Here is a 109,154-nt window from a genome sequence, read left to right as displayed (position 1 = left end):
AAGTTGAGGGCTCGTTTCAGAAGGCAGGTAGACGTCCACGTGGACAACCTGGTGAATCGTGCCCTGACAGCTGACGACTTGGCCACCATCACAGAGTGTGTCCCTGAACTGTACCGCCAGTTCAACGAGGTAAGTGACGTTTCCTCACTAGTAGTAGTTGAGAAGCAGCTGCTCAGACCCCCGAAGGATGTCACACCCGTTGTTGAGGAGAGACCCTGTGCATGCTACTTTGACCAGCGTACTAATGAGTGGCGGCCGGTGCTTCCTTGGTATGACCGTCGTAGAAAGCAGTGGAGACCAGCTTTTATCCGTAAAGTCGCCCGGTGTCTCTGTAAGCGCTATGTCCCCAGTTCTAAGACGTGGGTGCTAGTCCGCCCTCCCACGCCACCAAAAGCCGTGGTGACTACCCAGAGCAACGTTCTCTTCCAGGAGTTCTCTGGTTCCCTGGTGACTCCGTCCCACCCTGACACCCTAACGCCCCCATTCAGGTGTTGGAACGCCCGCTGTGGCAGCCGTTATGACCTCGTGGAGGTGAACGGTCAGCAGCTGGGCAGAGTCATCTCTGGCGTCTCCGCCACATGGGAGTTGGGTGGAAGGCCAGTCCAAAGGCAGTGGAGAGTGACTGTCTATAGGTCAGACGGACAGATGCAGCTGTCCGTGTTCTGTAGCTTCCCTGAAACGGTAAGGAGGCGTATAGTCTTTAGTGACGGGGTAGAAGTGACTGAAGAGGGGGGGGTGAAGGGGAAGACCGATGTTGATGGTATTGGTCGCATCGACAGAGGCCCTCCTCGAAGCAAGACTGGTCTAAGACTGTAACTCAGACAGACCTGGGGTGCGCTGGTCATTGTAGCAGCTGCATGCACAGGGTCTTTCCTTTCCTACGGGGGTGCATCAAGTTGATCAAGGAGCCGTCTATCTCTGGACATGCAGCTAAGTTGAGGGCCAGACATTTTTATTTCATACCTTACACTTATAGAATTGTGTGGATTAATACGGAATGCTTTTAGTAGTACTTCATGAGAGGATCGACCAGGTAAGTGACCTTTCCTAGACGACAAGCAGCTCTTAAGGACCTCTGGTACAGGTTGGTTTTGTGCCTTTTCAGCAGGAAGTGGATCTTGGAGGCATTCCATGTTCCTCCATGTGCTAGGCCTCACAGAGAAACTTGACACTGTCTCTCTACTCTATAGGGTTTAACTTTAATAGTCGCAAAGAAAACTAAAGCCCAGGTGGTGGCGTAACCGGCTGGGCACCCGACTGGTAAAAAAAAACAAAAGGCGTAAGCCGCAAAAAATATCTTAAAAGAACTAATAAATAAAACCCCCTCTCTCTCCACAGAGCAGCAGAATGGAGCAGTATTGCATCAACAAAAAAAGTGATGTCTGTATGTTTGCCTGTCTGTTTTCTGCACTAACTAATGTCTAGTTTGTCCACAGGTTTCTACTGACTGAGTCGTCGCCAGTCAGTTGGCCTCGCGTCTGGTGGGCTGGCTTGAGGTGCCCTTCAACCCTGTGATGGTCACTGGCCTTTGGTGTCTTGCGGAGCCAGGCTCTAGGTTGCGTCTTGCGCCTGAGCGTTTAGAAACGTCTGTCTATGGGGCGTCTGGGTGTGGTAAGAGGTAAAGTACTCGCCCACCACTGCAGCATTAACTGCAGTGCCTCCAACTTGGCCTGGCGCTCCATCAAACACAATTGGCCGTGTTTTACGGGTGGGAACTTAATCTGGCAATGGATCAAGTGACTGTCCCTTTTGCTGCACTGCAGAAGCTACTTGCAAGTGTGTATGGGAGGATGCACACAGTAGTTTATACCTCCCCAGCTGTGGGGGTGGTGGTGCCAGCCACAGGGACTCGAGGACACTTGGGGCAATTGGGAATTGGCGATGACTAAATTGGGACTCCTCCCATGGATTGACGCCTTGACGTGGCGGAGGAGCTTATGTTTTTCTTACCCAGAGAGCAGCTCATGGCAGTTGCATGCCAGACAGCTCAAACGGTAAGGGATCAACTAAGGACAATCCGTAGATAGAACAAACCTGTGTTTCAGAAATCACCACAAGGGTATCCGAGACCACCGTGGAGCATGCTAGGAGGTGTGGTGGCGTTGGGAGATCTCTACAACACACTGAGCAGGGACCCCAGGTAAATCACAACTGCGGCACTGTTAACCCATTAAAAGTGTCATTTTAGATTATTGCATTGGATATCAGCAGATGTACAAGTTCATATCTGCCATTTGTGAACATTTTTGACAAATCTTGAAGATTTGTGGTCTGCGGCCATCAATTTGAGAACTACTGATTTAGAAGAGATTTGTAGAATCGGTTGCTATTGGGTTAATGAGAAGATGGTCACACTAAATTAATGTCGAGATGGATTGGGAACTGATCAATAAAAGTTGTATAAAATGGGGGTCCGTGGCTGACTGCTCATCAAACTGGAAATTTAAAAGGTTGAGAATCGCTGTTTTAAATTAAATGTCAGGTCGAACTACTAGTATTGATTATGCACTGAATGATTTGACTTGAGGCATGACAATGGTGAAATGTATTGAGCCAGTATATGAACCACAACATCTGTGCAGGTGGATGAGGAGCAGTTCGCTACATCCGCAGTGGGAAGGAGGGAGCCAAGCTGATGTGTGGAGGAGGCGTGGCCATCCAGCCCACCGTGATTGGAGATGTCCATGACAACATGACCATCGCTGGGGACGAGGATTCCACAATCCGGTGTGGAATCAGGACAGACATTTTTATTTCATACCTTAGACATATAGAATAATACAGAATGCTTTTATTAGTACTTTCATGAGAGGATTACAGTTTGTGTAAAGTTTAAGCACTTTAACTTCTATGAGAAAATTCTATTTTAACCCATTTTTTGTGGGAACCCCATTTAGTGTTAGCATTATGTTATGTTTTAGCTATTGAAAAATAGCAGATCTACAAGCTCATAGCGCGCCACAGAGTGGCGTGCTACGAGCTTGTAGGTCTGCTATTTATTTATTTTTAATCGAAGAACGACTGACAAAGAAACATGGCTTTTTCAGAAAGCTGTCAGGATGTAGAAGACATTTTTAGAATCTGATCTCAGGTCAGAATGGGTTAAGGTTAGGCACTTGCCACTTAGCCAGTTGCACCACCTCAAACTTAGTCTCGTTATAGCTTAATGGCTTGACTTAAAAGCTATATTTAGACCTGAGGATGATTCTACAAATGCCTTCTAAATCCTGAAATTTTTCTGAAAAACCCATGTTTCTATGTCGGTGGTTCTCAAACTATTTCATGTTGAGTACCTCCAGAATCTGTATTTGGCCGCTGACCCCATCTGGAAATGATGTAGTTCCAGGGACACCCCCAGAAGCAAAGGTTTTAATTAAAAAACGTTTGCTCTGAAAGATAGTCAAGGTTTGTGCCACAATTTCACGATTTTTCAAAAATGGCAGATCTACAAGCTCATATTGCGGCAGATCTGCTATTTTTCAATAGCTAAAGTATAACCTAATGCTTAAAACACCAAAAGGGGTTCCCGTCCAAAATGGGTTAATGGGAAATCCTCTGTCAATTTCTTCAAGAGTGTGTACACACTGTACACTGTGCACAGACACATAAGGGTCTATTCATTGGGTACCTAAACTAAATCATTTAAAAAAATCACACCTGTGTGAAGTGAGGGGCACTCTTATCATTATACATCAGCTCATGAACAACTGAATTTATGTGATTGGTTAGCTGATTTGCTAGTCTACAATACATATGTAAATTTTCCCTTCATTGGCAATGGCATTTAATGTTTGTTGCCACAAATTTGTCATAGTTGAGGCACATACAACCTAATTTATCCTTTCGTTGAACTGAATATGTGATTGGTTGGCTGATTTGCTCGTCTAAATATCGTTGCTGTTGGGAGGATTCCTCATAGTCATAACGTTTTACACTATTGTTTTGTTATTACATTCTATTGCGATCAATTCAGGTGCCAGTGGTGGAATGTAACTAGGCACATTTCATTTAATTTGTACTAACTGGGCACAATTTATTTCTACTTTACTGAGTATTTTACTTCTACTCCACAGCCACTACATCTCAGAGGCAAATTGTAACTGCTGTAATTTGTTTTGTATTTAATTTCAGTTATTGCTCATATATGCTTATTCAATGCATGTCAAAGTTGGGCCGGAAGTGCCATCGTTTTGGCTAATGTGGAACCCTTTATATGGCCGTCTGGTGTCGGGTAGACATAGGTGCACGCCTGTCACTTGACAAATGTTTTGTATGCATTTTCTTTAATTTATGTTTATGCCATGTTAGTTTAAGCATTTGTGTATTATTGTGTTTGTTACCAGTTCAACGTTGGTTTCAATAAATCCAGCAGTATGCAGAACAACTGATTCATTTTTGGACTGAGGGAGTGATACAAATTATGATCTTAATTGTTTGAAAACTTTAGTTATAGCTACTTTGTAGATTTTGGTTATTAGCTCTGATCAGAGCTTCAATCTCACTTCGGCTATTTTCAAATTGCCAAAGTAAGCTTGTAGCTCTGACATTTTAAAATGACTTCTACATTTGAAAACCTGTGAAACGGGACCTTCTGCATAATGAGTAATTTTTACTTTTTCACTTTTTTTACTTACTTTTTCTGGCCCATAGTCCAGAGCCAAGGGGTGCACTGGAGACCTTCGGTTTCCCAGGCGGCCTCTTTACCCATTCCACATGCGGCACAGTGTCAATTCTATTCACCCCTATACTGTAGTTAACTTGTTTCTCAAACCCATTAATGTTAAAAGTCCATAGACTTGGCTGCCACATGATGTAATAACAAAAGCCAGATGTCGGAGGGAATAGCACCCCTCAAAAACTAAGGTGCCAAAATAATTCTAATGGTGTGGATCAACATGGGAACAGTGTGGCCCCCAATGTGCATCTGAGACTTCATGTCGCCAGCCACTGATGGTGTCATCTATATGGACTATATCTCTGCTGTCAGGAGGAAACTCAAATGTTCATTTTTCAGGAAATTAAGAACCTTCATTTTGAAAACAAAGCAATACTGCCTCATCAAAGTTTGTGACTTTATATATTGTCAATGACCTCCATGAGAGGGGGAGAGGTGGTGGAGTTAGTTGCTTTTGCAGACATTTTGAGGGTCCAATGGAGTTGTGGTTTGTCCAAAGCACTTTTTACTACTTTCCAGTGGTTCAATATTGGTCCCCCATATTTTCAACATGTTTTTTGGTGGAAGAACGCAGAGACAAGGTAAGAATGTAGTTCATCAGTTTGGAGTCGCCCTGAAAGAGAATAGAATATAATGGGAATGGGATCCAGAAAAATGTCATTTGTGTGAAGGTTATGGTCGTTAAAAAAGGTTCACTGGAGAATTGCTCAAGTTGTAAAGGAGGTCCAAGAACAACAGATCATACCAGGCATGATTCAGACCCTACATAGTGTTTGAAGTTCACATTGACAAAGGAATGAGTATTCTCCAGCTCTTTAGTAGGCCTAAACTAAAACAGAAATTATGTCCAACTCTGCTTGGGACTAGTGATACATGTAATATGCATGTATAGGCTAATAATACATTCTATGCATCTAAGACTACAACAGAACATCGGTGAGTTAGTTTCACCCACAGAAGATAGAGCTGCAAAAATGCAGGTCAAGTTTCAACTCCAAAAACCCAGAAGTATGAACTGAAGACTGGTTTCATGCTGCAGTAACTGCACATGTCCAGTAGGTGGCGGCAATGTTCTATTTAAAGAGAAGGTATGGGGAATGGGGATTGTGTTGTTTGGGTCATATTTCATGTTTCGTTTCATGTCCACATCAGCTGCAAACATATTCTATTTCTATGTTCTCACTAGAGCAGTGGTTTTCAACCAGTGGTCCAGGGACCACTTGAGGAGATAAAATGTGTTTTTTCTTCATAGCCAAAATATTGCAATAGAATAATTAACTTTCACTGTTCACTAATATATCTGACTACATTGTTTCTATAAAATGTAAATTCAGTGGATCGCTGTATGGCCGCTGGCGCGCGAGTAGTATATATATGTTAACTATTTTATGTCAGACTTTGGACAAATATATAACAGAACCGTTAAGTGCTCTGGAAATATCCTCTTTAATGAAACTGCGGGTGCTACCCCCATCTAATAGGCACCTGGCTACTTGGCTTTGCGTTGGTGCATGATGTGCATCTTTTATCCAAATGGTATAGCTGTCTGCAGTAATACTGTACTATTGTCAGAGTTGCAATTGCTACACAACTGCATCTGCAACACTGTCACTGTCACTGTGGTCAGCCTGTCGTTGCCGTGGTCGGCGCGTCTATCATGCGCTGTATATTGACTGGCTGTTTGATTGCAAACTGTTTTGTGGTGTCTGCGCCCGCACTCTTCACAGTGGATGCCCTGCGTTCTACAATTAGGCCTACGCGCGACATGCCTGCCTACCAGACATACAAAAGGTCATCAGGGGTCCTTGCACTGCAGGGTTTCCAGGGGGTCCTCAGCTAAATGATCCATGGTTAAGAAGAACCAAATGGACCCTTATGGCCTTTTTTCATCATCATAAAGGAAAACAAAATCAAATGGGGAGCTGTAAGTCTTTCTCACATGCATAGTATGTCCCTCTCCAGCCTCCGTATTTCCTGATGTGGGTGTGGACCACAAACTAGTATGGACTCGGAGGCTAACCAGCAGTGATCTCTATTCGCAGGATTTGACACTATTCTAAACTAGTGTTATTACTAATCCAGCGCAGTGTGCCTACATCTTTATTCAGATCTGTGTTTACTGGCTGTGATGCGGTGTCACTATGGGGAATATCTTTGGCAACAAGAAGAAACGTACACGAGTGACAGAGCAAGACAAGGCGATATTGGTGAGTGTGTTTAGCTAGCTATAGCCAGCGTTAGCTAAACTACTGTAACGTTACTGTACACTGTACAGTATGTGTATGAGAAACTATAACTGCGCAACGAAAATATTCAGGATTTGTTTTTTTTAATATAACTTATTGGTCTAAATCAGTGGTTCTCAAAGTGAGGTCCAGGCGGGACCCTCAGGTTTTCTTCAGGGTGTAGAAGAAGGGTAGAACGTCTGTGTCAGACTGTCACTGTGATACATGCATTTCATGTATTCCATGAAATGTAATATCACAGACATTTTAGGGATGGATCCTTTACAGGTCTGTAACATCTACGAGTGTACAATTTGAACCAATAACGTCCCATTTGTACACAGTTATGGTCATGGATGGTCCTGCATGGATATAATAATAATACTCTATAGCGGTGATTCTCTCAACCATTTTAATTTCAAGAACCATCAATTTGACATGCATTAGGCTGCCTGTATGTGCCCCTATTTATATTGTAAAATCAATGTTAATTTATAACTCTTAAGAGTGGAACCGGGTTAATTGTTTCCATGTGTACACTCTGGGTGTCTCACAGACCAATAAGGGTCCATTGGTTCCTATCTTAACTGTCTTATCATTTCTGGATACCTCGGCTCTGGAACACCCTCAAGGACCCCACTTTGAGAACCACACTACTCTGAATGACAGGAACGGTACAGACAGTCAGGCATTCATGTATTGACTTGTCTTGTGTTATGCAGCATTATTATGTCTATCTTTCTTGTCTGATTTCAGCAACTGAAGCAACAGAGAGATAAGCTGAGGCAATATCAGAAGAGGATCAATCTGCACCTAGAGAAGGAGAGACTTCTAGCTAAACAGTTGCTGAAGAATGGAAAGAAAGAGTAAGAACAAAATCCCCATGTTAATAAGACAGTCATACATAATATACAGCCTCCTGTGACATCTCTGCTCTGATTGCGTAAGGGGACATTTTTAATATATCTCCACAATTTGTGTATGTCAAAACCCACATCCAAACTGTTCCTGTATGTGTGGGGAGGAAGGGGAGAATGTTTAGGCCTGTCACAAAGATGCAAAACGATATTATACTATATATCTGATTGACTTTTATACCACTTAAATGGTTTCTCCAGATCGGGTAAATTGCAGATCACCGATCAAGTCATTTGGAGTGAAAATCGGTCGATTGGAGCACCTCTAATTGGTTTGAAACTGAGTCCCTATGCAGTCCGTGGGACAAAGTAATCATTGCATTATTTCCTTGTCTTCCTACAGAAAAGCGCTGCTCTTGCTGAAGAAGAAGCGCTACCAGGACCAGCTCCTCGACAAGACGGAGAACCAGATTAGCAACCTGGAGCGCATGGTGACTAAACTGACTAAAAAAATAGCGAAAATAGCCGACATCATGTCATTGGCATGCAATGCACCAACACTTTATTTGTCCACTTGCAAATTATGCAACTATTTCTCACTCAATACAGGTTCAAGATCTGGAATTCGCGCAGATTGAAGTCAAAGTCATCGAAGGACTGAAAGTGGGAAATGACTGTCTGAAGAAAATGCATGAGGTAGGCACAATTAAATGTTAATGAATTTGTTCCATACCATGCAATCCAGAGCAGTGGTTCTCAAATATTGTCATGTAAAGTAGGACCCCCACATTCATAATTATGTCTGGCCGTGGACCGTCAAAGATGTTATGCCAGGGGACCCCCATTAGCTAAAATAGATTTTTACAGATGTTGTCAACAAATTAAATGGGGCTTAAATGTTACCTTTTCTTAATTTTGCTGGGGACCACCTGTAACCCCCTCAAGGACCTCTGGGAGTCCCCAGACCCCATTTTGAGAACCAGTGATCTAGTTCTAGTATCTAGTATGTCTCTCCTAACTGTGCTCAAAGAATGTCTACTTGCATACTGATGAGCTCTTGTTTCCCACAAACTAGGTAATGTCCATCGAAGAAGTGGAGCGGATCATGGATGAAACCCAGGATGCTGTCGAGTACCAAAGGGTGAGGAGGACCCCACAAAATAACTTCAGAAACGCACCACATGCTTTCATTTTCATCTTGGTCTAACACTGATTGTCTGTCGTTTGACATTGAAATGTGTTGGTTGTTTGTTTGCTGAGAGTTTGTTCTCTGTTCACACAGCAAATAGATGAGATGCTTGCAGGGTCTCTGACACAAGAGGATGAAGATGCTGTACTGGCTGAGCTGGAGGCGATCACTCAGGTCAGTGTGTTTCATGTAGGGATGTGGTGGACAAAATAAAATGTCTTGGTATTTTTGTCCAAATACTAAATAGTAAATACCTATCGATATTGTGACGATAATTGTACTGAGTGGTTTCAGATTTAATGTCTGTCATCAGCCCTTATCAACACCATTCATTTCAGCCAGTATGGACATTTGTAAGTCCGTTTCGCGATTTCACTTCCCCATTTCCTAGTCACCCACTCGCGGTAGGCAGTATGTGGAAATGTCCATACTGGCTTCATTGAATGGTCTTGATTAGAACATATTGGTGATTATAGGTTGATAACATTGGAAGCCGGTGATTTTTCTTTTTCTTTTTAATCTTTCAAAAATAGCTAAAATTGGCCATATCACAATATTACAATATACAAATACCCAGACGATATCTAGTCTCATATCAAGATAATATGGATATATTGGCCAGACCAATTTTCTAGTGAGATGTAAAAGTGTTGGGACAGACTTCCTTTGTGAACGAAGAACATTCAGTAATAATATATGGACAAAAACAACTTACAGTTGAACTGTACAGTATGCAGAATTGCAGATGTAATGCATGCCATGAATCAGGTTTCAGAACACTACTGTGGTTCCAGCGTTGTCAATTATCGATTAATTCATTTAAGGGGGGCAGTTTATAAACCAGCATTAATTCAGCATTACATTCACAGAAAAACACCCAATGATGGAACCGCAGACTTTTCGAAGAATTGTTACGTTTAATTGAAGAATTTCTTAACAGTCGATTAATCGATTAACTATTAACATCCCTACCCCATTCATCAGTGTTAATGAAGCACACTCAATACTCGTGGCGAGTTCAAAGACAGCGGGGCTGACAGTCATCTGAAGAGTCTGTCCCATAAAGCATTAGGAATAACTTAAACCCTCTATACTTAGAAAACTAATACTTAGTTGATCGGGATCAACTGTACTTTGTCCGCTCTCTTTTTTCCCCTCTAGTCTCCACCAAACCTCTTGACTGTAATGATCATTTATTTACCACTGCTGTTGTCTGTGCAGTGCTGCTGTTTGTCTATCCGTAATGGATCCAGGCTCTGATGCTTTTTGGTGCCTTTTTTTTTCCTTTCAGGGAGACTTGGAGCTTCCTGAGGTTCCCACGGACGAGCTGCCAGAAGTCCCAGAGGAAACAGAGGAGAGGCCAGGTATGTCTTTTAATCAGAAGTCCCAGAGGAAACAGAGGAGAGGCCAGGTATGTGTTTTAATCAGAAGTCCCAGAGGAAACAGAGGAGAGGCCAGATAAGTGTTTTAATCAGAAGTCCCAGATTTAACCGAGGAGAGGCCAGATAAGTGTTTTAATCGGAGATCTTTGTAGGCGGGTAAAAATATGATTTGACCCTAAAAAAATTGCAACAAAAGGTTTCTCAACTTTTTTTTGTAGTATTAGGTGTCCTTAATAACATACTAAAAGTTTACCAAAGTTTGACCACCCGAAAGGTGTTATTTTCAAGATGGCCGCCGCCAGTTCTTAAAATACCATTACTCCTCCATTATTCATCCTAGGAATTTTTTTTTTGGTGTCTAACCCTATGTTTTGGTTATCTAGGAATCCAATTAGCATATATAAATTATATAAAAGTACAATGATAGGCCCAGGCCGTAGCGTAACGGTCTGGGCACCGGACTGGTGATCCAGTCGCGGTGTGCCGCGGGTTCGACTCCCGGACCCGACACGGCCTTTACCGCATGTCATCCCCCCATCTCTCTCCCGTTTCCTGTCAGCCTACTATCTGTCCCTTACAAAATCAATAAAAGGCGTAAGCCGCAAAAAAAAAATCTAAAAAAATAAAAAGTACAATGATATATTAAAGCAATTGTTTATAAGGTTATAACAGTGTAATAGGACATTTCTCTTTTCTATAATGCCGTACTGCTGTATAGGTGAATTCATCACCTATACACAATTCACATTCTGTTGAAGCTTTCAGGAGATTTATTTTGATATACCATAACAATAAGTAATATATTCATTATTACTTGGTGGTACTGTCATGTGACATTTGTAAAAGCATGGCTGCCAAGTGATAGACTGCATGGGAATATTACACAAATCATGGAATAAATTTACAGAGAAATGTCTGCCCTTTTTTTTGTAAAGGTGTCTGGCAATAATAATAATAAAAATAAGTCCCCTTTAAGGGTAGTGTTTCCCAAACTGTGGGCCGGGACAAACATTGTGAAAATAGGCAATCTATAAAAGCTCACAATGCTGAGTGTCTTTGCAGCAAACACACTCAGTCAGTAGAACCAAATGGCCACTTGTCTGGTCTATGGGGAAGATGGACTCCTCAGTGGGGATACAGTGGAGAGAAATGGCCCCTCATGGGCCTAGAGCAGGGGTGTCGAACTCAACTTGGGGCGAGGGCCGCATTGGTCAAAAGGTCACTTGATGGGGGCCACAACCAGTTGCGGACGCACGCTCGATGTCTCATAGGGGATTCACACTATGGTCCTGGGTGCGCACTCAGGACCACTTGGCAGATGTTGTGGTAGTGTGAATGATGCGTACCGTTTCCTTGGGAGCGGATCGCCCAACCGTCCCCGGGACTGCATGGGGGGAGGGTCTCTGGACCGTTGAAGTGTATTCAGATACAGATCGTTCCAATGTGAATGCATGTGTACCTAAAGAAGGAAGTGGACTGTTTTTTTTAAAAGAACGTGACATAATCTCTAGTCTACGAGCCAAGCGTCAACAAAGAAAAACACAGCCGCTGCACGACGCGTAACACCAGCGCATTTCTCAACGCCGCCCTTCTCCTGTTGAATCTGCTTATACGCGCAGCACCGCGCTGATCTTATTCTGCGGACTACACGTGGCTCTTGGGCTTTGCTTGGCACAGTTTCCAAAGTAAAACAAAATAATAATAATGCTAAAGTAGAATCCATAGCAAACTAATACACTGGAGCACAGAACTGACTGACACAGTGAATAGCAGGCAGGCTGACAGTGAAGTAGTATAACGGCAAAAAGCCAAAGAGGCAATGCAATTCAGTGTGTCTGGATTTATTTGAGACAATGTCGCACAGTTGATGGTCAGTGTCCGCCAGCCATCAAGCACACCGTCATCAGGAGGATTAAAGTGTGTTATGCAAGTGTACCAGGGTGCGCTGTTGAATCTCGGGCAATGTGAATCATGGCCATCGGGGACCAGGCAACCGTATTCGGAAACGGTTCCAATGAAACGGATTCAGTCCGTCTCAGTGTGAATCCCCTATTAGTCAGTCACTGCTATAATATCTATCTATCTATCTATCTATGCTCAGACCCAGCCAGCCAGCCAGCCACACACATAGTGCTCAGACCCAGCCAGCCAGCAAGCCACACACATAGTGCTCAGACCCAGCCAGCCACACACATAGCTCCGTAAGGGAGTGGTTGCACCACTCAAAAAATCTTCAAAAAACTGAAGAGGCTACTGGAGATTGGAGAACCTGATTTGGACATGATCTGATGCAGGACAATATTATGTCACTATGACAGAAAGAGAAGATGGGTCTGGCCACATTCATTCACCCCATAATCTCAGTGGAAATTGGGGAATATGTTGACAATAGTCGACAGCTCTGCCGATTAATAATCGATTAATTGAACCCACCCCCCATATTAATCAATATCACAACATGGAGGTCTTAGAACTACCACCACAGGGACAGACAAGCCCCAATCTCTCAAGCTCTCAAGTGCCCCATAGCTTTAATGGGACATGTACTGTATGAGCCACCTCAGACATGCATAGAGGAGAAGACCATGAGGGTCTTCTTAACTTTGCTCTTCTGTGCTCCAAGTCCCCAGGGAGAAATCCAGTGACCCCCCACTCCCCATACTCCCCTGTACCCACCTGAGGGGAACCCTAGGCCCACTAAACTCTAGACCGGACCCCCCTTTACCTTCCCACCCAACCCCACCTATCATACTCCCCTCTGCACCCGGTAGAGACTTAGGTTCTGACTACTCTGCACTAAGAGTAAGTAGAGCGTCACAGTCCCGCCCCCTTGAGAGAGACGGAGAAGAAATCACCGTTCATTTTCCTCATAGACTTTTCAAAAAGTATTTATTTAAAGACGTTTACACTGCGGACAAAGCCAACTCTTGTCGTGACAAATCATGATATTAAACACAATGTTTTGGGCCAAACAAAGAATTAGAAAGTAGAAAAGAACAGCAGATTACAACACTTGTTGTTTTTCTTCTTTGTAATTATTTGTTTGGTCCAAAATATTGTGTTTGTTGTCATGATTTGTCACGACAAGAGTTGGCTTTGTACGACGCTTATAATGTCTTTCAATAAATACGTTTCGAAATGTCTATGGGAAAAATGCATTGGGAATTATTTCCTGGGCCTGGCGTCGTCATGAAAGGGGGCGGGACTGCGACGCTCTATAATGCAAGAAATTAGTTTTGGGTGGGGTGTATAATGATGAATTATTTACAGTAGTTTGAGCCAAAGTTTATCCACCAAGCTATCCAAAACGTTTCAATATTGCAATCATGTAGGCTATTATCTATCAACTGACAATATTCTCTGCCACAACCTTCTGAATTACTGAAAATTGTGACTATTAGTTTTGTTGTGTTTTGAGGATATCTTGAAACCTTATTCCAAAAAATATATAAATATTCAGACATTTATTAAATATTTAGTTTAGTTAACTTGAAACTGGTGACTATTTCAGAGGGTTTTAACAGTCTCACAAACACAATATTGGATTTCACAATTATCTAATTGTATCTCTGCAATTTGAACAAGTTCAATGGACTCCTAGACCCCAAAAACATAGGGTTAGACACAAAAAGTACTTGTCTAGGATGAATAATGAAGGAGTTAGGCTATTTTAATGGTTTTTAGGCCATCTTGGACGCCATCTTGAAAATAACACCTTTCGGGTGATCAAACTTTGGTAAACTTTTAGTATGTTATTAGGGACACCTAATACTACAAAAAACTGTTGAGAAACCTTTTGTTGCAATTTTTTTAGGGTAAGGTGCTTTTTTTTCATAGATTTACTCGCCTATTGATATCGTCAGTCCTAAACTTTGACGTTACTCAGTGGTTGCTGATGCAGAGACTTTAGTTTAGACGTGTGATTATAAAAGAAAAGTCCAAAACGTTGACTTAGTTTGAAATACAAAAACGAAATTATTCACTGTAAGATTATACAAAAATAAACAAATTAATAATAAACAGTCAGCGTAAAGCAGCAGAAACAAGTCTTCGCCCTCACACAGTCAGAACTCACACAGTTTGCCTCAATTTCCTCAGCAACACCTGTGTCATTTCCCACTTTCAGTCCTGACTTTGACTTTTACTTCAATCTGCGCAAATTCCAGATCTTGAACCTGTATTGAGTGAGAAATAGTTGCATCATTTGCAAGTGGACAAATAAAGTGTTGGTGCATTCATTGCATGCCAATGACATGATGTCGGCTATTTTAGCTATTTTTGAGTCAGTTTAGTCAGGTTGTTAATCTGGTTCTCCGTCTTGTCGAGGAGCTGGTCCTGGTAGCGCTTCTTCTTCAGCAAGAGCAGCGCTTTTCTGTAGGAAGACAAGGAAATAATGCAATGAGGGTCAACTCAGATGGCGGAGTTGGGCAGACCCAAATATAGAGATTTGCAGTAGTCTAACCGGGAGGTGATAAATGCATGAGTGACTGTGACTAGGTCTGTATGGGTTAGAAATAGGTATTTAGTTTGGCTATGGTTCTGAGCTGGTAAAATAAAGGCAAAAAGCCCCAAAGAATATCTAGGAGAAAAAAAAAAGGTTTCAGTTGTTAACCAACACCTTCCTTGTGTTTGCTCTGGCCCCGGTCATGTGTGTTGTCTGTCCGTAGCATCCGAGGCTAAACATGTCGCTGTGCTGCTTGTCAATCTGTCTTTGCTTCAGAGAGGGAGCGGCCAAGTAAGAAGCCCGAACGAGAGATGCTTGCTGCCTAGACGCATGCCTGGAAGCCCTCAGGTGACCTGGTGGCTCCTCTTCAACAAAAAACATTGCCTGGAGATCTGTCCGTCTACTGAGAGGCCTGATGTGATGAAGACTGGACCTCCTCACAGCATCCAGGCAGCTACAGCCAGCATCTGGCCATGTAACATGCCTACCTGCCTACACTCCCTCTCTGGCCTCGGATATAATCCAGTTCTCCCTACACTGTGGCCCCTTTTCCACCGGTTGGTTCCCAATGGGAACCGGTTCAGTTCTTTTTGGTTTTTAGTCCATGAGCCAGAGCTCCAAAATTGAAACGTTAATTATGAATTGAGTGGGCAAAACCATACCTATATTAGATTGTTATCACCGTGAAACTTCCCCAATTGAGTACTTGCATGAAGACAATGATCTATTGTATTACAAAATAATCGAAAATATGAAAAAGCTACTACTGTGGAAGGGTTATCATGTATTAATTTACTTGTATTGATCCTATAAACAATTTAATATAGGGTATAGTTTGCCCACCAATTTTGGAGCTCTGGCTCATGGACTAAAAACCAAAAAGAACTGAACCGGTTCCCATTGGGAACCAACCGGTGGAAAAGGTCTGAATGGCTGGGGAAATAACTGGTCATCTATCAGCAAATTAGCTGCAGCGCCATATTGAAGGCGTATACAGGATTTCAGTAATTGTGCCTAAACCCCAACATCATTATTTGATCTTTCTGTTTTGTGTTTAAACTTTTGTGAAGGACTGACTGATTATATTACTCACTTGATGAACTAACAAATATATGCCACTTATTATTATTTCTCTGCTCATGTATGTGACTACAACATAAATTTTAACCTCACAATCAATCATGTCAGGATTGACATAACATAACTTTGATGTCGGGCAGAAATCTAACCTTCCATATTTCAACTTTCATCGTAAATGTATGCCATATTTTGTCATACTACAGTGTCACACAAAAGTAGCAAAAATGGCCAATCTACACAATTTATTTTTGCAATTGGAAGTGGTTAAGTCTGTCTTTGGGTTTAATATATTAAACCAATGCAAAGTATTAACAAGAGCGTTTAACCAAATAACTACATTGTATCACAGGCAAAAATAAATTCAGCTGACGATGATGGCATGTAGCGACTCTAGAGGCTGTGTTATCATTAGAGGTGATCCGATCGATCGGCCATTTACGATTTTCACTCCAAATGACTCGATCAGTGATTGGCAATTTACCCGATCTGGAGAAACTGATCTAATACCATTAGTAGTGTGGTGTAAAAGTCATTCAGATATTGTATAATATAGTTTTTCATCTTTGTGACAGGCCTAAACATTCTCCCCTTCCTCCCGACACACATGAACAGTTTTGATGTGGGTTTGGACTATAATCATTTATTATTATTATTATTTATTGGGCCGCAGACCCCCATAAGTGAAGATGTTTATGGATCTAGCAGTGATTATCACTGCTAGATTTATCCCTAGGGGCCCCCGGACCCCACTTTGAGAACCAGACTCATAAATGATCTGTCCTAGAACTTTGCATTGGAATGTTTGCGTAAGGATCTGTTTCACATAATGTTGACCCACTCACTCTGACCCCTTATGGAAAACAGCTTAACCAATCTAATTATCCACTCCCCTTATGGATTAGTTCTTTGTCATTAGAGAAAAGGCTAATCGTATTGTAATGTGAGGGAGGGGGGGGGGGGCTTACCTCTGTAAGAAAAGAAGATGGACACTAGCATCTGTCGAAGGTAATATCTCTGACCGACAACATCAAACCGACATGGTAATTGATGACAAAACAGCATGAGCTCTTACCATATGAGTATTAAGAACATAGTTGGCAATTTACTGTACATATCGCACCACATATCACTTGGGTAGACTTGTTAAACTGCAGCAAAACACACTAAACAGATTGTTAACCTCACACCGTTGCATAAGACTTATGCTAATTCTTTATATGAGTGCGCCAGAGTACAATGGACTGTTCTGGAACATACAGGGTCATTCTAACTCCTATATCTCTAATCTGTAGAATCAGGTTGTCAGGCAGACCGATTTGAAACACTAATTCTCTCACTCTGTGGAAGTCATTTCACAATTGGGACTATATGACAGACCAGTTTTATTTAAACTGGTTCGTTCCTTTATTGTTATTCTCTAACAATTAAAAAATATTTTCTTTTTAAATTGTCCTGCCCTTCATTCTTCCACTTGAGCTTGCCCTTGGTGAATTGCATTTGTTTGCCCACTAGGTGGCAGCCAATGACAATACACTATCAACTGCAAGGTGCAGCAGGTGGCTTGACCAGAGCTACTTTTAATGGTACTGTACTGACTGACCTCTAGTATTTACTTACTTACTATATTAAGGTTTTGGCCTATTAACCTATTCCATTTGAACTTCTCATGCGGTAAATGGTGTCAACAGGAGTTTGTGAGAAAAAAATCACACCCGTGTGAACTGAGTGGTGCAACTCCCCCCCACCTCTCTCTCATTAGCAGGCAACAGAGCAGCACTATCCCTCTCTCTGTTTCTAGCGCCCCCTACTGGTACTAATAAGTAATATACTGGTGCTCAGATACACATAGGCACGGACATTGCTGGTTGTAGGAGTGGTTGCACCACTCAGAAACAGAAACCTTGACATTAAGATATTACTTTTAATGAGTTGCCATGCCCCCATTATCAGCGTGTGGTGGCTGGCTGATTGCTCACTGCCACTATGGGGGTGACGTGGGAGTGTTGGCGATGGATGCGTCGACTGCAGGGAGAAGAATGGAAAGAGGACTTTGTTGCCTTCATGATTCACTTTGAAAGCAGAGAGAGAGAGAGAGCCCTCAGCGTGAGAGAACTGCAATGAATAGGTAGGCTGTAGAAGGCGTGGGATTATAGGCCACCTCTGCAGTGTAACTGAAAGGAGTTGTGTGTGTGTGCCGGGGGGGGGGGGAGGGCATCATGTGGGGGCTGTTATGGAGTGGTGCAAACTTTGCACTGCAAAGTAACTAAGTGCGTTTACTCAAGTACTGCACACGTACAATTTTGAGATATTTGTACTTTACTACAAAACATGCAGTAACCACCTACAGTATATATTTCAGACATTTGAAAATAGCTGATCTACCTGTACAGTACAAGCTCACAATGTGTCGCAATGTAGAGATCAGCTATTGTCAAAGAACTTATAATTGGACATTCTATGTAAAGAATACATTTACTTTTGGTAGGCCTACTTTATGTACATTTTGATACCAATACTTTTGTAATTTACTGGAGTATTTTGAATTCCAGACTTGTACTTTTACTTAAGTAAAACATTTAGTTGTACTTTTTCCACCACTGGTGTGTGTGTAGATGGGGTGGGGGGCGTCATGTGGGGGCTCTTGTGACAACCTACCTTCTGCCTCCACGGTCCAACCTCATCCTCCAATGAGGCAGGTCTGTGTGTGAGGGTTGAGGGTTCGCTGTAGAGACACTTTTATTTTTTTTATCCATGTCTACTACCGTATTTCTTTCTCCTTCTGTCTTCCACTCATCACATGCACGATCTTCACAGTTGCAGAACAGTGCATGTGGACTGTTCACACTAACTGCCCTGGCCTTGTTGAGTTTAGGTGACTTCAAGAATCAGCCTGTCAGTGTCAATTATGCACCATTGACAATTTGACACAGTATATTGACATCACTGTAGCCTACATATTACACCTTAACATAATGAAGTGTAGCCTAATATGCCCAAAACTAATCATAATGACTTTTCCAAAGACCAACCATGATTGATTTTCACTAACTCTGGATTTTGGTGACAAAATAGAATGTCTTCACATCTCTCTCACTGAACAATGGAAACATTTATCTTAGTAATGTGGGTAGGTACGCTACACAATTTCAATCTCTTCTCGTGTAGCGAAATCTTCTCACACTAAAACACTGCCTGTAAATAAAACATGTAAATGACACGCTTCATGGATTCATGATGTAATGTAGAAATGTACAATCTCACAGTAAAAGTAAAATACCCAGGGTGATCTGATGGACCTTTGGTTCCATTCGTTAACTGTACTGTATTTTACTGCGTAGGGCTAGGTATTGTAGGTAACATTGGTTATATAACCTAGGTCAGTGGTTCCAAAACCTTTTCATGTCAAGGACCCCCAAAATGATACGCCTGCAGACCCCCATTTGAAAGGACCCCCATAAGAGAAGACTTTTTGCAGCTCAGTGATTTTCAACCATTTTCATTTCCCCCAGCTTGACATGCACTAGCGGCTACAGTCCCCTATTCAATGGCATTTCTATCTCTGATGAACTCTGAGTGTGTACAAATGGGTCCATTTGGTTCCATTTATACACTCAGAGTTACAGACCCATAAGGGTCCATTTGGTTCCTAACTCATCCTAACTCATTTAGTTTGGGACCCCCTGGAACTCGCTCAAGGACCCCTAGGGGTCCCCAAACCCCACTTTGGGAAACCACTGACCTAGGTAACAGTGGTTTTCATTAACCAGTGGTCCTTGAGGGGGTTCCAGCCAGGTGGTGCCCAGCTAAATGATGGAGAGTTGGTAACCAAATAGACTAAATTTCATTTTACACTCTCAAGACTAAGAGTTAATTATTGTTAAACATCTGCATTAATTATTTTACAAGAAGTCTACACAATTAGTGAATGTAGAAGAATTGTTATCGTTGATCAATATTTGCCTAATTATTTCTCCTATGGTACCACATCGATGCAGCATGGAATTGTGGACAAAAAAAAACATATTTCGTTTTGGGTCTGAGAGGCAATAAATGGTGGTCCTTGGCTCAAAGCCTCAAATACAGAATAAATTAAGGCCAAGGCAAGGTATAAAAAGGGTTGAAACCCCACTCGTTCATGGTTTTGTATGTATGGGGGCACAGCACAGCAAGCAGCCGCAGCATCATTCAGGTTGGTATTATATGAATGATTTTTACGCAGAGGCGGAGAGGAGAGGGCGGCTATAATGTGGGCAGCAGCATGAAAGACATGGAGGCGTGGCTCGTTCAAATGGCACCACATAGGCGCTCTGAGAAGAATCTGTGAGAACTGAGAAGTGCGCCTCTGCTCTCGTACAACCCACACACTCCTCCGACTCCGCCGACCGTGTGCCGTGCATAGAGTAGGGTGCCGTGCCCGTGCGTGGGACACGTACACACCAGTGTGGGTGCAGTTAGTACGTGGAGCAGGGCTTTCCTTATAAAAGCAGGGATTCCACAGCTCGTCTCTCTCTCTCTCTCTCAGCTGAAGACTTCTAGTTCTACCACTGCTGCAGTAACAGTCAGTTCCCCCACTACCACTGTCTACCACCACCACCACAAACTCTCTGGTTCATCTTCTTCAGTAATTTCAGTAGCATTTTAGTTGGGGGGATTGGGTGAAAGCTCCCCCCCACACACACACCCAGTCCAAGAAAGAGGAGATCTTGTCTATGGTTGTTCTGGACTGGTTCTGGCCGACAGTTCTTCAAAGATGTCCCGGACCGACGAGGTGCACCGCATAACGGAGAATGTCTACAAGGTAAGATGGTGATGCACGTCCAGTTCTCGTTCCGCTGACTCGGTGACAGTCAGACTCGATCCCATATGTTGCATAATAATAATAACAAAGTCGATTGTTAATTTAGTGACGGACCGTGACACCTGCTGCTTTTAGCTGCACCAGCACCATTGACATATGTCGGGACGATTCGTCGTCGTAGGCTGATGAAACTTCTAAATGTCCCGTTTCGTTTGTCCAGCTGTTGTGCATTTTGGATTTGATTGCCTGCGAATTGCGATGCCGTTTAACATTGGCTTCACTTGACAGTCCACAGTGAAAGGTGCAGCCAGTCTGTCAGGGCTGAGGACTTGCCCAAGCCGTGGGGCAAAGTGGCAAACTGCTTTTCTGCTTCCCTCGTGGCTGAGTGACTGCATGAATCATACTTTGAAATTAATTATAACAAAGTTCAGCTGCATGTTTGCATTCAATTGTTCTCTCATTAGAGAGAGATAGATAGGCTGTATAGTCCCCACTCCCCAGCCAGCAACAGTTATGAATAATCCAGTTGATATTTGTGAGATCTTTTAATCCCAAATAATCTTGAATAGTTAAAGGTTATTGTACTGTATCTTAGTCAAGTGGATAATACGTGAAGAAGTATGACACATTAGATGGAAACTGTGTGAAAACTTTCCCAATGCAGGTGAATGCACAACCATTTGTCACTCATATCCCCATAGTGACTAGGGGGATGTTGTTGACTATAGGTATAGGGCCTAGTCAACAAGTCAACATGTGCTGTATCCCCCCCCCCCCCCCCCCCCCCCCCAAAGCCAAACGTTTGACTTCTTGTTCTTGGGATGTCCAACATCATCCATTTTCAAAATAACAGATGCACAAGCTCATCCGAAGACATGTTGAGCTTGTAGATCGGCTATTTTAGGCGAGGAGATTTCTGGAAACTGGCGTACTCTGGACTGGACTGGTCGGTGAAGTGAAATATAAAATAATTATGGAAGGTGGAAGGGTTTCTGTATATGGCCAGGTCGGTACATGTGTGTGTCTGTCTGCAGAGAATGACACTGCCTTGTGTTTTGGCAGGACATACTGCAGGTCAAGGAGAGTTCACAGACGGACAGTGTCACTGTTGGCAGAGGAATGGCAGAGTGTAGTTTTCGTGTTATGTAATGTGACGTAAGTGGGGAGGAGAGGAATAACTGCATCTCTTTAAAGCCCAAAGACTTTTCAACTTGTTATTGCTTTTATAGTGTTAAAGTGATGATGATGACAAGTCAGATTCAATTTCTAACATGTGAGATGTTACAGTTATTCCTGCGAACACACACACACACACACACACACACACACACACACACACACACACACACGTGTACACAACCCTTTGAAAGAACTCTAATGGGGGATCAATCGTACTGTGGTAGTCGGGGCCTGCCGCTGTGACCTGCGGAACGTTTCTGTTGGATCATTAAGAGCTGGAGAGATGCCAGAAGACGGGGTGGGGGGGGGGGGCAATGAAAGGAGTGGAGAGTGCAGATAACGATGAGGAGGAGCAACTGGATGATGAGGAAGGGGTGTGTGTGGGTGCGTGCGTGCGGTGCGTGCGCGGATGAGAAAGGGCTTGTCAAGCAGTGAAAAGAAAAGCCACAGAGATGAAGCAGGAGAAAATCCTTGTCAAGAATAGAAGAGAAAAGGCCAGCATTGGGGATGGATTTTTGGTTCCAATCAATCATGGCACTCACGATTTTGGAGAGTCCTAGCCCAGCCCTATATTTTGTAAAACAAAATCACACCTGTGTGAAGTGAGTGTTGCAACTCCGTGTGGGGGTCCCTGGCGGTACAGGGTACAGACATTGCAACACATTCTCTCTCACAAGTCTCTCCCTTCCTCTCTCTGTCTCTCGAGTGTGGTATTGGCAACAGTGCAACACTCTCTCTCTCTCTCTCTCTCTCTCTGTTTGTAGCAACAGCGCCACTTTAGCACCTGTTGGGCCAAACATATAGGGACATACAGACATACAGTAGGGATGGAGGGACGGACATTGCTGTTCCTTGGAGTGGCTGCACCACTCAAACAAAGTGCAAAATCATGCAACCTATAGGCTAGCCTACTGTGTAGCCTGACAGCATGTCGCAGGTTCGAGTCCTGATTAAAAATGGAAAGTGATTAAAAATCAGGGGCAGTGAAAAGAGAATTCTGTTTGCAGAGAGTTCAACATGTTTCTCTGCTCCCTCCCTCCATCCATCAGCAGGAAGCATCATTACAGAAGCAGCAGGTGCTCACTCTGAGACGTAGGAAGAGAAGAACACTGCTAATGTGACTTCCTGCTGGGGACTGATTAGTGAGCGACTGACTCTCTGTGGCTTAAACCATTCTGGGCGGGCACCCATTTTGGTGTTAGCATCATGATATGCTTTAGCTATTGAAAAATAGCAGATCTACAAGCTCATAGCGCGCCACCGAGTGGCGCGCTACGAGCTTGTAGGTCTGCTATTTTTTGAAAAATCGAAGAACGACTGACATTTTTTGAATCTGATCTCAGGTCAGAATTAGCCTGGTTAATAAACCAGACCGAATCAGCCGTTGGCAAAAAAAAATTGCCTACCGGCGGATTTCGGTCTGGAGAGGCTCAATTGTACGCCCATTTTCTACACACGAGAACGTGTGCGCCCAATAGGGACACGGTATGCAATATGGGCGGGCTTTGGTACAGTGACGTTCAATGCTTGAGACCTTTGACTGACAGTAGCTCTGACCAATTGCGTCAAAGAGAAAATGTTTCCCTGGAAATGAAATCCAAGCTGAGCCTCCCCAGACTAATATCCCGCGGATCCGTGCGATATTAGTCTGGTTTATTAACCAGGCTAGGTCAGAATGGGTTAATCAGACCAGTGTGTGTCCAGTGGAAACCTCGTATGAATCTGATCTCAGGTCAGAATGGGTTAATGTCGAGGCTTAGATGGTGGCACTCAACGGCTAATGGAGAGGTTTTTCAACTGGCCGTATGTGATCATGGTGAGCCCAGCTAGTAATGTAATGTGCCTCCTTTTGTCAAGTGTTTGTTGGGTAATTATTATTACCGTAGTCAGGTTCTGTGGTGTGCATCCCATTGGTCCGTGTGCATTGTGCAAGTGCACCCGAGTCGAGCAGGAGTCTGTGATCCAGTACAATGTCAAGTAGAGCCAGAGGCAGATTTGTTTTGGATCCGATGATTTACTTACAATTATGTATATTATTATTGTAAAAAGTGAATAATCTTGAGATCAATGTGAAAAACCTTGATTCACTTAGATTCACTGATTCACTGTCTACTCTCTCTCCCTGCACCTCATTACAGTTCAGAAACCTACCAATGACATCGATTATTCACCGGCCATTTCTTGGATGGAAGCCATTGTTCAATGAGCATTAGTGAGTAGTGACGAATGATTATATGTCATGAAGATGCGTTGAAAATAGACGAAATGGTCCTTTAAAAATCAGGACCCATTAGAGTCCATTTGGTTCCATGGTCCCTTTACTGGGGACTCGAGGCCTCAAGGACCCCTGTTGGTCCCTGGACAACCAGTGGCACAGGGGGCTTGAACTGTACAGTGTTGGTATGAGTAGAGCAAAACTACCAGAGAGAGGCCAACAACCAAAGTACCCGAATAGTTTGACAAGAGTGTACTTGGTACTTAGTGTAGTTATCCGCTGGCCAGCTGCTTACTGGCCAAGAATAGACGTTTGAACATATTTTCGGTGAGCGATATAACGGAAATTATAACTGAGGTCTGAGGCAGTTCAGTCACATTGAGCCAATAGAAGAAAGAACTGAACTGAATGTTTCAACCTGACAACTGCTGAGTAATGTCTCTGCTGAGAGATGGGGAGCTGTGGGAATGCGATATTGTGTGACTCACACCTGTGTGCGTGTGCGTGTGCATGCGTGTGTGCGTGTCGTGCTTGTAACATATCACTGACTGATACTGGGGCTGGCCATGAATTTATCTGTGGACAGGAATGTGGGTTGCTTGCTGCAACCTTGCTCACATTTTGCCAACCTTCACCCCACATTAGACACACACACACACACACACACACACACACACACACACACACACACACCTTGACCTTTTGATAAGATATGCGGTGAGACAGAAGCAGTTTTGTTCAGATGTTTGTCGGACTAGGCTCATTGGTTTATGTTTGACTGAATAGGTAGATGGATATATTACTCGTTTATAAATAATAAATAGCATGTTGCTGAACGTATTTAAGTCGAGTTTATGAGTAATAAATAGCATGTTGCTAAACGTATTTAAGTCGAGTTTATGAGTAATAAATAGCATGTTGTTGAACGTATTTAAGTCGAGTTTAAGGGTAATAAATAGCATGTTGCTGAGCGTATTTAAGTCGAGTTTATGAGTAATAAATAGCATGTTGCTAAACGTATTTAAGTCGCGTTTATGAGTAATAAATAGCATGTTGCTGAACGTATTTAAGGCACTCAGCAGCTTTATTTACGGCTGACTCATCAATCTTCCCTGCAGATTCACGTACTGTATGTACTGTAACTACAGTATACATCACCTGCTGTCTTCCTCCAGGGAGCTGCCGTAGGTGATATAAGGTGTAAATCCCCGCTTGTAAATATTGTCATATATTTCCAGCCGTGAGCCTCTTTAAAACTCATTCGCTGCCAGTGAACCTATGTACCGTGGGATGCAGCGCCGTCTTATATTTTGAAGACCCCAAAACGAATCTGCTGGTAGTTACTTTCACCAGAAGCGTTAATATTGTAACCGCGACATACCGCCAATTTTTTAATGAGCTCCTAACATTGACGTTCTGTTCAATCAACTCAATCTGAGCCTCAATTCATAGAAAAACACGCATATAGATAATGGACAAAATGGATGGCAGGGAGACATTTCATTGAAGGACGGAAGGACCACAGCGGAAGCGAGCGTTGCCTAGCATCGGAAGCTACATATACCGTAAATATCAGTGAGACCATTCTGAATCAATTAATGTATAAAAAGTTGCGGGTTCGAGTCCCGATCCCGACAGACGTCGGGGACGTCTTAGGCTAAGACGTTCTTGGCAACGAGTGACTTGGGCAAAAAAGACGTCCTGAGACGTTCCTGGCAGCGAGTCCCCCTTTTTGAAACTAGCTCCTTGCCACTCGCCCTACACACTTGCACTCGGTTTGAGCATAGATTAAATAAATAATAGAGAAGGCACTGGGTGGGAGGGGAATTCTGGTGGCGTCTCTATTATTTATATATCTATGCTCCAACCGTTTAAACTAGTTTAAAAAAGGGCCAGTGAGTTAAGACACAAGGGCAAAATCTGGTCATATGACAAATGCACACACACAACATGCCAGAAATATTTGTTCTTGACAGAAGAATGTTAATGCTGACTAACACTTGATCCCCATAAGCAGCACAGAAGTACAGTCTGTCAACACGCGGCTCTTTCTTCCTTCTCTTGTGCCCCTCCGGAGTGTTACTGCTGGCAAACCGAGAGTTTCACTCCTGGTTTCACTCCTGGTTTCACTCTACAACAGTCGTTTTCAACCCTTTTTGTATCAAGGCCCATTATTTATTGGCCATTTGAGCCACCGACCACCATTTGATGTAGATTTAGCCTCTCAGACCCAAAACGTGAGAATATTTTTGTGTTGGATATGATTTGTCCACAATTCCATGCTGTATTGATGCTGCTATGACAGGAGACATAACAGGCAAACGTTGATCAAAACGACAATTATTCTATATTCTCTAATTGTGTAGACTTCTTGTAAATTAAGTAATGCAGATGTTTAACAATAATTTAACTCTTGAGAGTGTTAAATGAAACCAAACGGGTCCATTTGGATTGATTTTACGGGTTAAAGATAGGGTTAAAGATAAGGGTCCATTTAATACCAACTCTCCATCATTTAGCTGGGGACCACCTGTAACCTCCTCAAGGACCACTGGTTGAAAACCACTGCGTGTGTGAGTGTGTGAGTCAGTCAGTCAGTCAGTCACAGCTGTTGTCCCAGCCAGAGCTCTGCAGGTGAGAGGCAGGGCATCCTTTTGGGGGGAGCTTGGATGTGTGCAGCAGTGGAGGGGAGGGGGGGAGTTGGAATCCTTCGCCACAAGGCAGACTAATCAGAGGAAGGCGTGGTGATCACTACTTTGACATAATCACACCGGAGGGAGAAAGACGGTCTTGGTGGAACAGCATAACCTCATCGTGGGGGGGGGGGGTCTCCTGAACTCACCTCGAAAGTGTATCTTTGAGAGGATAGACTGTGTTAATCACAGTGCTTTCAACCTCCATTGTCTGTGTGGAGCTGTATAGCCGGCTTTGTTCGTCTATCGGATCCCCACTCACTGAGTCTTCCCGGGCTCCAGGGCTTCCTTTCAACCCGGGCCTTCATCCCTATTCTGACCATGTCGGAGTACGCCAACATTCGTCGAAAAATACAAGCTCACTTTGCGTTGCCAACGTTGCCGACGCATTGTGAGGGAGAGGGAGGGGGGGGTAGAGACTGAGGGGCAAGTACACATTCCTGGGGGATCCCGGTCTTAAGTACTATATATATTATATGTATTGTGTAAGTGGGTTAAGCCTAATCTCTTCTTAATGGCAATGTGTTGCAATTAAGCATACCCTGATGACATTGTCTGCCTATTGTTGAGTGTTGTTACATAAGAGGAGGCCGTTCCTTGACGTGTTCATGTTCAGTACATGCCGACAGAGGTGTCCACGAGTTCACACGTTTACTTTAACCCTGTAAAACCTGGATTAATTTATACTTGCAAAAAAGAGATTTCAACCTTACTACTACTTTTTACTATACTAGGACTTATCAGAGGAAATTATGTAAAAAAAGAAAAAAAAAGTTTTTGCAAATTTTATGCACATTTATAATAATTATTAAAATAATGATAATAAATTAATAATTTACATTTGGGGGATATCTTTCATAATAATAATTAAAACATGTTCTAGACATTCTAATGTCTAATGACAAAAAAAACATATTACAGTTATTTTACTTACTTTTATCATGATTAAAGGTCATAGGTTCGAAATTGCAGAGAGTCCAGAGATGATTAATCTGTGTGAATTTCAGCCTCTGTGGGGGGTATTTATTTATATGCAAATATCATGTGCAATGGCATTGCAATGAACATCAATGATGATGTTTAGGTGAAAAAAAGAACATAAAAAAGAAAAGAAAAAAAAGAAGAATATGTTGTATTATTGCAACACTGGGTTAAATGCTTGCTTTAGAAAACCTGGTGAATCAACCATATCAAAATCCCTATTTGCACGGGACTACAATTGTCACAGGACCCCGGTGCTAAAATAATAAAAATATGGTAGGTAATTTGGCCTGCAATTATTACAGCCCAAATCACTGACATGGTGGATTCGCACAGGATTAATAACAGACGTCCTCTGTGATTATTACATTTTACCTGAGATCCTGACGGTAATACTATTCCCGTGCGAATATGGCTTAAGACAAGAGAAGCAGATTGATAAAATCGGTGCAGTCTAAATGAGTTAAACATGGGTAGCCCTGAAACATGACTGTCATAATCATGACAGTCTGAGCCAACTTCAGCCTGTTTTCTGTGATGGCTACATTTACAGAGCAAACGTGTAGATAAACATTCAGATTTCATATTTTAAGCGCTCACCAAGGTGACACGGATGTTAGAGTTTTGCTGGGTCGGCAAGTGGCACCCGTGCATTCTTAATACACCGGGAGCACACTCGCCTATTAGTTTGTTTTGGCAGTGCGGTCAGTGTGCTTATAGGAAACCGGCGGTCGGATAAAAAACCTTTTTTATTGAACAACGTGGACTGCACACAGGTGCTAATAGCCGACCCGGCTAAATTCTAACATCAGTGGCACTTGGGTGAGTATTTTATATTTTAAATCTGAGCGCTGCACGTTTGCTCGGTAAATGTAGCCGGTGCAGAAAAACAGGCTGAAGTTGGACCATGAACCAATATACCATGGTATCACCAGGGAAGCCCTGGCCGTGCTCTCTAGCAAGCATGTTCTGCAGGTCCTAGCAGCTGTGCAGGTGTACGCGTGTCCTGTGTGGCCTCCTATACCAACTGTTCTCCTAGCTCTTGGCTCGCACCGTATAGCCTGGGGGTGCCAAAAAAGGTAGATTGTGATCTACCAGTAGATCACAAAGGCTGTGCAGGTAGATCAACATGACATGCCCTACAAATATGTATTATTTAAATGTAAAAAAAATAAAATAATAATCTGCCACTTGTATTAAGACTTGATTGTGTGTCGTCCCCCCCCCCCCCCCCCAGTTCCAGCTCTAATTGGAGGGAAAGAGAGGCATGAGGAGGAAATGAAGGCTAGAATTCAGTGCGTGTGTGCGTGCATGCTTGCGTGCACGCGTGCTTTTAATAGGAGATTTGCCTTCCCATTGCTACCTTTTACCTTTTTCTAGAGTGACATTTAATCATGAAAGCAGTGGTTGTGCTAGTGGGATTCCAAGCAGGAACTGGCTTTTATCTCACCGCTATAATAGGCTGTATCCCCTGGTGTGTGTGTGTGTGTGTGTGTGTGTGTGTGTGTGTGTGTGTGTGTGTGTGTGTGTGTGCACTTCATGTACAGTATTGCATAGATTCCTCCCACTCAAACGATAAACCATGTTCTCTTCTTATCTCCTTTCATCATAAGTTCTGTTCTCGCACCAGTAGGCAGATCTGATGAACGGCTAATATGAATCCACTGCTCTGTACGCAGTTGGTTTCACGAACCAGTCAAACCCTCCAGCTATGGTGAACTGTCAACTGATCGCCTGCATGGGGTTCGTACTGTACTGTACTGTACTGTGTTAGCATATCGTCACTGTCGGACTAGGCCTGCCACAATTATTACATAATCACCTAATCGCAATATTATTTTTATTATCATCAGAATCAATCTGATGAATAGTCGACAAACATATTTTCGTCATATTCTTAGCCGACGAAATCACCACACACACACACACGCACACACACACACACACAGCTCCCCCTTCCCAGTGACACAAACCGAACGGAAACCGAACGCACCCGAAGGTGAGGTCGGTACCCTGTTGCTGTTATGGGTGGGGGAATTCCAGCACTTCCATATATGGAGTCGGAAGTGCACCCCCCCCCCCCCCTCCCACCACCCACCTCCCCATAGCCCCCTCCTCCACTCGGCCTGTGGAAAAGGCAACGGCTCTACCTCTCTCTGCTCGCTGGCTGGCTCGCCTGATTCGCCTCAGTGTGTACCGATAAGAGCTCATCTGAAAGGGAAATTGGCTGAATGCGTACCACACACACACACACACACACACACACACACACACACACATAAACACATGTGATGATGGAGACTGAATTTCCATCTCCTGAAGGCAGTCAAGCAGCGCAAGCTCTTGTGAAATGATAGACGCATACAGTCATAGCCAGGGCAGGGGCAACAAAATAACGACCCCTTCCTCGGCTCGGGGGGGGGGGGGGGGGGTACGCGTTGAGGGATTGCGCCATGCGCAATATAATGTACGCAACGTGCACCTATCAGTTACGGTTGTCACTAAATATTAGCACACTCCTCACGCCGTATGCCTGTACGGACCGGTACGGTACGCATACCATGAAATATGGAATATAATGCTGAAGCACTAATGTGTTCCGTTAGATTACAAGCTCTCGGCTCGATGCTCGGCCGAGAGAGAGAGAAAGAGAGTCTCATTGTCATTCTATGCACGGAGCTTGTGTTGTGTAATGTGTGTGTCTGCATCCGTGAGCAATACTGTATGCGTATGCATATAGTACTGTATGTGTGTGGGTGGGTGACTGGTGTATTTGTACAGTATGCCTCGTTCATGTGTATGTCAATCTTCAAAGTGAGGAGGAGGATGATATTTTGTGTATGGATGGCGTGTGGCCGAGAACGGGATAAAAGCCATACGGTGTATTCCACTAAGACTAAGCTGTGTACTGTCAAAGGTTTACCTGGCATATTCTATATTTCTAACCACCCATGTACACGATGACTATTACCATGTCGGCCGGCTTATCGGCAGTCCGGCCAGCCTATCGACGGCCTGGCCGGCCTATCGACACTATTGACACTGGGTGAAAAGATGGGTTACAAAATCGTGGGATAAAAATTAAGAATTAAAAGGTACGCTTTGTGTGTGTGTATGTGACTGTGTGTATATAATGTCTCACTCGGACACATGATATTCACGGAGAAACGACAACAACGCGGGCGTGTGGCATTAGAAGTGAGCTTCTAGCTCCTTCATAATCCTCGTGCCTTACTACCCGTTACTCTTTATTATTTGTTATGAATTCTCTTTTCTCCTCCTAGCTGTACCTGTTTTCTGTATTTGCTCTGTTTTTCAGAACTATGGTATTTCCACACACCTAGATAAAGAAATGTTAAAAACAGGTGTGTAAGCAAATCAACAATAGAATGAACCCCCACGCATTGCCAACTTGCAGCAGAAAGAGAGATTTATTAAACCTTTGTAACTGTGCTAGTGCCATGACAACTGAATGTACCTTGCGGGATCAATGTACCTTGCGGGATCAATAAAGGACCATCTAGAACTCAGAACAATGCTCATGATGTGTAACCAGCTCTGGACTCATTTGTGCACATTGTTTTACCCAGCGGTGGTGGTTTCAGTCACACACGCATGTTGCGCACACACACACACACTACTAAGTTGTAGGTGCCAGGTCACCTTGGCATGCTCGCTGGCACCGTTGTCTCATACACACTGGCACTGCCAGGACCCCCCCCACACCCCACCCGTTGCCATGGACACCTGCAGGCTAAATGACCTTTCTCGTGAGTGCGTGTATGTGTGCGTAGTGTGATTACACTGTAATCTGGCTAACCTTCTTCCCCCCACCAGGTTATATGCATCTTGTCCAAATAGCAGCAGGACAAAAGGTGTGTGTGTGTGTGTGTGTGTGTGTGTGTGTGTGTGTGTGTGTGTGTGTGTGTGTGTGTGTGTGTGTGTGTGTGTGTGTGTGTGTGTGTGTGTGTGTGTGTGTGTGTGTGTGTGTGTGTGTGTGTGTGTGTGTGTGTGTGTGTGTGTGTGTGTGTGTGTGTGTGTGTGTGTGTGTGTGTGTGTGTGTGTGTGTGTGTCTAAAAAAAATAAAAATCTTATAAATAGACAATACTCTGAAAAACCTATGTTTCTATGTCAAACAATTTCATATCAAGGACTGTGTGTGTCCACATGCACGCAACATGGAGGCGAACAGACGGCTAGATGGATTGAGAGGTTATTTTCCTGGACTACTGTATGATTGTGTCAGACATTTAGAGCTGTCGAGCTTTTTTATGTATAATCTTTTTTTCAACATTAGGATCCGCACCTAATTCCGACGGAGCATTAGTCCGACATGCGGCAACCGTCCGAACATTCGCTGCTCCCGTACTTGCGGTTATGGTTAGGTTTGAGTTTGTCGGACCAATGACGTGACACGTTGTAAGTAAGCTTGTAGATCTGCTATTTCAGCTTTTTTATGTGTAATCTTTTTTCAACATGGCCCCGATTATGAAAAAAATATTTGCGATTACCTCAAATAACTGCGTCAGTCAGTGATGATCTCTGTCGTCATCACGGTGACTGAAGTGATGTAATGTGGTGATGAAATCAGTGAAACATTCATAGTTCGCACGGATGCCACACCGGAAAACCCTCAGTGTTGATTTAACTAGGAGAGCGTATATCCGGATAGGATACATTTACACCCACTTTACTGTGCTGGCGATGAGGCCACCCAATCACTGTCACTCACACACACACTGCATTGTTTTGAACCGCTACCGAGCACCTATAGCTTTAGCCCCATGATGAATCACGGCTGCCACAATACATTGATGGATAGTCTTGATTGGCTGAGCAGGCACGTAACATGTTGACTTGACATGCATCTAAAATGTGTCAAATAACCTGGCAGATGTTGGGACCATTTCCCATCATTTGCACTTGTAAAGAAACGGGAGAAAAAAAGTCAAAAGTTACACACAATCTGTTCTCCGCATTTGACCCATCTCTTGCGAACGGGTGAGCTGCAACCGCGCCACACCCGGGAATCATTTGATTCGTTGGTTTTGGGGCACAGATCGGTTTTAGTGACGTGCTACTGGCCTTGGAAGATAAATATGAATAGTTTATTTGGATCTTTCAGAGAGGGAGACATTACACAAAAACAGATGCATATAGAAAATAAATATGTACAAAATGTAGATACTGTATGCGTGTCGACTTACCCAGAGCTGGTTATCAAAGCTTATACAGTAGGTCTGCTATTTTTGAAAAATCAAAGAACCACTGATATAGAAACATAGCTTTTTCGGAAAACTGTCAGGATGTAGAAGATATTTTTAGAATCTTATCTCAGGTCAAAATGGGTTAAACCACCTGAGCCTGATCCTAAATAGTCTGACCGGTATCCCAATGTCCAAGTGCTAATGGACAATAACCCGCAACCTACACATTTCAACACCAGGTCTTGCCTGTCTCCTCAATGCTTGGTATAGCATTGCCAGGTCTTGCCTGTCTCCTCAATGCTTGGTATAGCTCTGCCAGGTCTTGCCTGTCTCCTCAATGCTTGGTATAGCTCTGCCAGGTCTTGCCTGTCTCCTTAATGCCTGGTATAGCGTTGCCAGGTCTTGCCTGTCTCCTTAATGCCTGGTATAGTGTTGCCAGGCCTTGCCTGTCTCCTTAATGCCTGGTATAGCGTTGCCAGGTCTTGCCTGTCTCCTTAATGCCTGGTATAGCGTTGCCAGGTCTTGCCTGTCGTGTGGCTTAATGTGTTTGGCAGAAAGCGAGTCACAGCAGGTCCTAACGGTGCCACATGGCTGGCGTGGCGTCGCACTAATTTACGCCCCTCCAAGAAGAAGAATGACCCTGCTGGTGTTTGTGTAGCAGCGCTCCTCTGACTCACCTCACTGCACACACTCCTGCCTCCATCCCATCCCACCACGTCACTCTCTCTCTCTCTCTCTCTCTCTCACACACACACACACACACACACACACACACACACACACACACACACACACACACACACACACACACACACGTGAGCACACACACACACACACACACACGTGAGCACGGATACTTGCTCCGCCGGCCAAATCTCCAAGTCAGAGCCTATCTGGTGGTGTTTGACACTGGTTTGCGTAGTGTGTGCCTGATCCATCTCCATCTTCTTTGCCCAATTTCATATCCCGTTACGTTGCGTTACGTTACAGTACAGGGACCCCCTAGACACACACACATGCCACACACGCGGGGCTCGCCAGAACCGGCCCGGCACCCTGGCCGCGTTCCTGTGGGTCTGGAAAGGGTCCCCCGTGTAGGGGTTCCCCCAGGGACCCCACCCGGAGTTGCACCACTCACTTCACACGTGACGGGTGTGATTTTTCTTTTGTGTGTGTGTGTGTGTGTGTGTGTGTGTGTGTGAATTGAGTAAAGAAAATAAGTTAATTGTTCAAAAGTTTAAGCATGCTATTCCGATCGTAATCTTTATGGCATATTTGAGAACCTGAGAGGCGAATACTGTTGGAATACAAATCATGTATTTAACACAAATATCACTTATATCCCCTTCAATAGCTTGTATAACCTCTGGCTCCAGTCCAGATCACTCATATATATAATATATATATATATACAGTATATATATATATATATATATATATCTCTTACGAGGGGCAAAATGTCCTCACACACACTGACATGTTTGTGTGATGGATCTATTATACCCTCTGTGCTGAGGGCTGGCTGCTACCTATTCCATCTCCCTTGACTCATATGAGCCAGCTGTTATGGCCGCAGCTTTAGACTTAAAGTGGAATGACACTCAATTTCAGCTGTAGTGATGAGCTTCCAACCTTCTGTCATGTTGACAGACTATTAGAATTTGACCTGCCCACTTATCTGGAAGGTCACATTTCTGTCTGTATCCACAAAGGTAATTGAAAGTATAAGTAATTTCCTTGGGGTGAGGAGGATGCAGTTTTGCAGTCGAAGCCAGAAGCACAGTTCAAACTCAGAGTCAAATACATATTTTTGTAAATAGGGCTTTCTTACCAACCGGGCACATTAATCATAACCCACCAGCAACTCTCAACCATAGCTCCATGTATCAAAATGTTTAATTGTAAACCACATTTGCAACGAGGCAATGCACTGCTGTGCCTGTGAGTAATGCCTATGAGTTATGCCTCCAGCCAAACTCATTTGCCTCCAGCCAAACTCCTTTATGTCTGGCATGGCCTTATTTTCACAGATGGTGAAAGAATAGCCGATCTACAAGCTCGCAATGACACGCGGGAATGCGCTGAGTTGTGAACTTCGTAGACGACCACATGACGTGACACCATTGTGCGACAACGGTGTCGATTGTTATCAGAGCACTGATGTTGATTATATGCTATTCAAAACCAGACAAAACGCAATTTGGGCACACCGCAATAGCAGTTAATGTGTTTGCCTCCCAGTCAAACCACAGAAAATCCAAAGCTCCCCTCCATGTCCCCTACCAGCGGTTCTCAACATTGTTAAGGCTGTGACCCCCAAAGTAATCATATTTGAACTGGGGACCTCCCCAAAATAATCATATTTGTTTGAACTGGGGACCCCCCCCACCCTGACAAGCACTTGGAATGTAGGAGTTGAGGCATTACATTTAGTTTTGGTTAGAATCGTTTCCACAGATAAATATTGTGAAAATGTTTGACTCTTTCTTATTGAGAGTTGATACTGACAAACATGTTTCGGTTGCGGATTTGCATACATGTAGTGCTGCACGATTCTTGCTCAAAAGTGAATCTAAATGTTTTTCCTCCACACGGTTATTGAGATCACGATTCTCATTTTCTCATGTCTGTAGTTGCTGAACATTACTATTACTACATTACCTGGAGCCAACTATTGTGGCTTAAAATAGACGACCTAGTAGCGGAAACGTAAGCGTAACTAAAATGAATTGGACAGCCAACTAGTGCTGCACGATTCTTTCTCAAATTAAGAAATGAGATCGCATGGGTGTCTGCATCTAGATCTTGATCTTTTTTTTAATTAATTGTGCAGCACTATATGCAATTATGCATGGATGCAGACATTCATTCATATGTGTTCATAAATACACTTTTACCCACTTTCAGATGCTTCCCCACTTGCATCCACTAACAAAAACATAGCTTTGGTGAGCCTGGATGTTTTCTCTACTTTTTGAAGATAAATATTTTAAAGACTGCCCATTTGAACCACGCGTGTGCTCGCACGTGTATGTGTGTCTGTGTGAAAGAGAAAGGTACTCTTTGTGCTGTGTCTTTCCTCATGGGAGGTGACCCTACCCTGTCTTAACCGTAGCTAAAAGCAGGAGTTGAACTTTCTTGCTGTTTTCATGTAGTTGTTGCCGAGGCACATGCAGGATTAACTGACTGGGTGGTTGTATCTTGTTTTGTCTCGTAGACTAATAGTGTGGTAGAGTGTGGGCGTTATTAACAAGCACTGTACATGGTCAGGTTTTCATTCATGTTGTCAAAATTTGTCCACACTCTTTAAGAAGACTATTATCGATTGAATAGCTAGTTACATTTAAACTACTACTAATTCACATATAGCTGAAACGGCCTGCTGGTAATAGCATCTCGCTTTGGCTCTCGTGGTCTCTTGATGTCTGTTATTAAACATAAGTTGAGTTAAGTTTTGATAGACAAAGGCCGGAATGCTCGCCTCAAAACACCCTCACCTTTGACTGCACACCGACTACTCGGTGGGGTGGTTCTTGTATTCTTGTATTTGTTTTACTGTGGATAAAGTTAGGATTAGTTTAGCGTTAGGCATAGTTTTACTGAGGCTAAGTTTAGTAATTGGGTCAGGTTTTGGCACCGTTTCACTGAGGTTAAGTTTAGTATAGGGTTAGGTTTTGGCATAGTTTTCTGATGCTACGTTTTAAGAATACCAGGTAGAGACCATTCGTAGTTCGGCGGAATGGCGCCCAGGCTAGGGCGACTGTGTTTAGAGGTGAGCGCTCTGGTATTATTCCTTGGTGTCAGAGTGGAGTGGGAGAGTTGGCTTGTTTAGAAACACAGTGGCGTGTAATCTTATTTCCCCTTGTTTATGTGTGCGTACGTACGGGCCACGTATCAAGCAATGCAGCTTTAAATAAATAGTGTAATGATAGTAATTAACACCGACCTGCTACTGTATGCAGTGTTCTAGTACTGATGCTCAGCTGGAGCCCCGAGACATCGTCATCCAGAGGAAGTTGGCTTCAGAGGCTGACAGAATCAACACACACGCACGCACACGCACACACACGCAGTCACATGAAGACGTTTTCTTCTCTTGATTGATTATTATACACACAATTAAAACAAACCACTTTAAATGGAGGTTAAAGTGACTCAATAACCAATTAAAGCACAGAGCAGGCTTATCTGATTTAGCCTGTTTTGCTCAGTAATTGGACTTAATTCCCTCTTCTTCAAATCATCATCGTTCATGATTGCGAGGATCGCTAATCGGTCTTTTGTTGCGGTTTATAAAAACTGTGGGTTAATCTAGCGTTGGCCACATTAATGTTCATGCTTCATATTCCATGTGGTGCTGCAGGGATGGTGGTGCTGATGCTGATGGGCAGTTTTTTTTTAGAGCCTGTTGATTGGTGATTATGGAGGAAAATCAGGAGTTAGGCTACAGTCCCAGTGGTGTCCACACTATGCATCTTAATAGTGTAAAATGTGCGTGCATGCGTGCGGCGCTTGTGTCTGTGTCTCGGGGCGGCATTGACTCGGGGCTAGAGTGGCCAGTAGAGCGGCCGGATAGACTGTGAGGTTCCCGGTTCGATCCCGGGCTCCCCCAGAGATAGTGTTATAGTGTTCTTGAACAAGACTCTGAACACCTATTTGCTCCCAAATGTGCAGGTTTGTTGCCTTGCATGGTTTCCTCCTCCATCGGTGTCTGAAATGTGTGTGTGAATGTAATGCACAATCGTATGTAAAGCGCTTTCGATGAACGCGCTATATAAATGCACCATTTACCATTTTGTGTTTGTGTGCATGTGTCACTGCCCATTTTGAATTAACACATTTTGACTGCTTACAGGAGACACAGAGTTCCATCTTGACTTGTATGCACAGCGCAGTCTTTGATTGGCCTACATCAATATTAATCAGTCAAACAACCAGGTTTTATGTCTCATCTCGATCCATATGTCCCTGTATGTGTCTTCTCACCCTGGGCTGTTTGTGTTTGTGTGAGTCACTGTCCATTTTGAATTGACACTGCAGATTTTCACTGCCTACAGGAGCCACCGAGTTCCATCTTGACTTGTATGTACAGCACAGACGACAGTCTTTGATTGGCCTACATCAATATTAATCAGTCAAACAACCAGGCTTTATGACGCGTCTCGATCCATATGTCCCTGTATGTGTCTTCTCACCCTGGGCTGTGCTTGTTGTATCATGTTCCGGTGATATACAGTGGCCCATTTTGGGGCGGGAACCCTTTTTGGTGTTTTAAGCACTATGTTATGCTTTAGCTATTTAAAAATAGCAGATCTACAAGCTACGAGCTTGTAGGTCTGCTATTTTATTTAAATCATGAAAATGCGTCACAAATCTTTGAATATATGTTCTTTCAGAACGAATGTTTTTAACTCAAATATTTGCTTCTGGGGGGGGTTCCTGGAAATACATATAATTTTTGGGGTCCATGACATGAAATATTGAGCACCACTGATATAGAAACATAGGTATTTCAGAAAACTCATTTTTAAATTTCGACGTCGGGCCTAAATGGGTTAAGCTTCCATGATTTTCTGACATCTCCAAAGAGGAATGTAGGACGTGAGGTCAGACCTGTTGGATGATGACTTGATTCAAAACACTCGTACCATTCTAATGGCACTAATTAACATCCTTCTCAATCTCTCTCTCTCCCTCTCCCTCTCCCTCTCCCTCTCCCTCTCTCTCTCTCACACACATATACACACACACACACGCGCGCGCTTCTCAATACCCCTGGCACCACTGTTGTTGTTGTTCACATTCCACGCCAGCTGTTTATTCAGGGTGAGGTGTGAAATTTTCATATTCAGAGAGTGGCAGAGAATGAGCTTCTACTCGCTTTCTTTCATTCCTGCCAAAGATGATGCGTGTATTACACCAGGGGTCCTTGAGGGAGTTCCAGGGGGTCCCCAGCTAAATGATAGTTGGAAACCAAATGGACCCTTGTGGGTCTAACTCAGAGTTAAATATACATAGATTTTACAAAATAAATTGGGGGTCTCAGAGAAATGCCATTAAATGGGGGCGTGTAGACTAATGCATGTCAAACTGTGGGTCCTTGAAATTAAACGGGTTGAGAATCATTGCTAGAGCCGTACAAATCTTGTCTTATGGGGGTCTCTGGCATACCTTTCCAAATGGGGGTCCGCGGGATAATTGGCGACACTTTAAAGGGTCCTCGACATGAAAAAGTTCGAGAACCAGTGGATTACACCACTGCTGGACTGCCAAGGAGGCAATGAGTTTGTTTAGCAGACAAAGCTTGTTACGTAACAGAAGATGCGCACGGAGATGCAGGGAACAGCGGGATGGCAGGGGGTATTGGACTATAAATAGTTTTGTTTGTTTGTCCCCAGCAATGCACAGCACACCCAAGCATTATTGTGTGAGTGCGTGTGCGAGCGCTGGCTCATTACTCTGCTCACACAACAGAATCTGTCACGCCTGGCATCACTGTTCAGCAGAGGCTGGCTGCTTTGGATGGTGACTGTGACATGCCTGACATGTCTTACTGACTGCCTGACATGTCTTACTGCCTGCATGTCTTACTGTCTGCCTGACATGTCTTACTGCCTGCATGTCTTACTGACTGCCTGACATGTCTTACTGCCTGCATGTCTTACTGCCTGACATGTCTTACTGCCTGACATGTCTTACTGCCTGCATGTCTTACTGCCTGACATGTCTTACTGCCTGACATGTCTTACTGCCTGCATGTCTTACTGCCTGCCTGTCTTACTGCCTGACATGTCTCAATGCCTGTCTGACTGTCCAAGTGTCCATCCACAAGTCACATGGAACTCCTTTACATGGTTTTATGAATCCCCCTTCTGCTTATTGGGGCCTTCTATATGGACTAACGGTAATATCATATTATTACTGTTTATTATTATTATTACATGTGGATTGCAGAAAGGGAGGATTGTTGCTGTACTAGTTGCTGTGATTTGTGGGTTGGTGTCAGAGGCAGCGTGGTGGAAGAAAGGGCAGCCTGGACTGTGTAGGAGGCTGACTCACTCTCTGCTCCTCTGCACACTGCATGCTGCTGAGGGAGAGAGAGGAGGAGGAGGAGGAGGAGGAGGAGGAGGCGTGATGCTGAGGGAACAACAGGGATGAAGCAGAGAGGAGGAGGAGGAGGAGGAGGAGTGATGCTGAGGGAACAACAGGGATGAAGCAGAGAGGAGGAGGAGGAGGAGAGAATAAGTCCTTGTATGCCTTCATGGCTTTTCCTTCAGAACCTCTGCTTATTGTGTGTGGAGTACACTGGACACCCTCCACTGCTTGCATGCTGAGGCAAATGCAGTGTGCACACATAGCGAGCACACACACACACACACACAGTCTGGGGCTAATCTCGTGAACCACTGGATCGATCGGTGCTACATTTCTTGCGCTAACTGCCAGCAGGCCCCCCTCCCTCTGCTGGTGGGCCGCTGACAGCCCAGTCAGTGGACAGTGGGTGACCTGAGGGTCCACTGAAACGTCACAGCGCTCACGTCCAACGACCCTATGCTGTTGAGGTGCAGATCCCACACAGGTGGCAGGAGAGAGGGGATCTATACTTCAGAGAGAGAGAGAGAGAGAGAGAGAGAGAGAGAGACTCCTGCATGGAGAACACAAACGGGTTGTAACAGTCGTGACTGTATAATATTCAGATTGAGCATCCAGAACTGGAAATGGTCCATTTATTATACGCCCACCTGACCATGATATTGCAAGCTTCAGAGAGAGACAAAAGTGATATATTTTGGTTAAAACAAAAAGCTTTTAGTTAAGGAGGTTTAATTTAGTGCTATTATGCGATTAAATCATCATCATAATTTAAAAATAGTGAAGATTCTATTGTGAGCTTGTAGATCTGATATTCTCATAACGTAGGTTGGTGCAGCAATTTTAGGCATTTTTTTTTTGTATGGCCTTCATTCATGTAAAAACTCGAATAATGCAGATTACCCAGGATATGCCAGTGGCTACTCCATAACCCATTCTGGGCCCCTTTTGGTGTGAGCATTATGTTATGCTTTAGCTATTGAAAAATAGCAGATCTACAAGCTCATAGCGTGCCACTGCTATTTCTTTTTTATCGAAGAACGACAACATAGCTTTTTCAGAAAACTGTCAGGATGTAGAAGCCATTTTTAGAATCTGATCTCAGGTTCTGGAATAATGGAACCTATCAGCCTACATGAGAGACAAATCAAACAACATGTTTTCAGCTTCTGATCTTCTCTCTCTCATGGCGCAGCCTGGGTGACACCACGGACGCCGCAGCTCAACCTTTTTATCTCCTTCTGTTGCATCGCAGCATCATTTTGTCCTCCTGATCGACGCAGAGCCACGGGGTATTCTCAGATTCCACTCTGATGTTACACGTCATGATAAACGGCCTCGGGGCTCGAGGTACCTGCACATAAGTACAACCCATTTTCATATAATTTGCTTTTCGCTTGATATCGTTTGATAGAGAGACAATACAATCACGATTTATACACGAAACCCAAACATATCAAATATACATTTATTCCAAGGCAACGTCGCTCTTCTATGGGCAGAGGGAGAGGGCATAAGATTCCACTGGGGATAATGGCTTGCACAGTCTTCTCTCACAGTGATCACACACACACACACACACACACACACACACACACACACACACATACACACAGTGGACAAGGACATGCATAGTGACTGGGTGCCAGGTCTGCTGCTGGGCACTGCCAGTCAGCAGCCAAACTCAGTTTGTCTAAAGTGAGGTTAGAGAGGGAAGCAAGAGCCTCCCTCATGCTTTATACACACTAAAACCATCAGTGGTCTCTCTCTCTCTCTCTCTCTCTCTCTCTCTGTCCAGCCCATGATAGTGTGAGTTTGCACAGTGAATCCTCACACTTCTCCTCTCCCTCATAGTTTGCTTCTTCCCCCTGAATGAGCGGTGGTGTCTGTCTGTCTGTCTGTCTGTGTCCTACTAAAGAGTGGTGTGTGTGAGTGCACTGTAGAAGCCTACTGCCTCCCGATCGCTCGCTCTGTCTGACTGTCTCCCTTCCCTTCTCCTCGTGTGGGTGACTTGTGCTTCGATTACCCTCCGTACGTCGCACCGCACGATGATGATGATGCACCAAACCAGGCTTTAACTTAACGACAAAAAACCCAAACGTGCTCTCTCTCTCTCTCTCTGTTCGCAGTCTATCATGGAGCAGTTCAACCCGTGCCTGCGGAACTTCGTCGCCATGGGGAAGAGCTACGAGAAAGCACTCTCCAGTGAGTACACAAACCCCATTTTTTTCTCACTCTCTCTCACTCTCTCACTCTCTCATCCCCCTGTCTGTCATTCCTCCTCCTCCTCTTTGCCTTGTGGTCCAGGTAACGGGCCACAGCTTGCCCTCGGGACACTTGCCGGCCGCTGCTTGCTTTTCTGTCTTCTCTCGGTCAGTCTCAGCTAGAGATGACCTCGGCTCCATGTGCTGTTATGGGGCGTTGTTCTTCTGTCGCTGCTGATGTAGTTGGGTCAATAACCCCCCCCCCCACCCCCCTATTCATCTCTAACCCCACAAAGAAGACTCTTGGTTGGTGGGGGGGCATCCGGGTGCATATAGCGTTAGGTCAGGTCTGTATATATACGGACCCCAACGTATACTCCGTATATATAATGGTTGAGCCCCGCGGCATCTTTTAACAAACTCCTTCTCTTAAAGTAAACGTGTATGGTGGCACTGGGAACTTCATGAATGCTAACAGCTAGCCAGCAGAGAGAGAATTAAAGGGACACTTTCCTGGGGTCTTTATGTGTGTAATATGTGGTTTTAAATAATTTAGATTGCTTGCTTGCGTGCGTGTTACTGTACCTGCAACGGGCGAATGTCCTCACAAGTATAGTAAGAAACATTGGTTGTTTCATGGTTCGGAATGATTCCTTAGACTTACAATTAAGAAAAGATTGGGGGTGGGATTATCGGGAATTTAGAGGTTTGGTTTATGAGTTACTGTAGGTTCCGAGTTATGGTGGTGTCCAAAAACAGATGATCTACAGAGTTCTACACTACAGGCACCACGTGGCATATTGTGAGCTTGTGGATCTGCAATTTTTCGCCGTAGGCTTATTGGGGTCAGAAATGGCAGAACATTGCATTCATAAAATCAGTGATGATGGCTCAAGGTTGAGGAGACTGAAGCTGATGTAACTGTCTTGAGGGATTCGGGAGGAGGGGAGGGGAGGTGGGGGGGGGAGGAGGAGCGGAGCTAAATGGGGCACAGGCCAATGGGAAGTGGAGCAGGGAGACTAGCTCTGAGAATAGCCCCCTCCCGCCCCTCCCCCCCGGCCCCCAGGGGTCCACGGAAAAGAGAACGGACACCGCTACGGCGGTATCTATCCAGGACACGACTGAACACAGCACAGGGAGAGGGAGAGGAGGAGCGAGACTGAAATTAACAATAGGAAGAATAGAGCCCAAACCACACCAAAGGGTCGCGTCGGGACAATTTCTTTTTAAAGGTAAACCACACCAATGCAACTCATTGAGTTGCAATGAGTTGCATTGGTGTGGTTGACCTTAAAAAACGTTTTGTCCCGGCCCGACCCTTTGGTGTGGTTTGGGCTTAAGACTGAACGTTCATTGCGAGCTTGGGTAACAAAAAAACCTGTAAGAACAGACACACACACACACGCACACAATCAACTGTAGATTTAGTCGACTAGATTCTCATGATTTAGTCGACTAAAACCAGACCAACACTAAAACATATCGGACAACTAAAAGTAAATGGAATTGTATTCAAAACATTAAAACTAAATCAAAACTATGACACTATCCGTGATGTAAGGCCAGGCTCCAGATTTCGATTTTCCAAAATTGTCCAACTCTTAGTTCAGACTGATGATATCGGGTGGCCGATTAATATGGAACATCCCTAGTTTCAGCCAGATCAGATCAGACCCCCTTTGACTTCCTTTAACAGTGATTCTCAACCTTTCAAGGACCCCCAGTTTGATATTCATGAGACCACGTTTGATAAATTTGACAGCTGCTTGAAAAGCGTCTGGACAACATGTTGATCTACCTCTACTAGCGACAGTAGTGGAGACCTTTTCATGATTGGCTGCCTCTAGGCTGCATCTAAGCCAATGGGAGACTTACCCATTAAACCCATAGTCTGAACGACATAAAGCCCATACTCTGAACGCGAAGCCGTTGGCTGAGGAAGAATTTGCGGCACAAAACTGATTATTGATGTTCTTAAACGAGAGCTTGCTGCAGCTGCTTGTTTCAATCTACACAGTAGATCATGGGTTTTCAACAGGTGGTCTGTGGACCACTGGTGGTCCGTGAAGGTATTGCATGTGGTCCCTGACCATGCATTTAGTAATGTAGGAAAGTGAAGTTTGTATTTTAATTTATTGTATTGACCACAAGTTGAGAAACAATGCAGTAAATGACGTGGTGACATATGATGACGCGTCGATGTTGTCAGTTACTGGGAAGTCGGACGTCAAGAACTTCCACAGAAAATAAAATAAACTGTACCGGATTGCCTGGTTGAGTCACCATTATAAGGAAATGTGCCCATAATTAATTGCGTGTGTCTGCTCGCTCATACAGTAAGTTACAATAGTAACATGATTTTAATATGGAAGGTTAATTTTCCCCCCACACAATGCCCATATCCCCCCTCCCAACACAACAGTGGTCCCCAGCAGGTTGATTCTCAGTCAGGGTGGTGGGCCCTGGTTCATAATCAGTTGAAAACCCCTGCAGTAGATCATTACTGTTAATACAAATGGAACCAAATGGACCCGGAAGGATTCCCTTGGTTTAATTTGTGCTCTCTGAATTACAGTGGTCGCCAGGCCAGATGTTGAGAAACACTACATTATGAAATAAAATAATAAAAATATTAATGTAAAAACTTCAATGGCCTATTGGCACATGCACGAGAAACCTCCTGCTGATCGGTCCATCGGTTTGCTAGATTTTCCCTGGACAGTGTGTGTGTGTGTGTGTGTGTGTGTGTGTGTGTGTGTGTGTGTGTGTGCGTGCTCTCGTCAGAGTCGACAGGAACCGACATCGGTGATCATTACCTCGACACCGCAGCATGTCACCATACTTATTAATCCGTGTTACATGGATTCTGGTGAGAGCCGGTCATTAGGCGTCTCTAATTTTGCATAATTGTATGAATGTTGATTAGGTTTTGGACTCTCATCAAAACTAATGTCCCCAGCACGTTGAACCGGTGACAGACAGGGCCGCCGCGCTCGGACTGGGATGAGCCTGGTGGGCTCCAGGGCGTCATTTGAGACGGACTGGGATGAGCCTGGTGGGCTCCAGGGCGTCATTTGAGACGGACTGGGATGAGCCTGGTGGGCTCCAGACTGGGATGAGCCTGGTGGGCTCCAGGGCGTCATTTGAGCGGACTGGGATGAGCCTGGTGGGCTCCACTGGGATGAGCCTGGTGGGCTCCAGGGCGTCATTTGAGCCACGGCTGTGATAAGGCGTCTTTTAAGCGCTTGTCTCTTCCACTTCATTCATTCTGCCGGGAGGACGACAAGATGGCGTCGTCTGGCTTATCCGAGGAATTATGAAATATGACATGTCCGAGACGAGAGTAGGACTGTGTGTACCTGCAGACCAAAGAAAATATGACTGCGTCGCCATGATGTATGATGATAAGAGCGCCTCTCACTTTTTCTTTTACCCATTTTGACCTGAGATCAGATTCTAAAAATGTCTCTGCCAGTAGTTCTTTGATTTTTCAAAAATAGCAGATCTACAAGCTCGTAGTGCGCCACTCCATGGCGCGCTATGAGCTTGTAGACCTGCTATTTCTCAATAGCTAAAGCATAACGTAATGCTACCACCAAAAGGGGTTCCCGCCCAAAATGGGTTAATATCTATGCATGGCATCATGATCTGCACGATCACATTGTACAGTACTTTTACTCCACTACATTCACATTTGACAGCTTTATTTACTAGTTACTTTGTAGATTTGGATTATTAATTACAAAACATACATTACCCACTTCAGCCCTGTATTGTTATTATTATATAGGACAGTTCAGCCAGTAGACAATCTAAAAAGCTCACAATGCGTCGCGATGTGACTCATTGTGAGCTCGTAGATCTGCTAATTTCAAAATATTATTATACATTTGAAAACTTGAAATGTGACATTCCGCATAACAAGTACTTTCTACTTTTGGTACTTTAAGTACATTTTGATGTCAATACTTTTGCTATTTCTACGTTGCAGTATTGATACTTTTACTCATCAAAGTAAAACATGTGAGTATGTTTTTCCACCAATGTCTGCAGCTGTGCCCGGCTGTGCTCCGTGAGCAATCCTTCCCCCGGCATCGAGAGGGAAGAGCAGGGAAGTCTCTGAGAAACTCACAGGCCAATAAAAGGGAGGAGGCCTCGCTCAGCACAGTCTAGATAGATAAGGCTAAAAATAGCCCTGCGACTCCCAAGAGCAGGGGATTACACTTTGTCAATGCCAGGCAGCCAGCAATGCCTGGGCTTTTATACAGAGTGCACTCGGAGAGAGACAGAGGGAGTTGGAATAAAGCACGCCGCAAAGCTGCATGGGAACCCAGTAGGCAATCCACCGGGATACCGCAAACAATAGCCATTATGTGTAGTAGTAGGGGGGGGGGGGAGTGGAATGACACGGAGAGAGACCTGTTTGGCTCCATTCCAGATTGATTGTGAAGTGCTTGGTTTGATGCAAAGCAAGTTGGGACTGCAGAATGAGACGCTTTGAACAGAAACGTGTATCATTGGGCGGTGTTCTGTGAATGCTGTCTGCGTGCGCACGTGGCCGAGGAACGCACATGTAGGCCGGCAAAGAAAAAAGTCGTCGTCCGTCCCCCACACCTTTGGTAGCCACAGAAAGGTCTCTACTTTTTGCATGTGGCATTTCATTTGTTTCCTCATACAAACATACCAAGATGCCATTGTCTGGACCTGTATCTCAAATAGTCAAATTAATACTTGATTAAGTTATATAATATACCTGTATATTATATGTATTATTTCTGTATATCAGCAAAATGTAGATTTTTATGTTAGACATTGAGGGAAATTAAGATATCTCAGATATTGAAAAAACGAACAAAAAAATAAATGCCACATCGATAAGGTTATCAGTTAATGAATGAATCAATAATTGACATCCCTAAACTTGTCACATAGCTTCATGGATGCAACATGTACAGTACAGTACAGTACAGTACAGAACAGTACAGTACAGCCCACCCTCTGTTTGTGTGGGATGGGTGGGTGGATGGATGGATGGATGGCAGGAAAGGTGGGGACTTGTCACTCAGTCCCACGATGCACCATAGAGCTATGAGGGCGGGGGGGCGGAGAGAGAAGAATTTAACCGTGAGAAATGGAAAGGAAGAAGGATAAGAGTGTGTACTGTACTGTGTAGGAGAGGAAGTAATGAGGGCATCTGATGGAGGACGTTAAAAGCTTGACGGAGATCCGAGTGGGTTGAGTGGGGAAAGTGGGGTGTGAGCTGTGAACGAAGCCTGGAGTACAACAGCTGATCAATGGGCAGATAAGCCGGTTCAGAGGCGGGTCTCGCCACTCGTTCTTGTTTAATTGACTGCGGAAGAGGCGAGGGGAGGCACCGCGTACGTCACTTGCTCCACGATCGAGTCCCCTATCGGCCTTGATCACCGTTCTTCTAATCCTCTTCACGCCTCCCTCTTCCGTCCAATCACTCATATCCCTGTCTGTCCACGCCCAGCCAGATCGCCGTGCCACAGACGGATCTCCCCCAAGCTAATCCTACCCTTACCTGTCCTGAACGCTGGCTATAACGTAGTTATAATATAGTTAGACAGCCCTGTCCCCCGCTATTCATTTCAATGGAAGTTGCACAGTGGCGTTTTGAAGGACCTGGAAGACCTGGAAGAAGAATTTTCCAATAGGTTTCCTCCCCTGGCTTTTATTTTTGAGCCGAATATGAAAATGAATGCCTGCGTGCCGAGGCTACACATGACACTGTCTGGCACACAACCACTGTTGCATTGCTGATTTTATTTTGCTATAGTAGGATGGCAGGGACACTCCACGCCAGTGGTGTCATGCTTGTAGAACGCAGTACCACGCTGTGGTACCGTACCAGTAATCTTTTGACGCGCACGCGCAGGAACGGAGCGGTGCATGTGTGTGCACGCTAGAATGCGTCCCCCGGCCTAGATTCAAGAGAAGACGCACCTAATCAACCTCGCGTCACCAGACTTTCCAAGACTCACCAAGTACCCAGTGGTCTAGGTTTACTGGCGCCCCACCACCTATTTTTACGCCGTGTCAAGTACCGTGCCGAATCAAATGGCTGCTACTATGATAACAACAGGACAGCTTTAACTGTTTACCTGAGCGCACGTAGCCTATACGGTAAGCATGCACACTTACCGCAGTAGGCTATGGCTCCAGTAGGCTACTGCTGCTGTGTGGTGTTCTGCACGCAAGAAGAATGCCTCCTACTCCATCAAATCAAATTCAGATTAATTCGTCCAAAAGCAAACTTTTTAGTTCCGCTAGTGTGCAGTAAAGCTGTTTGTCTTACTATTTTAAGTCTACTTTTGTGTTTTTGTCTAAAACTCTCATACACTATTTAACAATAGGCTTCGGCTATAGACCGATTCACAGAGGGGTGCCCTGGGCGCGGCCATTACTGAGGTGTAATCCATGGAGCAGGTAGGCCAGGTGTAGCTAATCAGTGCTGCTGCACTCAATGGTACACCTCAGTAATGGCCGCACCCAGGAAACCCTCTGTGAATCGGTCTATATCAGCTGTTCTGTGTGCATGCCCTGATGCGCACATGCACGCTCGTGCGTGCACATGACATCATTGAAAAGCTGTGGTACACCACTGCGCCACGCACATGTTGCTTAACACCTAGACTACTAGGTCACACAATTGGCCATTCATTGATCTGCCGGTCTATAGGCTCAGGTGGGACACCCGGCACTTGGCCGCCTTTTGTAAACTTTGTTGAGGTGCAAAATTAAGGGTTGTTTGTAATCAATGCGTGTGCGTGCTCCTGAAACATCTTTGGGTGGACGGCCGTGACCGTGTGCAGTGATGACCAATGCAATCCTGGCACACAACTACCTAGAAATCTGGCTCAAGTGCTCCACAGTCTCTCGTGTCCAGGCTTACCGTCCGATGGTATGTTGTTCTTTAAAATCTGTTTATGAACGATGTTCATAATGTGCCATATATCATATTTTGTCATCATGGTCTGAACTCAGTCATGTCATGACAGATTGAAGCTCTGCACACACTAGATAGCGACGTCTCGTGCTTGTGTTTGCCTTCAATTTGTTTTGGTTAGTTTCTGGGTGGTTTACAGTCCAGGATTCTTAATAATAAAGAAGGGATTCCGGAGCAGACGGAGCTTTGTTTTGATCATTTTCTCAAGAGGTGGGCATGGGAAGAGTTATTGAAGCATTATTGTGCTAGCCATGTCTATTGTTTATGGAGTGTGCAGCCAGACTCTCAGTTTCATAGTCAGGAAGGAGAACAATAAGTTGCATAACGGAAGGCGTCAGTCCTGGTCTCTAAGGACGTCAGTCAGCCACAGGAAAAACAGCAATGCGATGCGAGCTTGTTCTGTTGTGTTTACTATCGAGAGTAAATATTGGCTGTCTTTTTCCCTGCAGTGTAATCATTATATAATAATAATAATAAAAATTATATTGTACTTTTCTTGTGCTTCACAGTTAAATCAGGAAGTGGACTCACCAGGGGTCCTTGGGAGGGTTCTTCCAGGAGGTCCCCAGAAACATTAGTTAATATACAACACAACCACTTCATCCACACTGATTGGTTTCTCAAAAATACACAGTGAGCTTGTACTGTACATCTGCTATATTGGAGACATTTTGAATAATTTTGATTAAAAAAAAAAAACATGTTCTCTTCTCGGGGTCCTTGGCACACAATATTTTCAGATGGGGGTCCTTGACATGAAAAGGCAACACTTTGGTACAGTGTGCAATCGTACACCCCCCCCCCCCCCCCCCCCCCCCCACACACACACACACACACACACACACACACATTAAAGAACTCATCGCCCCTAAACCCACCACTCAAAGCCTCTGCTCTTCTTCCAACACCCACCTTCTCTCCATCCCCAACACCAATCCCCCCCCCCCCCCCCCCCCCCCCGCACCATCGGGCAGCCCCCATGTCTGTGGAACTCCCTCCCAGCACACCTGAGAGCACCACAGTCCACTGATGCTTTTTAAAATGGACAAAAACCTATATTTTTAACTAAGCATTTTCTTAATTTTCCATATATGGCCAATTCGGAATTAATTCCATATGTTGATCTGACCTCATAAAACCCTGTACACTCAAGACGCGCTCCATATATGGCCAGTGCTGATACAGAATTCGTTCCATACCGTATGTTGATCTGACCTCATCAAACCCTTAGATCTCCATATATGGAGCTGACCTGTTCTGACATTCCATTATGTTGAACTGACCTCATCAAACCCTGTACACTCAAGACACTGTCCATATATGGTGCGTGACATGGAGAAGACTGGATCATCATTCATCACCTAGATCTGCATATATGGATATATACTCTACATTTGACCTCACGGACAATAGATTAATTATTGTTCAACTCCTGCTTTTTAACTGTGCTGTATTAAGAAGCTCTGTTTTTTCAGCACGATGGTTTATTATTATTATTGCTTGTTACTTGGCAAGTTACTTGGAGTGCAAGTACTTTTTTCGTCTGTATGTCGGTGACTAATCAGGAACCACAGTTTTACATAAACATACATAGTTACATCATCAGCCACCAACATAGGTACCGACATACGCAGCGCTCTGATTGGCCTGAGCGATGCCACCACAAATACACAATCCCTGATTGGCCGAGTGACGCCACCACAAATACACAATCCCTGATTGGCCGAGTGACAACACCGACATATGTGGATGATGTAGGCCTAACCAATTTGAGTTTGAAACTTATATATAGGACACGTCCGTCTATATGGTCTGGAGCCATGCAGGCTACAATATCGCCGCATCATGTGCACACTACAAATTAACCCTAGTTCTTGGCACAGGTCGTTCCATCTTCTGGGGACCTTCTGACGGCAAAGGTCTTCATCGCTAATCTAAACAGAGTGTAGTGTGCATTCTGGAAAGCCATCTGGCTGTTGGCTAAAATCACCAAACAGCCATCGGTGTGGCTGGCCGGCTGCCTGTAATCCACACACTCCTCATCCATATGTATGTTTCTTTTTATACTGGCCATGTTTCCGCTGTCATAATCACTGCTCCCCCCGGCGTGTGGCTCTCCCTTCTGACCTCCCTTAACTCCAATCAACTGCTTCCATGACTATAGACTCATGCTGGTGAGTTCAGAGTGTCCCTCTGCTGGGGGACGGAGGGAGTGGTCGTATTGTCGCACCTTTGTTCCCGTTTCCGTGTGATGATGGAAGGCGCCGCCGGTGGGGTGCCAGCGGGATGCCGGTGGGGTGCCGGCGGTGTGCCGGCGGGGTGCAGCCGCAGCACTCGAATGGCTGAATACTTTGACCTCTCTGTCACGCAAAGTGAACAGTAACTTTGGGATACTACTAGCGTAACCTTGGCTGTAGCATGAGTGAGTGTCTCATTATTTGTTCCCATGCGAGAAAACTACATTTTAAAACTTAAGATGGTTGAGAGATGCTTTTGTTGGGGCATTTAATGAGCTTTTGTTTAAGGTGGCTCCACAACGGTGCTCTTAGAATTGGTCTTCTTTTCTTCTTCTCTTAACAGCCTTTATTATTACATCACGCCTTGGGTTTTCCTAACGCTTAAGAATGGTCTGTTCTTAGTTCGCAGCTTCTATCTTGCTCTCATTTAGCTTCTTCTATCCGTTAGCATTTCCTGTAGTTGCTCTATTTCCTCTAGTGCTTTTTGTCATTGTTGTTTACTTTCCCCTCCTTCCTTTCAGTCTCTCCATAGTATCTCTTATAGCAATTTATTTCCCATGCCCACCCTCTGCGGCCAACAGGGGAGCTAGAGGGCCGCCAAAGATACCGTTTTCCCAACCAGATCTCACCCAAACACGGTGAAATCACATGGATTGGCAATTCTGTACATACACTACTAGAAAAACCCCAAATCCCCAAGCAAACTTGAGCAACGAGAGCCACCACCGAGCGAGCTAAAGCGAGTTGCCGTGGCGAACGTTGTGAAGGCCCCGTCCGAGTTGCAACCCGTTGTGGGGAGAGCACTTGCCTCCTCATTTGGGGGTTTTCTAGTAGTGTATGTACGGAATTGCCAATCTGTGTCATTCTTTCACCGTGTTTGGGTGAGATCGGGCTCATGTCCCACTCCGCACCCATGATCTGATGCCCAATGCTTCCATGTTTCCAGGTGTGACATTTGCTGCAAAGGGCTACTTCGACGCTCTGGTGCGGATGGGCGAGATGGCCAGCCAGAGTCAAGGCTCAAAGGATCTCGGTGAGTCCTAGTAGTGGCTGACTGTAGCGCTGTAGGTGTAACTATATGGGATACTGTGGGACGTAAACTATAGGCTATGGGCAGAAGCAGCCAATGACCAACCTGCAACTGGATGTATACAGTACAAAACAACACGCAGACACACACACGCACAGGTATCAGGTGCGGTCGCCCCTAAACCATCTCGCCGCGCAGTTCCGCAGTATGTGCGCCCGGGGCCAGTTGGTAAAGGGGCGAGTCGTTTGGTATTCCACGCACACACTCACACCACACACACACACACACACACACACACACATGCATACACACATGCATACATGCTCCAACATGGATAGCTCCCTATTGTTTTGTGCAATTTTAGCAAAGGGTTTCGAGGCCTCACAAGGTGTGATTTGGATCTGTTGTCGTACCTGTTGTCATGAACAATCATTTTCTGTGTAATTTAATTCCTGACATGTGTTACCGCAGTGTTTGTTTTGTTCATCTCCTGGCATGATTCCCCCAACGTTGAAGAAGCTATAGAGCTATCTTTAGTGGCTTTCGTGTTATAACTTTTCAAAGCGTTTCAATTATTCACACATTTCATCTCTCATTTGACATTTCATGAAATAAAAGGCGCAGCAGATTACCCCATCGTATAATGCAGAATGTATTCGCCGTTTCCATGTTAAACAACATCTTTAAAATTGCTATTCTGGGGGAAATTGCACAAATGAATATTTCATGACTTTTCCCTTATATTAAAAACAAAAACAGCTTTCACAATGTGCTTGGTCTTGTTCAGGTTGGATTGGCTCTGGTTCTGCTCATTACAGATGGTAGACTTTCAGACAAGGAAGGGGAAATCTCCGAATGCTATATAGAGGAACTACAGCTCCCGAAATCCAAGTAATCTGTTTGTCATTTCAGTTCACAAATTAGATTTTTTATTTTTTATTTTTTCCATTTGTGCTAAGCTGCAGATGATTTCTATTCATATTAGGATAAATTTGCAAGACTAAAGACGAAACGGAAAGGAGGCTCCACTTCCGCTTTATATTTTGCTCATGATAGCTCATGCAACAGTCTGGCAACGCGAGCAACAGTAGGACACCTGTTAACACAAAGACTGCTTGTGACGGAACGTTCCGCCATATAGAATCCAACCGGCAACCGCTTCTGGCGGAACGTTCCGTCATATAAGCTTTATTATTGATATCAAACCGGATCGCTCATTTCTTGTTTGTTTTTTAGCTTGGCCTTCTTCAGCGATCCTACGCCGGTATCGCGTGTGCGCACTGCCGTTCACTTCTTGTATACAGGCGGACTAAAAAGCTGAATAACTCTAAATCTACGGCGCTCTCCATGGTTTTGAACTTTTGACAAGGTGTGCAATGTTCTGAGGTCTTTTCTGATTGTCCGCTGATGCCGATTGGAACATTGGCGCTTTCTAGAGCAAGGATGGCCTCATTTTAGCTCACTATCATTGGCGCTTATTATTTAGCATCTAAAATGGACGCCCAAACTGGACGAGCATCACACTAAAACCAAGTAGATCCGCGTCAGCAGTCAAGCGTTGGCTCTTGCGTCCACCAGGTGGCGGTGAGACTTAAGTGTTTTGTTTACAAGTAGCACAACATCGCTGTTCCTTTAAAAAAATAAAAACAATAACTGGATATTGGAGGTTTATGCCTGACGGCAATGATCTGTAACAAGGCTTGGTGACAGGCAGTGTCTAGACTGGTGTATGAATGTGGCAGAGCTATCTAGCACTGAAGACAGTTCAGTGTGGCTAAACATAGGCCTATTCAAAGGTGTGTGTGTGTGTGTGTGTGTGTGTGCGCGTGCCCAAGGTATGGATAATATGAAGCGAGTTAGGTGGATATAAAAGCACTCTCTCTCTCTCTGCATTTGTGTTTTTGGCTATACTCTCACATCACGTTCGTTTGGTTTTCTTCCAAACTCTGAAATCCCTGTATTCATTTAACTTCAAAAGGGTGTACAAATGGAGCTGAATGGACCTGTAACAGGGTCAATGTGTTCCCATTTGTACATTCTTTGGAGTATACACAGAGGATTTGACTGTGGTGTGTGTGTGTGTGTGTGTGTGTGTGTGTGTGTGTGTGTGGGGGGGGGGGTGTGCAACTGTGTGTCCACTCCAATTCCATACGCCCCCCCCCCCCCCCCATCCCATGGGCCTACTCTACACTATAAGACCAGAGTCCGCTTCTACAAAATGTCTTCTTCTAAAACAGTTGCAGTCATGGTGCTCAAACTATTTTATGTCAAGGACCCCCAAAGAATGTATTTGGCATGTATTTGACATCTTGTATATCTATACATACATATCTATGTATAGTATATTTAATAGCCAAAGTATAAAATAAGTGTTAAGGTGGTTACACAGATGCTTTAACACATCGAGTACCATGCAATGGACAGAGATCTTCGTCTTTCCAAATCCATCGCGTCACAACGTGTAGATCGGCAATGTTTTTATTTATTTATATGTTCGCCTCAGAATAGGAATGCTGTTGTTCAAGTGGTTAAACTCAGCAGTGCCTCCCTGTGCCTCTGGGTTTAAATTACAAGCTAGGCTGAGCAGCCAGATTGATGCTGTCCTCGCATATCAGCATCGCCCCTGGAGGAGGAGGGGGGGATGACGACGACCGCTGTCTGCGTCTAAAAACAGAATGGTTCTAAATGCCGACACGTATGTCTGTGTGGATGGACGCATAATGTGAATTTGACTTGTCTTGACGGCACGTTGTGTACATAATATCTGCCCCCTCAGATTGTGTTATATTCTATACATACTATACCTATATCTATGTGGTAAGACGACTGTTTATTAAGGACCGGTCTTAAAATGCATTATGATGCACTTGCGGAAGGTTGTCGGTTCGAACGCTGCCTGCGGTCGACGTCAGCAAAGGGCATGCAGTCGCAACGGGATCGCTAATGCGAAGTCAAATGGCCTCCGATCTGAGCCAAGTCTCCTGAGGCAGCGTGTCTGAAGCTCAGAGTGTACAAATGTAACCAAATGGACCTGTGAGGGTTTAGACCCACTTGTACACTCTCGGTTAAATCAACTGTGTGTGCGTGTGTGTGCCGTGCTACAATGTTGCAAACAATGAAACTGCTGCCTTACCAAGATGAGTCAGGAAAATATGGAACCATATGGAACCTTATGGAGGTGTTGAGAGAGTGACCTCTAGTGGCTGAATGTTGTCTACATTTAATATTATGGGTTTCTTGGTGGTGGGGGGAGGTGGACTGTGTACAGCAAAGCATAGGCATATCGTTGTTTTTTTGTGGGGGCGGCAGTGGCTCAGGGCGGTAGAGCGGCAGGATGTTGAAGTTCTCAGTTCGATGATCGCTGTAGGCTTAGTGTCCTTGAGCAAGACTCTGAACCCCCTAATTACTCCCGATGTGCCTTGCATGGTTTGTCATCGGTGTATGAATGTACATGTGAATGTAGTGCACAATCTATGTAAAGCACCTTGGATAAAGGCGCATTAGAAATGCACCATTATATAAACGCACCATTTACATGGCTGTGAACTCTGGGAGCAAATTCTTGCTGAGAGAGAGAGAGAGAGAGAGGAAGTTGTAATTACTGGAACAATGTATTTAATCTGAGCATTAAAATGAGCGTCAGCTCAGTGGTGCCTGTCAGCCAGCAAGCGTGGAGTCTTAACACATTCCCTTCCGTTGCAATAGGCGCGATCGTGAGGCCAGTGCCAGGCAATTGCGAGAAATTAAATACGCAGAAGAAGTGACCACTTCCACCCGACCCGGAAGTGATATCCCTCCATATTTGGGCCTCATTCTCATTCTAGGATGTGTGTCGATGCGCGATGGATCAATTTTCTTAGCGCGATAAAGGTTTAGAGTTTTATAAGGCCCAAATATCGTAGTTTGTCTCATTTTGAGGAGAAAGGGGACTATTAAGCGTGCGCGTGGCCACGTGCGCGTCAGATCGGGATGTAGCTGTTTCTACCACTGGAGTAAAAAAATATATATAACGTAAATACACAAAGAAATCACAGAGATATTTTTTTATAATTCTTTCTTTCAAAAATATTTACAAAATAGCGGAAATCTACAAGCACGTCACAACACTTTGTGACGTGCTTGTAAGCTTGATTAATTTATCTAAATGATTGTGATTAGGGGGCACGGTGGCACAGCTGGTAGTGCTGTCGCCTCACAGCTAGAAGGTCCTGGGTTCGATTCCCGCTCGGGGCGCTGTGGGTGCTGGCGGCGTGTTTCCTCCTCCGCGTCATCAGTGCCCATACCCGAAGGCGGGGTTGGCAAAAGGGCCTTTCTGTGTGGAGTTTGCAATCCTGGTCTCTAAACTGCCTCCCCCTGGCCAGCCGGGGCGCCTGATGGAGGGGAAAGGAACTGGTTGGAATAACGTGTTCCTTCCATGCGCTACGTCCAACCAGGGAAACTCCCCCCTGTCAGGTGTAAAGGAGCAACTTGGACACTTAAGCATGAAGGAAGCATGAGTTAAGTCCGTTGCTCTCCCCAGGTTGGCGGAGGGTGTGTAGAGCCCAGGATCACATTAGATGATTGACACAGTGGTGAAAAATGGGTTACAAAATCGTGGGATAAAAAAGATTAAAAAAAAAAAAAAAAAAAGATTGTGATTAGGCGATTATGTAATTATTGTGACAGGCCTTAGCGCTACGTAGACTCCCGTTTTGGGGCTCCTCATTGGCTAGCAGTGAGCCAGTATAGGGTACAATAGCAGTGGTTTGGGGCTCTTCATTGGCTAGCAGTGAGCCAGTATAGGGTGAAATAGCAGTGTTTTGGGCCTCCTCATTGGCTAGCAGTGAGCCAGTATAGGGTGCAATAGCAGTGTTTTGGGGCTCCTCATTGGCTAGCAGTGAGCCAGTATAGGGTACAATGGCAGTGGCAGCAACAGAAATGTGTTTGGAGGATTAATTGTCACGAGGACTGCATTGGAAGAAAATAATGGTTTAAAACGGTTGGCAACTAATGGGCACTAGTACGTGCACACATTATTTCCCCGCAAGTGACAGGGGAGACAGCAGGGGACACGAGGAGGGGGGTCCAACATCCCGTTAGTCCTGTTGGCTTCCACGGTTAAGGTTAGGGTTTGGGCCTGACTGCAGATCAATAGTATCTTCATTAGACATATACGATTGACAATTATTCAGAATAGCTGGTATAATAAATGGTATTGATATAGAAAACACAATTTAATCATATTATGTTTTGTTGTGAATGCTTCGTTCGTTCCTTCCTATATCTACAGTATCCAGCTATCACTGTCTGATGAAACATGGCCTACACAGCACAATGAACATAGTGTCATAGTGAACATACATGGAAACAACACACACACACACACACACACTGTGTTTTCTTGGGTGGAACGTACAAACTGGTTCTGCGGTCCATCATTCTGCGCTGCATTGGAAACCTGTGGGATTTCCCGAATGTCCCCTCAGGTTTAGTTATCTAACGAACACAAGGCACACAGCTCAAAGGCTTCATTCCATATTGGTGAATAATGCCCATCATTACTAATACTCTAGTGTTTACTTGTCCATAACTCTGAGAGTGTACACTCTCAGAGTTAAAACACTCATGATTTTGCCGTGGGTCCTGGAAAGAGAATACTGCTGTTTTTAATTGCCTTTTTCAAGCTACAGTTGGTGTGTACACCACAGCCACCGCAGGGGAGCAGGCTACGGATAGATTAAATCTGTCAAAACACGCACTGTAATACAGTACACGTCGATACACACACGCGTGCATGTGCCAGTGCAGACTTGTAGCTGAAACGGCGTAATTTGCATAACAACTTTACATGATATTTATTAGGGGCGTCAGTCAGATCAAAACATCGTGAAAAGATTGATAGTTCAAATGAGCGAAAACACAGGTCAGAAAGAAAAGAGAAAACAAAGGGGAAAAACAGGAAAAACAGTCAGTAATAAAGTACATAGTGGAAGAGCTTACGGAGAGATAAGGGATATTTCATTCACGCTAATTCGTCTAAAAGAGCCAAATTTGCCCAGGCCCCCAGGGTATGCTCCAATGATTTTGCTAGGGGCGCCCGAGCTGGCGACCTTTTGGGGTCGGCCAAAACCATATGGCCACCATTAACATCGTATATAAGGCAACATTTTCTAAATTCCATTATGCTTTTAAGTAGCATTTGACGTGTCAAACTAGGGGGTTTTCATGATTCTGAATCCATTCCAAGCATTAGTTTTGCACAAAAAACACTTGGGCTAAATTCGGCCATTGATTTAAAAAATATTTTAATCTCTTTTAAGGCTCAAAGAGGTCTTGCCCCTCGCTATATCACGGAGCTCCTTCCCCTCATGACCCTCCTCGCAGCCTGAGGTCCGCAGGCAAGGGGCTCCTAAAAACTTGCACTGCGAACTATGTCACGAAGGGCCTTCGCCATCCGAGCACCTACAGTATAAGCTCTGGAATGCGCTTCCAGAAAGAATTCGCCTCACTGACTCCCTTACACGTTTTAAATGTGTTAAAATAAGATATAGTGTGTATGTCACGGATTTTTCTATTGGCATTAAAATGACGAATTAAACACATGAATAGTGCAGGCAGAAGCCACAATCCACTGTTGACACCATCAGGGCCCATGACGTAAATCACTGTCAAGTTCAAGTGCACAGTCATGTCAAATTAGTGCTATGAAAACTGATCGCATCGCTCTAGTCTACAGCCTAGAGGCACTTCTTGACATTTTATTAATGGATTAAATGGGCCCGGGCCCTCAAGGTGTTAATTAGGCTGGCCATAAGCCAGTTAAAAACCCATTTGTTTCAAAAAGCATTCCTATAAATAACTGTTTTTGTTTTTCCCTGCCTTTAACTGATGATGTTGCTTGGAAACATGAAAAACCCCTAGTTTGACACGTTACATGCTACTTAAAGCATAACGAAATTTAGAAAATGTTGCCTTGTATAAGCTGTTAAATTAACAACTTATACAATGTTAATGGTGGCCATATGCCGCTGTGTCACCGGTTTGGGCGCCCTAGCTAAATCATTAGAGCATGCCCTGGGCTACATCTGTGCAAAACGTGGCGCTTATTAGACGAATTAGCGTGAAATATCCCTTATGTCTCCCTAAGCTCCTCAACTAACAGTAGAAAAACATCAAAAGCAGCAAGGCAAACCCTTCTCATCTTAAAGGGCAAGTTCATCAGGGGGATTGTGAATATAAAAGGGATTTTAAGCCTGGATTTAACCCAATGAGACCAGATTCTACAAATCATGAGTTTTCTGAAAAACCTATGTTTCTACGATAAAATATTTTATTTTAAATCTCTCACACTTATGCCAGTGTTCCAGTGTTCGCCCTCCCCTGTGCCAGTGTTGGCAGGCTCCAACCCCTATGGGGGTACTTTGAGACCCAAGCTAACAGCTCCCAAAATACACCTAATACTGACACACATCATCCACTCACGGTGACTCGTGTTTGTTCAAGCGCTTGTTTATCACTTATGGCAATGCTGATGCGCAGCCCCGAGAGCTCAGAATAGCAAACATAAGTGGTTGAATGTTCAGCTATTTTGACATCAAGAGGTTTTGGCTGGAAGTTTTCACTTTGAGTGTGGCTCGCAAAATGTAACAGAAATCACAGCTGTAAATGTTGCCTTGCATTTGAACATACATTAAACATACAAGTGCTTTCCCCTGTGACTCATTGTGAGCTTGTAGATCTGCTATTTGTGCTCTAGCAGTGATTCTCAACCATTTTAATTTCAATGATCCCCAGTTTGACATGCATTAGGCCTCAGACACCCATTTAATTAATGGCATTTCCATCTCTGGGACCCCGTAATAATTATTGTAAAAATCTATGTTCATTCAACTCAGAGAGTGTACAAATGGAACCAAATGGACCAGTTGGTTCCATCTGGTTCCTAACTGTCATTTAGCTGGAGACCCCCTGGAACTCCCTCTCTGCACTCAATCAACCTCAATCAACCAAATTCACTGCATTCAGCTAAAGAAAGCAAAACAATATGCATATCGTCATATCCCCAGACGGGTATACTATGGACTTGTGGTGTAAATATATTAAGTATAAGTCAGACCCCCCCCCCCCCCTCACACACACACACACATACACACTCTCTCTCTCTCTCATTCTGAGAACAACGCCCCCGCATTGATGTGGGAGCTGGTGGAGAAAACACGCTGCCCGTCTGCAGCACACACACACGAGTTTCTAAAAATAGATCAGAGAGAGAGAGAGAGAGAGAGAGAGAGGAGAGGAGAAGAGAGACGGAGTGCGCTCAACGCTGTCCAAAAAGGCTCGTCGGCAGTGATGTCACAACATCGTCTGAAAAGCGGAGCTCTCTCTCTCTCTCGCTCTCTCTCTCGCTCTCTCTCTCTCGCGGTATTCCTTCCGCATGCTAAATATGGACGTGGAAGCTCCTGCAGTTCCGGTTCCCCTCCTCGCTCTCTGGCCAAATATGGACCCGCTCTGTCACTATTGTGTTGTCACTCAGATGCAGATGTATTTTATTTCTTTATTTTCAGCAGGTTTGCCTGCTTTATGCTATCAGAGAGCAGTAGGGGTTGCGACACTATAGTAAATGCATCAAAATATTTCAAGAATTGAAACGGTATAATTGAAATGTGAACAGCAACAAATCGTAAAGGTTGACTTTGTATCTTATCACATTGCTTTGCAATGGAAGCAATCGCTATCGAATGGTTTTGCAATGCAAATAATCGATTGTATCAATACTAGTAGGTACAATATACATGTGCTGTGCATTGTATTTAGCATTTTTAAGAAGAAAAGGTAAAAAGAGGGATTGAATAAATTTTCCTTTCCATACTGTGTAGCTACACTTTGTCTATTGATCAATGTGTGTGTTATCTGTGTCAAGGTGCAGGTTTCAAATCATTGAATCTCCATGAATGAACCAATACCGCCCATGTATCGTATCGTCAACCGGCATGCATCGTAATGCGTATCGTATCGCTGTTGTATCGTTGCACCCCTAGAGAGCAATGTTGATTTTGACAGCAGTTTTTAAAGGAAATTCCATTTCGTTTTAGTCAACTAAATATCATAATATTTTTGGGTTAGGGTTAACCCCTAAATGAGCAGGTTAGTGCCTTGCTTTGTGTCCTCCGCCGTCCATCGGTGAATGTAATGTATGTAAATCACTTTGAATAAAGGTGCCATGTGTAAATGCACCATTTAGACACGACTGTCACGCTTACAATAGTCGATCTACAAGCTCACGCGTTGGCTATTCCTGAAATGTTTCGTGCCTGAAATGGAGACACCGGGTTGTGAAAGTGGTAAAGTACAGATGTTTGGAGCAACACATTATTATTATAGGCCCTTCCTCAGACTTCTAAAGTCTGATTAAATCAAATCCTGTTAACGGGAGCCATTTGGTGAGCAGATCTTTCTGTTCTAATCTGCACGTTTTTAACACATTATGACCTGAGACCAGACCTCTACAATATGTCTTCTAGGTCTTTCTAAACAGTTTTCTGAAAATCCTTATGTTTCTATGTACGTAAGTGGATCTCAAACTATTTCATGTCAAGGAGCCCCAGAATGATCTGTATTTGGACGTGACCCCCATCTGAAAATAATGTTGTTCCAGGGACCTCCAGGAGCAAATATTTGAGTTAAAAACGTTTGCTGTGAATGAATATATATTCAGCGATGTGCACACATTTTCAAGAATAGCAGATCTACAAGCTTGTAGATCTGCTATCTTTCAACAGCTAAAGTCTAAAATAATGGTTAAAGTGGTTAAAAGCTAAGGCGACACAGACACGTCCTCAGGTCTGAAGGAGTTAAAGTAGCCTGATCCTTAATTAATTACTCCAGCTCGTTCCTCCCCTCATCCAATTCTCATCTCTGATTATGCTCCCTCATTGCGTACAGCCCATCTCGTTAAACCAATTTAAGTCTTAATTCAAATGGCCAAATCCAATTTTGTAAGGTAACAATGTCTTGAAGCATGTCTGGCCCGGCAAGTCCTATCATATCATTGTGAATCGAGAGGCGTCAATTAGAAAATGGCAGTTCTGCGTCAAACTGCGAAGAGGTCTTTGACACAACACTAGACTAGTTTAGGACAGTGGTTCTCAAACACTTTCATGTCGAGGACCCCCAAATTCATATGTACGCCCCTTAGAAGATTTGTGGTTCAAATTTAGGTTCAAGGTTCGACTTTATTGTTTATTTTGGTACATAACAGTAAAACTTTTTTTTGTTTGGCTTCCTTACAGACAATGCAGCAGCATAGATTGGATAGCATAACATTCAAAACAACAAAAGCACAGCAAACAAAGGGATAGAATAAAGAGTGCCAGAAAGGGTAATCAAGGAGTCGAAAAATAGTAACACATGTACATGTGCATGTTTTCCCTGTAGTAGCAAAGTTAGGTAAACTTTTTTGTGAACAGCTTCACAGTAGGTTCCATATCATACTATAATTTACCGAATGTCTGAGTGTGTGTCTGTGTGTGTTTGTGTGTCTGTGTGTCTGTCAGAAACAGTGCCGTAACTCCTTACTGCCTGCACCAATCACTCCCACTTTTCACACAGGCATTGACCATATTCATATGGATGGCGTAACGAACCCTTTTTTCGATTTGACACATTAATGATTATTAATTAATTTATTAGTCAATTACAAACGCACCCGGGCGCAGACTTACATTAAGCAAGAACAAAAAAGCATGGGAATACATCACATAAAACATTTATCATGAAACATGCGTAAGCTAAGAAAGTAACAGTGGAATATCTATATAATGAAACTATACAACTATACATCTATACTACTATGCTATACATATGTACTATGACGTGCTATGACTTGACTACATACAATGCAATTATAGTGCTGTCTACATAACATGCTATAAGTCTGTATCAAATGCTATCTAAGTCTACAGAAATGCTATCTAAGGGGGTGGGGTAAGTGCTATGGGCCATGATGGAGTCTGAAAAGGTGGGTTTTCAGACTACGGCGGAAGATTGGGAGTGATGCTGCAGTTCTGACTGTAATGGGAAGTGCATTCCACAGTTTTGGAGCCAGAAGGGAGAAGAGTTTGGGACGTGTGGAGCGTCGTCCCGGCGTTTTTGGTACAGTACAGCACCGTTTAGTTTAAGAAGGTGCAATTTGAGGTGTATAGCCGACTAATCAAGTTTTTTCAAATCTTTCTGAAAATGGCACATGTATGAAATGGAATGAAATATTTTCAAGGGGGAGTGGTTTACCACGCTAGATGTATGGGGTTCAAGTGGCTAAACACATGCTATATTAACCCCTGTGGGGGTACTTTGAGACCCAATAGATTAGGAAACTGGGTAGGAAAGACAAACAATTTGTTCGCAGTTCGATATATCATTGCTTATATCAGTCACTTCCCTCATTTCCAAGCATTGTCGAGTTGAAATTTCTACCGTAGCCCCAAGCCAAGGCCTTATAAGGAGAGAGATTGTGACCTTGCGGTGACCCCTACCGCATTTCCTCCCAGCTAACGCAGCAAAAAATACGCCTCCACCACCCAAACCTTCAAACCTTCTCAGAATTCTGCTCACACTTGCACTGCATTGCAGGAAACTGCAGTGAGAGCACTCTTTCAAAGCCTTCCTTCTCCCTTTCCCCGCTCCCCCCCCCACCCCCCTCCCCCCCACACTGAAATCAAACTTCACCTCACAAAATAACATTAATAAGAATCCAACTCCTATTCCTTAATTGCATGCCTGCCCCTGGTGGGCACATCACTGTGACATCAGAGCCCACGGGAGACAGCCCACTCTTCTTACCCACAAAACCACACACACACGTGTGCACACGCAATGTAGCGCATCACTTGCCGTGCCGCGACATGAGCTTGTAGATATATATATATATATATATATATATATATATATATATATATATATATATTTATTTCTTTTTTGGCAAATATTTCTAATTTTAGGAGTCCTTGCTGTGTTGTACACAAGTCACTTTCTTGGTCTGTCAATTCCAGCTGTTCTCTTTAGATTAATTCAATACAATTATTTATTGAATGTCTTTATTTTTTTTAACCAATTATCTGACAAAGGTCACAATCAATAAAAGACAGTTTGTTCATAAGCTGGTCCAGCTGGCTCTGATTGGCTTCAATGCATTCCATCAAACATTTGGCTCCAGTTTGCCTCCCAGGCCAGTGTATGGTGTACAATGTTTCTGCTGCTTCTGACATAAACATATCTGTATATGTGCACGACATGAAACACAGTTGACGTCCATTTCTTTCTTCTTATTTTTTCACGATTTTGCAACTAATTTTTACACCCGGTGCCAATGTCATAGGCTTCCTTCAATGTATGAGGAGTGAGCTTCTTTTCACCTGACACAGGGGGGAGTTTCCCGGTTGGACGTAGTGCGTGCCGTGGAAGGAACACGTTATTCCATCCAGTTCCTTTCCCCTCCATCAGGCTCCCCAGCTGACCAGGGGGGGGGGGGGGGGCAGTATATAGGGACCAGAATTACTGCATCTTTTGAGGGTACCTACCTAACCTAGGGGACACGGGGAGAACATGCAAATTCCACACAGAAAGGCCCTTTCGCCAACCCCACCCAGGGTATGGGAACTGATGAGAATACGCCCACAGCATCCCCAGCAGGAATTGCACGCAGGGCCTTCTAGCTGTGAGGTGACTGCACCACCGTGCCCCCGTCCTACTGCGTTTCTGCATTTTGCTGAGAAATACTCCTATACATTATTTGATCATTAATAACCATGGGATCTATGTTCAAAATCAGTATATTGTTGTTTTAAGTGAGAGAGGATGAGAGGAACATACTTTGTATGTGGACATTGGATCTGTGAGTTGGTCGGGGCCCACAGATCGAACCAAGATGAGAGATATACTAGCAACATACTAGCGTCATGTCCAAGTGGTGTACTTGTACATGACGCTGCCTCACGCTACAGAAACAGGAGATGTGCTCCTGCCCTCATGGCTCGCCAAGGCTTACTTACTGGACGCCGTGCTGTGAGATAATGTCCTTCAGTTGTCGCACTGTCCTTGGTGTGTAGGGACTCTGCCAAATGGTGACTTAATGGTGCTGATAATATAGTCAAACACACCGGCTGGCTCCTATGCTGCAGTGTTAAAAACTCACTCAGTGCCACAGGACACCTAATGACGCCTCCCCCTTATCGGTGCTGGTGCATGTGTGTTAATGACACGTACGCGCTCACTCGCACGCATAACATCGGCGCTGTCGAAGTGGAAACCCTGCATGTCCAAAACCGTTCCTTTTAAAAAAAGAATAATGTAAATATTAACGATTTAGCGACAGCGACTCACCCGGGTAGTGTGTGTGTGTGCGCCACACTCTTGAATGACGAAGTAGCCAAACACAAATTTGGAATATGGAGATCCAAGGTTTCTGCCCGACAATATACTGTATGCATAGCACATATGCATAGCGAGCGAGCGAGCGCGCGCGCACGCATGCACGGCTGCACGCACACGTGCTCACGCACACACACACACACACACAACAATACACACATTGATGACATCACGATGAAGACAAAATCAGTTGAGCTGTTCCAGAGAGCAATTTCCATTAAAGCACCCATATGATATGAAAGCCTGATTGTTCAAAATTATGTGTGGGGATAGAAAACACATGGGAGCCCCAAAAATACAAAATAAATTGAAAAAGTAGAATTTTATGTCATAGCTCCTTTAACCTCTTTGCCTTTTTTATTTATACTATTTTGAAAAACATATTTAAATAGTTCAACTAGCCGATCTACATCAACACGTGAGCTTGTAGATCGGCTATTCAAAAATGTTTTTCAAAGACGTTTAGGGATAAGGCTTTTAGCACTGACGAAAATAAGGGCCCTATATGTCCATGAAGATTGAGGCACTCACACGTCTCAGACTTTTCTCTCTCCATCTCTCTCTCCCTGCGTTCATCATCATCCCTCCATCCCATCACCCCCCCCCCCCCTCTCCAGCTTGCATCTGCAGCCTGTTTGAATAATCAATCTCCATTTTGCGCCTCATCAGCCAGCCTGTAATAATTATGTATGGCTCGGTCATTTCCAATCGATCTTTCTGCTGGCGCCCTTGATTTATTTATGAAGGGGGGATCCGTGTTTCTTGTCAATACAGTGTATAACTAAAGACGTCAAAGGCTGAGCGCGCAGGCTGTGACATGACATGTATATACTGTGCTTGTGCCTGTGGCCATGGCTCCGTGCTATATGACATGACGCGTGTATAAGCTTGTGGAGGATGAGTGATGGATGGGGCGTGCATGCAGGGTTCAGAGCCTTTATGTCAAAACTGGTCGTTGGTAATGGTATATATTTAGGTTTGGCGGCTGTGGTCAAGCTACAAGGAGAGTAGGGGACTGAGAGCTCATTTGAAACGGAGTAATATAGTAAGAGATTGGCGACACTATAGCGATGACTCCCATTGTAACAATGAAATGCGGAAGTGCTCATTCTATCTCAATGGGATAGTTCCAGCCATAGGAGCAATGTTTGGAACTATAGCCCATAGGCACCCGCTTTGTGGCGAGATCAAAGTGTGTCGCTAGTTTGAAACATTGTGAGCCTCAATGCACGCTGGAATGAGAGATTCAGAGTACAGAGAGAGATTTACAGTATAGAAGATAGAGTGGCATCATGCATGATTGTGGAGAACAATAAAGTGTTTACAGGAAGTTCAAGGACCAGTTGAGCACAACAGCAGCAGGCTCTGAGGAAGACAAATGCTCCCGCGGCACCGCCTTCCCTCTCTGTCTCTCTCTCTCGCTCTCTCTCTCTCTCGCTCGCTCGCTCGCTCGCTCTCTGTCTCTCTCTCTCTCTCTCTCTCTCTCTCTCTCTCTCTCTCTCTCTCTCTCCCCCCTCCCTCCCTCCTCTGCAGCATTGTGAGGCTTACGGCCTCGGTCTGTTTGCTTTGAGCCTCCCATAATGCAGTTCCCCACAAAGACTCACACTACATAAAACACTTCTCTCCATATGGCCATTAACTGTGCCTGCATGTCGCCGGGCGGAAAACCTCGTAACTCTGTGCTTCAGCTTTTTCCTGTCTTTTCGTAAATTAAAGCCCTACTGCTTGTAAACGCTGCAGTCACATCAGCAACTTTATACGACCGATGCGTTGTGAGCTTGTAGATTTTTGAGTGGTGCCTAACTGCTCCAATGAACAGCTACTGCATGTGTGTCTGTCTTTCCCTATATGTAGGTCCGTCCGTTTGAGTATACGGACAGCTGCAATACCTCTGGATGACCTAAAGTGGCACTGTTGAGCAGCCTAAAGGGCAACAATACAGCTGTTGAGCTTCACACTGACAGCTATAACTATAACAATAGCACAGTACAGTACAGAGTAAAGTAGCTACATACACACACACACGCACGCACACACACACACACACACACACACACAGCCTGCACCGCTCAGTTCACACGGGTGTGATTGTTTTTTGTTGCTATTTTTGAACTCTTTCGTGGGTTTTAATATTCCATGGGTTTCCACACAACCACGATGATTTTTCTTTCACTCTCACTCACACACACACACACACACACACACACACACACACACACACACACACACATACATACACACACACACACACACACACACACACACACACACACACACACTCGCTCATGCCTCGCATCCTCTGGGCCTTTCTAAGCCACCGTTGAGGCCTGCAGTGAGACAGTGTAGCTGGGGTAATAAAACCCAGCCCTGGGCACTAGCCCTGGGTTACGTGCACCGAATAATAGGGCTGTTCTCACCTTCCTTCTCCCCAAGGCAAAAACAGCTCCCTACGGGCGGGGGTCAGGCCCGCTGGGTGCTGTGTCAGAGTCAAACACAAATACATGCACGCACGCACGCACACACACACACACACGCACACGCACACGCACACACACACACACACACATTTTGGATCACTGGTTTTCAACCTTTTTCATATCGAGGTCCATTTATTTATGTATTTATTTATTTATTCAGCATTTGAGCCACGGGCCATTTGATGAGATTTAGCCTCTCAGACCCAAAACTGTTTTTAGATATAGACCACACTGTATTCTGGCATTTAGCTGAGTGGTTTTATTTTATGGGAGACCTTACCCTTTCTTGAATAACCAACCCGTTTATCCGCTTGCATGCAGGAATTATTATTTCTATAACCTAATTCTGTAAGCCGAACCTTTTTATGGGGGGGGGGGGCTGGGCTCCCCCTATTGTTTTAAAGCACTTTACATAATCTCTTCTATACCATGCGCGGTAAGCCTCTGAAACCTGGAATGTTGAGCTGTTGCTTATTAGACAAACAATGATGTGTATTACAGTCGTTTATACGGGCGTTGTTGTTCGCTGAATCAAATTAGTTCCATTCAAAATTAGTTCCATTCTCAATTAGTGGTTTATTATACTTTGCTTTACGACTGTGTTTATTGACTAAAATAGCCAATCTTCAATTATTATAATACTGATATTTTTTTAAATGCAGATCAAGACTGTTTTACAACATTGTATTAAGTAAGGCTTAAGTGGCTAATCAGACTAATGGATTTAGTAGATTATGGAGGGAAAGAAAATTATTATTTAACTATATATTATATATATATATATATATATATATATATATATATATATATATATATAAAATGCCCCCCCCCCCTGCAGCAGCAATACCAGGTATTCAACGTACTACGTCACAATGTAAGCTTGTAGATCGGCTATTTTTGGAAAGAAATTGAACGTGGTTTGATCCTGGAGCGGACATCAGTCTCCATAAGTCTGCTCCGCTCCCATTATTAATAAGCAGCTTACAGTGGCCTGCCGGTTGAGACTCAGCCCAATTCTTCATGGGGTGAGATGGAGTGGTGTCACAGTACATTAGACCCGTGGTTTTCAGTCCTTTTCATATCCAGGTCCAGTATTTATTATGCATTTGAGCCACGGACCACCATTTGATGAGATTTAGCCTCTCAGACCCAAAACGTTGTGGGAAGGGGGGGGGGGGGGGGGGGGGGGGGGGGGGGGGGGGGGGGGGGGGGGGGGGGGGGGGGGGAATGTGTGTGTGGGGGGGTCAACATAACAATTATTCTACATTCTCTAATTGTGTAGACTTCTTGTAATACAGATGGTTTAACAGTAATTTAACGCTCAGGAGTTAAATATCTAATACGGGTCCATTTGGTTACCAACTCTCCCATCATTTAGCTGGAGACCACCACCTCAAGGACCACTGGTGGGCCCCGGGCCACTGGTTGAGAACCACTGGATTAGACTGCTGCAAAGTCTAAATTAGCCATAATGTTTTGTGTGTAAACCTTAAAGTCGTCGTCTCGTTCTTCTATCTGGGGGTAGCTTTGATCTCTCACTGTCTCTCCAGGTGTCTATACAGTATCTATATCCCTCCAATCCGTTCTTTTCTCAAACTAGATCTTTTTGTTCCTTTTTTTTTCAACAATGCATTGCATAATCAGAAGAGGCAGCATGTAGGTATCTTTAAAACGACAACGCACTTCCCTCCTGGCTGCATGAATCATTCTTTTTTTTTCTTCTCTTTATAGTTTTTCTTCTTCTTCTCTGGGCTCTGCTTTTTGATGTATTTTTCTGTTTAGTTTAAAAGCATTATGTGTTACTGAACACTGCTAATAGTTGCTTTACGAGTGTAGAAGATTTTCACTTTTTTATCATACTGTACCTGTAAGTACAGTACAGTATAAGCTATTGGTAAAATGGAAAATCTTGTTCATATTTTAAGTTTTGGTTTTTCGATTTTTTGTAGCAGTAGCATTTCTTTTAGATCTCTCTAACCATCTTCTTCTCAGTCTCATCCATAACGTTGTTTTGTTTTGTTTTTTCCAGCTGTAGTAATTGTAGTAATCTTCAATAGATACTTTTATTTTGTCAGTGTTTTGTCTGCTTGTAAAACATTTTGTTCCATCTTGTCCATCGTCCCTTTGCTGCCATTCCACACTCTCTCTGTCTATTACATGTGTTTATAGTTTGTAGCTGCATGTCTTCTTTTATGCACGTGGATGTGGCTTTAAGAGGCATTGGGAAGATTTAATATCATTCTTCTCTCTCTCTCTCCCCTTTTCCTCCTTTGTTTGTTTGTTTATTTCCCCCTCGTGTCTTTTCTCTCTGCAGGGGATGTTCTGTTTCAGATGGCCGAGGTCCACAGACAGATCCAGATCCAACTGGAGGAGATGGTGAGCACGGCGTTCAGTGTTGCAGAAGTGACGATGATGAGGATTTTACTTATTGTATAATGTGACTTCATCTTAATATGGTCTTCACATCACATAACTTACATGGAGGTATTTAAATAACCTACTCTCTGCTAATAAACACAACGCAATGATTTAGGGTCATATATTTCGCCAAGTCACCAATTTCACCGTAACACCGCCATGCTGGTTGACAGATGACGGTGGAAGCAAGGAGGCAGACATCAGAGTATTGGAATTCAGCTCTAGGGGTCTATCTATACTCTATACTACTCCCCTCCTCCTTTTTCCCTTTACACCAAATCCCACAGGTTGAGAACCAGTGTCCTAACAACAAGGCCCATTATTTATTCAGAATTTGAGCCACGGACCACCATTTGATGAGATTTAGCCCTTGCGGACCCCAATGTCCACATTTCCATGCTGTACTGATGTTGGTACCATTAGCAGAGATAACAGGCAAACGCTGATCAAAATAACAATCATGTAGACTTCTTGTAAATTAACTTAAGTAATGAAGATGTTTAACAATAATTTAACTCAAGAGTTAAAGATCTATAAGGGTCCATTTGGTTACCAACTGTCCATCATTCAGCTGGGGACCACCTGGAACCTCCTCAAGGACCACTGGTTGAAAACCGCTGTTAGAATGATGATAAAAACCCTCCCTGTGTTTACTGTACATGTACTGTACTGTACTGTACTGTACTGTACTGTACTGTACTGTACTGTACTGTACTGTACATGTAATCACTGAGACTCATCCAGCCCTGCTGGTCCTCATAGGAAGAGGAAAAGGACGTCTGTCTGGTGATTGGCTAATCTCGAATCAACACAGTACGCTGACACACAGACAATGGCCTTCAGCCCCCCCTGGCTTCCGAATGCGTTGTTCCTTTAGTCTGAAACCTCACCGATTCCCACATTTTCGTCACACAGCTGCAGCTGATAGAAGTTTAAGAAAATATTAAAACGGAGGCGATAAGAAAGTGGGGAAGGTCGTTCAGAGGGCTTTGATAATAACGGGTGCTTCACAGATCAGAAACATGTAAAGAGTTTTATTTATTTTTGTAGCTAGTGCAGTGACATTTCACCGCTAGCTGAACTCTGCCTTCTTAACGCATAAACAGGCCGACATTTGACTTTGGCACGAATATCTACCAGACATCCTTTGTGTGTGACATATCCGATATTCAAACTCATTAAAAAAACATACTTAATGCTTCGCACCTCGCACTAACTAAGTTTGAGTGCAAAGACTGCAAACCAACATGTGTGGTTTGGCAATTGTACATTAAACAGCTTCTTAAGGTCTATAGGTTCTCCTATTTATAGTTTCTTTTCATAGCGTTGCTTAAAGCCTTTTTTCCTGTGTGTCTTCTAGCTGAAGTCTTTTCACAATGAGCTGCTCACAGAACTGGAGAAGAAGGTGGAGCTGGATGCGCGCTATCTTAACGTGAGTGTGTGGTCCAAAACCAACAACTTTGTGCTTAGAGATACAGTGTGTGCTGTATGTATTGATGTACAGTGCAGTGACATCTGATCTGAACACCACCTTCCCATTAATCCGTGCTCGCGCTAAGAACATGGTACACAGCGTAGAGTGAGGCCAGACTACAGATATGGAGGGCTATCACTTCCTGGTCGGGCGGATGTGGCTCTTCTTCTTTTCTTATGTCGCACATTTCACTGGCACTAACCTCACGATAATGGTAACGGCATGGAATCGGTTAAATGTGACAGGGTAGTAGCAATCCCATAGCAACCCCTTTTGGTGAGTTAAACATTATGTTATAATTTAACTATTGAAAAATAGCAGATCTACAAGCTCATAGCGCGCGCTACGAGCTTGTAAAAATGTGGTGCAAATCTTTGAATATATATTCTTTCAAAGTGAATGTTTTTAACTCAGGTCTAAATGGGTTAAACTAGACAAATAAATACAAATTAGTCCTCAAGAATCCTACTGAAGCTATAAGCACCTAGACGTTTGAAATGTATCAAGGCCGAAACGAAAACCATCCGTTTGAATGCATTTTCACTCGCTGTTCTTTGATGATTACCAAGCTGTTGGATTACTCACCAGAGCAATATGTTGTTTTATCATTCTGTACATTGTAAATAGCTTATGATGTGCTTGTCCTGTTGGATGGGAATCTATATATAGAAGAAAGCAAGGACACCGATGAACGAGCACAGACTTGGCCAGACACCCGAAGATGCACATTATTATTCATTAACTACAGTGTATATCTTTATAAATGAGGCTAGACCGTAGTGGTGGAAAGTAGCTAGGTAAATGTTTATTAAGTACTTCAAATTTAAGTATTTAAAATTTCTACTCCACTACATCTTGGATCCAAATATTGTACTTTTGTATGTATTTGAAAACTTTAGTTACTGGTTACTTTGTAGATTTTGATTATATTACCCTATTGTTCTGAATATAAGACCCTATATACATTTTGGCCATTTTAAAATGGCCGATCTACAAGCTCACAATGTGTTGTGATGCGATACATTGTGAGCTTGTAGATCTGATATTTTCAAAAGATTTTCATACATTTGAAGACTTCAAATTGGACATTCTGCATAATGAGTACTTTTGGTACTTTTAAGTACATTTTGATGCCAATACTTTTGTACTTTTACATTTTTAATTCTGGACTTTTACTGGAGCATTTCTACATTGCCGTATTATATATACGGCAATATATATATATATATATATATATATATATATTATATATACTTATATATAAGTAAACAATGTGAATACTTTTTCCACCAGTGTGGCACAGAATTGAAGGGAAATATATCCATCAAATGTGTTATGTAACAGTGCCCACTCCAGCACTGCCCTGCAGGTTCTCTGAGTGTTCTGAAGAGAGGACCGTGTCACTGAAAGCCTCGATGCGACACTGCGTCTAACTTCGCCACCGCACCGGATAGCTCCCTCCCTCCAGGGAAAGCGTTAAGAGGGGATTATATGAGCCACGGTCTCATAAAATCATCGGCCAGAGACGGGACCGCACACTCTTGCCTTAATTTCCCAACGGTTCATCTTCTCAGACCTAACCGCCACAGTAGAGTTACATAAATGACTTTCCTCCTCTGCTGCTCCATGAATTATGACTCATTTGATGAAAACCAGAGGAGTTTTGTTAAGTCATTTCAGTGGACGAGCTAAGATCAGGATCTTTGGATCGGCTCCAGGGGCGTTCTCTTCGTGCAGTCGGCCTTAGAAAGGTCATGCTTTGTGATAATGTGGAAGACGATATATCGCTGCGATGATTGGCCTATCAAATGAAAATAAAGTGGATTGTCATTCTGGGCTCAGATTTTTCTTTTTTTAAACACACATGCAGGCATGTCCGTCTGCTTTATTTCAGTAAATAACCACGCCTCATGTCTGCCTTTTGTCATCGCAAGTAAAAAAAAGAAAAGATTTGAGTGGGAAAGAGGCAACATTGCTTTACACAAAGTAGATGGAAGTAGTGTTGATTTTTACAGCAAATTTTGATTTAGTTTTAGTCACCTGAAATGTTAGTGTTAGTCTAGTTTTAGTCGACTAAATATCATAAGATTTTAGACCAAATCTACAGTTGATTGTAGACTAAAATGTATGTTGGCTACCTTGATGGCGTCGTAATGGCTGATTTTACACTTGTTTGCATGCTGAAAATAGCAGATCTACAAGTTCACAACACGTGTTGTTAGCTTGTAGATCTTAAGTAGTCTTTATTTCGTTTTCCTCTGTGAAAAAAGGTAGTCGACGAACAGTCATTATGGTTTTGGTCGACGAAATCGCCACCAGTGTGAATGGGTGAATGCAATGCACATAATCGTGAAGCTCTTTGGATAAAAAGGTAGCTGAATAAAGACATGATCAAAGCACTGCGACTGACTCTGTGCCGCCCCCCCTCAGGCCGCGCTGAAGAAGTACCAGATGGAACACAGGAGCAAAGGGGAGAGTCTAGAGAAGTGCCAGGCAGAGTTGAAGAAACTGCGCCGGAAGAGCCAAGGTAGCAAACACCCCTCCAAGTATGGAGACAAGGAGATGCAGGTCAGTTGTGTGTGTGTGTGTGTGTGTGTGTGTGTGTGTGTGTGTGTGTGTGTGTGTGTGTGTGTGTGTGTGTGTGTGTGTGTGTGTGTGTGTGTGTGTGTGTGTGTGTGTGTGTGTGTGTGTGTGTGTGTGTGTGTGTGTGTGCGTACACTTATATGGAAGTCTTTTGTTGGTTTGGTGCATGTATACTACTGTATGTGCCGCTGGTGTCTGTGTGAGGAGGACATGTTTTAAAGGGATTGTGACATTAAAAAAAAGGTTTTGGAATTGTTCTTATTTTTTTTAGGTTTTCTAATCTCAATTGCACCCAAAAAACATGAACTTTTAACATTCAGTAGATTTTCTGTGATCTGGGGTTTTCTGGCTCAAACAGGTGCTCTGATTTTCCTGCTGTTTGTGATGTAAGATCCTGCAAATCCCATATATGTCAATGGGATTTGCCAGCAGATGTCACTGTTTTCACTGTGTTGCCTGTTTTCATTGTAGCTCAAAAGGCTTCCAAACCCCAAAGAAAACTTCAGACCACAGAAAATCCACTGAATGTTCAAAGTTCAGGTTTTTTGGGTGTAATTGAGGTCATAAAACCTAAAAGAAAAAAGAAAAAGAAATTAAAATGAATGTCATAAAACCTTTAAACTATACTTGCAGATGTCAGAATTTTATTGAGACGATGGATGGCCCTTTGATATGCCGCATCTCGTTTTAGAGGGGGGTCCTATATAGCCTACATAAGTAAAACATTGACATAGTGCTCATATACAATTTGTATACAAAAACACATAGGTGAAACATTACATACGTATACAGTACAAATACACACGTACTGTCAGTGCCGTTTAGGCCACTAAGCAGCTCCACTGGAGCAGTTGGGGGTTCAGTGCCTTGCTCAAGGGCACTTCAGCGGTGTTGGGTGAGTGATGACCAATCACTTCCCAACCCAGATTTTTCCTGCCCGTCCTGGGAATCGAACCGGCAACCTTTTGGCAACAAGGGCGCTCCTCTAACCCTTAGGCCACCGCTGACCACAAATACATTGTTTTCATCGATGGCCGTGCAAACATAAACATAAACTAAAACAAGGATAACAAGGTATCCAAAAATAACCTGTGGCATGTCTTCTTTCATTTGTCCACATCAATAATTCTTTGCAAAGGTCACGGTCATTAAAATAAATTATGTTTTTGTTCATGCCTCGTCTACTCGACTCCCATACATTCCAGTGCATTCTGTCAACTTCAGGTCCAGAGCTTTGTCACACTTGGGCTGATGACTTTGGCTCCCGATACCTGCCAGGGGCTGCCATTAGACGGGCCCCGTGATTAAGTAACCGGACATGTCGTAACTCTGTCGGACTCGTAATTCAATGGCTCTGGGTACGGTTAGCTTGCTCACCATCTTCCACCCACCCACCCAGATGGTTGAAACATCAGCTGATCGGCCCATAATATTTCATGGGGAGACAGTCCGAAGCCTACCTCTCTCTCTCTCTCTCTCTCTTTGTGGTCCAACGAGGCCAGCTGGCAGTGGTGGAAAAAGTATTTGCTATTTTTTACTTAAGTAAAAGTATCTACTGCAATGCAGATGTACTGTCTGTGTCACAAGTAGAAGTCAAAATGTACTTGAGTAAAAGTGCATCAAAATGTACTTAAAGTACAAGGGATAGTCCCTTGATTTGCATCAACTCGTTTTCAAGATGGTCCCCAAAGTACAAGATGTCCCATTTCAAGTTTTCAAATGGCTGAAGTGTTTAATGTATGTTTTGTAATTATAATCAAATTCATTAGTAACTAGTTTTCAAATCAATGTGGTGGAGTAAAAGTAGTACAATATGTGTCTCTTGAGAAGTAGTGGGGTAGAAGTAAAAGTACTGGAAATTGGAAATACTCAAGTCAAGTACAAATACCTCAACATTTTCCTAAAGTACAGTACTAAGTAAATGTACTTAGTTAGTTTCCACCACTGCCAGCTGATCAGAAATGAATGTTCATAGCATGGCATAATGATAATAATGATCCTGCTGGCCACAGTCCGTACAGATGGTATAACGTACAGAGCTAATGCTACAGAGGAGCAAATTAACCCATTCTGACCTGAGATCAGATTCATACAAGGTTTCCGCCGGACACACACTGGTCTGACGAACCCATTCTGACCTGAGATCAGATTCTAGAAATGTCAGTCGTTCTTCGATTTTTTTCAAAAATAGCAGACCTACAAGCTCGTATCGCGCCACTCGGTGGCTTGTAGATCTGCTATTTTTAAATAGCTAAAGCATAACATGATGCTGACACCAAAATGGGTGCCCGGTCAGAATGGGTTAAGCTCATCACCGTCACCATCCTATTGTCTTAACCCATTTAGGCCTGACGTCGAAATAAATAAAAAAGGTCTTCTGAAAGAATATATATTCAAATATTTGTGCCGCATTTTCACGATTTTTCAAAAATAGCAGACCTACAAGCTCGTAAGCACGCCACTCGGTGAGCTTGTAGATGTGCTATTTTTCAATAGCTAAAGTATAACCTAATGCTTCGTTAAAACACCAAAAGGGGTTCCCGCCCAGAATGGTTAAGTCCTGACTATGAGGATTTATTTATGTTTTTTATTAAAGAATAAAAACACTGCTTCATGTCTGGTCGCGTCTAGATGTCTCCGTTACCAGTTTTTTGTATAACTAGAGCGGTGCCCATTGGAGCCTCTACAGCGGTGCCCACTGGGCACTGCTGTACTTGGAACGATGCAAGTTGGAGAATGAAGGCCCCACCCTGATATGTCTGTGTCCCTTTTATGCCCATACATGGAGTTCTTTGTCAGGCATGCCCAATATGGAGTCCATGCAGACATCAGAATGATGTCAGAACAGGGCAGCTCCATATATGGACACTGGGCAGGGACCCTGTACAGAACCCGGCCGGGCAGAGGCCTTTCGTGCCGGTTCTGGACAACCGTGGGTCCGACCGACGCGACACCGGGCACTGCACTCCTTGTGAGGTTGTGGAACGCGTGTGCATTTATAGTTGGATGATTTGAGCTTCAGTACAGTTGGTATGACTTTTAAACATGATGATGTTTGCCAATGACATGATGAGCTGATGGGATGGGCATAGTCCACAACAGGCAGAAAGTCTAGAGAATCTCGGCCCCTTTTACGCGAGAACGGTTTTGATTAGAACGGCAAAATAAAGTATTGTTTGCATGGGTCCGTTTAGACGACAACAGCGTTTTTGGGGGTTGAAAAGAGATTTCCAGAGTGGAAATCTCTGAAAACGCTCCGCCTGGCGTCTTCATGTAAACGGGCAAAACTATATGAATTCGCAAAACGTGTGACATCATGGCTCCTGTTTATTACTGTACATACTGTACAGAGCCGTAGGCGATATTTGGAGTTCCGCTGCATTGGTGAATTTAACCATGATGTAAACAAACAGCCTTGTTGTGATAGGAAGTAGAACGGAAGTGGTTCTATTACGCATGCGTGCCTGGTCGACACACTACAGCGGTTGTGTCTCCGTGTAAAGGCTGAATAAAGAATGAAAACACACCAGGACTTTGCCGTTTTATCTGGAGACCGTTGTCGTGTAAAAGTTGCCTTAGACCAGAATCTAGACCAGAGTCTCTAGATCACTCTACAACAGGCAGAAGCTAGAAGCAAAGCAAAATAATGGTCTGCAGTTTTTCACCCAAAGGAAAAACTGTCGACAAGACACTTAACATGCTTTTTTTTTTTTCATTCCCCCATCATCCCTCCTCATTATCATATAATTTGCTCATTTGCTGTACTTCTGCAGCTTTATGTAACATGTTGATGGAAGTGGATAACTAAACTAGGACAGCGGGGGAAGTGGGCTGAGGCGATTGCGTACAGCAATTCCTCCCGTATTATACATTACATACAGGTACTCTGCTGCTGGTAATGACTCTGACGGAGCGGAGGCGTAAACCGACTGCGTGTGCCTCCCTGATGCCCTCGCCTGTAGGTTGGGAAGTGACCAACAGTGGGTGAACCTCCTTATACAACACAGCGAGATGCTTGTTATGTGCTATAATAACGCGCTGTCCTCCTGCTTTCATCCGTCTTTCACCCCTGCAGCGAGAGACAGTTGTTACATACAGTATTGTAGTTGTTATCGGGGGCCAGAAACTGCACATGTCTCAACTGTTTGTAGTTGTAGTTTGTTTTTGTTTTATCAGCAACTTTTCAGAATTCAAATTCAAAAGTAGCAGATCGTGCAAAGCTCCGCCGCATTGCGACACGTTTTGCCCGACAGCAACGATATAGACCTACTGTAGATGCAGTATACTATTACTGCACAGACCCTTATGGCGTCTTACAGCGTGTCCTCTTATTCTGTCGTCGTAGAATTCAGTGTATAACATGTATAATATTAAAACATACAATATGGAATAAGCTTGTGTAATGTAATCTCAGTTAGCCATTTCAGGGTGGCTAAAATTGCATGGCTCTTACGCCTGATTTTAGCTGAATTCTTATAGAGGCCATCTGGGATTCTGAAGATCCCGCGTTCACCCCCCGGCCCCAGTCTTTGTGCCGAAGTGTCCCTTTGCAAAGACATTAAGCCATAAATCCTCCCTGGGTGCTGGATTAATAGCTACTTTCGGCTGTTTTGAGCAGACACTAAGGCACAACCAAGTATAAAATAAATCCAGGTTTACATTGAGTGAGGCTGTGGAAAGGCTCGACCAGCCAATGCTCCAAAAAGTCCATGTATCCCCTGACACAGACAGGGAGAGAGGGAGAGAGGGAAGCCTGTCCTCTTGAATGTAATGTAGTAGAACCTTCCTCATGTGTCTGCTGCTGTTCTCCTCTGTTCAGATGAACGGTTTCTAAAAAGCTGTCCAGACTATAGCAGCATGTGTGCGTGCGGCAATGTGTTAACTTTGTGTTTTTCCTAGTCTCTTGCAGTGCCATGTGTATTAGATGCAGAGTGGTAGTGTGGTAGTGTGTGGGGGAAGCCAGGTCCCCGCTGCGCGTCATATGGGACCTAATGGGAACTAGAGCTTGGCAGGAACAGGTGACATCGGTACTAAGCCAAAGAACAAAGCCATATTCAATATTCTCTCTCTGTGTGTGCGTGTGTGTGCTTTACAGTATATACAGTTCTACTTTAGTATGTAATTAGTATGTAAATAAATTCCATATTTAATGAACCACATTAGCATTTAACCTGTATGTTCTGTGCGATCTGGTAGTACTGTATATCTTTGGTAGTGTTGACATGCAACCATCCACAAAATAAAATATTTTGAAGAAAACTTATGTATTTATTTATATTTATTGAATTCGAAAACCGCGACACGCTGTCAGGCTGGCCTGGCATTGAGTGCCATTGCGGCCAGTCGTGGAATTCCATATTTGGGCAAGATCAACGCAGAAACATTTTCCGTCGCCGGCATGTCCCTTTTCTGCAACACTGCTGCTCTACTCCTGAAGCCCACTAGAGCAGTCCCAGCCATGCTCTCCGCTCATCACGGGCGGAGAGAGGGCCTTCGCCGCGGGGGCGGACATCAAAGAGATGAGGAGTGTTACAGCGGGAACTTCCTCGCTCACTGGAACGCCGTGTCCGTGTAATTAAATACTTAGTCTCTCTTTAGCAAAAACATAAGAGTAACTAAAATGAATTGGAAAGCCAGCCAATGTTGCAGGAAATGTAGGAATTGAGATTGCGTAGGTGTCTGAATCTAGAGCGCAATCTTTTCGATGAATTGTGCAGCACTACTTAATTATGTCTGGCTGTGGGACTAAAACACCAACACATACTAACTATACCTGGGGTGGCAGTGGCTCAGGGGTTGAGTCACCGGTAGAACGGCGAGATGGGAAAACCGTGAAGGTTCCCATTTCGACCCCGGACCCCCCCGGAGTTGGTGTCGAAGTGTCCTTGAGCAAGACGCTGAACCCCGTATTGCTCCCGATGTGCAGGTTGGTGCCTTGCATGGTTTCCTCCGCCGTGTGTGTGTGTGTGTGTGTGTGTGTGTGTGTGTGTGTGTGTGTGTGTGTGTGTGTGTGTGTGTGGGTGAATGGGTGAATGGGTGAAGTGGGCGGTCGTGTATGTGCTTTACAAGTCAGGGACGAGGTATAGTCTTGGGGACCGCAGGCGTTTTGTACTCAAAGGGACGAGGTGACTCAGACGTTATCTCTTTCTCTCTGATAGAATCTACTACGGCCGGGCGATATAGCCAGTGGTGGAAGTATATATTTTGTAGTAGCCTACTTGAGTAAAAGTATCAATACTGCAATATAGAAGTACTCTTCTTACAAGTAAATGTCCGTAATTAAATATTAACTTAAAAGTATGAAAGTATTGGTATCAAAATGTACTTAAAGTACAAATGTAAAAGTACGCGTTATGCATAATGTACCATTTCAAGTTTTAAAATGTATGAAAATCTTTTGAAAATAGCAGATCTACAAGCTCTTAATTCTGCAGGCCATAAAGTACACACCTTCCCTATGTCACTGATCACATGACCTCAAGTTCTAGACCTCCAGTTCTAGTAGCGGTTTCAGATGTTATCAGATGATGTCATCTCCGTCATCAGCTCTTATCAAGACCATGCATGCAGGTGGATCTAGGTTACACAGAAGGGGGGACTTGTATTCTTTCCATACAACAACTCTTAACCCATTCTGACCTGAGATCAGATTCCTACGAGGTTTCCACTGGACACAAGCTGGTCTGACGAACCCATTCTGACCTGAGACCAGATTCTAAAAATGTCAGTCGTTCTTCGATTTCTTTTCAAAAATAGCAGACCTACAAGCTCGTATATGAGCTTGTAGATCTGCTATTTTTCAACAGCTAAAGCATAACATGATGCCAACACCAAAATGGGTGCCCGGTCGGGTTAAAGTATAAGTTCAATGTTTAAATTGAGCAGTATTCCCCTTTCTAAGTCTTATTTTATCACTTTAAATAGCACTAACGCCATCCCACTGTGCGAGGAAATGGAGCACACTGTAAATGGAACCGAATGGACCCACAATAACAAAGAAAATCACAATTATCATGTCTTCATGGGGCCTACCGAAAGTGAGACACACCTGCTGTGTGCGTGTGTGCGTGACTGCCCACGCGTTTGCGTGCGTGCATGCGTGTGGGAAGCATGTGTCACTCTTCACACGTGAAACACAACATGGAGGGCGTTTACGCCTTCACACACACCCTCTCCATTTACCTTCCCGTTCACTAGTAAGAGACCACACCGTGTTTGACGCTAATTTGTTTACTTACAGTAGTCAGATGGTGGCATCAGAGGAAATTCTCGCACATCAGAGGTGTGTGTGTGTGTGTGTGTGTGTGTGTGTGTGTGTGTGCGCGACAGACAGACAGACAGACAGACAGACACTCTTTTGCGAGGAGCCCAGGAGGTATGGTGGTGATTCGGTAGGAACGAAAGAAAAGCTATCCTGGTCCACTCTAGCAGTTTCGGATGTTATCAGATGATTTATTAGCCGTCATCAGCCCTTATCAACCGTGCCATGGAGACAATATGGACATTTCCTACATATTGACGATGTTGTTGTCCGATGTCTCGCTCGCCTCATTTGCATGCTCCATTGCTTGTCTATGTTGGTGCACGACTGCACGTGACACAGTCGTACGATGAAGCATGAATTAAGCATTAAGAGTGCAGTGATACGATCCAAACATGCAACACAAGAACAATGTAGATCTAAACATACAACACAGGAACAATGTAGATCTAAACATACAACACAGGAACAATGTAGATCTAAACATACAACACAGGAACAATGTAGATCTAAACATACAACACAGGAACACGTGTAGATTTGCTGTGCTGGAGTAGGGAAATAAAATATGTGTAACCAGGAATTGAGTATATCTTTCCATTCAACTTTTCACACTGTTCTTCCTTGCTCTTTGTATGCAACGCACACACACACACACACACTCGTTTTCTGCAAACGACCCAATTCTTGTTCCTATGTTAATGTGTCGGTTTGATTAAAGTGTTTTTTCAGAAGAGTTTGAAGAATGACTCAGTCATAATTACCAGCTGCAGAAAGCCCTGGTTTCTGAACATCTATAATCGGTGTGTGCGCCACAGCCTCTGCCTCAGCTCACGGCTTCACGTTGCGGCAGAGCATGGTTGTATGTCTCCCATTGGCTTAGAGGCAGCCTAGAAGCAGCCAATTAGGAAAAAGTGACGACTGCGGTCCGTAGTAGGGGTAGATCAACATGTTGTCCAGTCGCTTTTCAAGGAGCTGGCAAAAAGCTATCTCCCATATTTAACATTATGCATATACCTTTATCTTTGACTTGACGTGTAACTACCTGTCAGTGGGGGAGTGTTGGCTGGGAGGAGGAGTAGGACTCCCCACTGACAGGTAGTTACCCCCCCCCCCCCCCCCCCCCACCACTCCCCACTCACAGGTTGGGAGCGTTGTCCCAGCGTTTTTCGTGAAGGTACGTCCAGCTTCCTTGCGCTGGCTGATCTGAGCACGGGAGGATTCGCAGGGTTCGATCAGACTTGCACGATATGAGCAGGCTAGTTCATATACATGTACAGTATAATTAGCACCTCATTGATGATGAATTAATGATGACACTCGCACATGAAGTCATCATGAATTTATCATGACCTCCTCATTAATTCCTGGTCCTCAGCATTAACTAATGGTGAAGTCACTCTATGGCTTAACCAAGTGTAATATATCATTGGTTAGGGACGTTATTAGACAGCTCCACTTCTCTGCTCATATGAGGGTCAGTCTCTAAACCAGCGGTTCCACTTCTCTGCTCATATGAGGGTCAGTCTCTAAACCAGCGGTTCCACTTCTCTGCTCATAGGAGGGTCAGTCTCTAAACCAGTGGTTCTCTGCTCATAGGAGGGTCAGTCTCTAAACCAGTGGTTCTCTGCTCATAGGAGGGTCAGTCTCTAAACCAGTGGTTCCACTTCTCTGCTCATATGAGGGTCAGTCTCTAAACCAGCGGTTTCACTTCTCTGCTCATAGGAGGGTCAGTCTCTAAACCAGTGGTTCTCTGCTCATGGGAGGGTCAGTCTCTAAACCAGTGGTTCTCTGCTCATAGGAGGGTCAGTCTCTAAACCAGTGGTTCTCTGCTCATAGGACGGTCAGTCTCTAAGGTGTCAGGACCCACATTAGAATATATATGGAAAGGACCCCCATAAGAGCAGGTGTTCAGGCCTGGGCCGTGGCTCAGCGGTCCAGGCACCTTGGCCGGTAGTCCAAGTCTGGCAGTGTGCCGCGGGTTCGACTCCCGATCCCGACGGCCTTTACTGCATGTCACTCCCCCATCTCTCTCCCCCATTTCCTGTCAGCCTACTGTCTGTCCCTTTTATACAAAAAATATAAAATAAAGGCGAAAGCCGCAAAAAAAAAACATAAAAAAAACTGCTCTAGCAGTGATTTTCATTTCAAGGCCTCGCTCAATGGCATTTCTATCTCTGGGACCCCGATGCATATTGTAAAATCAAAGTTAATTTAACTCTGAGAGTGTACAAATGGAACCAAATGGTCCCGCTATAGGTCCATTTGGTTCCATTTGTACACTCTGAGTTACAGACCCATACGGGTCCATTTGGTTCCTAATTATCATATTGATGGGGACCCCCTGGAACTCTCTCAAGGACCCCAAACTACCAGTAGGGTAGTGCGGCTTCAACGTTTCCCAGGCACTCTGGGAGCTTGTGTATGCCACACATACTGCATCCTGCATATCTGAGAGCGATCACCACACATGCGTATACACATAATGCAGGCGGTGTGTGAGGCTGCGGCATATTAAAAAGAAACGGACTCTAATGTATTGCATAATCAGTGCTTCTCAAGCCTTATCATTTCCAGGGCCCCCAGTTTGATATGCATTCATCACGTACCCCCATTGAATGCATTTTTTTTAAACGCTACAGTATGCCTCCCTAAAATCCTCTAGTGTATAAATGGACCCGTAAGGAAATGTAAAACATGTGATCCCAATGTAGCTATTATTTGTCTCTTGTTAATAGTTTTCATCAATTAAATATTTATTATAAATCCCACAGACAGACTTTCACGCTTACACCATGGTGTTTTTTTTTCCTTCAAAAACAAACCGATCTACTCACAATGCATTAAATCATGACGTGTTGTGAGTCTGCGTTTTAATCACGACACGTTGTGAGTTTGTAGATCGGCTTTATCTATCTTAGAATATTGTAGGCGTGTGAATTTGAAGTCGGTGGGTTCTTGAGTTACATGCATTACAGCCGTACAGACAGAAACATGGTGCATTTATATAGATAGATAGATGGCATTTCTCAGCATAAGGGCCTAATCGCAATTATTTGAGATAATCACAATTATTTTTCCATAATCGTCAATCGTTTCCATGTAGGAAAATGTCCAAACATTTTATATATATTTTTAAAAATAGCAGAAATAGCAGACCTACAGTACAAGCGTACAACACGTCACTTTGTGACTTGTTGTAGATCAACTATTTCAACTATATAAATGTGAGAGTGATTTCCTTGTATATTTAAGTTATATTTGTCACTGCATTTCTAAACTAGATGCACATGCAGCAATATGTTTTTACTTTTACCTGTCAGCTTGTTGTGATATGTACATTTGGGAGCCAGTCAGCCAGAGGCTATGTACTGTGTGTGTGTGTGTGTGTGTGTGTGTGTGTGTGTGTGTGTGTGTGTGTGTGTGTGTGTGTGTGTGTGTGTGTGTGTGTGTGTGTGTGTGTGTGTGTGTGTGTGTGTGTGTGTGTGTGTGTGTGTGTGTGTGTGTGTGTGTGTGTGTGTGTGTGTGTGTGTGTGTGTGTGTGTGTGTGTGTGTGTGTGTGTGTGTGTGTGTGTGTGTGTGTTCGGCGATCAGCAGGAGTCAAGACTTGTCTGACAGCTTCTCCTATTTGGCTCGTTGTACGTTGCCATGTCAGCTTATTATCAGCGACATCCGGCTTGTTTTTCCTGTACGTTGCTGGTAAATATTGGTAGTTGCGGGCTGTTTTCGGTTGTTTTTTGGTCTTGTAAACAACAAAACACACAAACGTACTGCAGAGCAGACATCCTATTGATTTTCTCCCAACTCACTGTTCATTTGCATAAAGCAGAGAACTGATAGACACAAACATGCACGTCTGTACTGTACTGTACTGTACACACTACTAGGCTACACACTAACATTCTTAAGTCTTAACAATCTAAACCCTGTACTTAGTTTACACTTGACAGATGACTTATTTTAATCATTTAATCCCTAAATACAACAGTGGTTCCCAAACTTTTTAGCTCAAGAGCCAAAAGAGTTTGTCTGTTTGTCTATCAGCTATTCTTTACTAGCAGCTACTTTTTCATTTTATTTTTAATTTATGGAATACTTTTCATTCTTTTTATTTTAATTGTGCTTAATTAATAAAGTTTTTTCTTTTATTTATTTTTAATTGTGCTTAATTAAAAAAAAAAAAAAAACTATAAAACTTAAATCTTAAGTATCTCCCTTTGCGCCATTATCTCTTCATTGATAACATCTCCAGATCTGCAATTTTTTGCTGAATGTTTACTTTGCTCCTAGAATAGGAACAACTCTGAAAGTGTGGAAATGTAGCCTAACCAAATGGACCTGTGTGGTCGAGTTACACAAACATCTTTCCACACATGGACAAATTCTCTCTCCACTAGTCCATAGTCCAGTCTCTGTATATTGACACCTTGTTAATGGTAGCCTAGCCTTGCAGCAGGCTCCTCTAGCTCCACTCGACCCAGCCTTCCTGCGGTGAAAAGAATCACCTGTGTGTTTTTGAACGCTACCTGATCCCCCGTCTGTTGACCTCATGAGGGATTCAGAGCGGGACGGAGATCTTCAACCACACGTTTGGACAGAAGGAGAGCCACGGTGCTAACGACGCACGCGTCTGTCGTTTGCGTGGGATGGTTTATATACTTTATCATAGGCTATGGTGCCGGGAGCCAAAAATAGCCGGCATACAACGGTTGTGGATGCGACGTGTTGTGAGTTCTGCTGTTTTCGGCGTGTAACACCGTCGTTGTACAGAAGAGTTTGGATTAGACAGGTTGCCCGTTCCCAAATTGAATTGCCGGATTTTGGAAAATGAGTCTCTGTTCCTTATTTGGGATTTGACATTGGCCTTGTTGGCCCCTGCCCAATGAGAATGTGTGTGTGACCCAATTTCATGAACCAAAAACTATTGTTTGGTTCCGGTTTTTCGGCACCACTTTGTTTTGGTTCCCCCAATCCCCATTTAAATGCTGAATCGAGTATAACTGGTACTAGTTTAGTCTCGCCCAATGTGGGAAAGTCTCGCCAGTCCCTACGAGTTGGAATAGAAGATGGACATACCAAACAAACTACCATATTCCTATAAGCTCAACTACGCCTCAGCACAGGTTTTATTGGGTGGGCCCTTCAATCACGGGGAATTATATTTGGTAGTCCTGTTTCCGGTTTGGTGGTTCCGGCATGGCGACTACAAACCAGTGACTACAACATGACACTAGATTAGATGAGTATTGATCCCACCAGGCTGCGTGGCAATAGAGACAATACATGAAGCTTTCTACTCACTGATCACCGTCACCATGGCACTGTGGCGCCTATACTTGCCTGCTTGTGATGGAATTCAACGGACACTGGAATTGAACGGACCGGACTGCCATCAATGTAGGAATGTGGATTTAAGAAACATTGGGAAGTGGTCTAGTGATTTTCTTTCTCTCTCAAAAGCTGCATGTGTATTATCAAGCGGTAATGAAGCTTTTCATTTGCCCTTTGGCGTTCTGTAATCTGTGCGTTGTACACAGAGATGAAATCCATGTCTGTTCTTTACTGCCATTCCTGTCATTGCTGAGCCATTAGGCTCGTTACAGAGGTATGAACTGCAGGTGGCTACAGCTGAAGGAGAGAGAGAGAGAGAGAGAGAGAGAGAGAGAGAGAGAGAGAGAGAGAGAGAGAGAGAGAGAGAGAGAGAGAGAGAGAGAGAGAGAGAGAGAGAGAGAGAGAGAGAGGAGAGAGAGAGAGAGAGAGAGAGAGGAGAGAGAGAGAGAGAGAGAGAGAGAGAGAGAGAGAGAGAGAGAGAGAGAGAGAGAGAGAGAGAGAGAGAGAGACCGAAGAGGTGGGTAAAGCTAGGAACAGTGTGATTAAGACCACCGTGAAGAGCAACTCAGAGAGAGAGAGAGAGAGAGAGAGAGAGAGAGAGAGAGAGAGAGAGAGACCGAAGAGGTGGGTAAAGCTAGGAACAGTGTGATTAAGACCACCGTGAAGAGCAACTCTCCAGGGTGGTGTGGTGTGGAGAGCAGGAAAAAATGCAATCTGTGTGTAATTTACAGTGAATACATACCTGCTCCCGTTGTAATGAGTTCTGTAACAGCACTGTGTGTCGTGTCCTATAACAATAACCACAGCTGATGCCAAGAAATTACTCCAGAGGATTACTGTACTGTGTGTGTGTGTGTGTGTGTGTGTGTGTGTGTGTGAGCGCACGTTTTCATTGGTGAATATTGGGCAGGTATTCCACAGGGATCTGATTTCGACGCCTTCACCCGTGTGTGTGTGCGTGCGTGCGTAGGCTGACTGCATGTAAAGATGAATCATGCGATAATTAACTCATAACCATTTGTGAAGTACTAGACCTTTTTGTTCTAATGTCTCCCTGTAAGATTGAACTCTTTCCAGAGGAACCATTATGCTAATTATTTCCAGCTATTTTTATTCTGGGACTCCACTAGAGTGGCTTAATTTGCATGACTCCCCTGATATCTGCTCATTTTGAAATCCATGGAAACCTAGCAGACTATGATTACTTTGTCATTCGTTTACCTTATATTTGAATCTTTGAAGTTTGAACACATCTAATATGAACAACAGACAATTTTAACATTGTATATATAGTGCAACACGTCACTTTGTGACGTGTATGGACATTTTTCAACGTGGAAACGATTGACAATATTATGCAAACTGTACGTGTACACCAGTGGTTCTCAAAGTGGGGTCTGAGGACCCCTATGGGTCCTTGAGGGAGTTGCAGGGGGGCCTTATGGGTCTCTAACTCAGAGAGTGTACACAATGCATTTGGTTCCATGTGTACACTCTTAGAGTTCAGTTAACATTGATTTTACAATATAAATTCAATTGAGAGATTGAAATCCCTTGTGGGTCCCTTGGGGGTCCTTGACATGAAACAGTTTGAGAGCCACTGCTGTAACAGGTTACAGGTTACCTTTGGTTTAGGCCTTCTCCCACGTGGGTCAGTGGTTCCGCTGTACTTTGGGCCGGACAAGACATGCATTGTGCCTGTAGTGCCCTCGTTCAAGGACAAAGAGGGTTTATGGAGCTTTGTCGATAAAAGGAACAAGAGGGCGAATGAATGGCCTTAACATATCTCATTCAGCGCCAGGGGAGGCTTATGGTGGGTGCTTCAGCTAAGCTAATCCTCCAGGATGTAGAGAAATCGTATTCATCACGTAATAGAGATTTATACGACCGGACCGCGTGAGTGAGTAGCTTGACTTCCACCTCTTAATATAAGTTAGGGTTTTCCATCTTGATCCGTGGATGCGTTTTCCAAACGTGCTCCATGGCTCTGAGTGAATATTCTTGTCTCTTATGTCAGCATGCACGTTAACAAAGTTTGAGTCTTTTTATGTAAAACGCTAAACAAATGCATTTGTTTCCACGCTGCGTAGATCCGGAGCACAAATCCATGATTTGTCACAGATAAGTAGTCGGCAATATACAACACAGCTTTTGGGCATCATTTTGGTTGGCTTCGTGCTCGGGGGTAGACGTTAGCCCCTAACTGAGCGGCAGTGGCTCAGGAGTAGAGTCGTGACCGGATGGGAACCACCAAGGTTCCCAGTTCAAACCCGGGCTCCCCCAGAGTTCGTGTCGAAGTGTCCTTGAGCAAGACTCTGAACCCCTAATTGCTCCCGATGTGCAGGTTGGTGCCTTGCATCGGTGTGTGAATGTAATGCACAATCTTTGTAAAGCGCCTTGGATAAAGGTGCTATATAAAAACACCATTTAGCATTTTAACTGATGTACCCTCTTCCTATAGCTCACAGCCTTAACTGTCTCATAAAACATCAATTTAACACTATACCCGCGTGATTTTAACCCCGGATAATTATGATTATGTGATTTTCATAATGTTGCTGATGTGTGAGGTGGGTAGGTGAATTGGGGTGAATTTCACCTGTGTTTGGTGATATTGGGACCTGTGGAAAAAAAATCCCATACAGCCACACTATCATTCTCACGTCTCATGTCCCAGGAATAGGTGGACCAAAGGAGAAGTTCTCATATAAAACAAATTAGGAATATGTTTAAAATAATACCCACATTGTTCACAGATTTTGCCCCCCATGATATCTTGGGCAACATCTCTATCCGTCTATGCCACGTGACCTCCTGCCCTCTCTCCCCCATGCAGTACGTGGAGGCCATCAGCAGCAAGCAGAGCGAGCTGGAGAGCTACATCGCAGAGGGCTACAAGAACGCTCTGTCTGAGGAGAGGAGGAGGTTCTGCTTCCTGGTGGACCGACAGTGTGCCGTGGCCAAGAACAGCAACACCTACCACAGCAAGGTGACGATGGCGGACAATGGTTTTCCTATTTCATCATTTTATCATTACTAGGGATGGAGCTCGTTGATCTTTATTGATGACGATCACCTCAGCGATCAGGCTTATCGGAGCCGGGTTCTTATCGAGCCCACTATTATCGAGCAATTTCTTTTATTTTGTGGAAAGACGGGAGACAATAAATTCTGAACAGAACCAGTATCTTTTACTAGGGCCTTCAAATACAGTACTGTTCTAACAGACAGACGGCAATTGACCTTTTTTTACCAATAATATTAAAGTATGAATAGGCCTTCGCAGAAAGCACGGACCAGGACGAATTAGTGTCTCTATCGACGCTATCCAAATCTGACTAGTCTTGATCTGGCCCAGAATATCACCTGGTTTCAACCAACATAAATTCTGGCCACTAAGACGGAGGTCCCTGGGTGACTCAGAGAGAGTCCGAAACAAGGCTAGATCAACATAAATTAAGTCATATAGTCAGATCTGGCCCAGAATAAGCTACAGTGTTTTGTTTCAACTGGTGAAGACGTCCTGGAAATGACGTAAAGATCATCCCCATATGCCCCTCTCAACTGAACGTTTTCTGTTTATATCAAGTACTGTACTTCCCTTCCCAGTAGCCCCTCGTGAAACTACTTCTCCCCAAATCCAACAGGACAATTTTATTTTCCATCCTGAATGGCAGCACGCCTAATATTATTATTGCATTTAGGCTTAACCTGAAGACATTAAAACTATATACAGTTACTGCATTTCTTTTTTTTACTGCATTTCATATTGTTATCGAGGTATCGAATATCGCAATGCTTTTCTAATACCGTGCACCCATATTTGCTTCCACACAGTACATGAGAGTATTCATGCATAGCGTCCAGGCAGTACATGCAGAGAGGACACACTATCGTGACTCTGCTGCTGACATTGTCTCCAGAAATGGTTCGTCAGCAGCTTTGTGATACCTAAGAACTGTCCGTGTCTGAGATGTGCTCGTGCCCGAGCAGTGAGCACAGTAGCTGTCTCAGAGCCATAGAGTAAGACAGAGTTACAACAACTCCGTTCACTTCATGGGGCCAGGCTCTTCTACATATACTTGGTTACAACCGGAAGTTTACGGAATGAGTCAATGGGCTCGCGCGAGTACATGAACCACGTGACCAGGCTGTTCTCTGCCCCCTCAATGTCGTAACTCTGTCTTACTCTGTGGCTCTGGGCTGTCTGAACCGGGAGCAGAGGATGTGCACGTGATGTGGGACCATGGAGGGAGGTGGAGGGCATGTGGGTGGGACGGTGAGGGGAGAGAGAGAGACAAGTGAGGGCAGGAGAGTGGCCTACTTCTACAAGAACACTGCAGAGCCACCGCCTGGCTGTGTGTCTCTCTCTTTCTCTCCCCCTCCTTAGTCCTTACGCTGTTTCCCACAGTCACTTTTACTTCATCTTGATTGATTGATTGAAATATTTATTAACAGTTTGCAGAATTACGGTACATTTCAAGCACAGACTCAATACAAAGACTGTTAAGAGGGTCCACCATGTTCAATTCATCAAAACATTTAGAGACGTACAAATAGACACTTCTACAGTATATAGTCAAAGAACAGAACAGGAATTCATCAGGAGGTCAAAAGGGAAAATAAACATATACAGTGAGGGGGGGGGGGATTCAGATTTTTATGGGGGCCACTTTCGAATTGCAGCCGTCCGTAGGTGCCCTTTGAGAGCGGTTTTGAAGGAGTCAAGGGATTCACATGTCTTAATGACTGTTGGTAGGGCGTTCCACATTTTGGTGGCATAGGAGCGAAAATAATTTAGTCCCTTGTTTGTGCCGAATCTGGGTTGTACATGGTTTGTTGCACTCCCTCTGGTGTTGTGGGTGTGGACTTCGTTAACATTAAGGAAGTATTTAGACAGGTATCTTGGTGGTGTATCGAATCTTGTGGACCAGACCAATTGCAAGATGCTGTACTCTGTCGTCGACCCTAAGCCATTCCAGCCTGTCAAAGTGGGCAGGGGTTCGGTGGGTTCGGGGGGTGAGGCCAAGTAGGAGCCTGACGAGTTTGTTTTGGGAAGTCTGGAGCCTTGTTTTAAGGGACTTTGAGGTGCTGTGGTACCAGGAGGTGCATGCATAGTCAAAGAAACCTTGTACGAGGGCTCCTGTTAAGGTCTTCAAGGTGTTTTTGTTGACCAGTGAGAAGATCCTGTAAAGGAATCTTGTTCTTTGGTTGACTTTTTTTATTACTTTTGTGGCCATTTTATCACCGGAAAAATTAGCCTCCATGATGGAACCTAGGTAGGTAATTTCATCTTTACGTGTGATAACATTGTCAACCACTCTAACCAAGAAGCCATTTGCCTTTCTGAGATTACTATTAGATCCAAAGAGAATGGATTCAGTTTCTCCCAGGTGTAAAGATAGTTTTTTTTATCAGCGAGCCAGGTGCAGATTCTACCGAGTTCAGAGCTGAGGGCCTTTTCAACCTGCAGTTTGTTCCTGTCCGAGACTAGCTGTGCCGAGTCATCTGCGAACAGGAACAAGTTGCAGTCACAAGCTGAAGTCATGTCGTTTACATATAGGAACAGTAAAGGCCCTAGTATGCTTCCTTGTGGAACGCCACAGCTCACTGGGAGGGATGGGGGGGGGACCGTGTTCCATTCACCTCCACCATCTGTTCTTTCCCTTCCAGGTAGGATTGCATCCAGCTCACTGATGTGCTATCGAAACCAATTGCTTTTAGCTTGTTAACCAGTATGGAGTGGTTCACGGTGTCAAAAGCCTTTTGGAGGTCCAGCATGACCATGCCGCAGTATTTGCCAGCAGCATCCACCTCATGTTTGATGTGGTCGCTCAAATAGAGAAGGCATGTGTCAGTGGAGTGGGATGTTCTGAAGCCAGATTGGAACTCGTACATTAATTTATTTGTGGCAAGATACTTTTCAACCTGTCGTGTTGTAAAGAGTGTAGATTCATTTATCTATTTTTGCCAACGTCATGGGAAAGTATAAAATTAGAACTTCATGACAGGTTTTTGATATTTGCTAAGTTTTGCTATTTGTATGCTAATTTCATCTGATCCTTCCACCCACACACCTGCTCCCTCTGGGAGCCCACACACAGCACAGGGACCACACAACTCTGAGTCAGACAGACGGTGGGAGACGTGTGTTTTTTAAACTACCTGCTTGAAAGAGAAAAGTTTGAGCTTCTATTCGGTATCTCCTCACGGCTTTTTGTTTCTTTGTTTCTTCAACTGCCTCCTCCTCACTCGCTCGCTCGATGATTGAATGCAAATGAGGCGTTTTTTTGTAAGCCCACTTGGGATTCCAAGTGCTCTGCTGTATAATGTATTGAGGAGTTGCAAGTCAGCCCTTCAAAATGCCTGTAAAGAGAGGCTCTGCATCCATACATACATGTAAAAAAAAATCCCCAAAAATAGCAGAAATAGCAGCTCTACAAACACGTTGAATTATTAAAAAATTAATAAATGTGTCAGTGATTTGACTTCTTTGTATATTTTAGTTATTACTTGTTGCATCTGCCCTGTGCAATTTGTGATTACGAAGCCTAAAAGTCAAAACATAAAAACAGGCTGTGGCTCAGAAGGTAGAGCAGTTCCAATGATCCCTGGGTCGGCAGTTCGAATCCTGGCTCCTCCTGTCCACATGCCGAAGTGTCCTTGTGCAAGACACTTGCCTCCAATGAGTTTGTCGTGTGAGCTTGCCACCATTGAGAATGTGGGAAGTGAGGACGCTGGCATCGACTGTTCGCCGCTTCACCTCCCAATGTATGAATGAATGAACCATTGTAAAGCGCTTTGAGCTAGTGCTATAAAATGCAATTAAGTATTATTAAATTATTATTCAATTGTAACATTCCAATGTTCAATGCAAAAAACCCACAATTATATCGTTAATCGCAATTATTAATGGTCAACTTAAATGTGTAATGGTGACAGCCCTAACATCTGGCTCTGCCTCAACCTTCATGTGTTCTTCAGGGGAAGGAGCTTCTCTCCCAGAAGATGCCGATGTGGCAGCAGTCGTGCGCGGAACCCAACAAGCTTCCCGACCGTGCCATGCTTCTGGCCCAGCAGATGATCAGTCAGGGGCCTGGTGGCGCTGCCCACCACCACCACCACCACCACACGCCAGGCTCCAAGGTCATCTCTGAACCCATCCCTGGCGCCAAACCCCTGCCGGTCCCCCCGGAGCTGGCCGCCCTCATGGCACAACAGGTTGGTTCCAGCTGCTTCCTTGTTGTCATGCACTGCCTATTTTTATTCTTTCACTATACCTTTGGTTTGTTAGGAGGGTTTGTTGAATGATTATGACCTCGGCTGCATAACGATGCTTTGTGTGTGTGTGTGTGTGTGTGTGTGTGTGTGTGTGTGTGTGTGTGTGTGTGTGTGTGTGTGTGTGTGTGTGTGTGTGTGTGTGTGTGTGTGTGTGTGTGTGTGTGTGCGTGCGTGCGTGTGTGTGTGTGTGTGTGTGTGCGTGTGCGTGTGCGTGTGCCTCTGCTTGAGTGAGTGCAATGCATGTAGTACGAGTGTGCTTCAGATCTATGTTGGGGTGCAAAGATCTGTGACACACATAAACACACGAGAGTGAGAGCGATGCATTCCACGCCTATAACAATGCCTTTAATTAGGATGTTTGAGTGTGTTGTCGGGCAGTGAATAATGCCCCCCGCTCTGCCGTCGCATCATGACAGATCTCAAAGCATCCTCAGGAACCCTCAGCCATGCAAATGACTACGCTAATTAGCTTGTCGCGTACAAGAGTTTCTACCCTAGAAAAGGAAACTGAATAAATGTTCTCATTCATAAATGCATTCACATGGAAATGTGTTCTAATTAAACACTTTTACCCACCATGGTGCATGTACTGTAACTTGGTGGTGTGTGCTCCCAATGAAAAACGTTGAATCTCATCCTATAAGTAATCATGGAATGAATCGTGGAACTTGGAGGATGAGATTGAAGACACGATGGTGAGATACCTTCATTAGGATTGTGTCGGTTCAGCGTTGATCCTGAGGCTATAGTTGTCACGGTCACTCTATTAGACGTACTAGTACGATGCCCGTTCAGAACGAGGCTGTGAATTCATTGCCTGTATACTATAGATAGTATAGTCGTCACTCGTCATGTTTAGCTGAACATAACAGATCTACAAGCTCACAACACATTGCGATGCGACATGCTGTGAGCTTGTAGATCGGCTATATTCTATGAATCAGTCATTTGCTGATCGGTACATCACATCCACTTTACATCTTGCACATTGTGACCGACCGATGGGCTGCAGACCAACCATTACATAACAGCAAAAAATCCCCAAAATGTAGCACATCTAAGTACTCACATTTCTTTTTTTTGTATTGACACACGCCAACAAAAACGAACGCTTACGCGTTTCGGCTATGAGCCTTCATCAGAGCATTTCCAATAAAAATCGAAATGTGAGTACTTTGTCCTGCATTTATTTGAAATTTTAGATGTGCTACCGTTTTTGGATATATATTTTTAAATTCCTACTTTTTGGTGTACACTGGAGTTTGAGTCTAGCACTCTATTGAAAACCATGGCTGATGCGCAACCTCTTTTTCTCATTTCATTACATAACTGCACTTGGTGACGCGAGAGAGAGAGGGGTGGGGGAGGGAAAGAGAGATGAGGGAGGAGGGAGAGGGGGTTGGAGAGAGGGAGATGGGGGAGGGAAAGAGAGACGAGGGGGGAGGGAGAGGGGGTTGGAGAGAGGGAGAGGGGGTTGGAGAGAGAAAGAGAGTGAGGAGGGGCGATCCAAGAATGCATCTCTCTTAACGCTATGCAAATTCCTTTCCCCGCCGTTTGCACAACAGAGGCTGATGGGTGGTGGGGCCGACGGAGGGATGCCGCTGACGAACGGCACGTCGTCGGGCGGCGCCCACGGAGGAGATGACTACCAGCACTGGATGGAGGGCAAGGCTGCTGCCCAGGCGGGCAAGGCCTCGCCACAGAGCCAGCGGCAGGGAGGAGGGGAGGGGTACTCAAACACCCTGCCCGTCCGCAAGGTGGCCCCCGCCAAGAGCAAGACCACGCTGAGTAAGGATGGAGCAGACCACGTCACACCACGGCACGCTTAATACGCCTATTTTATACCTTATCACATGCCCACCCACAATATGATTTTTCAAGCATGGCATGGCATGTCACCCACAAGGGCCATGCGACAAAGTATCACCTTCACATGCTCTGATCTACTGAGATCTTAAGTGATGTTTTCCTATATCTCTTATTATCTCTTATGAAAATCATAAATACATCATAAATACATTTCCGTTAACAGAGAGTATACACATGCATGGTTTTCCCATCAGGACACGCCCCCCTCATCTAGACTGAGTGGCAAAGTTTGGAAGCGCTCCTTGGAAATCACTCAACCGTCCTGCGTAGCACCTGTTTCTAATGCCCAGGCTACACATATACAGTATGGATCTTTTGCTAAACGCACATTATTTTGTGCGTTTGGGCCTTTCAGCCACACGCAAACAGAGTTTTCGGCCACTCAAACGGAGGTTTTTGGAAACTGATAAATAAGTGGAGATTTTCGAAAATATCCGGATCAGTGGAGCTGTGTAGCTGTGTATATAAATAGGTGAGAAATGCAGCTTGTCACATAATGCAGGAGGCAGCAAAATGTTGTTATTGAAAACAAGCACTTCCAAACTCTGACAAAAATAATCAAATGCAGGGCATTTCTATACAGAAAGTATAGCTCATAACGTTTCTATGGTGGATTTTTATGAATAGGATAATTATAATGAGGATAATTCAAGCTTTTCGTACAGCTGCAATGTTGGTGAGTTTTACATTGTTTAATGCAATCAGACAGGACCTTTCTGTTTGGATGAATGGGCTGCCAAGGCCAGAAAGTAGTCTTTTTGCCACTCAGTGGGCGTTCCCGCATAACTTCCGGGTACGATGATGTCACGCGCATACCCTCTATTCCATCCAGTATTCCAGTATTACTCCCTAGCATCGCGTCGCAAAGTCTTTCTGCGGCTACTCCCGGTCACGTGATACGCCGGTCATGCAGTACAATGTGTTATGGGTTACAGGTGCATGCTGTCTTTTTTTGCCCCTAAGACGTGAGCGAGCGAAAGTTCTAGTCTTGTACATCTGCGAGAACTACCGTACTGATTTAGAAGGCATTTGTAGAATCTGCCTCTGGTCGGGTCCTTGAGATGTAAAAGTTTGAGAACCGCTGGTCTATAACATGGTCTCTCTTTCCCCTCCCTGTCCAGCGGAGACGCGTACGCTGCCCCGCTCCAGCTCCATGGCGGCGGGGCTGGAGAAGAACGGGAGGATGCGCGTCCAGGCCATCTTCTCCCACGCGGCCGGTGACAACAGCACCCTGCTCAGCTTCACCGAGGGAGACGTCATCACGCTGCTGGTGCCCGAGGCCCGCGACGGATGGCACTACGGCGAGAACGAGAAGAACAGGATGTGAGCAGACTGAGCACACAGAGCCACAGACACGCCCATATATGCACGTGGATGCGTGCATGCGCACATGGGTGACCAGATCCAAACTGTTCATTTGAGTGGACAGAAGTATGGGGGGGTGGGGGGGGGGTTAGCGTATTCGACCATAGGCGTAATATTACTTATCATTTTGTTATTAAACTGCTGGCGTCTCACATTTTGTTTTAAAATGCTAATTTTGGTCATGGGTGGTATGGCCAACTTGCTACTGTAGCCTAGGGGATATTCCTCATGTTATTTTAACAGACACGTCTTGCAGGAAAATAGACTAGAAAAATGAAGAGAGCTCTACAACAGAAATCCAACGATTGGGAGGCTTAACTATTAGGGCATTTGAATAATGATGCCGTCACAATGTGGGACAGGGTCTCAATTTGTGGGACGCCTGAAAAGTCTTGGAAATGAGGACTGTCCCACGCAAAGGGGGATATCTGGTCACCCTAGCACCGCAATGCCAGAGTGCGGTCTAGCCAACACCAACTGGGGACTCTTGAATCGCTGCCTCCTATCTAGCGTCAGGGTCTTGAGCTCTACAGTGTTGTTAGCTAAGCTGTCGCACCGCAATGCATCTACATTACGTAGGTGGTGCGCTTCTTGCCTTTCCTGCATGGCTTTGCCCTGGGTTATTGTTTGCCACTAGTTCTGGATGCCTGACGCAGTGCCTAATCCTTCTCTCTCTGACTGTGTCTGTGACCCGTGGTAGGTCCCCATATAGAGGACCACACTACATGTTTCCAAAAATGTAAACATTTTCAAAAACAGATCTATATAAGCTCACAATGTGGCACAGCACATTGTCGTACCAATACCCAGCCAATATCGAAAACAGCCGATATACAAGTTCACAACGTATATAATTAGCTGTTAAGCGGCTTTTAATTGGTCTGGGGTTTTGAAAGCGTTTTGTTGTTAATTATGATGCGTGGCTAATGTGTTGTTAATTTTGATGCATAGCTAACGTGCGTCTGCTCTGCCTCTCCCAGGCGTGGCTGGTTTCCTTTCTCCTACACGCAGCTCATCTCCGACGGTGACGGTGACACCATGAGACAGCTTCGAGTGCACAAGTATGTATTCTTCCTCACTCGACTCGCACCACAGATACAGCTCTGTAGATTAGTGTAGATTATGAGGCAGCAGGTAGGAATGAAGCAGACTGATGTGCTTAACTAATGTGACTTTACCCATAGTGTTCATTTTACTACGTACCATTACGAATAAAACAGATACAGCGTGACCGTACATAAGACACAATAAATAAAAGACGTGAAACTAAAATGTGAGCAATAATAAAGAGAAACAACAAGGGTGTCAATTAATTAAAAGCAATTCTGTAAAATGGGTTTTGAGAAGTGATTTAAAAGATGATATGGATTTTGTCATACAGTTGACACCATAAGTAATTTAATTTAACTTAATTTAACTCTGGGGTGTGTGTGTGTGTGTGTGTGTGCGTGTGCGTGTGCGCAGCCTCCACCATGGGAGGAGCAGCAGTACAGGAAACCTCCTGGAGAAAGAAGACATGTCTCTTCCGGTCCCAGACTACAGCATGCACTCCCGCATGGCGGCACAGAGTGGCGCTGCGCTGGCACACAGCAGACCACAGCAACGCCCCTACAGCGTGGCAGGGCCAGGCTTCTCACAGGTGGGGGCCCTGCAAATGCACACACGCACGCACGCACGCATGCGCACTCACCTGCCAACCTGCCCTGTTTGCACTGGAAATCACTCACCAATGGGAGTGTCTGGGTACCAATAACGCTATCAAAGACTCCAATGGGAGAGTCTGGGTACCAATAACACAATCAAAGACACCAATGGGAGAGTCTGGGTACCAATAACGCAAATCACTCACCAATAGGAGAGTCTGGGTACCAATAACACAATCAAAGACGAGGCGTGCTACAGAATAAGTGATGTTTAATATGGAGGGGAAGTAAGGACTCCAGCGCTTCAGAGGTGAAGAGAGATTTTAGCTGAAGATGCCGATCTACAAGCTCACAACGCATTCGCATTGCGAGCTTGTAGATCGGCATCTTCAGTGAAGATATATTGGGTGTACAGGTGATAAAAGGAAGGGGATCTATAAGAACCCTGGGGGACTCCAGTCAGCTAATTATACAGGGTTTAAGTGGTTAATAAGCCTCAGGAGAGAGACGGAATTATCTGTCTGTCTCGCTGTTGCTCTCTCTCTCTCTCTCTCTCTCTCTCTCTCATACTCGCTCACTAACGCATGCACACACCCATGGTATATTATACACACAGTATATTGTAATCCATAACCTCCATAACTAAATTCCATAAATTTGAGTGAATATTGTTTTAGCCCTCATATTTACACGTTGCTGTGACTCTGCTGCCATCTACTGGTTCCTTTTGATTATGACAAATTTAACCACATTTTAAAATAGATCCATCAGGAATTAGTATGAGTCTGTACGACCTATAAAGTGTTTTCTTTTCTTCTTTTTTTAATATTACAGCAAGGAGTTGAAGAGTATGAGCCCCGTTTCCCTACAAGGTAAGAATCAGTTCATAAAACGTTTCTATATGCATTCAACTATTGACTTTTAAAGCCAGAGGGTGCAGCTGTCAGGTGAAAAGAAGCAGCTTGGACTCGTCATGCATAGAAGGAGGCATGAGGTCAGTCCGCTGCCCCCCCCCCCCCCCCCCCCAGGTTGGCAGAGGAAGTGTAGCGCCCAGGATTACATTAGATAATTGGCACTGGGTGAAAAAGAAAACTGGGTTACAAAATCGTGGGATAAAAAAAAAGGGTGCAGCCAATTCCTATAACAAAGATAACTTGTTTCTTTAATTATTTCATATGAACGGTGCTCATGTTTTACAGTACACATAAATAAATACATAATTCAAAATTAAAACCCTCAACTGCAAACAAACCCTTTGCCCAAACTGTTAAGCAATGATCCTGAATAAAAAAATCACACCCGTGTGAAGTGAGGGGCGCTCTAATCAATTATTGACCTTATACCAAACCTTGAAACATACCTTAGTTTCGTCACCAAGATTGGTGGTCCCTTATTGGCCAAGGGTTTCCACCGACATACCGACAGACAGACATACCGACAGCCGATTTGCTCAGACACATAGGCCTATGACGTAAGTTCTCCATTCATTGTCGATTTGTCGATGGCATTTAATGGTTTGTGTTAAGACAGAATCTACAGTGTAGCTGTTTAGTATTTTTGAGGGGCACTAGCCCCTCCTATATAGAGAGAGAGAGAGAGAGAGAGCAGGCATAGGGATGTGATAGCAGTGTGCATAAGGTGTATTAAGTCCATAGCAGCACTAGTGTGACACGTATTCCAAGACACAAACAGGACAATCACCGGAAGAAAGTATAAACTCTAGTTACTCTAGTTTCCAATACTTCTTGGCTGTGGCAGGTTTCTGAACGGTCCACAGCCAACCTCTAAGACAGAGACAAATGGTGCCATCTTAGAATGAGCGTAAGGTTGAAAAAGATTTTTTAGGTTAATTTTCAAAGGTTGTTTTGTTAATTAAAAAGCACTTTGACCTCCCAGCTCCTTCCACCCCTATAGCTCAGCTGCTTCACAGTAAAATTCTGAATGTTAATTTGTCTCAGAATTTTACAGTGTTCCATAATCCACCACAGAGCTTCCAGCTGCTTAAAGGACAACTTTGTTTTTTGTTTTTTTCAACCAATGTTCATGTTTTAGGTTGTTATTAGAGAAAGTAAAAGATGAGTGTTAAAAAAAAGCTGCTTTCTTTATTGATTTAGCAATTTCAGCTATGTTTGATGGGGGCGGGGCCTAAATATGTGGCTAAATATGTATGTTTTGACATTTTATGGTGATTTCTTAATTATTATTTACTATAGTCCTACTAGACCCCAGGAAATTACATCAGTCAGCCACATCTTTTGTGGCCAGATGTAATTTCCTGGGGTCTAGTAGGATTGTAGTAGCCTAAATAACAACAAAGAAATATTTAGCCAGGTAAAATCATTAAAACTAAAGAAAGCAGCAAATGAAAACAAACTCATCTTTTACTTTCTCTAATAACAACCTTAAACATGAACCTTTGTTAAAAAAAAAAAAAGAAAGTTGTCCCTGATCTGCACAACACACTGTTGTACAGTACATCCCCCGGTCACACATCTGCGCCAGACGCACTAATCAACGCATCTGCGATGCATGCCGATGATGTGTCAGCCCCATAGTCGGATGCATCCATTTCCCATGCTATCCTGCAGGGCTGTGTGCAATGCTGGCAGGAGAGACGCTTTAACGGTGTGTAGTCCAAGTGGGGTCAATGTACATCGCTTCTGTCCTATAGTGTCGCGTGGCGTTTCTCCATCAGTTTTCCGAAATACGCGTCCAGTGTGCAACCACTGTCATTGCCGGTTAAAGTATTGTTACATTTTATTATTATTTCCATTTCTGCTAAGCAGCGAGCTATATATTATGCTTAGATGATTTCGATTTATATTGGGATACATTTGCGGCGACTGTGAAGACGAAACGGAAGTGGGGAAGAGGCATCACTTCCGCTTTATCTTTTACTGTCTCATGAGCAGAGCTTCCATTCTCCAGACTGTATGATGGAAGCTTTTGAAAATGACTACTTCTGTCCTATTGGGTGGCACCACCCGGTCAATGTTCACCGATATTTAACACGGTGCTTCACGCGCATCGGCCCTCGCGTGTTTCGTGCCGCCAACGGGATGCATCTGTTGCGCTCCACTCCTTTTCTCTCTCCTGTGATGGAAGTGAGCGGGGAAGCAGTCGCGTCACGCCTCGGAGACCGCAGGCGTTTTAAGTTGCGTCTGACGCAGATGTGTGACCGGGGCTTACTCCCTCGTGGCCATTATTAGACGATGCCACGTTAGAATGACCACTGTAACTCCCATCATGTCCCCAGAATTATGGTTAGGGGAAATTAGATCATCATTTTTGATATTTCTTTCTCATGCGTGGCTTGTGGGAGGTAGAACGAGGCCTGCCTCTATACCTCCCCACCACTACGGTTGTGTTTGTTGGGCTGTTCTTCCTCTCCTGAGCACAGCCCATCTGGAAGCCTCTCCCTGTCTTTGTTCCACAGTTCCACAGATGGCAAATTGATTTCCACAGTGTGAGGACAGACAGACAGACAGACAGACAGCACAAACAGACTCAGCCACGCCGGGGCTCCACTGCAGCCGTCGGCCGCCCGTCAGCGTCGACGCAGGGAATGTTCCCTTTTTAATCACTGATGAAGGGTGCTCCACTGCCGACGGTCGCGCCTGGAGGGCGTTTGGACGGCATCACCCATTCGCCCCGGTTGATTTTCTTGACGCCGTCCAAACGCAACGCAATGCAACGCACTCAGTGGAGCCCCGACGCCAGGCGTGCAATAGGACAGACGACATCGCTGCCCCTTCATCCATCCACCACCTCTCTCTCCCCCTCCTCTCCTCTTCCTCGACTCTTTCTGCTTATGGCAATAAACTCTTCCCAAGCCCTCCCTGTGTGGGGGGGGAAGGTTTGGAGAACTGTATGTATGTCCCAATCCCCCCCCCCCCCCATACCTCAGTTCTCCGTCTACCACCCACCCACCCACACCCTGTGCTTTCTAACTGGGCAGTAGCCAGAGGCCTTGATGCAGAGCCATGCCAAGCTAAACCAAGAACACACACACACACACACACACACACACACACACACACACACACACACACAAATAAAAACAAGACTTCTTGGTGCTATCCTTGTTGAAATCAATGGAATGGAATATGTATCTTTTGCCTGTTTTTCATGCATGTACATTGTTATGTTCTTATATCCCCCCCCCCCCCCCCCCCATCAAATGAAACCTGGTTTTAATGCCTAAACCACACCAATGCAACTAGTCTCAACTCCTTGCAAAAAGACAGTTTTAAGGACATGTCACACCAATACAACTCCTTGCAACTTCATGTGACTTCATGCAACTCCTCGTTTGGTTGCAAGGAGCTGCATGGCGAATCATTGCTGTGGTTTGAGCCTTGACCACATACACCCTAGAGTCCCTATTGGTGTGGTTTGAGCCTTGACCACATACACCCTAGAGTCCCTATTGGTGTGGTTTGAGCCTTGACCACATACACCCTAGAGTCCCTATTGGTGTGGTTTGAGCCTTGACCACATACACCCTAGAGTCCCTATTGGTGTGGTTTGAGCCTTGACCACATACACCCTAGAGTCCCTATTCTGGGCACGTCATAATAGCAAGTATAGCAGATCTACAAGCTGAAGATTCATCACGTGTCATGAACTTGTAGATTGGCTATTTCACAAAGAGGTTTGGTGTAGAGGGAAACAAGGAGGGGACCAAGTATACAGCCCTGAGGGACCCCCCGTCCCTCCCCCCGTCAACTAAGTATATAATATGCTGTTGTATATACAGCATATCTCAAAAAAATTAAGCATTTGTTACCTTTGTTTAAAAAGGTGCTATATAAATAAAGTTATTATTATTATTATTATTATTATTAGGGCTTAAGTGGTTAACAGTATTCTGTCCTCTCTATTTGTATGATGGCCGAGCTACACCAAGCGCGCCTGCGTGTGGAATTTACTGCGTGCGTATACAGCGCGTTTGGAAATAATACCAACTACCGTACACCAGACGCACGGATAGCAGCGCAGGCCCCGGATACGCAATTACGCATGCTCTAAAAATAGGATCGGTTCTATTTTTTTCACAAGCGTATGCCCCCACGCGCACGTATTGTCTCCCAAATGGAGACGACATTGGGCAAATCTGCGCACGCCCACAGATCTGGTGTAGCGTTTTGTGCGTGCGCACATTCTCTGGCGTAGCTCGGCCGTGAAGGTAAATTAATTGCGAGTCTAAATAAAATCTAGCAATAGTTTTACTGGGTATTAAAGTATATACCGCTCTACTTTGACTCTTCACACATAGTGGTTGTGTGATACGGTGACTCCTTCATCCCTCTGGAAACAGAGGATAATAATGTATCACATGTAGTGAACTCATGATTTAGCGGTTTCCAGCTAAGGGAAGGGAGCTGGTCAATATCACAAGTAATCAATAATGTTTATTGTACATAAATGTATACGGTATGGCAGTGCTTGTCATGCAGTATCTGTAAACGGTTTATAAAATGATGAAAAGCACCTTATGAAAGTTATAGTCCATATTTCTGTGGGGTTTCTGTAATCAATCACTCGTAATAATACCAGTGTAGGACTTTGAACTTGATTGATTGATTCTTTACCGACGGGCGGTGTGACGGACACACGTACCCAGGTGCTTTGGGGTCCTACAGTATGAGTTTTTCTGTCGTGTTGTCTGAATATTCTACAAAGGCTGAATGAGGACGACCAACCTTCATCCTCTAGAGACACGCAAGGCTTTGAGTATAGGCTTACTTACATCAGTTTGATATAAATTAGGCAGGCCACAGACCCCCATTTGAGGTTCCCCCCCCCCTCTGGAATCCATTCCAGAGGAGGGAGAATGTAGAAATGGAACAAAATGGTCCCGTAAGGATCCATTTGGTTTCGTTTGTACACCGACCCATTTTGGTTCCTAACCAAAGAACCAGTAACTTAAATTAATGAATGAAACAAAAGACTATTGGTACTGCTGCTAACCCAAATCCCTTATGTTCTTTTGTATGCAAGTACATAGGAAAATGACAAATAAAATGATTCTGATTCTGATTCTGATTCAATCCTAGCATAATGAAAATTAAAGATTTCTACTGAAAATGTATCATTTGTGCTGTCGACACGACAAATGATAAAAAAAAATACAGTCTGTCTTCCTGTGGATTGAAAATCGACGTCCACATCAATGATGGGCCAGAAAGTCTGAATATATCACTCCAGATAATATGTTTAAGATTTTGATGAGCACCTCTGCCACCTCGAAAGGGAGGAGGATGAATCGTTTTGATGTTGACTCTTCATTCAGCCTTCTTGTACTGTTGTTGTTCCAATAAAAACTTGTTTCAAGAATATAACGAGTAAAGCCTTATGTTTGAGGGAATGAAAGGCTTGTCTGTCACTCTTTGTGATCAAATAAATGGTCTGCGTCGTCTGTTGTACGTCAGTCACATTCCTTATTGTAGTCCGTCGTCATACGACATGGTGAACAAGCGATTGACAAGCTCACAACGCGTGGCGGTGGCACAATGCAGCGCATCCGCAACGGGCTTGTGAGCTTGTAGGTATACTGTATAGTCGTTGCGTGACACACTATAAATCAGGGTACAGTCAGTCAGTCAGTACAGTACCTGTCTGTGCCAACACTGTTCTGTCATGAAAGCCTAATGTATTCTTCAACATTTTCATTTTTGGCAAGCGATGTGGTCATGAAGTTTAAATTGGGCTTCGTATTACTGTAGCCTACAATGAGGAATAGGCCATGACATACTATTAACCCATTAAGACCTGTATCTTAGCTTTTCACCACTTTAACCATTATTTTAAACTTTAGCTATTTAAAAATAAGCAGATCTACAATACAGATAATGAAAAGGTTTGAGCACCACTGATACGTTTTTCTGAAAACTGTCCGGATTTAAACAACATTTTGTAGAATCGGGTCGTAATGTGTTAAAAACCCATATTACAAATACCATAATACAAATACTTTAGCCCAAGGGTGTGCAAGCGACCATCTTGAACTGCACGTTTCCCATGCCAACATCAAAACGGTCTCCTCGCTGCATATAGTATGTGTGCTGTGTCTCTATACTAGCCTCTCTTCTCCTCTTTGTTTGTCTTAGGCCCAAACCACACCAATGCAACTCCTTGCAACAAAACAGTTTACACCAATGCAACTCCTTGCAACTGTCTGCTATTGGGGATAATGGTTTCATGCAAGTACATGAAACTACTCACAACTGTTTGGTTGCAAGGAGTTGCATGCATGGCGAATCTTTGGTGCGGTTTGTGTCTTAATGCCTGTCTTCCCTAACCTGACTCCACCAGATTGTGGCAGTATTGAGTTCACAAGTTCCCTCCTCCTGCCTGCATCTGGTCTCTCTCAAGCAGAAACGATGAACCGCGGAAGCAGCAGGACAACAATCTGATATCTCCATAATAATTTTGAGTCTTAAGGTTGTGTTTACATTTGCACTGTGGCAGCACTTCAATACGTCATCAGTCTCTCGTTGATCCCGCCTCTAGCGGCCGCATACGGCCACATATCGTGCCGATCAGCATTTGATCGGAGTACATCGTCTCTGCCCGAGAGGGACCAGATGGGCAGATGGGAGCAGGAGGAGGAACTCGATCACTGCTGAGTCTGGTTATGTCTTCCCTCTAGCTCTGCCAACCCCTTTTTTCCATCTCTGTTTTGATGAATTTAGAGACAAAGGTCGAGTGCAAACGACTGGAAGCTGCCAGTGTTTCTTCTTTCTCCACTAGAATAAGTCCAAGGTATGACTGACTGACTGACTGCCACCGCTGCAGAGATAGCACACCGCCTACCAGTAGCCAAATAACTCAAAATTCTGTATTTATTAGTCTTGTTTTTCCTTTGGAACTGTTTTTGTTGTATACAAAAATAAAAAAGTGTACAGAGATTTTATGGGTATGCATGCAGTTTGGGGGTACCGCAACAGTGCAATGTTGACAATTGATGACCTCAGATGTATGGTGGAAGTCTATACACAAAGAAATCTAAATAAATCTATTGAATTGGAAGTTCTTGGGTGTTGTGTATACTCATTCATTCAGAGTGCCTTTGCATCTCACGAGACTAAGAGTGAATTCTGGTTTTGAAGTGGTGGCTTAGTTTCTGAATGCAATGATTTGTTTGTCTCTAAATTAATCTTCAGCTAAAGGCCAACTTTGTCTGCTTCTGCTTCTTTTATGAGCTTGTAATTATCTTTGCTTTATAATTGATATTATGCAGTAGTCGGGTAAAGATGGGGAACTCAGTAAACCCTTCTCAGCAAACGCTTTTCTCATGTATAAACACACACAATGTGTCTGCCTTATACAGACTTGTCTGTTTTTGTTCTTGAGCAATACAATACACCTTTTGCTTAGAAAGGAGTAATGGAAGTCAGCCGAGATGATCACCCTCTACACAATAAAATCAATTTCAATCTCAGAGTCTCTCTCTCGGATTTAACCACTTTCGACCTGGCCTATGTCATTATAGACAAATGTATATTTTATATGGAAAATAGCCAATGTACTATTCATGGCCCACAGTGGAAACAAGCCCCGCCCTCCTGTAAGAGCCATTTGAGCCTCCATATTGTTTTCACTGACGTCACTAGTACGGGGCATTGTCAATTTGTCAATCAAGGCCACGGTTACCAGGGTTACAGGTATTTATTTAACCCTGTCTGTAAGCAGCCACAGCTGACACAAAAGGCAAACAGTTTTTAGACTGTATTTGGAGGACTCGTTGTCTATAATTATTTTGACTGCCATGTTTATTTATATGCTGAAGTAGGATAGGACTTTGGACGGAAAATAAATCTTTATTATCAACTGAATGTACACAGTTTTTTTTTTTACATTAATTTTTGAGCACACGCACGTAACTTTAAGCCCCCACTGTCGGCATCCAGTAATTATAGTAAAGGACTTTGACGCTACACCCCCTTAAGGCTAGTGTTATCCTTTTAGCATGACCTGGCTTTGACTGTACAACCTGTACTGTTAACAATCCTGCTAATAAAGTATTCACTCAAACAAAAAACAAGCTCGACACGTCTCAGTATAAGGCTTTCGTGGCTTAATAAATACTCACAGGGTTTTACTGCTGTGTAGTTGACGTCCTCCTCACCCTACCTAATGTGGTGTCACCTCAGCTGCCATCTCCACACTTCTGTAGGATGATTATCATCACCGTAACCTTTCGCTGGCCTTTGTTGCAATGCATGAGCGTACTGTATGTGGACAATGTGCAAATAAAGATGCAAGTTAAAATGCATCCACCCTGTCCTGGCTGCTGTACAGTACGACATCCCACTGGCCTGTTGCTGCTGCTAAGCAAACATAAAGGTACCTTTGTACAATGTGTGGGAGTGTGTGTGCTAGTCATGGGCCTTGGGCCATTTCAGTGTTGTTTGTTATGTGATGTTTGCTGTTGTCGTTGTCCATGTGTTTGCCTGTTTGCTTGGCTTGTTTGTCTTTCTTGTTTGTTTGGAGTTAGAATGATTCATATTGTTCATAATGGCAGAAACCTTGTTAATGCACTTCTACAGAAAAAGTAGCAAAAAATGCCGATCTTCAAGCTCACA

The 109,154-nt window shown here is 44.0% G+C and overlaps 2 protein-coding genes across 2 annotated transcripts; both read left to right on the top strand.

Moving 5' to 3' along the window:
* The first annotated feature begins 6,668 nt into the window (after positions 1–6,668).
* chmp6b (charged multivesicular body protein 6b) lies at positions 6,669–17,299 on the top strand. The gene is made up of 8 exons (XM_083788283.1): positions 6,669–6,882; positions 7,657–7,766; positions 8,161–8,248; positions 8,367–8,453; positions 8,833–8,898; positions 9,040–9,120; positions 10,238–10,310; positions 15,049–17,299. The coding sequence occupies exons 1-8, from the start codon at positions 6,817–6,819 to the stop codon at positions 15,096–15,098; spliced, it is 621 nt and encodes a 206-aa protein (XP_083644409.1). The 5' UTR covers positions 6,669–6,816; the 3' UTR covers positions 15,099–17,299.
* Positions 17,300–20,215: 2,916 nt separating this feature from the next.
* Positions 20,216–103,545, top strand: baiap2b (BAR/IMD domain containing adaptor protein 2b). Its single transcript, XM_083788259.1, has 14 exons — positions 20,216–20,650; positions 42,147–42,222; positions 52,375–52,461; positions 70,654–70,715; positions 72,118–72,189; positions 74,662–74,799; positions 90,243–90,395; positions 94,391–94,627; positions 96,253–96,475; positions 97,678–97,879; positions 98,902–98,982; positions 99,386–99,560; positions 100,399–100,436; positions 103,001–103,545. The coding sequence occupies exons 1-14, from the start codon at positions 20,603–20,605 to the stop codon at positions 103,032–103,034; spliced, it is 1,626 nt and encodes a 541-aa protein (XP_083644385.1). The 5' UTR covers positions 20,216–20,602; the 3' UTR covers positions 103,035–103,545.
* Positions 103,546–109,154: the final 5,609 nt, after the last annotated feature.

This window comes from Protomyctophum parallelum (assembly GCF_964188405.1).
Source record: "Protomyctophum parallelum genome assembly, chromosome: 17".
Classification (NCBI taxonomy): Eukaryota; Metazoa; Chordata; class Actinopteri; order Myctophiformes; family Myctophidae; genus Protomyctophum; species Protomyctophum parallelum.
This window is presented reverse-complemented; position numbering and strand designations above follow the sequence as displayed.

Bases quoted from the DNA above. Each gene is read 5' to 3' on its own strand.
- chmp6b (XM_083788283.1), top strand. From the start codon at position 6,817: ATGGGGAATATCTTTGGCAACAAGAAGAAACGTACACGAGTGACAGAG. The intron at 7,767-8,160 runs GTAAGAACAAAA...GTCTTCCTACAG, and splicing joins CTGAAGAATGGAAAGAAAGA to AAAAGCGCTGCTCTTGCTGA. The intron at 8,899-9,039 runs GTGAGGAGGACC...CTGTTCACACAG, and splicing joins ATGCTGTCGAGTACCAAAGG to CAAATAGATGAGATGCTTGC.
- baiap2b (XM_083788259.1), top strand. From the start codon at position 20,603: ATGTCCCGGACCGACGAGGTGCACCGCATAACGGAGAATGTCTACAAG. The intron at 52,462-70,653 runs GTGAGTCCTAGT...TTCTCTCTGCAG, and splicing joins TCAAGGCTCAAAGGATCTCG to GGGATGTTCTGTTTCAGATG. The intron at 90,396-94,390 runs GTGACGATGGCG...TGTGTTCTTCAG, and splicing joins GCAACACCTACCACAGCAAG to GGGAAGGAGCTTCTCTCCCA.